Consider the following 144,179-nt stretch of genomic DNA (forward strand, 5'->3'; position numbering starts at 1 on the left):
AAAAATTTGCAAAAATTCTAGCCAGTTATATAAATGCAGTTAAGCTAAGGACAATTTGAAGAGTTATTCACGCGCTCACAATTTGACAAAGTGGTATCAGGAAATGCAAAGCCTTTTTCCCAGCGCTGAGACACAAAATATAGGAGACTGGCCATCTATGTAGTGTGCAAATCTAGGCACACTGCAGAGAGTCCAGGCAACAACATGTTGGTTTACAGAGGTAAAAACTAAACCACCACTTAATGCTCTAATTTTTATGGTAGGTTGGTCGAGCAGTTAGACTAGTCTTGGAGAGGTACAAAGCATTTGTTGTACTCACAGAATCAATAAATGAGACCCCACACTCAAAAGAATAACTTTAGACCAAATTACAAGAATACCTCAGATTTTTATAAAATGTGTAAGCCCAAGATAATCAAAATCGGGTAAGTACTTTTTAAGTAATCAATTTTTAAAGTTTGGAAAATGTCTCAGTTTTGTGCGTAATAACACACCATAGGAATTAATGGAAATAATTTAAAATAATTAAAAAATGCATATAAAATCAGGGAATGTGTTTACCAATGTCTCCTTTTGCAGATAGGTCGAGGTCATTGGTGGGCCCTGTGGACCAGCTGGAGAAGTTTGAGCGGCTCACGGTTTCGGAGGGAGCAGCTGCAGAAAGTCATTGGAGCTGGTGCAAGGCCACAACGAGGAACCACTTGGAAAAGCACTGCACAGGTGGATTTCGAGGTCAGTCCGGTGCATCCCCCTGGAGTGTCGAGGTTGCAAGGGTTGGGGGACTCAGGCTCTTCAGTGCACTGCACAGGACGGGGCGCAGAGCAAATAGGTGAGCTAGGCACAGTGTGCCAAGGTGCCCTTGGAAACAGGAGGTAGGTCGCTTTGAGGGTCATGCACAGGTCAGCAGGGGCACTCTGGTGGGAGGTCCTGGTGTTTTCTGAAGTCCCTCAACTGGGGCTTCCTCCTGGTCCTTTTTCAGTCCGGAGTGAACTGTCCTTATGGATGTCTGACATAGAGAGTCATCTGCACCTGGGGCTATTGCACGGTTCGGCCACTGGAGGTCGCAGTGCCACCAAACTTGGCACACTGGTAGGTTTTGTCCCCGCAGTCAGTCGGTGAAATTTGGTCTGGCTGCGGTGTCAAGTTCCTGGGTCAGCAGCCAGTCAGTGAACTGGACTGCACTGTTCATTTGGTCTTTGTCGCAGGAGAGTGATGCCTTCACTCTGGAGGGAGATCCTCAGCAATTTTCAGAAGTGTGAAGTTCCTCTGAGGGTTTTTAGAGTCCGTCTGATGTCCAATCAACCCCCTCATTGGCAATTTTCCAGTCCTGGGTGCAGCAGGCAGGGTTGGACGCTTTTTTTCTGGTTCAGCAGGACTAGTTCTTGAGCCTTGGGTCTTATTTGTTGCTGGTCTTCTTTTGTCCTTGTAATTTGAATCTCTGGTCTAGAGGTGCCCACTAAATACTGTATTTAGTGAGCGTTTAGGGGAGTGCATAGTAGTGACCAATGGGTCATCTATCTTAGGGTAGCTACACCCACTAACTGACCAGTTTCTGTTGGCAGAGGTTACTTCCCTACACCCGATTGGCTATTTTCCTTCCATGCAAGATGGAGGAAAAAGAAATGGGGGGGTCACCTCGCATGCAACACCTTACAGCCCTAAGGCAGATTGCACTATACTATATGTGTGGGCAGAGCTGCATGAGCAACATGCCCCTATTGCCTCCTTGTTAAACCTAGGACATAGTAAGTGACCAGAGCAGCCAGTTTAAATGCATGTGCTGGACACTGGTCAGTACGAGTTTCACAGCTACATGATGGCCACTCTCAACCCTGGGTTGTTTGGTATCAAACAACTCAGAATGATAAATCCAAACCGGTAGCAGTATTGGATTTATTGCAAAATGTACAAATTGGCCACCTTACCGGCGACCCCTGCAAAGCTAACACTGGCATGGTTGCTGGCTGGATACAACCAGCCTGCCACCACAAGACAAGATTCTGAATCCTGGGGTGAGAGCTCCTGCTCTCTGGGTCCCAGAACAAGCTCTTCCTGGGTAAAGGTGTCACACCTCCCTCCTCAGGAATGGGCACTGGCCTTCTAGTGTGCTTTAAAGGGCCTACCGCCTTTGAAACTCGACCCCAAGCCTGCTGCTAGCAGCAGATGGCCACCCCTGCTGCAAACCCCCACTTTCGGCAGGAGCAACAGCAGGAAAACACAAAGGAATACAGTATGTGTACTTATGGGGAAACACAAGTATAAAACCCAAGCTGAGTGATGGTTGGTGTGGAATGGTGCTGTTGTCAGCCTTTGTGCATGCCCTGGTGAAATACAGTAATTAACAACAAACCTTGGGGCACTTGATGAATGTGTCTCCTAAAATGGGATATCCATGTTGGGTGAGATGTCAAGAGTTAACAATCTTGATGTGTGCTTTTGCCTGTAACAATACTTTAAGTGTGGCTTCAGACTGATGGCCGGCTTGTAAAATTGTCTTGCGGTGAAGCTACGTCTCCCAGCATCCATCATAGCCGCGCCCAGGTGAGGCAATGCGCATGGTGATAGTATCGAGGAATTGCAAGCGATCGAAGTAGTTGCATTGCGGTGAAACTGCACCTCCCAGCATTCTTTGTAGTTGCGCCTAGATGAGGGAATACGCTGGGCTTTGGTATTGAGGACTTGTAACAGGTTGAAGTAGTCGCATGTGTATTTAAGCCCGCCTTGCGAGCGGCGTCAATATTGTTCGGCAAGGACGGGGAATAGGCAGGTTTCCGGTTCAATGCGCCTTTTGGAGTTGTGAGTAAAATGAGGCCCCGGATGGCGCAAAATGTGTCTGTAAGCACAACAAACAGGGGGCTGATACAGAGGTCACAGAACGTATCGGGCCTTTGGGCGTTGGACACAGTTTTATTGTAAATGCCCGGGGATGGGACGAGATCTGGCCTCGATTATCACTTTTCGAAGGATCGAATTCCCTGGGGGGTGATATCGGGCACCTCGCAGTTAGAGTTGCATCATTCAGGGGGTGTCACTAGTAGTGGGTTGATTGACATGAATATGTAAGGGACATTGCATACTTAAGGCAGCTGGGGGAAAAATGCCGGTGAGACAGCCATAGAAGTGTTGATGATGGAATGTGAATTGAAGCAGCATTTGGGCAAAATTGTTTAACCATACACAATGGAGGCGCATAAAGGCAATTTTCTATGGTAAAAATACGCTCAAGTAAGAAAAGATATGTTAAGTATGCAAAACCTGGGTTGACATTCCACTATATTATGTTTTGTGTTCGGTATGTCTTTTTGTTTTGTTTTGTCTCATGCCTTTTATGTGCAGTGTGTGACTATAAAGGCCATCGACCCTCTCCTTGACCAGGAAGCTGACAGACCCCGAAATTAGGGTAAGGGTGACTGTCATGTACAACCTTAGAATAAGTAAAGTAACGATTTTTAAGTTTCCTTTGACTAAAAAGGCATTACTGTTATTCCGACCAAAATGAAGTACTAATAGGTAGTATAATAATAAGCATGTTAAGGGGTTAGTCGGCATGTGGTAGTTCGGATGTCACAAGTGTTTGCAGTGATATATGTAGTGTCACGTTTATGCACAGAGCAGTGACTTAAGTGAGCGAGGATTATCAAAAAAATCTGTGTTGATTTTTTTATCTAATGTCTTTTAGGTGGCTCTAGTTTTCCATCCTTTAACCAGGTAGGATACACTTGGATGCATTGGGTTTTCCTTGCGCAATCCTAAAATTTAGGGTCAAATAGCCAGCAAGGTTGGGTAGGGCTTGAAATGTGGGCAGAAACAGGCTGGCCTTAGAGTAGGTGGCTCGAGTCATAATTCTTGAACAGCCATCCTTGCCCTGTTTTTAATTGTACCTGTGGTGCCCAATAATAAAGTTGAAATGCCCGTGGTACTGCAAGGTATTTTTAAAGTAGTTCATCTGGATCCCAGTTTTATCCAGTAGGTGTTTTATCTGAGAATTCCCTCTTGCTCTTAATCGACTTGGTTTGGGAAGAGCAATCCAATGATGAAGTATGACTCTAATAGATTTGTGAGGGTTCCTCTTTCATAATGGAATGACTTCTCAGAAAAGAGAGAAGTAACCCCTGGTAATTCACTGTGGTGGAGGTAATCCCTGTATACAGATAAAAAGGAGGCTCAGAGAAACCTCTCTCTAACTTTTACAGTCACACCTGGTTGTGTTTTTAATTTACAACCACTGATAGTGGTCTCACAGGGACTTGAAATATAACACCATAGGAAATTATGTCAAATTAAATTATTTAAAATAGCTAAAAATATAAAATATATAATTTATTGTTGTAAAATGTTCAAAATAAAATATATTATTAACTTATACAATATTTTAATCTTTTACCAATTTATAAATTAATGTAACGTTAATTTTATTTAAATATAATTAAATTACCTGTAATTAATTCTAGATATCCGTTTTATTATTAATAAATAATGCATTTTTTCAATTTAGGTAGGATGTATTTTTTATTTAAACTTCAGAAACGTTATATTTATTTTAAATTTTCATTTAAAGATTTAATTCAAAATTATGTCAATGACCCTTTAATATTTAATTTTGTTGTACATTGAAAATAAATATATGAAATTAACTTACATTAATAGTTAAAACTTACTCTACACCACACTTACTACATTAATATTTAGGATCTACTCCAGTATCCTTCTTTAATAGGATGGATGTTGTCTGATTGAGTCTCTGAATTCGTTGTCTGTACTTTGGCGTGAAAAAAAGTTTATACCTCATCAGTGTCTCAAAATTAGTAGCTATTGTCCATTACACGAGGGTCAGTACACATACGTGTTTACTGTTAAATAAAAAACATGTTTGTCCGGTTATGAGCCCTATTTGTTGAGTTGGCTTGCACTTCGATATGGTTTCGTACCAGAACATAATCGGACATAAATATTGTGCCCTCTCTTTTGGAATTATTAATATAAAGTCTACATCCAAAGGCCCAATACTTTTGTAAACAATGTTTAGGTCACAATGTTTATTTCATACATCATCTCTGTTAATTATATTCCGATGTACAATCCTTAAACGTTATGGCACCTAGTTTTTGATTAGATATTACGGAAGCATACAGAATAACAATAGTTTTTTGGGAATCATTTATTCTGTACTATTTAAACTAATCTCAGGAGAACTTAATGTTCTGACAGAATCAATCACAATAACTCACAGTCAAACATATGAGCTTTCATCAAAATGCTCATAATAACTGATCAGTGATCATGTGAGCTGCTTCAAAAAGAAAGTAAATCAACACAGTGCACATGAGTTGTGACCAAGTAAAAAAAACATACAACAATTCTTGTTAGAAAAATATCCGGCTGCAATAAGCAGAATGTTTCAGGACACAGATATTGATAAGTCAAATTGGTCTTGTTGATGCATGCCTTCAATACAAGATGTTCAAACGTGTTATTGATGTTTCAATCCCCAAAGTTTATTTAAAGCTGTGTCTTCATCAGGGCTTAATTAGATGGACTCTCCGTCCCAGAGGAGTATATGCCATTAATACAGAGGAATCTTGGAAGGAACAAAACTTCCTTAGTCATGTAACAGAAAGTGCAGTTAGTAGATCCACAAATGGCTTCTGCGCTCGTCAGCAGTCAATGTTGATTGAGCCAGGTCTAACTGTGAGTGGGCTGAGAAGGACATACTGAGGAGTTCTCTCTTTAAGCCTTTTGACACATTAGCCATTTTCAGGCAAGCAGAGACTTAAATCAGTGTTAGTGAAAACATTGCACATGGTGCAGATGCGACACAGCTAAGCTACCATCTTCATTACCTGCAAATTGTAGACTGCCGTGCATTGATGGGGATGTGGTTTTGATTTGTGTTCTAGCTTTGTAACTATGTATAGTTCGATTGTGTTTTTACTTTCTGTGTAAGCTTTGTTCAAAATAAAGTACCGTATGACTCATGTTACTTTGTGATAGTTTTTTGTAATTGTTTTCTTATTGACTTGTGGATGTTTGTTTTTTTGATGTGAGGATCTGTAAAATGTGTTTTTTGTGCATTTTATATTTTTGGTTGTCCTTGCCTATGCAAGATAATGTGAGTACGGTGTTAGTGTATTTTTGGGCAGTAATCTGATTTCTTTGTTAAAACATACTTTATTGAGCCTTAACAATTATGTGAAAGGCACATTGGGAGCTCCAGTTGTGGCATATTATTTCTTTCTACAGGGATATGTGTCTCAGCAACTGCAGTATCTCACGTCTATAATACAGGGCTGCTCTTAATATAATAATTGAGACATGTCATCAAATGTATTTCATGCCTGCATAATTACAGTGACAATATTCCCCCATCTCTTCATGCCACACCATAGCATAGGTGCTCCCAGTCAGAATGCTTACCCTTAACCCTTCCTACCCCCTTGCGCATCACGCCATCTCTGTCTGCTAATATGTAACTCTTGTCTATCGCTGCGTCAGGTGTCTCCAGGTGAGTCATGTCCTCTCTCCTCTGATTCCCCTCCCGACGTGTGGGTGTTAGATGATGGGTAAGAAGAGTGTCCTGTCAGGTACATAATAAGCTAGTCATCCCCTGGGCTTCATGGGGATGATGCACCGTCTAGAAGTGTTTTGCCCAAGTTCTGCAGGTCGCGCAACAGGGTGCTCCAGTCCTGGGCCTTCTCAGTGAACCCCTGTCCATGCCTGGCTTCCCAGTATCTCACCATCTCCTATGCCTTCGCCCACCTCAGCACCTCCCGCCTCTAGGCTGGGCTCCGGGGACCTCTTACTGCTTTCAAAATCCTTGTTATCGCTCTCTTAGCCAGAAAAAGTGCTGAGTCCTGGAACTGATTGGACACTTTGGTGGTCATTTTGACCTCGGCGGTCTTTTACCAAGACCGCCGAGGGACCGCCGTGCGGAAGACCACCAGTGTTGGAGGTTTGCCGCTCGGCCAATTATGACCGTTGGCAGCTCTCCGTCCTTTTACGGACGGAGAGCCGCCAACAGCCATACTGGCGGGCGGCAGGGAAGTGGAGGTTGCTCCACCTCCACCACCACGCCAACAGAACCCCGCCCAGCGAATCACATCCTGTGATTCGGCGTGGCGGTGTTCTGTTGGCGGTGTGGTGTCGGCGGAGCAGCTCCCATGGCTCCCGTCCCCTCCCGGAGGATCGTCGGACCAGGTAAGTCGATCGTCCGTGAGGGGAAGGGGGTGGGAGGGTGTTGTGTGTTGTGTGCGTGCGTGGGGGTGTGCGTGTGTGTATGTAGAGGGGGTGTGTGAGTGCGTGTATGCTTGCGGGGGTGTTTTGTGTATGGGAATGAGTGCGTGTATGTCTGTAGTTATGTCTGTATGGATGTGTGCGTGCATGTTTGAATGTGGATGTGCGTGTCTGACTGTGTGTGTGGCTGTTTGCATGTATGTCGGTGTGTGTGCGTGTATGTGTGTTGGTGGTGCCTGCGTGCGTGTCGTGTGTGTATGAGTGTTGTTATGTTGGGGGTCGGGGTGGGGAGGGGGGTCCTGCCGCCTTTGGGGGGTGGCAGGTGTGGTGGGGGGGTAGGGGAGGGATTCAGGGTGGGGGTGGGGGAGACCCCTATCAGTGCCAGGGAAGGAATTCCCTGGCACGGATAGTGCTTACCCCCATGGATTTCATGGCGATTTCAAACCGCATGAAATCCATGGAGGTGAGCCGGGTCAAAATACCGGCAGCGGTATAGTGACGGCTGCCAGGCTGGAGACCCTGGTCTCCAGCCCGGCGGTCGTCTCCGCCCTGACGGGCGGAACGGAGTACTGGCGGATGACCATGGCGGTAACCGCCATGGTCATAATACAAAAAAAAAGACCGCCAGCCTGTTGGCTTCTCCGCCTTCCGTCAGGGTCATAATGACCCCCATTGTGCCGAGCTGTATGGGAATAACCACTGAGCAAGCAATGTCTGGGATCATAGGGAACTTCACGGTCTGTAACCTCTGTTAGCTTGTTGACAACGAATTCCCAGAATTCCCTCACAGCTGGACAAACCCAGAACATGATAAAGAATTCTGCTGTTTCTTCACCATACCGTGGGCATCTGGCTTCCATCATACCAAAATGCCTCCGAAGCCTGCCCAGCGTAAAGTGTGCCCTAAGTGAGATGTACCCGTTTATCATCTTAAACCTTGAATTTTTTAGACACTTTAGGTACCCAGGACAGTATGTCACCCCAATTATCATCCATAACTAATGTACCCAAGTTCTCGTCCCATTTCCATTTAAGGGCTGTAAGGAGTTGACAAAGGTCTGCTCGTATCCTCCTATAAAGGCTTGTCACCGCTTTGTATGTGCCAGTAGCACTTGTCAGATATTGTCAGACACCAGATTGGGGAGTCTCCACACCCCCTTTCCACCTCAGTGACCGCTCTATGAAGGAGAAAGTGCCCTTGGGGTAAGTCATAACTAGCTTTAAATTCCTCATATGGTAGGAGGGTGTCAGCTTCGAACAAGGTTCCCATGGAGGTCACCTCTGCCTCATCCCAGCTAGAGAGCTCCCTCCGCTCGCCCCATGAAATAATACTGATAAGAAATGCAATGGGATCTCAGGGGCATAAGTTGTAGAACAACCAATCTGTGGAGATAATACAACCAATAGCTGCGCCGCCCCTTAAACTCAGTGGGGCTGGATGCAGCGGGAGGGCAGATGCAAAATATTATTCTGGCTAAAATCTGTAGGGCCGGAATAAAGGGTGCAACCTCTCTGTCCGGCATTGTGCGGTTAGCTATCCACTGAGCCAGGCACTGCAACTGCCCTGCCAAATAATAGGCCTTGAAGCCAGGGACGGCCATGCCCCTGTCTGCTGCAGACCTCTGAAGCACCGCTAGTGTCAGCCTTCGTCCGCCGGACCCCTATAGGAAGCCAACAATCAATGAGTTTAACTCTTTGGACAAATGCACCCGGGATCCATAGCGGGACAGTAACAAAGAAATAAAGTAGTCAAGGTAGAGCAATAATTTCTAGAAGGGCAGTGCCCGCCCTCCATTTCCTACCATAAGGTCCACTTGATTATGAAAAATGTGCACTCCTAGGTAAGGCAGGCAGCGTGGCTTCCACTGTAGATCACCAAGGTCCGAGGGGGGACGCTCAGTCAGCTGTCATAGTGAAGAGACTTAACTTTCGCCAGTTGACTTAGAGCCCTGATAGTGAGCCAAAATGATCCAAAAGGCATTGCGCTCCCTGGAGGACACCCACTGCGTCCCCCAAGAATAGCGTACAATACAATGTGATGATCACACCCTGCTGCCCGCAGGCCTCAGTAGGCATTTCCCACTCGAGCCATACATGTGAGCAGTTCGATAGCAAGGCCAAAAAGAAGAGGGGATCATGGGCAGCTCTATCTGGTTCCTCTCTCTACCCGATAACTTTCAGAGACGGATTTACCTGTGCAGACCCTCGCTCGCAGCATGGTATAGAGCAATTGGGTCCAGGCTATGAAGGGCTTTCCAAGTCCAAACTTACGTAGCACTTCATATAGGAACAACCATTCTAAGCTATCAATAACTTTCTTGAAGTCTACAGCCAAAATCACTGTGCTATTTTTATCATAAGTGTCATCATCAAGTAGTGAGTATAGCGGACATATGTTAGGGTCATATGCCCTCCTGAGATGAGTCCTGCCTGATCTCGAGGGATCAGGTGTGGCATGTGACGTAGTAGGTGCGTGGCCAGGATTTTGCTAACTATCTTGTAACCTACTGACAGCATCGACACAGGTCAGTAAGCTGTTATGTCAGTGGCCGGTTTTCCTAGTTTTAGGAGAGGAACAATAAGGGCCTCCTGAGCCAACAGGAGAAGGGTCCCATTCTTCTTAGCCTCCTCGTGCATGCTGACCAGCCTCAGACCTAATGTTGTTATATATGTTTATTTTTAAATCTGTTTATTCAACTTAATTCAAAACAAGGTACAAAAGTAGCAGTACATAACATATGACTTAGTGAGAGAATACCCAGCTTCCCTCCGTGCGTTTTTCTTAATGTATGTACATTACACTGTACATCACAGCTGTATTTTAGTGTACTGACATTCAATAAACTTTATATAACTATTAACACTTGACATGATGGTTATTATTTTTAACTATATATGTTGGCTTCAGATATAATAGTAGAAGCATTCGTCTATACAGGCACTAAGGTCTTCGTATCTATGTGTGCGTTTTGGTGTGGAGAAATAACAATATCAGGGAGAGGCTGGTGGTTGGATAACTTATGGACTTGGCATGGCATTGCAGTTGAGTGAATCTGCTTTTAACTAACTCTGCTGCTTTGGGTAACTTTAATAACAGCATGACCCGAGAATGTTAAAGGGCTATCTCATGGTGGATACTTGTCGTCTCTGGATTCAATTCTAACTACGAAAAGGTCCCAACTTTCAGTCCCACCTTTGATCTGACCTTTATGTTGTAATTGTCTTAATGTCTGAGACTCCGCCATTGCGTAATCGTGTAGGTCTCGCAACCAGAGGTAGTGGGGAGGGGCGTTTGGGGCCTTCCAGTGTGTAGCTATCAGGCGTTTGTATGACACGAAAGCCAAATCCACAAACTTGTGAGTGTGTTTGTCACCTTTTGTGCGGTGGCGTATATTAAGCAAGCAGGATTCTGGAGTAGGGGTCAGCAATTGGTCTATAACTTCTGCAGTTGTGTCAACGATGTGGATCCAGCCAGTGTTGATCGCGTGGCATTCCCAGACCATATGGTAGAAAGTTGCTGCTGGGGTAGCGCATCTTGGGCATATTGGGTTAGCGCCTGGGTATATTTTATGAATACGAGCAGGGGAGAGATATGCTTGATGCACGTAATTAAATTGCGTGTACCTTAGTCTGGAGTTGCGAGACACGGTCTTGACCGAATTAAGGGCTGTTTCCCAGGATTTTTGTGTCGTTGGTGTGGGAAGGACAGTATCCCAGCTGAGTTTGACCTGGGTTAGGGACTTGCAGCTACTTGCTAAAAGTATTTTGTATAGTTTGGCAACCACGCCTTTTGTGTCGCCCATAGAGAGTATTGCAGTGAGTAGAAGGGATTCATTCGGTTCGTTGTGTCCACAGCCCCATAACTTGCATAGAAGATTAGTAATGGCGTTGAATGTCAGAAAGGCTCCCGGACGCATTACCTCTGCAGACACCAGATCTACGAACTTGATTGCACTAGAGCCAGAGTAGAAGTCTCCGATGTTCAGGGTGTTAACCGCCCGTACATCATGATGGGAGGATAGAGCCTATATGCCCGGTAACTGTGGCACTGGGAGTAGGGGGGAGTAGGGGAGGGACTGCAATTTACCCTGCACGTATCTCTTCCAGCAGTGTCTAGCCGAATCCAGTAAGGGTGAATTGTTTGGTGGATAAGGGGGACCCGTTAGTAACCATGTCAATATCGTTGTTGGGGTTGTGTAAGCCGTTATTGCTTTAGACTCTGCATTGGACGGCTCATTGAGCCGTTTAGTAACCCATTGAAGTTGGGCTGCTGCTTAGTATAGCTCGAGATTCGGCATGCCCAGGCCTCCTTCTACTTGTGGATATTGTGTAGTAGTTAGAGCTACTCTGCGTCTGTCTCTGCCCCAGAGCAAGTCAGTCAGTAGGGAATGCACTTTGTGGAAGAACGAGCGCAGCAGAATAACCGGGAGTGCGGTAAAATAGTATAGGAATCTTGGTAATATTAGCATCTTGACTATGGCTGTCCGGCCCATTGGTGATAAAGGCAAGGAACTCCAAAATGCCAAGGAGCCACAGGTGGACCGGAGCAGTCTGTCTAAGTTACCTTCCCTTAAGTCTGACATAGAGTGATACACTTGAACGCCCAAATATTTGAAGGTCTGGTGTGTCCATGGTAGTTGATGCATGGGGAGAGACGCTCTCTGTTCAGTGGACAGACAGGTAAGAGGGAAGATACAAGACTTAGACCAATTCACATGTAAGCCGGAGACAAGAGCAAACATGTTCAGTATACGCATTACCTCGGTTAGGGAGGTAGAGTGGTTGTGCAGATATATCAGGGCATCATCTGCGTATAGGGATATTATGTGATATTTGTCGAATTCTCGTATGCCCCATCTATGTGCGCAATCCCGAAGCTTAACTGCGAGTGGCTCCATAGCGATTGCAAACAATAATGGAGAGAGCGGGCAGCCTTGCCTGGTACCTCTGCCTATAGGAAAGGCCTCTGACATTACCTGACCGGTCTTAACGCAGGCTGTTGGTTTGGAGTATAGCGTAGCAATCCAGTTGATGAAGCCATTCTGGAAGCCAAAAGCCTTGAGGGTGCGGAATAAATATTCCCAACCAAGCGTATCGAACGCCTTCTCTATATCTAGTGACACGGTCACACTACCTGAGTCTGTGGTATGATGCATGATGCGGATTAGGCGCCTTATGTTTAAGAAGGTGTTTCTACCTGGAACAAATCCCGACTGGTCAGGGTGTGTTAAGTGCGGCATATTAGGGAGCAATCTATTTGCTAGGATTTTTCCTATGAGTTTGCAATCGGTGTTCAAGAGAGAGAGTGGTCTGTATGACTTGACATCCAGTGGATCACGACCTGGTTTTGGCAGGACCACTATTAATGCTTACCTCATAGAGTCTGGTAACTGTTTCCTATTACACGCTACATTAAACACCTCTTGTAGAGGTTGCAGGAGGTGAATGCTTTGTGAGTTGTAGTATATTGCTGGCAGACCATCTGTACCAGGGGTCTTGCCACGTGCCATCTGTGAAAGGGCCAATCGGAGCTCCTCAATAGTAATGGGGCCGTCTAGGATGTCAGCGTTGTTGATGATATTGGAGTTTTGGGGAATCTGGGCCAGAAATGCAGCCAGTTGTTGTTCTGCAGGGGGGGTAGTGGATTGGTATAATGAGTGATAGTACATGGAGAAGGCCTTGTTTATGACGACTTGAGTGTTAACCACTACTCCTGTTGTAATTTGATAGCCCCTATCAGCGATGATTGCGGTGATTGCCGGACCAGCCACGCCAGCAATTTGCCCGATCTGTCTCCCTCGGCATGTTGTCTCATTTTATAGTGTCTGTAGTCGTGCCTACTAAGACTGTCATCCGCTTCTCTGTATTTTGCTTTTAGTGAAGTTAGTGTTTCTGGTGGGGCATTATTTGTTGTGACCTCAATCTCCGCCTTATGTATGTTAGTTTCTAATTTTAATAACTCTGAGGAAAGCATTTTCTTGATGCCCACAGATGCAGCCAGGCAGTGTCCTCTAATTACGACTTTATGGGCATTTATGGGGTTGATGTTGTGTTTTTATTGAGGGAGAAATAATTCGACAGGCATGTGGCCAACTCAGTATTAAAAGGGGGGTCGGACAGGGCGACTGGTTGCAGGCGCCATGTTGGGATACGAGCATGTATATAGCCCCAGAGCAATGTAACATAGTGTGGGTTGTGGTCTGATATGGTACGGGCTAGGTAGCCAGATGTGGCTACCTTTGGGATTATGTTAGGTGTAGGGAAGAACATATCTAGCCTGGTGTGGAGTTTATGTACTGGTGAATAAAAAGAATATTCACGTAGTGTAGGATGGGAGGTTCTCCAAATTTAGTTTAGCCCATTATTAGATGCCCAGTCTGCCAAATCGAGCGATGCTCGTTTAGCTGGGGCATGGGTTAATGGAGGGGCAGAACGGTCTTTCAAAATATCTAGAACACAGTTAAAATCGCCTCCCCAAATGGCATCTATTGCGGGCTCACTGAGCATGCTGCTGGTTAGTGTCCTGAGGCAGTCACGTTGTTTTATATTAGGAGTATATAATGTTATCAGGGTTAAGGGACCACCATCTAGAGTACCCTCCAGTAACACGTACCGTCCGTTTGGATCACTTTGTGTGCGGGACATAGTATATGGAACCCCGGGGGCTATCCAGATTATCGTACCTCTGGCATATGTTGAGGAGGTGGTCCCGTATAGTTGGCCCTTCCATTTTTTTTGGTGTATGTCAACGAGGACTCGTCTAAGTGTGTTTCTTGCAGCATGGCTATGTGTATCTGGTGTCTCCTGAGGTATGTGTAAATCCGTTGCCTTTTACTTACGGATGCCATGCCCTTTACGTTCCATGTGAGAATTTTATAATGTGTGGTATGATGCTGATTTTGAGAAGCCATAGAGTTTAAGTAGGTCAGTGTGGGGGGGTACTGCCTGTGGTTGCACGAGCCCGATTTTATTTGCGGTTTGGTATATATTCATATCACCTAGCCTGTTAGCTACTGGATTGTGTATCCTACCTTTTAAGTTTACATTGTGGTATGGCGCTCTACCAATAATGCATGTCAATACATATAACAAGAAAACGTCCCATTCAACTATAACTATAACATCCGCTATACTCAGCAGCAGTCGCAGCTGTGGCAGGAACAGGGTGGTACCAGGACTTGTCATCCTGGAAGAAAGGTCCATATGGAGCGGGTGGTGATCCAAGACCGCAGGTGTTTGAATGTCTTGTTCCTGGCCCCTTCTGTGTATTTTGGTGTCCTTGCCGGGCGGGAGTGGCAGCTAGCCGAGCAGACCAGTTAGGAAAAATAATTATGTGGCGTCAAACCGCAAAAATATCCAGTTAGGGGTAGCGGGTGGATCACCCTCCTTTTTTCAGGGGACGAAGAATTAGCAAATGTCGTCTGCTGATCGTGGAGTTAGGTTGGGGCCGCAGGTAGATTCTGCCGAATCTGAGTTTATCTCTGGGTCAGGATCTGCTTCTGATTGCCCAGACAGGGATGTCGGTGATGCGTCGGCGAAACGCGTTGTAGACTGTAGCAGCAGCGATCGTTCAACGTGTGATTGTTCAGGGGTAGGTTTGCTTTCTTGTTTTCTACGGGGTCTGCGTTTTTCCCTCAGAGGTAGGCTGTTATCTATAGAGGATGACGGATCGGCTAGGCCTTTTGCATGGAGCCATGTCCATGTGTCTTCAGGAGTAGAGAAGAAGAGAGTGCAGGTATTATCTTGTATACGAAGCTTAGCGGGGAACAACAAAGAGTATTTGATATTGTGTTCTCTTAGACGCTCCCTGACCCGGTAGAATAATTTTTTTTTTTTTTGTACCTCTACTGTGAAATCCGGGTAGGCTGTTATTTGTGTGTTCTCAAAGTTCATTGGGCCTGCCTTTCGGAATAGTTGCAGAATAAGGTCTCTATCACGGTAGTTCAGTAATTTTGCTATTAGGGGGCGAGGATAAGCGCCTGGTGGCGTGGGTCGGCCCGGGACCCTGTGGGCACGTTCTATGGAAAAAAACTTTGGAACATTATTTTTCAAAACCGATTCAGTCAGCTATTGTTCGATGAAGAGTTCTGCGGTGGGGCCCTCGCCGCGTTCCGGAAAACCCACAAACCGGATGTTGTTTCGGCGTGATCTGCCTTCGGCTTATTCGGCTCTGCGTTTAAGTGTCTCCACCTCTGCTGTTACTGCTCCCAGTTGTGATTTAACCTCGAGCATAGATGTTCCGATGTGCGACGTGTCTTTTTCCAATCCAGCGACCTTTTCTGTTAGCGCCTGTTGGTCCGTGCGGAGCAAGTTAACATCCTCTATAACTGAGCCAATCTTCGCCTCCAAAGTTGTTTTAGTGTCAAGTATGGCTTGTAGCACCTTTTCAAATTGTGTTGAATGCGTTTGCAATGTCGCTTCCATTTTCTGAAGGGCTTGATATGTATCTGAGGCCCCATTTGGGGGAGGTGGTGTAGCGGGGTCCATGGTTCCTACGGGCGCCCGTGAGGTCTTTGGTTTTCCCATTAGGTGGTTTTCGTGCAGTGTTGTTGTTGGTCGTTGGGGTTCACGTCGCGTTGTTTAATTATATCGCACTGGCTAGGCGCTTTGGCGTGTTTGAAATGGTGCAGAGAGGTTGTGCCACGTTACAGTACCTGAGGATGTCAGGCAGCCGGTGTTTTATCCCCCCCCCTTTCTTTTTTGTCCCCTACTGGCAAACACCACTTGGGTCAGCTGTTTCTGCAATCTGCTACTTGCTACTTTTCTGTTATCTTCTTGCGCTGATTTGGTATTTTTCCCCAGCCCCACCAGCTTAGTTTTGCATTTCTTTGTCCGTGGCGTGGTGGGTTGGTATGTGTCTTGTGCACGTTTGTCTTCTCGTTGCTATTATTCTAGGTGGCTGCAGCGTTGTGTGCTAGACTTCCGAGTGTCTCTGGTACCCGGGGCCTGGGGGCATACCCGGCTCCTCCTGGTTGTTGCCCCAAATGTTTAAGGGGCCTTCTTGCCTTCCGGAGGGGCGCAGGAGGCCCACAGAGCATGTGTGCGCTTCCCCAGCGCGGTTGAAACAGCGTCTATCGGACGCGGGTTAAACAGGGCGGGGCCCCCGAGACGAAGCAGCCGCGCGGACAGGCCGCTTCTGGGGGACCCCGGCTCTTCACTTGGTCGCGGTCCAGGTTGCTCCGTTTCTTTGGCGCGGGCAGCGCCCGGTCGTCTCCGAGCACGGTCGCGCGGCGAGGAAGGCCGCCTCCGCCTCCCCGCAGCCCGGCCGTACGCCGATCACTTTAAGCAGCTCCTCCGCTGCTCTGCCCGTCACCACACCCGCCTTGATGACTCCGCTGCTGGGGGAGATGTTCTTCGACCCCGCGGCGGGTCTGGGCGTCTTCGTTCAGGATTTTTATTTTAGGCCGGGGACGGAGCTGCAAACTATGCGTCCGACCCGGTCGCCATCTTGGACACGCCCCTCATGTTGTTATATATGTTGAGTAAAATTCGACTGGAAGACCATCCAGTCCTGGGGTCTTATTCCGCGCCATGTTTGTGATGACCTCTCTCACCTTAGGGAGCGTGATTGCCTATCCCAATGTCTCCCACTCTTGACTTGGTAATATTGGGAGAATGATATGTGACAAGAACCCTTGGATTTCTGCCATGGATGGCTGGACTTTGCTTGTATATAGTTCTGTATAGTAGCTGCAAAATTCTTGATGCATTTTAGCATGGTGATACACTGCGTGGCCCGAGGGTTTGCACAGCTCGACTATGACCGACCCTTTTTTTGCTGGGTTCGCCAACCACGCCATATGTATGTGCTACATAAGTCTTGTGGTTGTAGCAGTGCAGTCATCCAACTTCTACTGCCACTTTCTCTTTGGCCTCGAAGATCAATGTCTAAAGGTCTGGGTCATGTGAGCACCTCTGCTCTAGTGTTCGTAGCTCTTGTTCTACTTTCTCTATATCATGTACTGGTGTGTGTTGGACTCCCTTGGCAGCTGAGGTGCATTGCAATCTAATCACTGCCTTATATGCGTCCCACTCTGAGAGTCGCAAGCTCATGGATCCCTCATTTACCTCAAAGTAAGCTGTTATGTCGGGCCAATTGTGTCCTGGTCTTCCAATAGGCCTAACCTGAGTCGCCATGTGAGTGCCGTGGGTCGGGAGTCCAACCATCTAATTCTTAACAGTAAGGGATTAAGGTCGGAGATTGTTTTGGTCAGGTATTCAATCAGGCGTGCCAGCTCATGAATGTCTGGTGAGCACAAGAAGGTGTTCAATTCAACGTGTAAGGCATGTAATGGAGAGAAACAGGAGTAATCTCTTCTATGGTGTGCTTTCCAAGAATCGATTAGTCCCCATTCCTGCTGCTGGGCAAGAAATGCCCCAGCGGTTTGGGAAGTTGGCAAGTCCTGCACTGGGGGGGGGTGATCTAAGTCTCCGCCCAGCAGGAGAGATCCAGTGAGGCATGGGGCTAGGTGCTCGGAAAGATTTGTCAGGAACCCTGATTGGTCAGTGTTGGGGCCATAGACACTCCCTATCACTATCTTCCACCTTCTACCCTCCCTATGATTGTGACGTAGTGCCCTAGGGGATTTATGATGGATGCGGTATTCTGAAAAGGCACCCTGGGTTTGATCCATATAAGGGCCCCCAGCACGTATGCTGAGTAAGTAGTGTATTAGACCTGACCTCTCCATCTGCCTTGTAGGGTGTGCTCCTCCTTGGCATCCAGGTGGTTCTCCTGGAGAAGAGCTATATGCATCCCTCTTCTAATGAGATGCAAGAATACCTTGTGACGCCTGGTCATTGAGTGCATCCCTCTATTGTTCCATGTTAGAACCTTAAAATCTAGCATTCTAGCCATTGGGAGTGTAGTGTGTGGTGTATGGATAGTTGCAGGGACTCTGGGACCATTGCTAGGGACACCCCATCACAGCAAATCCAATGTGCATCAGGCAGATACAGCATAAAACAATCCCATTTTTAACTAAAATAAACACTTCCCACATCCCAGTCCCCAGGACAAATGGTGTAACTCATTTACCCAAACTTTCAAACAACCAACAATCAAACATGTTCATGCCTTATAACGCTCAGGCCAATGTTTGCGGGGTTGCGATAGTCCAGGCAGTCTGTGGCGCTCGGCTTCGGGTGTCTCAGGCACCCACCTAACCCACAGTGGTACATATTATAAGAAAAGCATTAGTAATATATCCTCAAGGAATATCTACTGCATTAGCAACAATGGGCGCTGTGAAAACAGAGTTCTCTTTCAGCCCCAGCCTCTCAGATCAATTGTTAGTTGTGGCGCTTGGCTAGTTGGTTAGATGAGCTCATCAGAAGTTCTGACCACTGATAGGATAACATTGGAAAGTGTTGAGAAAAGGGACTCGCTGTCAGAATCAGATCCCTCCTCGCTCACTCCCTGGGATGGGAACACAGGACCAGGCACCAACTCGCCCAGGGAGGCAACTGCATCAACCATTCTCTGACGCTCTTACTGCACTTCCTCCTCGGTGGGAGGTCCAGTCAGTGCAGATGGTCTCCTTCGTCAAGAGCGGGGTTGGCACTTTCTCTTTTGTGTTCGGGGTAGCTCGCTTGGGGGAGGTTGCTGCTCCGTCCTGGAGCATGCATCCTGGGTGGTAGAAAAAAACTGTTCTCCATTGGTGTCACTGCTCAGAGTTGTGCAGGGAACTGCAATACACTATCCCAAGTTCCCGGAGTCTTATCTTCACTTTGGTAAATGTAGCTCTTTGGCGCTGCACTTCTCTAGAGAAGTCTGGGAATATTGACATCTTATTATTCACCACCACAAGAGTTCCTTGCAGACAAACCTGCTGTAAAATGTAGTCTTGATCTTTGAAGTGGAGCAACTGTGCCACCACTGTCCTTGGGAGAGTGCCTAGGGGGAATGGCCGAGCCGGGACCCTGTGTGCACATTTTAAGGCAGAGAAGTGGGATAGGCCCTCCGGGGCCACTTTGCGCCTGAGCCAGTCTTCCAAGTAGCGCACCATGTCCGAGCCTTTAATTTTTTCCGGTAGCCCCACTACTCTAATATTATTGTGGCATGCCCTGTTCTCAGCGTCCTCTGCTCGCTATTGCTTTTAGGCGAGATTCGACCAAGTCCATGCGACCAACCGCCATCACTACAGGGGTCGTCGCGGAGAGCTCTTTATCAGGCGCAGTGACCCTCCCACTGAGCGCCGGGGTTCATCGCACAAGAGACCCAAATCATTGCTTAGCTCTTGACTTCGAGGGCCTCTCTGGACACCGCTATGGCCTGTAGCACATCCTAGAGTGCGGGGGTGGGAGGAACAGTTGCCACTGTCGTTGGCTGCGCTTGCTCCGGGCAACCATAGGTGGTACCTAGGCGCTGGGATCCCCCAAGGTCCCCGTCCCTTCCTTTTTTGTATATTAGCCCATGGCGTGCCCAAGTTGATCTCAACCAAGTCCCGGCTGCCGTAGTCCTTCTGGTTTGAGGTAAGTCGAGCAGGTAGCCCTAAGATTCAGGTTGAGCAGTGGGCTTCACAGTGTTGGTTTGTCCCCGCAATAAGAGAAGGTGAGCCAGATCTCCTAATAATTGGCGCCCGTGGGGAATGACTTTTAGGGTTGCGTGTCTAGGACCATCCGGCATAGTCCTGTGGCATGGTCCGCCATGAGTCCGGTTCACCTTCTCATGTGATCATAAAGAATAGGAGCAAACTGTGGGCCAAGGTTCCTGAGCCACTTGGATTGGGCCCCCTGGACCATCCCACTTCTACTCTCTGCCACCTCTATTCCATCTATTTCCTTGAGGTTCCCGGGGTGTGGTCACCATTCACTCCTCACAGGGCCACTTCCACTCAGCTGCGCGCCCTCCGGCGGCAAGCCCAGCACCTCCTCTCCACCCCACCTCGGGTCAACGGTTCCTGCTATAAAGCAAAGCGGGGCAGGGCAGCAGAGCGACTTTCTATGTTTTTTTAACGTAAAGTAATTTTAATTACTATACGTTAATCCAACCACCTCCGGCCATGCGCAGCAGAGGTTGACTGCAGAGCCAAGCCCCTATAACCACCCAACCTTGCGCTGTGCATGGCCAAGCCCTGCAGCCAACCCTTATAACCACCAAACCCCACACCAAGCACGGCCTTCAGCCGTGTGCCATGGGAGTTGGCCGCAAGGCCTGGCCTGCGGCCAACCCCTATAACCACCCAAACTTCATCTTCATCTTACTGAGTGACAGTCCAATAGCTTTACCAGTAGGCCAGAAGGGACTTTTTTTTAACGTAACTGTAATGTATGAACCAAACATCTTGCTAGCGTGACACTTCGAATTTATTGTATGGAGAAACCATTACATTATCAATCTTTCACTCTCTCCCTTCCATCCCATCATGGGATGGAAGAGAGAGATGGGACCGCGATGGAGCAGCCGGGAACGGGCATTGCTCCGGCAAGCAGGGAGCTGCTTAACATAGCAGTTCCCTGCTTGTGGGAGCTATGTTTTAATCTGCTTCACTGCCTGTATATTTGCATGCAGGGAGACAGATGGAAACTCCACTGTCTGCAAGCACAGCTGTTTGACAGCTCCTACTTGCAGAAAGCGGAGTTTGTTTGCTTTTTCTTGGTGGGAACTGTCAGCTCCCACCAACCAAAAGCAGACAGCTATGTTCTGGGGTGGGCACCCCGAGACACAGCAGGAGCCGGCCCTGGGGTGTGGTGGTCCCAGGGCCATCTTTGGCTTTGCGAGGGGGGCCGCATAGTCCTACTTCAATGTTGTTTTTGCCCCAGGGAGGTGCTAGTCCCCAGGGCTAGAGGTCCACTATGGGCCCCCTTCATTCTTTTAATTCAGCTCTGGGGAGGTGGCGGTCCCTGTGGCTGCGGGAGGACCCAGTGGCCTGCCCGCACACTTAATTTGTTTAGCCCTGGGGAAGTGGCAGTCTCCGGGGCACGGGTGGGCCTAGAATACCCACCCGTATACAATTATTAAGCTCCAGGGAGTTGGCAGTCCCCAGGGCACAAAAAAAAAACATGGGGGAGCCAAGTGCCAAGATGGTTGCCAACACTTCATGATTGAAGTGTTGGCTGCCAATCAGAGATCTGCAGATCTCTGCACAAGCTTGTTATTTTTGCAAATCCTTCGCTCCTCTAGTTATCTATATTTCTTTTCTTTTTATTATCTCAAAACCTGCTGAATGGATTTACATCAAGTAAAAAAAAACCACTCTTTCTGGACCAAGAGCTACCTTTCTGACAAATTTGGTGTAATTCCCTCCAGCAGTTCGGGCTGTAGTCGTGTCTAAAATCTTTATGGGAATTATAATGAGAAACTAACTTTTTTTTTTACCCCCCTCTTTCTTGGTCCCCGCTTGACGGATCACCCTGAAACTTCCCATTTACAACAAGATTCACTGAAACACTTTTTGGGGAAAATGTCGAGAAGATTTGTCAAATGGCCCGGAAAATATAGGCAAGTGAAAAAATGCTTTTTCAATGGAAACATGCTCCTAACTATAACTACCTACTGGTGACCGCCAGTAGGTTTTATATATATATATATATATATATATATATATATATATATATATATATATATATATATATATATATATATATATATATATATCACTGAAAAAACAAGAGTTAAAGGGAGTTTCTAGTGAAGTTGATGTTTAACCCATATAAATCCATAGAAATTCAGCGGTTTTAGTTATACTCATAGTTATACTTATGTTAGGGAACTATCTTTTGTTGCCTAAAGTTACTTTCAGGCGCGAGTTATAGTTTTTTCAGATGGGCATAACTATAACTGCTGAATTTCTATGGTTTTGTTTGGGTGAAACATCAACTTAAATATAACGTCCTTGTAACCTATGTTTTTTTCTGTGAATTTCTATGTTTTTTTAACACACATTAATATAACCAGCGCTGCGCACGGCCTACAGCCAGGCCCTCCGGCCAACCCTCATGCATGCACCCAAACTCCAGCTGCATGGGGTTGGATGCAGTGGATTTTTTTCCAGTTTAACTCTGGATCAGCGAATGCACCACAGATTTACATGGGGGCACGCTGACTGTCATGGAGGATCCTCAGATGTACGGATTGGATGAAAAAAAGGGCAATTATTTGTCTATGAATGGTCCCTAAGGGACCCCTCTATGTGTCCTAAGGCATCAGGATATGTGTATCTTGACACCTTACGTATTTTTACACAGTCCCCCCACCCCGCCCCCAGCTGATGTGACAAACAAAGTGGCAGCCGCAACTTTTCTGTCAGATTGCGGCCACCCAATCAAGGCCTTGCTTTTCCCCTGGATTTGCAGATTCACAGCGGGTGGATCTCCATCCCTATATATTTATATTTTTCAACCTTAAATAACTCAGAAACTACTGAACGAATTCAGACTAATTTATAAAAAGCATGCTTTCTGGACCAAGATGTAGCTTTCTGCCAAATTTGGTGTAATTCCTTTCAGCGGTTCAGGGTGTAGTCATGTTCAAAATTTGAAAAATTCCATAGACATAGAATGGGGGGAAAGTGTTTTGGGCTTATAGAATGGGGGGGAAAGTGTTTTGGGCCCACCGCCCATCCACCCTCTTTTTCTCTGCCCCCGCTCAATGGATCACCCGGAAACTTTCAAAACACCAGCTAAAGTGCGTGTCATAATAATTTTGAAAATTTCGTTAAGATTCGTCAACCGGCAGCAAAGTTATTGGCAAAACAAAAGAACGTTCCATCTAAGGAAAAAAGTGGTCTTAACTAAAATTACCCACTGGCTATCGCCAGTAGGTGGAGGGAGGGAGGGAAGGAGGCAGACGGAGAGAGAGCGAGAGAGAGAGAAAGAGAAAGAGAGAGATAGTGTGTGTGTAAAAATATAACTGTTGTGCAGCAGTTATTGCTTTGACAACACAGACTGCTGTTCATGTTGTTACAGTGTTGGTATATGAGGGGTTTACAGACCTAAGAAGGCCCTATTTTGGGCCATTTTTTCATTCAAATATTAGCGTGAAAATAACTGCTCGTTCATGGAGCATGACATTTGGATTACTGCAAGAGTACTGGTAGATGGGAGCTTCGATTATATGGCTCCATGATCATGGAGGTAGACGTTAGATTTCAGGCAACTAACTCCCTGCATATTACTAGATACTCTGAGACTCTATTTTTTTCCATTTAGTTTTCAATTGGTTAATTATTTTATTTATTTACAAGCTTTTATTCTTTGATGATTCAGGACCCAAGCATTGTGTGGAAAGACTTTCTTTTGAATACTTTGTGAGTATATTTTTATCCACGTTTTGGCTTTTTGTACCAAGCCTTCTCATTGAGCAAAGAAGGAATCACAAAAGCCATGCCTCAGCTATCCAACAAGCTATTTTCCCTCATATGAAACTGTAGCTACTTCCACACTCCCATTACATTTGTCTTCAGTAAATCTCATATGTATTCCGGTAAATATACACCGTTACTCCTACATCGATGTTTTACATGTGTGAGCATTTTAGTGCTGCCTGGTGGTATAATAGACAGAGCTATACAAAGCCTTACTGTCCTTAGAAAAGATCTAATTGTTCTTGAGGATGTCTCGAGTTGAAAGAATGAAATATTTCTCGGACTGATCACATTGTTGCTTTGTAAAAGATCCGATATTTATTGTATTCTGTTGGCATAACCACAAACTATCCTGAAGAGAAAGGATTTTAGACTTAGCTAGTTGGGGCATAAAAGTAGTTGCCCTTGGAACTCCAAGTGTGAAGGCAAACATTTGTCCAGCAAACGTATTTGCGTGCAGGGTCTAAAATGTGTACGATACTCAGACGTAAGGACCACTCTGAGATCTTTTTAAGCAAAAGACCAAATGCCACTTTCAGGCTTAATACCTGGGACAGTAGAGTACAATAGAAAGTGATCTAGGGCTTTGGTCAAAATGAAGGATGTGTGTTTCAAAATAATAAAGAGGCTAGAGCGCACTCTGTAGAAGCATGACGAGCAACGAACGAGTGAAAGAGATAGAACTTGGAGAAGAGCCTGTGCTTAAAAGAGAGGTAGAAAATGTGAGCTGGAGAGAAAAGGTAAAAGAACGACCTAAGAAGACATAAGAGAAAAGGTTAGTATTAGAAAGCAAGAGAGAATCATAGAGTTAATCATGTCTAATTCCGTGTACCCAATAGATATTACCATTACATACTGGTCACTTAACATGTGAAACAAAACAAAGATGTTACAGACTACACTGGTGTTACAGACTCATCCTTAGTCGATGAAAGGTAATTACATTGTCCTGCGCGTGACAGTGCTGGACAGCACACACATTCCTCGTTCACTGCATTTCTCGCTGCGTGAAAAGGGGGAAACAATGAAATAATTTTGATGCAGAGCATTACTTTGTGTCCTGCTGACTGAAGCACTTTACTATTCTGTAAAGCTATGTAGATGGACTGTGGTAAAAAGCTCTTTCGATAAACTATAGTACAAATAAATTAGATGCCTTAAAAAAAGCACCCTAGATTCCCTGCTTCATATAAAACATTTCAAATGAGAAGCATTTGAGATGGCCGGCTTTAAAGTATTTTGGGTGTCCTGCTGTATGAAACATTTGAAAATTCCTGCTGTATAAAGTACTTTGGATACATGACCTTGTAAAGCACCTCAGATTGCTTTTTTGTTTACCAAGTGCTTATTTATTTATCTTGTGTAAGGCAATGTAGATGCTCTGCTGCATGAAAATGTTACATTCTCTCTTGCGAGAAGAACTGAGTAGGTACAGAGCCCTTAAAATGCCCTGCTACATGAAGCTCTTTAAATGCACTGATATATGGATCACGCTGGATTCCTCATTGTGTAAAGCACTTAATATGCCCCAGTTAGAAAGAATGACTTGAAAAAAAGAGTGCTTTTTTGATGAACAGATGTTTTGTAACGATCTGTCTTTTCTATGAATCTGCATTGCACATCTTTCTGTTTTATCTAACTTGAGTTCCGCGACCTCTTTTTTATTTTCCTTCATTTTACCTTGAAAAGGCACATCCGTCCTTTAACCCGTTCTTTTTCAAAATTACTGCAGTTGTTCTGGCAATTTCATCTTTATTTAAGAACCAAAATCACTTACAGAGATCCTCTCCAATCGCCCCCCTCCCCAAAAAAATATTTTGTACACTTGTCGGCGAATTTTTGTTTTAAAGTGCTGTTTACATTGATCTCTTAGAAAGGATGGTGAACACAAAGAAATATACCAAATAAATCAGAATGCAACCAATACCGATTCAGGAAAAACACAGTACATTTATATCCATTGCACATAGCCACTTGTTTCCATTTATGAATACTTTGTTTTGAGAAATTGAGACATACAGTGTGAATTAGACTCCAGTCTAACGATGAACACAAACATCTTTTCAAGAGTCATTGATATATATATATATACTGTATATATATATTTATATATGTATATTCTATTCACAATCATTGTTTATATCTACAGTGGACCTTCGGTTTTGATTCATTTTGGTCCAGTAACATCTTCCGGGCGACGTCCTGAATTTAATGTACATTATTTACAGGTGTAAGAAATGTCCTGTCCTGTCTTTATCAACCAGGCAGACAGTGGTCCGAAGTATATACATGGTGCTTTCTTGCAAAAAATGGCTTGGATTCTGTTTGCTTTCTTGAGGTGATGATGGCTTGGGTTGATATCTCCAATCCTTACAAAGTGGTGTGGAACATGGCCTTCCGGGGTATCCAGATGTGGCTCACTGGGGCAAGTGAGGAGGCCTGAAGGAGCAGTTCCCGGTGCAGTGTCTTGGTGTCAGCATCTTACAAGAGAAATGATGGAGAGCATCATGGGCCTCTGAAGAAGAACAGACACCACCAATACATTACTTTTCCCCCTGGAAACACCTTCTACACTCCTCTAGTCATTTTGGGCATGTACCCTGTGATCAAGAGCAGAGTACATAATTCCTGCCTTTACTGTTCTTCATCATACCAAAGTGAAAAATACTTACCTATTTATTATACTTTCCCTGCATGGATAACTTCCAGTATGCCTATAAAAATATCTTCTCAGCCATCAGGTAGAGTATGAATTAAATGGAAAGAAGTGTGATCGAACATAAAGGTAGCCTGCCCTGGGTCTATGAAAAACGAAGCCTACCCAACTTCTGTGCGAAGTCCACAGGACAACGATTTTATGTTTCTGTCCTGACATACGCAAAATAAGTAATTTACTCCAGTTTTGGAAGTTACATAGATTCACATGCTTGAATCATTCCCTGTCGTTGAGATGAGAGTCCCCAGTACCTTAAAAAAGCAGTACAATAATAGGTACAGACTTGTAAGGCCCAGGCCTTTAAATTTAGTAACATATCCGAGTCATTACTTAAAAAGGACCAAACCTAAGGCTTAACCAATAAGATTGCAGCAACCTGTATAACACTCCTATGAGAAGCTCCAGTCTCTCAGATTTACTACTGTACTTCTGCAAGGGAATCTCCACTGAGCTCTGCTCAGCCTTACCACGCCTTTTCTTCAGAGAAACTGGAAGATATGTTTCTACAAATTTAGACAGAGGTATTCTTTTCCTGTATTTTGGTGTTTCTCCTCCTTTAAAATCCGACTCCCTCATGTCAGACAAAGCAAAAAATCATCTATTCAGAGACTGTGCTACCTGTGGAAAGAAGAGGCTTTTCTCTGATGACCCTCCTCAGGAATGTATTTCCTGCCTCCATCCTTCACATTAAGTTAAGGATTGTAAGATTTGTAGGACCTTTTCTACTAAGACTTTAAAGGACCATGATGGAAGACTTCTGTTATGGCTCCAAAAGCACAAGACCAGGAAAGAGCCAATATTGGACAGCGACAGTGAGGATGCCCCATCCTCCTCTAGAAGATCTCACAAGAAGGAAAGGGTCTCGGCCCAGTCAAAATCATCTCTGGAGCCACCTCAAAAGTCTTCCTGGAAGTTCTCTAAAGATTCTCACAGAGGACGTAGCCCTTCGAGGTCACCACACAAAGGGGAGCCTTCTTCTCGGATAGGGGAGAAAAAAAAAACACTTACTCCTCAAAACAGCCTTGAAAGTCAGTATCGGAACCCCCTACTCCTCCACCATAGGTCAGACATTCTTTTAAGAAACCTGCATCCGTACTGTCGATGAGCGGATCACCATCCACTAGAAAATCACAATTTCCACCATGAACGAGAATATCGTTGATGAGTCAACCTTCTAGACATTCAACCCTAAAAATGCCATCAATCTTGTTGAACACATTTGTGACGATGCTTCCGTCAACGGAGACACTCCCATCGATTAAAAGAACTTCACTTCTGTTGACGGCAAAACCTTCAGCAGCGTCGACAAGCAAGCCCCCACCTATGGCACCCTCATCAACGGCAGGGTAAATTTCTGAAAAACTGAGACAAGAAAAATCCAAGCATCTAACATCGGCTCAAACTTCTCCAAGGAAGGTGTTGCCAGTACTCCCTACACATGTCTTGGAAGAAGAGAACTCTGATAATGGTATTCCCTTCGGAGTGGCTCACAGCGCATCAGAGTTACATGTCAAGTGTCAGGAAGAAGACTATGATGAGGAAGAATATTATGGACAGGACTATTACGCCCCTCAGGAGCAATTTCCTCAACAATACCAAGAGGATGTTGTATGCCTTCCCTCTTCTTTGATGTCAGATCTCCAATTTATGCTGTCTGACTACAAAACGCTCTTTCCAACAATATTGCCTTCCACTGCTCACACCTCACTGCTGTCAGAAACTTCCACCAGTGCAACACTTATCTTGACAGGCTTTTGATACAGCTCCTGATATCTCCGTCACCAAGACAGTCCCCACAGACAGCTCTTCTCCAAGATCCCACATCTTCTGATGATGACAAGGAGGAAGATGAACTTCTGGAGGTTCTCTCTGAATGGGTTGATTATATATTGCCAACACCATCATCTCCATCACCTACCCCTGTGGATTCTCCTCCGGAAGACATCGGGGATTCCACAATTTGCTGGAGAGAGCAGCAAGGCATTTTGAACTGCCTATGCCAACTAAACAAATGGACTGCTTCATAGACGACTTCAGGGCTATGTCCATTATTGATTATAAATGGGATGAGGGCATCAGAGTAATGAAGAATCCTGTTACTGTTGCCTGGTACTGCCACAACTCAATAAAAAAAATACAGATACAGAAATGCTCCTGTGTGCCTCAGTGGGCATCCCAAACCTGATTCCGTGATCACTCAGGCAGCGCAGATCCAGAAACCCATCAGCACCAATCTCAGCACCACCGGACAAGAAAGGTAGGAGGCTTGACACCAGAGGCAAAAGGTTTACATCAGTGTCAGCACTTACCATAAGAGCAGCAAACTCTTTGGCTGTCATCTGGCGATATGACCTTCAAATGTGGTCTGATATTGCGCCATTTCTAGACAAGGTTCCTGAAAATGCTAAGGCTGAAACTAGAAAGATCCTGCAAGAGGGTGAAGGTGCATCGGCGGAAGTTATTGATTGTGCCATCGCTACGATTGCTTTTCGACAACTTCCAGGGGCAGCGGTATTAAGGAGACACGGCTGCCTTAAAGTGACCACTTTTAGACCGGAGGTCCAGAATAAAATCCTAGACATGCCTTCTGATGGGGAAGCCGTCTTTGGCAAACATATTGATGATCCCCTTCTAGCCATAAGAACAGACACGGCAAAGTCATTGGGGACTCTTCAATACAGAAAAGTGCCTTTTGGAGGTGCTGAAGGAAGAGGCCTTCCATCATACTGAGATGCCTATCAGCAGTACCGTTACCTCTCTTACACCTCCATCTCACACCAGTTTCGTCTCCATTATAAGCAGACACAACCACCACAAGCTGCATATAATAGACCCCAGCCAAGAGGAAAATCTGCGCACCAGGGTAAGGACAAAAGTCATCGTCGATGACCAGTTACAGGCTCCGGCTACTCCCCCTCTTTCACCACTAGGCCTAGGCATAAAGATATCCAATCACTTTCAGCGTTTACCAAAAATTACAACAGATATATTAGTTTTGGACCTGATTCAATGTGGTCATTTGTTAGAGTTTATGCAACCACCACCTCAAACTCCGCATCAGCCATCAATCCCAAAACGGATGCAACTTCTCAAGTTGGACGTCAAAATCATGCTCAGAAAAGGAGCTATAGAGAGAGTCCCTGCAGTACACAAATGAAAAGGTTTCTATTCCTGTTTCTTCTAAGTCTGCAAAAAGTTAAGGGAATGGCAACCAATTCTGGATCTGAGAAACCTCAGCACCTATCTCAGAAAACAATCTTTGCGCATGGTAACGCGCAGGACATATTTCACTTTCTTAATCAAGGGGACTATATCACAACCCTCAACCTCCAAGATGAATATTTCCATGTTCCAATTCACCCAAAACACAGGAAATATTTGTGACTTGTAGTTGCCAGCAGCCATAACCATTTCAAGTTACTTCCCTTTGGCTGACATCCGCCCCTTGCATCTTCACAGAACACTTGCCACCAGTGGCAGCTTTCCTGGGAAAACATGGACATCAGTTGTTTCCTTATTGCGACGACTGGTTAGTCAAGTCATCTTCCAAACAGTCAGCTCAGGACTCAAAAACAGCCTGCTTATGCCTATTCACTGAGCTGGGTCTGACTCTCAACCCAAACAAGTCAATTCTATGTCTATCACAAAAAGTGACATTCTTAGGTGCCAGGATCGACACCACACTCAGCAAACCTTACCCCGCACCAGAGAGGCAGTTGAAGTTAATCACTCTAGCAAAGTCTATGAAAAGAAAAAAGTCACTTTCAGTTTGCCTCTACATATCCGTTCTAGGGATGTCATCCTGCATTCGGCTAGTTCCATTCTGCTGCTTGTGGATGCAAGAGGAGTTGAGCAGCCGATGGATCCAAGTCACAGGATCTTTTGACGACCTCATCAAGGTCGCACTGGGCATCATCAGCGCCCTATCCTGGTAGACACGAACACCTATCAATCGGCCTGTCTTTCCTGCCTCAGCCTTCTTCTTTAGTCATCTCAACCTACGCTTCCCTAGAAGCATGGGGAGTCTACTTACAAGACCTTCAAGTCAGCGCAAGATGGCAGTCCTCTCATCTTCACTTGCACATCAATGTACTAGAACGCAAAACTGTGCATCTTGCTTTACAGGCATTCCTACCCAGAATCCGGAATTCGTCAGTGCTCATCTGCACTGACAATAGAACTATGATGCACTACATCAACAAACAAAGGGGTACAATGCCTCATCTATTATCCCAGGAAGCACAACAGATCGGGGAATATGCCATCCGCTACAAAGAGCTTCTAAGACCAGAACATGTTCCCAAAAAACAGAATGCTATAGCGGACACACTCAGCAGACTGAAGACATCTTGTCACAAGTGGGAGCTCAACCAGGGGATTCTAGACAACATTTTTCTCTAGTGGCGCAAACCAAACTTGGATCTCTTTGTAACCCCCAACGAAAAGCCAGTTCTTCACAAGCTGGCACCCCCATTGAGGGTCATGGGGGAATGTATTTTCAATCGCATGGTCTGGAATATTTGCCTGTGTCCTTCCCCCATTTTTTCTCTTCCCGAAGGTCACCAGAAAGATCAAGAACGAGCTATGCAAGATGATTCTCATAGCTTCAAAGTGGCCACGCCAACATTGTTTCACAGAGTTACTTCCCCTCTCACAGGAGCATCACAATCATGTTCAGCTAACTCTGATCCCATCTCTGCTGACAATGAGCCAGGGACGAACTCTGCATCCCACTCCCAAGTCTCTTTGGTTCTCAGCCTGGCTCCTGAGTTCCATGAATTTTGGCATTGCAACTTTTCAACAGACTGCAGAGACACTCTAGGTAGCAGGGACTCCCATCTTGAGGACAGGGAATGATACATCTGTGGAAGATTCAATTACTGGAGAGGTACAATTACAGGTAAGTAACTTATTTTCTTTCTTTTTGTGAAATGGAATTGTTGATTGTTCTTTGCTGCCAATATTTCAGTATCAGGACCTATGTTCACCTCTCCCATGCTCACCAGGCATGTAAAGGTCTGGGCACAAGATAAAAGGAATATGAAAAGCCACAGCTATTTAAGGTAGACACTGCGATAAATAAAGAAGACACTAGAAACTTTGAAAGGTAGTTATTATGCCATTTGCGCATTGCAAACGGAACACATTGTTCTTATAGATTGCATGGAGATTGCTAAGGAATGGTGAACAGGAAATGACCACAGCACTCAACAGGTGTACAAAAAAAAGGAAAGAAGTATGAGAATAAGCTTATATTTAGCTATTTGGTGACAGAATCAGTCAGTCTTCAACTCGGTGTTCCAGTAGGTCTTTTATTAGGAATTTTGTTCATAGATCCCACAGTATAATGTAACATGTACAGCCAACACGTGTTTCGTCACGACAGTGACGTCATCAAGGCTAATTTGACAGTATGAGGTAGGAGTACCTTGAGCGTTGCAAGTAAAAGAGGCACCTGTATTAAAAGAAATAGTGGTGGGAATCTGATTCCGTATGTCGATGAAAGCCATTGGCAGTGGACTAGGGGGTTTACTGGTGCTCAGTTGGGGCCTGGAGTGGCGGCAGCTGGTACATCGCTTGATGATCCTCGAAGTAGGCACTGGGGAGTACTGGAGCACTGGAGTACTGGTGTGGAGCATAGCCCTTTAACCTATTGGCACCTGAACACTGTATTGTATTGTATTGGGGATTGAATCCAGGTGCCCATGCGTCCATGCATCCATACACCACGTATTGTTCCTCTGTTCTAAAGTCCTCCTAATCCTCACAAACTGACTTATAGTGAATAACTTCGACCGGCAGAAGAGCCATGTTATATGATACAGAAACTGAGGACCCTTTAAGTGTGCTTGTGCCCCCCGGCCCGCGGTGATAGAAACTCGGATTTAGTGGTGCAAGGGCGCAGGGGCAGGAGTGAGGCGGCGCTCAATATTGTGTTGAAGGTTAGTGGTGCCTGTATGCCGGCCAGTCAGTTATACTCTCTATTGACCTTCTACCTCTAGACCAAGTGGATTTGATTACAAGGGATTTTGATTACATATTACATATTACTATCATTTCAGGAACCTACGAAAGGAAGTGATTATGACCTTAAAGAAACTCTGCTCTGGTCGTCTGCTGCCTGGAAGGCCTTGCGTAAAAACTAGATCTAACCCTCTCCGAAATAAGGGCATTTTGGCTTTTCAGCTGAAATGTCAGAGCCAGTTACTTTCTTTCTGGGAGAAAGGTAAATCTTCCCAGAGTGAGTTAAAGCGTGACTCTTCCATGGGCCTGTCAGAGTGTATGGAGTCAAGTGATCCTTTTTCCAAAATAGCCCTAAAAGACGGTGGCCCGGTGAAGAAAAGTTTAGGGAGGAACATAGAGGAGCCAGTCATTTTGTTATCTCCAACAGCAATTACAGAGCATAGTCAGAGCTCCCAGACTTCCCAAAATGTGCGTGAAACTCATCCTCCTCTTTCCTCCCGCTCTCTCCATCTGTCGCTTGATAACTCACACTCACTGGTCCAGCTTATGGCAGCCCCTCAAGACCCTAGTCCTCAGATAAAGGTGGGGGATTCGTCGATTACTGGTGTGCAAAACTTTACTTTGCCCGATCTGGACATAAATGTTTGCAGTAGTCACATGCGACCAGTAAAGGGTCACTCTTCGCCCCTTGGGGGGCCTTTGCCGGCGCATCCTTCTACAGGACTCCATTTGTTTAATGGTTCTACCTCCTTACAAGACTTGGTATACTCTAACTTGTCCATGAGCTCAGTCCAAGATTCAAGCGATGTTTTGCCTAGTCAACCTCCAGACCAGGAGCTTAGGTTTTCCGCCTCCTTGAATAGTCTGGAGAATCTACTCTCTTCAAATCTAAAACTCTTGGATAAATTTGTAGGTGTGTCAGATTTTATTCTTGAATCTGTGACGGATATCCTGAAGGAGCTGACTAAAACCAATAAAAACTGGTGCTTACCCCTAATTTCTTTAGAGGCACGGTCAGCGTCAGTGTGGAAAATACAGGATCAGTCGCTCCCTTAGTGAGGGCCTCAGAATAGAGGCACGTACACAAACTTCTAAACCTCATAGTAATAAGCAACGCAAGAAAAGGTCCTTGCAGGAGAGTCTGGTGGACTTTATCAGATTTATTTTTGATTCACCCCAAATAAAGAAGAGGAACCTGATAATCAGCCTTCTCAGGATATATTTCCAATCTTTAAAATGCCATCTAATCCTAAGAAGGGCTCTTCGGACCCACAACCTCTTTTGCAAGAAGAGGATGGAAAACATGAGAAAAATAAGAAAAGTAAGAAGAAGAACTTAAAAAAGGAGATAAATCGGATAAATCGGAAAAAGCCGCCTTGAAGGTTAATGAAAAAAAAGGCAAAAGAAAAGTACAATTTCCAGAGATAATTGCCTCTACTCAAGTTCGAGCAGAGTCTGTAAATGTGGTTACTCAACCTACCCTGGAGCCTCATTCTATATTAGCACTTACTCTTTCATCTTTGCCATCTCCTGGGAGGGAACCTTCACCTACCTCCCTTCTCAGGTGGTCTCCTGCTCTGAATCCAACAGCTCCAGCATTTTTGCCTCCAAGGTTTATGACAGTCTATAAGGATTCTCCGCCATCGGAGGGCCCCGCTGTGGTGGGACACTACTGGGCTTGCCTTACCCTAGACTTTTTACCACTCTTTGATGATGACTTAATTTTGAACAGATCTACCGTATTAAATTGTTTTGCAGATTCTAGCGTATTGAAGTCAATCCAAAGTGAAGATATCGCTTTGGTTTCATTACTGGACTCTGTTGTGGGTTGTAAATCAAGGATTACGTTTCATAGTAAGCTGGTAATGAACTTGATTTTGTAAAATGCTGACTTCCTGCAATGTCAGGGTATTGATGTGGTTCCTACTTTAGGTTCCAGTTAAAATGAGATGGGTGTTAGGAGGAGCGAGGAAATGCCCTGAGTTAGGCTTACTGATGGTTATCTAGAACCTGAGGCTTTTAATCAGTTGAGCCATTATGAGCCCAGGATAAGGTTAGATACAAAGGCCCTTAAAATCTCATTAGTGGGGAATGATAGGAGGGTGTCTCTACGAGAGATACGGGCGGGCCCTGATCAAAGTGCATTTGATCTGGATGGGTGGAGCTGGCTCCCGAGCCTCTTGAGTCAGGCGCGGGGGTCCAGACTCCCATCCAGCCATTCTAACTAGTGCAGGCCTAAACATTATCCTTTGAAACACAGCAGGGGTAAAATTTGCGAAGGAAAAATTATTGGCCCTTAAAGCTTTAAAGCCTGATTTGATCTGTCTACAGAAAACATGGCATGATGAAGATTTAATATGGGATGACTATTATGTTATTGTTTGTAAGGCTACCCCTTTGAGGAGGGGGCATGCCAAGGGAGGTGTCGCCTACTTGATATCAACCAGACTTAAGTGGAATTTTTAATGTTTTAAAAATCCCAGTAACCTTTTTATGGCCTTGTCTATAAAATAATTCCTCTCTGCTATTGGTAAGCGCTTATATTCCGCCTGACACGGTCTATGATGCCCTGTTACAAAAGGTCTTTTCATACATAAAAAATGCCTCTGTGAGTGAGTTGCCCTCTTCTATAGTTCTAGTAGATGACCTAAATTGCAAGATATCTAATCACACCATATCGCAGGTTCGCAAGGTTGAGCGAAAGACAGCCTTGCGAATCCCTGCCTGTTTCCTCCCTTCAATGATTAGAACAAACAAAACAGGAAAACTTTTGCTTAAGCTCCTTACAGAAAGCGACTGTATCATCGCAAATGGTCATTCTCCATCTGATTCCCCTGCTTCTTTTACACATGTGGCTCCAGGGGGAATGGCAATTTTAGACTATGTGATATTGGGCTATTGAGATTACTGCTTGCTAGTTGATCTAAAGGTTATAAACACATCACTTAAGGATCATAACCCTATCCTCTTTACTTTAGAATTGAATTTGTTAACGGGGGCCCGGGAGTTAGATGGGGCAATTCCTATCTTCAATTAAAAGATAGGAAGGGCCCAGTGAGGCCCCAGAAGGATGGTAGGTGTGAGGGAGTCACTGGAAGCGGCGATTGTAACCTTGGATACTTGGGAGGGGAAATGAAGTGCAAAATGTTACAAAATGTATGAATGAGTTACGTGCTAATTCCCCCCCGAAAATCCCTAAAAGTACCCAGCGGAATATCCCACATCCCCTACTCACCTTAAATAGAGAAATAAATTGGTTGGTTCTGGCTCAGTATTTAGATTACGCTACTATATGAAATGTCAGGGTGGCTCTATTAAAAAGGAGAAGGAAGCGTATGAAGTTATGTATGGCGAGAAATGCCTGCAATAAGTTTTGGATCCATCTTAGAGAAGTGGCAGTAAAGGGACAAACCACATGTTTTTGGGGCCCTGGTCGGGGAAGGGTGTGGAGCTAGATTTCGGTCTTCCCCTGTGGCTATATCTTCTTCCTGGTGGACTGAATTTATTGCCTCCCTGTATGCCCCAAATGGGGTAGCACCTTTCTGCCCCCTTAGGAGTAAGGAGTCGTATTCTATCTCCTTTCCATCCGTGAAAGAGATAGAGCAAGCTATTGGCTCTATCCGCTATTCAGCTGCATTGAGCCCTAATAATGTGCCCATTTACGTAATAAAACAAGATAGTGTCCTTTGGAGTAAAATCCTTCTAGTGGTTTTTCGAAGATGCTTCCTCTCACCAAGCGTTTCTCCTTCATGGATTGGTAGCATCAGTATACCACTATTTAAGAAGGGTGATCGCAACTCTCCGGCTGACTATCGGCTGATCACCCTCCTAGATGCAGGAGGAAAAATCTTTGCTAAATGTTTTCTCTCTAGGCTTACTGAGTGGGCATAGGAGAATAATAATATCCCCCGGGAGCAATCAGGGTTTAGGCGTGATCATGGTAGAAATGATAATATTGCAATGTTACAATGTTACAACTCATCACAGAAAAATATGTGAGATCAAGAGGAGGAGCGGTGTATGCCGCTTTCATTGATTTTTCTACGGCGTTCGATAAGGTAGATAGCACTTTATTATGGAGAAAACCGGCTACTCTGGGTATCCCTTCCACCCTTCTTGAGTTATTGATTGCTCTTCATTCTTCTACCTGGTGTAGATTTTTGTTAGGGGGGAGATAGAGACCTTTCGTCTGAGATGCTTACTGTGAATGGTCTAAAGCAGGGTTGCCTTCTGGCTCCCATGCTTATCTCATTATACATCTCGGATCTGCCCTCTGCCCTATCCCAGAGCCAAGGTTTTCCCCCACAAATAGGCGGATGTTCGAATTGCTGTTTACTCTATGCCGATGATATCATCATCTTTGACCTAATGCCTAAAGGCTTACAGAACCGCCTTCAAGCATTGCTACAGTTTTTGGAGTCCAACTTTTTAAAAAGTTATGTTTCGAAGAGTAAGATTCTATGCTTCCATGGTAAGCGGAAAGTGACATTTTCGAATTTTCACTGTGCATTAGGCAATCAAGAATTGGAAATTGTGAACTCATACTCCTTTTTAGGGGAAATTGTATGCAGGAATCTTAGTGACATAGCTCATATCACTTCCAATAAATCTAAAGCTGAGAGCCAAGCAAGAGGCTTGTGTGCATTGTACATGGCTACAGGGAAAATACATTTTGCCCACCTTTTAGAGGTCTGTTGAGCTAAGATTCCCGCTTCTGTCTTGTATGGTTTGGAATTTATAGATTGTGGCAAATGTGGGGGGGGGGCGTTTAAACCTTTTGGAAGAGAAGATTCTCAGAAAGCTTCTGTCTGTAAAAACAGCTGTTTCGGTGGTGGCCCTATGCCTGGAACTGGGCCTAAGAAGTGTGTCTGTCCAGGGTCTAGCCGGGGTTTTACGTTGGGCTGTTTCCCTCTATAAAGCTGAAGATAACACTTTGAGGGCCTTATTGCAGAAAGAGCTTTTTGGGCAAAACAATGCTTCTAGGTATACCTTTTGTAAAAATCTTACGTACGCCCTAGAGATGCTTGAAGTAGAGTTCAATCAGTTTTTGGGTATGCCTTCTGCACAAATGGAAAGTGGTTTATAACAGGAAACATGGTCCTTGAGCCATCGATTGGATTTAGAGAGCTGTGCAAAAAGAAGTTCTATTTCCTTCGTAGCAAAATCTTCACTAGTGAAAAAAAGCACAACCATATGTAACATGGAATCTGCTGCATGGGGTGAGGCGCTTTTGGCTGCTACTGCATTTGAGATTGCTACCTTTGAATGTGCTGTTGGCAAAATGGTATGGTTCCGCTAAAGAATGTAATTTTTGCTCTGCTAACACCCAAGATTTAAATCATGTTTTATTTGTTTGCCCTTCCCTCGCTCCTTATCGTCGCAAATGGTTAAGACCTATTTGTCTCAAATTTTCTCTGAGGACGGTATCGGAGCTTCTTTACTTCTTGACTGTCCCACCAAATGAATTGTTTTGTCATAGAGTTTTTAACTTTTTAAAATGTTTTTCACATTTATTTTAAGGATGCGCATAATGGCACCTTATGAGGGGTTGGGGATGAGGGAGCTCTGTTGGAACTGAACTGTGATTAATTTGCTTCTCTTATTCTTTTTTTTGTATATGTCAGGGATTTAGTTAATGTTATTGTTGCTTTTAGAGATTTTTTGGACAGTCACATATTAGGGGTCAGTATATGCCTTATCTTGTTTGTCCCTTGTGGGTGGTTTCTGCCCAATTGGTCTGTAGTATATATCGCACTGGCGTGCACTTGAAGGTATAGGCAGGTTGTTGGGGGAGCTTTTTTGGGTCATTGACTCTTATAAGCTTGTTTTTAATTATTGAATTGCATATTTACTTTTGTTTTATTATGTGGACCTCGTTTAAGAGTTCCTAAGCACAAATAAAACTGAAATTGGAATTGATTAGAAGAACTCCTGTAAAATTCAATGACTAAATTAGATATGAATTTCATTGTGTTGTTTTTAAGGGGGAGATGGTGGAATGCGGGTCCTAATGTCTAGTTGTGGAATTGTGTAGATGTCATATGTTTTCATTTTGTGTGGGTTCTAGAATTTTGGAATGTGACTTTGTTAGTTTGGATCTTGCTTTCCTGGCTGCAAGTCGTGGGTCCTATATTGAAATAAACTTTTTTCTGGAAAGTAACCCAGCTCTCTGTTCCTGTTATTTCCGGACCTTATAACATGCAGTGATGGTGATGTCCATGGTTAAGGTGTGTCCTGCAACAAAGACTTCTAGAATGGCTTCTAGATGTTTGTAATCTGCCTCTTGAAGATAGTGGACTTTTAACAGGTGTCAAGGGAACATAAATAGGCAGCTGAGGTACAGCAGACAAAACCAGCATAGGTCTAGGGACCTTAGGTGGTACCGGCATGATAGACAGAGGTACTACCAGAGGTGCAGGAGGCACAGGAGATGACAGACGTAGATTTGAAGCTTCATATTCAGGTGACTGAGCCGAAGTTGAGGTTGAGAGTCACAGCTGAAGATATTTCTCTGAAAGGAGGGTATGTGCTGGAATATTCATAGTCAGGCATAAATGGAACCCTCCTCTTTTCCAGTCTGTGGACCCATTCTGCAGATAAATGGTATGATCTGCTAGGAAAGGAATCCCTTGACATTGAGTGCCTCCTCAATGTCGATGCAGTCTTCCACATCTACTTCATTGTTCTCGACATCAATACACCCCTTTTCGACATCAAGCCAACTCTTAATGCTGAACAGGCAATCACAGACCCTAACTTTGATTGCATATTCCTTGACTGGGTGTGTCTTCTTTTCTACCTCTGCGAGCTTTCCAAGGATTTTCCCAGTGGGATGACCTTGGAAATTACTGAAGGAGTCGAGGTAGACGGGGCACCCTCTCCATGTCTCTCTGGTCTTCCATGCGCCCCTTCCTGTGAGTCCTCTTGAAGGCCATGCAGCCTAATCTTCTCACTGCCCTTTAAAGTTCTTCTAGACATGTTCTTACAAAATGTGCAGCAGTCAGGAGCGATGTGATTCAGGAAGACACACAATACAGGCTGTTTGAGGGTCTTTTCAGCATTTTTTCCACAGATGAGACACTTCACAGAAACGGATGGCATTATGTAAAGGAAAACATATTTTTTATAAGAAAATAGAAAAATGTTTCTTTAAATATGTCGAGCAAAGGTGATTTTCAAAGATTTCCAAAGGAAAAAGGCTACACCTACTGCTCAGAAGCAGAAAAAAATAAGTGGCTCAACTGGAATAGAGCAGTTTTCCGGCCATTTGGGCTTGAGTCGATCAGGCTACATTGCCACCCTAATTGTTCTCACCCTTTCTTTAAAAAAGGCATGTGAAAGAGTTTTCTAGTCTCTAAGTTATTCTAGTGAGCTTTTTTTAATTTAAAATCACTTTCTTTTTTAAACCGTAGCCGAAAATTGAGCATTATCCTTAATGCAATCTTCATTAGCATTAAAAGCACTGAAGTTGTGTGAAAAATCCTAGTTCGATTTTAGTTCAAAGATTAAAAACCCTTGGCAAAAGTACTGCGAATACAGTCTTTTCAAAACATTATTTTTTTTAACCTTTTTTAAACTCCAAATAAATGTAAATATGACTAGAAAATGAAATGTATTGAAAAAATCATTTTATTTCTCTCTAAAAAAAGGCAGTAAAACAGCCACCTCCTGAGGAAATTCAACACTGACGCTTAAGCAGCAGGTTGTGCTGGATACCCACAATCAGTGCAATCTGAAATGTTGAATATTGTTTCAGCTGTGTAACCCGCGGACCCCTTAAAATTGGGCTTTACACTTATTTTTTTAAAAATATTTTAGCTTTTAAGAAAATAGATTTCAAGGAGGTGTATTCTTTCATCAGTGTCTTTAGGCATCTGGCAGTGTTTAAAGTCATTTTTGTGTAGGGTAGAGTGCGTTCCTTTGTATTGGTGTTCTTCAGCAAAATACGTCACCTTCTGACTGTCAATAATAAATGTTCTTTTATAGAATGATGAACTTGTTTTAGGTATTTTGTCTTTCTGAAAGTCACTGGGGACTATTGTTTGTCTGGAAGACCGAAAGATAGAAGAATCTATCCTGCTGACTGAGCTAGGTCTGGTTAGAAAACATCAAGGTGTCCCTCAAAAAAGCACTCTGCCCTCGGATTTCAAAGCCCTAATTTAGAAAGATGACCAGTGAGATCTTGCCCATCTCAGACCTCTTCAAGACTCAATTTGATACCTCCATGAAGAGGCCTCTCGGAGTTGACGCCCCATCACTACTGCCACCATTCCCATTGGACATTGAGAGCTTTGCTGACAGTTTGCTCAACTAGACATTTGCTCACCAAGCTGTCACTTAGCATTGCATGTCGATGCTACTCTCTACATTGAACACAACAAACTTTACATTGAAGACATCTTCCCTTCTGTCAAGAGCCAATGCTTATGATCTAAATAGCCCTAAAGCATTCGCCTCAAGGCAATGAGCCAGCCCTTACTAAGGGTGAAAGGCATCCACCCAGAGGAGGGTCTTACTCCTAAAATAGAAACAGTGTATTTGAGCACCTCCATCTTGGAGGAGGTATCCCTCCAGAAAACAAATCCCTAGGAGGAGTCACTCATCAGACAGCCAGTTTGTGTCAGAAGCACTTTACATCCTTTGAAATAGAACTCCATCCAGAAAGAACCCCAGTTCCAGTCCAGATTCAAGACTGGGAAAGCATAGTCCAAAATCTTAACATTCTATTATCCTAAGAATATGGCTAATAAATGGCATAACAGTGTTCAGTGAGATTTCAGTCAGAACTACTGGAAACCTCAACATCACTGCTTTGGTGTCACAGGTTTTGACATCCATCTTTTTATAATCTTAACTGTCTGGTGCGGTAAGGCCTCTCTTTTGTCCCTGTAGTGCCTTGGCTTACAAATGATCATACTTGTAACACTTGTTTCTGCAAAATTCCACAACCCTTGGTAGAGGAGTAGTGCAGGCCTCCAGGTAAGTACTTTTAATACATACGAAGTTATCCAGAATCAATAATTATTTTGGCAGTGGGTTATCGACCTCTCCTGCATCACCGGATAAAGACAGTGACTAGGTGGACACGGTACTGAAGATAGTTCCTGGGGCCTTTGCTGGCAGATTAAGGGTAGTGAGTTCAACATTCCTACATCATAGTTAGTGTGTTCTTTAAAACAGTTTAGAGTTTCTGCCTGGAAAATGAGATGTCATGAGTGACATGTTAAACGTCGCATGGTTGTCGCAGGACAAGTAACTGGTACAGCTCTAACTGATTGTTCTACTCATGGTAATGGCCGTGGAATCTCCATGATGCTTTTTATGGCTCCACTTAACAGGTGAAAGCAAGCTCAGTAAAAGATGCTGCATCTTCTATGTTTAGGTTCTCCCCTTACAGGCTGATGATCAAATCTACAAAGTGATGACAGAAGTGGCTATTCTAAAAACTAGGACTGGTGAAAAACATTCTACAAGCCTCTGTATGAGACTTTAGGGAGAAGTATTAGTAAGTAAAATGTCATATAGTGCGATGGCCGAGGCGTCATGGCACTAACGTTCCTGAAACAAGACATAATAGTAATTTATATCATTAGTGGCAGGCCGTGCATGTCTTTAGAAGCTTTTTAAAAGAAGAATAGTTTGATTGGGCTCTCAATGCCAAAGGCATACAGTTCCAAAGTTTACAGGCTAGGAAGGAGAAACGTCTCCCTCCCCATATTGCCTTTTTTTCGGACTGAGACAAGTCTTGCAGAGCCAGATCTAAGAGTTCGGGTAGGTGTGTGCCTGGCGAAAATCACTTGAAAATGTGCAGGACCACGCTATGCACGGTTTTGTGGGCTGTACAAAGAGCCTTGAATTTAATTATTGTACAGGCAGACAGGCATCCAGTGAAGATTCAGAATACTCTTGGAAACTGAAGCAAATTTTGATATTTCCAAGAGCAAGCGCAGTGACATTTTGAAGGGATTGGGGCTTCAGTAGCAAGCGTTTCTGGGTACAGAGGTGTAACGCATTGCAATAATCTAATTTAGATAGTACCACGGCCACCGCCGCCATCCTTAGCATTTCTGCTGAAATGAATGGAAGTGTTTTCCTCACAAATCTAAGGAGATGGAAACAGGCGGAGGTGACCTGGTTGATTTGCGCTGAAACAGTCAACTGATTGTCGAATAGGACTCCTAAGTTGTTTGCTTTCTGGCCACGGTAAGGAAGCTGTCTAAGATTTGCTGGCCAGCTTTGCATATTCCAAAACGAGGTGTCTGTACCGAAAATAACTATTTCTCTATTTTCTGAATTCAACTTTAGGCAGTTTTCCTGCATACAGATGACTATTACCTAGACAGTTTTGAAAGTTGCTGGAAACCTCATCCACATCAGATAATATAGATGCCACCATTTGTGTGTCATCTGCATACGATACTGCCACAAACTCATATGAGCGAATAAGTTTCGTCAGAGGGGTAATATAGATGTTGAAAAGTGTGGGTGAAGAAGGCAATTCTTGAGGTTCCCCACAGGGTAAAGAGAAAGGGTCTGATGTAAAATCTCCAAGGGACACCATTTGTTAGCATGTGATATGAATGGTCATAGGAAGCACTGCACTTCTAATTCCGACACTCTCTAGCCGTCTGACAATCATAGAATGGTTTAATGTGTCACATGCTGCTGAGAGATCAAGAGGTAACAGTGCAGCCCTCGCTCCTTGGGCCACCTGTTTCCGTATCTCCTCTGTTGCAATCACTAGAGCTGACTCCGTACAGTGTTGAGGTGTAAAACCATGTTGGAAAGAAACCAAAACATAGTATGCATCTAGGAAGCACGTAAGGTCTTCATTAATTACCTTTTGCAATATGTTTGCTGGGAGAGGAAGCCTGGAAATGGGGCAACAATGTTTAGTAGTGCACTAATCCAGGGAGACCTTTTTTGGTAAAGGGCACACCAATGCGTATTTCCAATTCACGCATAGTGACCTGAAGTTAGCACCTTATTGCGAAAGGGAGTCAGGTGCCCGGAAATCATATTTGAAATTATATGTAATACATATGGAGGACAAGGTTCCAGAGGGTACCCAGATTTGGTAGCTTCTAATAGCCTGCTGAATCTATATTCAGTTAAGGGGGTAAAGTTATCTAGAATATTCATGTCGGATTCCACCTTGTTTTGCCCATTCCTGGATATCAAAGGGAAACAGGCTGAAGTGTCTAAATGGTCAGTCTTTTGAGAATTCTTTATAGACATCAGTGACTTTGGCCTGAAAAACTCGGTCAGTTCAGTACAGAATTGTTGTGCAGCAGCTTTAAAATCCTTGCCTGCCCGTGGTGGCATTTGGTGAAGCTTCTGGAAAGAGCAGGCAACTACTCGTTCTACCCCGTTATGAAGCACCCAAATGGAAGGCAACTTTACACACCATCTGGTAGAATCTCAACGCATAACAGGCCAAATGAGTATTCAACGCATTATCGAACTGATATACACTAGGCTTCAAAAAAATTAAACAAAAGACTACTCCTAACAGAATGTTCAGGCCTTTAAACCTGAACCAGTTAGTTCAAAACATCCACATTAATGTAAGCCACCAAGCCATGGAATTTAATCTGACTAGTAACAAGTGAATGTCCTGAAAGAGACGTTCAGACTCATTTTCCACCTCAGGAGTGTAAACATTTGAATGAATAAGGGGTCAGACATTGCACCAAACCAGATCTGTTCACAATTGCAACATGGGCGACAACAGAGCCGGTGATAACTTTAAGGTGATACTAAGCAACTGACTTCCAGCACCACAACAAGGAACCTCAAGATTTCTGCGCAAAACTTCAGATATTACTCTTTTTACTGTTGATAGGTGGCAGCAATATCATTTTGAGCAGAGTTCCAAAACTCTTTACACTGGAGCCAAATGTTATCTGGTTGCATAATGGTGATTTGTCTTCCCACATAAAGAGCTTGGTATTCTCTTCCTTGATTGAACTAGAAGTGGAAATAGTTCCTATATCTTGTAATAAATAGATTCTCCCTCTGGTGTATAGATAAGTAAATTGCTAAATTATAAAATAAGTGATGGATGGAATGCTTCAATTAATCTCAGCTACTCTGCCGCATTCCAGTTCATTGTTACTGTGCGCACCATGATAACCTCAGTTTGGATGCAGCTGTATGCAAATCAGTATTGACCGTGCTCTAATGGGAACAGTCTAGTCCGAACTGCCATACCAGGTCCTCCCTCAATTGGAACACAACCGACTCAGGACCACTTCTTCTCTTGATATGGGCTCATCATCCAGGTATAGCTTGGTTCCAGTGACGCAGTCCGCTTAGGACGACATACTAAAATATACAATGCTTTAAACAATCTCAGCCACTGGTAATTACTTTAGGCTGCATCCCACTTCACGGTTATTTTGCGCACCATACCACCTCAGTTTGGGCCCTGCTCCATTGACAACAGTCCATCCTGAACTGCCAAATCAGGTCCTTTCTGGACCTGACCACAAGCAACCCAGGACCAGTTTTGCCCTTGTTATAGGCTCATTAGTTGCGTATAGCTTGTTCCAGTGACGGTATGCATGGGATCCACACCTGGGCATACCCCTCCCACTTAGGGCAACATACTAATGTATTCAAAAAATGATGAATGGAATGCTTGAATTAATTTCAGTCACTGGTAATAACTTGCGTTGCATCCCAGTGCATCATTATTTTGCACACCATGCCACCTCCGTTTGGACCTAGCTATATGCAAATCAGTCTTAACCCTGCTCCTTGTTATGGGTAAAACCGGTCCTGGGTTGCTTGTTTTCTGGCTCAGGGAGGACCTGGCCTGGTAGTGTGGGCTGAACTGATACCACTGGAGCAGGGTCAATGCTGATTTGCCTATGGCTGGATCCAAACTGAGATGGCATGGACAAGACTGAGTAGATTTGAACAATAAAGCAACCTGTTTTAGTTATACCTCTTGTTCTAAAGGTTAGCAGCATCTAAACTGTCCACAGCAATGGGTGTGGGGGTGGGGTGCTGTGCATTATGACAAGATACCAATAGACTCTTTCTGGATAGTACTAGTGCTCATTCAGATAGAGGTAAAATAGAAACATCCCCAATTTGCAAATGCAGCACAGAAATCAGGCCATGATTTACGAGATGTTATTTACTGGATTGTGACTCCAGAATAATTGGAGCAGCCTCTTTGTGGAACTGATTTAACTGACAGCTTTGCATCTTGTTTGCTATCTTCTCATGTTGTTTCTATTTATCTTGGCTTCCTGCACCTTCTTGTGTATGAGTTGAGCTTGCTGTTCTATTCAATATTCATAAATGTTAACAAAGATACTATGATAAAAAGAAGTTACTTGTAATGGTGGTTTTCTATTATATTGTTCCTCATTAAATGTATAAACAAACCACACTCCTCCCTGGTGAAGCCTGGACTGGGTAACAAAGTCCTTAGTTTAACAGAGCTGTTAAAATGATTAGATACTGCTTATAGTGACCGTCATACTTTACCTATAGCGAGTCTTCTACTCCATGATTGAACAAGCAGTAGAAAAGTCAATAATTCTTGACTATTCATGATCCATTGGCTATGGCAATGTTTTTAGGCATGCTGCACAGCAGCGCAGCTTAATGTAAAACAAAAAGTGTTATGACACAGCCAGCATTGGCTGCATCATATTGCTTTTATTAAGCCATGCTGCACAGCAGTTCATGCTTCGTGTAATAGGTTTAAAAATAAAAAGAGATATTATCATAAGCCACACGAGGGAGGTGCGATGGAGGAGGGTATGAGCATCAACAGTGGGAGGGGGGAAGCAAGGCGAGGGAGGTACAGGGAGGAAGATGGGTGCAGCGACAACAGGAGGGGGGAAAAGAAACACAGAGGAGGTGCTGGGGGGAGGAAGGGAGCACCAGACCGGAGCAGCAACACAGAGAAGGGGTGTGTTGGAGGTGAAAGAAGCACCACATACAAGAGGGGACGAAAGGGGTGTGGAATGCTACCTCAATCACAGCATGAGCAGCAGACAGGCACTTATTAAGTTGAATCGATCCGTGCTTGGTCCATGATCCACAGAAAGGAAAGGAGTTGGCGATTTCCATGGGATGACCAATTAGGATTCAGCAAAGAAGAGTGACAACAAAGCCAATGAATGAATGGTAAGCAGTGGCAAGGATCTAAGCCCTTTATTTTAAGTATGTCTTGCAAGCGAGAGCACATGCGCTGTCAGTGGCTTGACCTAAAAATTAATTCTCAACAATTGGCAGTGCTAGCATGGTTGCTTCAAGAGTCATAAATAGCTAGAGGGGCTTGGATGTGTTGCCCATGACTATCCAGCTGGCACAAAGACCAGTTAGATTTTGGATTCTTCAAGCAGAACAGAAAATGTTGGGCTGATCATAAAAAATCAACACAAGAGCTCTTACATAACCACAAATCATGACTGTTAAAAGCTGAGGTAGGGCCAGGGGCGACTGGTGTTAATGGGTGAAAGGGGCGTTGTCTTGCCAACCTTTGGGGAGAGGCAAGAACATGGAAATAAACACAAAGCAGTTGAAAAGAAATTACTGCTCCAAGACAGTTCTGAATCTCCAGGGCGAACTCTAGTGAACTTTACAGATGCCCTACTGTGCAAGTGCCAGCTGGGAGAGGTCTTCTTCGACCTGCAGACTCAAGCTACAGCAGTGACATCATCAGAGAGGGAGTGCTGAATTAGAAAGCCAGGAATCCAGTTGCTTTTGGGGCACATGAACAGTGGCCCTGGGAGGAGTTACAAAACTCCATCCACTTTAGTGGCTGGGGCAGGCCAGAGGGACGAGGAGGGAGTGAGTGGCAACCATTTGTTGGTCATCACAGTGGGGCAGGTTGTAGGTGGGGTCTGTTGTCCTGGCAATAACACATGTTTAGTACTGCATTTGGTTTCACTTTGAAAAGAATGTTATGGAGCTGAGCAGAACAGAGTTCTCCTAGTCTTGAACATAGACGTCCAAGGGAGGGAAGTAACCAGCTGCGAACAACAGCTGCACTAGTGGACTAAGAGGTAAGTGTGCAGATAAGCTTCTGCCTGCATCAGGGGCATAGTCAAATCCCAACCTCCCTCCCCTCCCAATATACCACCACCATTTTAGCAGCTAGATGAGTGAAAGGGAGGATGGATGTGGGTAGTGAAAGTATGGGTTGATGGATGATAAGTGGATGGATGGATGGTAGAATGAGTGAAAGAATGGATGGATGAGTGGAAGGTTAAATTATGTTTGAGTGGATGGATACAGTGAAAGTATGGCTGAATGAGGGAAAATATGGGTGAGTGAAAGGATATATGTAAAGATGGATGAGTAAAACAATGGATGGATGAGTGAAAGGCAGGGTAGATGGATGTCTTCATGGATGGATGGGTGAGTGAAAGGGTGAATTGATCAATGGAAGGATAAATGGATAGATGGATGAGTGACTGAAAGGATGGATGGCTGAGTGAAAGGGTAAATGGAGAGATCTATGAATGGTTAGATGGGATGAAGGGTAGATGGATAGGTGAAAGGATGTATGGCTGAGCGAAAGGGTGGATAGATGGATGAGCCAATGGGAGGGTGATGGACAGATGGAGTGAAAAGATGAATAGATGGAGCAAAAGGGTGGATGGATGAGTGAAAGATTGTATGGATGATTGAAAGGATGGATGAATAAAAGGGAGATATTTAAGTGAAAGGCTGGATGATTTAGTGGATAGATAGATGTCCCTGGACAAGTGGCAGCTCTCCTTGATGGGCTCCACAGCTACACTACACCCACCTTGTTTTGTGGTCCGTTTTTATTGTATCAAGAGTGAATAGTTATTCACTCTTGGTATAATAAAGATAAAATGCAGACTCACTTTAGGTCAGGCAAAAAATTAAGGCAGCTAGTGACATTGTCTGATTGCTGACACAGGTGCATGAAGGTCCCTATGCCAGCCTTCAGAGATACTGTTCAGAACTGGTGACATCCTAGCACTGTGAGCATGTCTGTGTGACTATGTGTGTGAGTTAAAGTGAGAGAGAGTCTGTGAAGAAGTGAGTGAGATTGAGTGAGAAAGAGTGACAGCAAGGATGAGTATGTATGAGAATGAATGTGAGTGAGTGAAGGAGAATGAGTAACTGTAACTGAGTGCTACTGTGTGTGAGACTGAGTCACAGTAAGACTGAGTAAATCAGAATGAGTGGGTCAGAGTGGAATGAGTAAGACTGTGTGAATAAGTGAGACTGAGTTAGAGTGAGAGAGCAAACTTATTGCAAAAAAGTGTCACTTCAAGAAAAAGTTCTTTGGAATTCGAGCCAAGTATTACGCTCCACCATTTTTAAAGGTCACCAGTCGCCACTGGGTAGGACCACAGTCTGGCAGCTAATACCCGTCTTGTTCCATTTATCCACACCTAAGCTAAACATGTACATCTCAGCTGGTGTCTCGTTTTAAACCAGTTTCACACTTCAAAGTGAAATTGATTATTCTATGTACAAGGAGACTTCCCTAACAAAGCACGTCTGGACAATTTTAAAGACGTCTAAGTCTTATGGTATAAATTGGGCCAGGTGAAAACTTAGGAAGCAGGATAGGACCAGAGTTGATATGCTGCGTTTCCCATTTCACCTCAGTTGTGCGATTCTAGACAGAGCGCTTTATTTCCTTATCGCTCGGTTTTCTCATCTTCCACACGGCCACCAAATCTGGTAGAAACAAACTAACCTTATTATGTATGAAACTGACAAGTGGTTTGGTGCCACGTGCCTGGTGTCAATGGGTTTGGGGTAGCTATCATGAATACTAGCTGGCTGAAATCTATAGGTATGCAGTTCATATGGAGAAGTTACATGCAGTCAGAGTAGCTGACAAACTTCTCCTATAAATGCAAAAACAACAGAAGATGGACGGAATGCAGAACAAATCAAACATTCACCCCCAGTCATAGATCTGTGTTTAATCCATCAGTTTTTTTGCTTGCCATGACATTCCATTTGAGACCCAGCCATATGCAAATCAGTCTTGACCATGTTCCCCATGGGAACAGTCCAGCCAGAACTGCCAGTCGGGGTCCTCCCTGGACCAGAAACAAGCTTCCTGGGACCGGTTTCAGGGTATCACCCTACATCAGCCAGGCTAGCTTGAATCTGGTGGCATAGCAAGCACAGGACCCAAATCTGGGCATACCCTTCCCACTTGGGGCGACAAATACAAAAACAACAGAAGATGGACAGAATGCAGAACAAATCAAATATTCACCCCCCAGTCACAGATCTGGGTTTAATCCATCAGTTTTTTTGCTTGCCATGCCATTCCAGCTCAGACCCAGCCATATGAAACCCAGAAACCGGTCCCAGGATGCTTGTTTCTGGTCCAGGGAGGACCTGGTCTGGCAGTTCGGGCTGGACTGTTCCCATGAGGAACAGGGTCAAGACTGATTTGCATATGGCTGGGTCTAAACTGGGGTGGCATGGTGAGCAATAGAACGATGGATTAAACCCAGATCTGTGTCTGGGGGTGAATGTTTGATTGGTTCCGCATTCCGTCCATCATTTGTGTTTTGCTCAGCTTCTGTTATAAAGCATACAATAGTTGATCATGCTGCTTAGGATCGCCAGTAAGAAGTAGGAGACAACCATTCTCATGATTCGTGCAACATCACTACATTCAAATATCCCTCGCATGCGAATCTACTGGGTTCATACACTTGTGATGCCACTGTTCGAAGAGCTTTCCAAACAAGATAAGAAAAGGGGCGTTTGAGAATGACTGTTTTATCCCTTCGGAGTCACATTGAATAGTTACTTAGAAACAAAAGTATTGGTTTCCGCCCTAAACATCACTTATTCTTCACTGCTGTGCGACGAGTGAGTGGACAGTGGCTTAATGTGTGCGTTGCAGATAAGTATAACATGCTCGTCATGTTCGAATACTGAAGGGGCGATTCGGCGTTACAGCCTTCTAATGTCGAAAAGATCAGTAGCATTTGGTGTGTTCCCGGGAATGATCGTTACTTAGAGTACTTTGAAACCTCAAGATGACACAAAAGCGCTATATAAAAATAACGTTATGATTAAACAGTGTCTTCCAAGAAGTCGTTTTAACACTTCATGTTCCCTCAGTCTAAAATCCAGACATGTCCCCCACCCATTGACGTTAGTGTAACTTTCCAAATGCAAACAGCAACAATCTATGCTTCAAATACCTTTCAGTTTCTGCTGGATGGCATAGCGAGCTTTCCTCTCCTGATCCAGTTCATTGCAGAGTGTGTCTGAGTGGGAAGAAAGAAAGAAAGGCAAACCCAGATACGGTCTACTTTAATTCAGATTCAAGGACACATCCTCTTTTAATCAGAAGCATTTAAGCAAAAAAAAGCGAAATAAGTAAAAAGAAAAGAGCGCAATTTGTTATGATTGAATTACAGTGAGAGTGAAATGCTGAGAATTTGTGCTTTAAGGCAGATGGGTGCAGCCAAAATTAAAGCAAACTTAGGCATTACCACTCAGGTAATTTTACGCCTCGGTTTTTAATTTAGAAACCCATGGAAACGACTGCGTGAGGGAGTATAATCACTCCTTGGTAATGATGCCTCCCAGCCGTTTGTTGGGTTTACTTGCCATTCTGAGGCTAATCGGAGTGTATACAAAGGATATTAAATAAAAAAAATAATTGTTAAATTACCTTCTATTTAAACGTAAATGACTCAGTTCTGTAGGCAAAGGCGGAGAGTGGGTCGCCCCCGCCCCTTTGCCCCCTCTCCCAACCTGGCTGGGTTCACTTACCTCTTACTATCTGCAGCTGTTGGACCATCTCTTCCCTGTAAGCAAGCTCTCTTTTCATCTGGTCCTGGAAGTTATCTGTGGGAATTGATGGCAGTGGTGAACATACATCCAGGCACGCTGCATTCGCAGCCTCCACCCTCACTTTCAGTGCAGGGTGCGTTTCCGCCACCATTAGAACAGCAGCAGCAATTTTTTAAAAACGAAAAATATCAATATTGACATTTTTTCTTTGATTGATTAAAATCTGCCAATTTTATTTTTTATATTTATACCTCGTTAAGGAATACATGGGCGCACCATTTAATCTGTATACTCACTTTAAAGTTGGCATGATTTTTTATGGATCTTACTCTCCCCTTAATTTCTATTTCTGTTCCTAGATCTACGCGTAACTTTGGGCTGAAGCCATTCGTCTGCAATGGCATGCTGGCTCCATTAAAGCCCTTTACTGGAAGGTGAGCTGTGTTTGGCCGTGGCATTACTGGCGCCCTCGGCGCACGCGCCCACATATTTAACCGCGCGCCCGGGAACCATCTGGCTGCGTCCAAGTCTTTCAATCAGGGCAGCAAAAATGGGCTTTCTCCCTTACAGAAAGGCGTGCAGCTGGGCTCAGGGGGCTAGCATTTCGTAAAGTGGTTGAGGTGAAAGCGGTACTCGCATGGCATTCTCCCAAGACACGAGAATAACCCCCGTTTGCTCACTTTGTTGAGACTTCCTGTACACAAACCACTAACTGCGCCTGAATATCAAAGGAGACAACGGGTCTGCCCCCGAATGTTATTGTGCATTTAACTCGCTGGGTGCCCCAACGGTTTCATAGATGCAGGCGCGTTTACGCACGGAAGACGAGCAGTACCTTTCAGGCTCTGAAATTCTCTTTCCAGTTTTTTTCGGAGGTCCATTTGTTCCACCAGCAGTTTTTGTAATTCGTCTGTTTGAAAAGGGAGCAAAGGAGCAACGTAAAACTTAAAATAACACCAGACGCAAATTTAGATGATCAGAAGGGTCAGTCACAGTTGCCGGTAGCGACAACGTGTAAATTAACATTATTCTTCGTATCATATGGCTTACAGTCCCTTAAAACAACATGCTACATTAATAGGTATAAATTGAGGTTTGTGGCAAAATATGCACATGGGAGATTATTTAGGTATCGGGACATCGAGTAATATCGGGTAATATTTTCATCTGCCTTCAGTAATGTCGCATCTGCAATAAAAAGTGCAGTCCACTGAAAGAAAGAGGACAGTTTCAAAGCTATCACCAACATCCCACGAAATCACGCGTTGTCTCCACCAGAATACACGCAAAATATGCTCCACTTGCAAACAGAGCCCACGGGCATTACCCACCCCAGACTTGTTTGCGCAAACTCTATCCATCTCTCCCCTTTTCCTCTCTCTCTCTCCCTCGTGTGTGTGTGTGTGTACATGAACACACACAAACACAGATGCGCAGTGTAACATGTAATCTGTGAGGCGGTAAAAAGTGTTTTTGTGACGTACCGGGGTAATAAGCCCGAATATGACATGGGAATATATGTTTATTAGTACAGTTGCTTATTTAATTTCACTGTCGTATGTGTCTATACTGCGCAAAGTGCCCACAGCTTTCAATACATCTGAAGCCAAGTGTGCGCGGAAAGTACAAAACAATCTGCGATTGATTTCTGCTTAACCTAGTGACAGTATTGCACTTTTATATTCGTATGCAAAAGGGGCAATATTCGCGAGGTATTGGTCTCACTACGTTGCAGTGATTCCACGGTGAGTCTACAGTGACCTTACATTTTTAGCAAAATGTCCAGGAATGATTTGCACGTCCGACAGGGGGAAAAAAGCGTCCAGTGCGCGCCACAGGTTTTAGAATCCGTGATGGGATTCTGCATTTCTGAGTATGTTGCCCATTCTGCTGAGACGGGCCCGTCTATGCAGGCTCTCCGAGGGAAGGTGCACCGCGCTTGCCTGTGCCCTTCCACTACGGCTCACAGCGCAGCGCCAGCAGAGAGAAAACCGGAAAGGCGCAGACACAAAGTGGAGCAGAGGGTGCTGGCAGGCTGCGCACACAAGCCGCCATCCACGCGGCGCGCGCCTCCCGCTTGAGGCTGCAGCCCGGGCCCAGAGCGCGACAAAGATTAATTATCCCCTCTGCCCGGAGGCACTTCTTCGCTTGCATTAAAAATAAAACACAACGCCAACCAGCAGGCCCGCACCGGACGATTTCGGGCAGAATCGAGCTTCTCCTCAAATAGGAAAAGTGTTCGGATAAATTGCAAATGCTCAGCACTTTCTTTTACCGGGCACAGTGATTTTTAAATGTCAATTAAATAGGGTAGGTTGTTTTTTATCAGAGCTCACTAGCTGAGACAGATGTATTAATGGATTCGTTTAGTCCGTTTTATTATCCATAACAAATCCATCAATGTAGACAGCTGACGGTATCTGCAAAGAGGCAGCCATATGGGACCAAGCCCTTTAAACTGCCGGGGAGGTGTTCACTAACAAATTACAATCCAGGTTCAGCACAGGGCAGCAAACGAGGCCTCTGAAAGCGTCCCGGGGCTGCCCTTCGCAGGCCCCGAGGGATGCCTGCAAAACTACATACTCGCCGACGTAGACACGCGAAGTCTTTGCGTAACCAGATCGCACTAGCGTAGATGTGCACACGCGGATGTGTGGAGCATACATACCGGGCTGCCATTCATTGTGGTCATAAAATTACTCCGGGAGCTGCCAGTGGCGACCGAATGTGTTGTAAACGCCTCTAGTTCCATGAGATGTGTTTAATGGATGACAATAATACTTATGTATTTAATCCGTAACGTATACCAACCAGATTATTTATATAGTTTATGCCTACTGACTTTTTATCGCTCGAAATATCATTACTGACGTTTATGGGCTTTCGGGTAACTTGTACTTCTACAGTTACTGTGGTAAAACATAAAATGAGCGTGTGCGGGCTTCAGAAACACAAGTAACCACGTATTTGTGTGTGTCCGCAATTTGCGTGTCCGCCCACGCGCCGACTATGGCATTCATGGGTGATATATGAAAAAAAATGGAATATATATATATATATATATATATATACATATATTTATTTATTTAATTTTTTAGATTCTGTAACTCTCACAGATCCTCAATCCACCCTGAGTGTGAAATCACCCACAAAATGCATACTTCCTTTAGAAAACGTGTGTAATTTACCGCATAGATGCCTACAGTCAGTCAGTTTGATGTTACGCAAGCATTTTTTTTTTCACGTGTGGGATTATTAGGGCTTCTCGGAATTATTATTATTTTTATTTTTTTTGATGATTCAGATATTTGAAAATTGTGTGAACATGCGATCACAGCTCAGGGGGTTGCGAAGAAGGTAAGTAAATGTGCATTCAAAGAAAACAGAGGCGGGAGCCGTATGTGTCTGATCTCCACATTGTACCGAATGCTCACCCTTTGCCATGTTTTCGATGTCCCGCTCGACCAAGTGCGCCCCGGTAACTTCCAGCCTGATCCCTTCCTCACCTGTGGAGAAGAAACAGGCAGAGTGAACTGTGACGGGACCTCCAGACAAACACGGGGCTGCTTTTCTTAAGCATAGATTGGTGTATTCATCTCTGACTGCGCGTCTATTAGATGTCAACACACGGGTCCAAAACAGAGTAATCTCCAGGCAAGAATTATTACTCTCATCATAACTGCCATGCGGTTTAGGGCTGAATAAATCCAGTGGATCTCCAGTGGGCAACATTTCTTTCTGTCCAGCTGTGTTCAGCCAGCGTTTTCCTATCGCCAGAGTATGCCGCCTGTGATGCCCTACCCTGCTGGGTATTACGTTCGTAAACACAAGTGTAGGAAGTCTGCCTGCATCAGAGAGTTAAAAGCTAAGCAGAGAAAAACAACCTAAACGGAACAGCGGGTTAAACAATGTTCTTTCCTATGTGGATACGTGTTGTCAAACATGCGTTAATAATTCGCCAGTTTAAAAGAATCACAATCACCCTTTCAATATATGTATTTGTCAAGGAATCAAACAAATGATGAAAAATGAGACAGAATGTGGTTTCATTGTTTTTCGGGAACTCGTGGTTATTGGTAGGCTTATTTTCGTACCCATTTGCATACATAGGCGTCTTTATATTGCAACTGTAAAGTGGCATGGGATGATTACCTCTGTCTGAAGCGTGGGGACTTGTCTGAGGAATGGGGTTCCGCTGCTCCTGGAACGACTTTCGGGTCTCCGAATCCTCTCCCGCCGAGTGACTGTCCTCTGCGTCCGGCTCTAGCAGAAAATACGTCGATTTGTAACTTCATACAAGGCAAGTTAAGCACAGGTTACATTACACCTACGGGCTATTAGTAGCGCTCACTCCCAATAGCGGGGCAGGGGCTTTCCCGTCCCCTGCGATTGGAAGTGTGTCACACTCTTCTTTTCCGTACCCCCTCACTCCTAAATGCGGGACGGGGAATTTACAGTCCCGTGTGAGATGTATTACACCCATGCTTTTCCGTACTACTCCCTCCCAAATGCAGGGCACGGGATGTACTGTCACAGTCTCCTGTGCGGTGCATTACATCCAGCTTTTCCGTACCATTCACTCCAAACGCGGGACAGGGGAGTTTTACAGTCGGGGGTGTACATCCATGCTTTTCAGTACCACTCACCCCCAAATGCGGGACATGAGATTTGCTGTCACATGCGAGGTGGATTGCACCCATAATTTCAGTACCATTTACTCCCAAGCGGGGGGCGGGAGACTTCCAATCACATGCGAGGTATATTATTCACGTTTGCCCGTCCCACTCACGCCCAAAACATAAACAGGGCATATAAAACCACATGCGAGGTGTGTTACACCAATATTTGTGCGTGCCACTCCTTGCCAAACGTGGTGCAGGCGGTTTACAATCAATCACATGCGAGGTGTATGCTAGCCTCCGAGCTGCCCTGCACTCCCAGATGGTGCAAGGCCATGTCCGTATCATGCAGGCGTGTATCCAGTTCAGTGTGCTTCAAGCCACGCGGACACGTCTTCGTGTACCCTAGCCGCCTGCCCCGTGTCTACAGGTGTATTCTTCAGTTTAAAGCGCGCTCAGTTCCGCCAGTGTGTACAAGAAGGGTCCGGGGCCCGAGGGCGCTGGTACTTACCCGGGGCCTCCGAGCTGCAGAGGTACGTGGCTGCGGGGGCGCCCCCCGAGCGTGGGCTGCTGTGGCCGGGCGCAGGGTCTCGGTCCTGGGGGTACACCTGTGACGGGAAGACACAAGGAGACACGGTGAGCAGGGCGGAGGAGAGGGGCCCGTAGCGCACACAGCCCTCGGACCTCTCGCCTACTTCCCTCAGAAAAGTGGGGAGGGGAGACTTAGCAAAATGGTTACTGGCCGTCTTCTGTCATCTCACAAAATACACACGCAGCTTGAACACAACCGTTTTATTACACTAATTGTCGGTTCTTCAGACAAAATTACCCGAATTAAAATCCAGGCGCACGAGAACGAGAGGCTTTGAAAGACAGTGGCCCCCATAAAGGCCTAATTTGGGGTAATTTTCAGACCCACAAAGTGCGCTCTAATCAGGGTAATTATCCCTCGTTGTCCTGTCTGGAGCTGTTCATTTACAGGAGTTCACAATATTTACTCGGAGACCTTTATAATGTAAACGCTGTACCTTCAGCTTCTATTTGTCTCATCGCCGGGGCCCTCGTGCCTTTGATGTTAAAATTGCTTTATCTTTGTATGCAATATTAACCACCTTTTCATCATCTTTCCATTAAACCGCCGCGGCGCGCATGCATGCATACAGATCGGACAAAGGATTAAACATATCATTTAGTGTTAAAAAGCCCGTTTGGGAGGCTGGGGAGGGGCGGCAGGCAACAGACTGGAGTTTCCAAAGAAAGCACAAGGACAAAGATTAAAGGCAGTATTAATATCGGGCCCCAGTCGTTTAAATAGGACAGCATGACAAATGGTTTTTTAGAATTACGTTTTTTCGAGCCATCAGCCCTGTATTTAAATTGATTTTAGTGGTAATTATATATATGTATATATATATATGTATATATATATATATATATATATAATAAATATATATAGTTATGTGGCAACCTTACCTAACATTTTACAGCAACTCAAACCTTTGAAATCACAGCTGACGTGGAATGCGACTGCACTTGCTGTTAATCTCTTCATGTGGTCAAGTTGACCATAAATTCCAAATGGCCTACTCTTCAATCCAGAAAAAGGAAAATATGCAATTGAGGAGTCCCACCAAGGAGTTTCTATTTTTTTAATATACGTCGGGACAGGCACACTTGCTTAATGCAAACACCTACATCGTTTTATGGGCCTGCACTCGTTCACAGAATGGAACTGCTGCACGTCTCTTTTTAGCACCCGGATCACCACAGAGAGAGCTCTGCCCAAAAGGACGCAAAAGGCCCCTGCGATATCCATAAGTAAGCAGTGACTGCACATTACTACAACTAAGCAGAAATGGAAATGGAATATGTTTAAATGGCACACACAGGCAAACGCGAAACTGGGTGCCCACTGAACAAAACGGTGGCGTAACCATACCTAAAGCAAGGAGGGAGGACGCCGCTCAGTTTGCTTAAGTAATTGAAATACTGTACATGAAAAAAAACGTGCACCCTTATTTACAAGTTTCATCCTTTATTGCACCAGGGTGTTTACGTATGATAGTGGGCTGAGGGACGCCAGTCCCGAAATGCCGAGGTGAAGTGTTTTGCCAGTTTTGGTTAAGTGCAGTGCTTGAAATGGAAACATAGAAGTGCAGGCACTCTGTACATGAGTACCTGGTTGTTTCTGAGAAGTGCCCGTACGTACTCTCTCCTTCTCAAAATAAAAAAGTGCCGGTACTCACTAGCGGACAGTACCGGCCCATTTAAAGCACTCGTGAAGTGGCTCATCTTGCCTGCTGCTACCCATCCATACAGACCCCGACACCGCCCGCGGGCTCTGCCCCGACCATCAGTTTTGGAAAGAATGTCATTTAAATACAAAAATCCAGATGACCCATGCGATTGTTCGCTACGAGAACTTTCCCCCCTTGTCTTAATTAGTCCTGCGCTCGGCGTCATCCCCGAACGCAGTGTTGTTTCTACACAGAAGCCATGGCAGCATGGGCGCCCGCCTTCACTTTTTTTTTTGCAGTTTATATATGGTGCTGTCTCGACCCGAAGGTTTCGGAGCGCTTCACAGCAGCAGCAGTTACATTAGGAAGTCACTGTTTTTTTAACCATGTAGGGAGACGAAGTGATTTTTCGAGAATCACAGGGTATTGAGCAGCCCGCCCCCTAAGAGTGTTTTTGGATATTCGGACGGTCACTGTGTACCCATCCCGTCTCATATAATGTTGCACGTATGGCTTCTCTCAGCGCTGTCAAAACACTGTAGTGTTTGCGGGTTGGAACAGATAGGTCCTAAGTTGCCCTGGCAATTTTAAGTTTGCGGTAGGGAGCACAGCATGTCTGGATTTAAACGCCAGCACAGCCTGCGAGCATCATAGCGCTGTACACGGCCAGGCTAGTGACACACCAAGAGCACGTGGACAGCGGATCGGGTGAGCGCCCCTGTGTGTCCTGCTCGCGCTGCGAGCCTGGGCGCAGGGAGCCCGAAACTGCGCTGTTGTTCTGTTGAGGTTTGGAGGAAAGTAGCATCGGTTTAGGGGTATGGTGACATAAGAACCAAAGCGTGGCTTATAGGAAAGCCTGGGGCGTGTATTGCGACCCGTACATTTCTGGGCTGCCGCGGCAACTCTGGTCTCGTCAGCCGCAGAACGAGGGCACAAGGAGCCGTTGACGGATGCCACTTTGTAAGTCATCGCAAACCCCGGTTTTGCCATTGCATTTGCCCCCTTCTGATTGCATCGCATCCGGGTAACGGCGCTGTGTAATTTGGATTGTGTCGCCGCCTGCTGTTCGAACAGCCAAACGGCATTGTTCATGTCCTTGCGATGATATTTCTTGTAAAGTAAGAAAGAACCAGGGGCACGTGGAAACTAGAAGGGCCATTTCATTTTTATATGCTTTAGCCGGTAGTCGTCGGGCTGAAACATGGCTAGAAAGCAGAGCGCATTACCACCTCGGGGGCAGGCATCCTGTCCCTGAAAGCTGCCAGGCTTGGATCCCGGAGAGGCAGTGGGGTTGGGGAAAAGTCAGCTACATTAACTAGCCTGATGCCAGTATGGACAAACTCAGCCTCGAATCTGTGCCGGAAAATACTCAAAAAGTTGTAGGAATACAGAAAATAACCATGAAATATTGTGTCTGAGACACATCATAGAGTCAAGTATAGAGCTGGCCCAGCCACAACTTTACTAGTTCCCAGATAACCGTTGGCTAGTTAAAACGGCCAGAGATGGATAATAACGTGTTAGCAATTCTAGCCCACTAACAAAGATGTAAATGCGAACCTAGTCTTTGCTCAAAATGTTGTTGGACTAGAGGTGTTCCTGTGCAGGGTTGTGAATCCTTGCTGGCCCGGTTTAGATTAGGCATTATAGAGCCGAGCGTTTACTCTCTTTCCCAAGAGATTCCACAGATGATGCACTTTGTGTTTTTGTCCGTTTTTTTCGGCTATTCCTCATAGGCCCGTTGTCCGCTGTTAAAGTCTGTCCATTTTAGGAGCAGTAGACCACATTTTTACAAATCCACTATTACCTACACGCTTGTCATGTTTTGATGCAAACGGTTTAGAGGCCCTTATAAACAGAGTGGATGTTTGGCAGAAAAACTTCAGTTTTTGTTGTAGAATGTTTTACGCCGCATTAATAAAGCAGGCAGCAATAATGACCCGCGTATTTGTGAAACTGTTGATGTTAATTACAGTGTTTTTATGTTTTTCGAGACCATAGCCAGCACACACTAAGAATTCGTGTAATTGTATTTGATTTTAAACTAGGCAATCAATATCTTTATTTGATATTGCTGGAACGATTACAGGATTTTGCAGATTGGTTGCTCCCGTTCCGCAGGTGGCTTTCCATTTACGTTTCCTTAACTTATGTTTCTTATATCTACAGCACCATAAAAGTGGTTAGGTACCACTTTGATCCACTAGAGCTCCAGTATAGGAAAATGACTCTCATTATCCTGCCCTCACGGCTAAAACTGCCCACCCGGAGGCATAAACACTGCAGATTACACACACAGATGCCCCTCGGTTGAGTACAACACTAGAAAACAAGTGGAAACCATACATCGTGGTCTGTTGGTGCATTGGACCACTTAAGGGGCAGGAAAGAGTCCCACGAATGCCAAAACAATACTATGTGATATAATAAAAATGCATCCAACCAGTTACATAATATAACCGCAAAGGGTATGCTGCGTGTAGGTTGAATGTCATAAATATTTTATTATTCCACCATCATACACTGGTGCAACATTTTGTCATCAACAGTACTTCTTAGGAGGGACACAGCAATGCCCCAGAACACTGCAGAGGGATTCAAAAAATGAAAAAGCACTCCCCGATAATCTGCTAAAGCTTTTAATTTTTTGGGGAAGAGAATAAAGACATTTTATCCCCAGGTGGTCCGGGGTTTTAATTGGAAGAACTCGACGTTTTTTTCACAAGGATGGTGGCGTTTGCCACTAACTCTTTGGTGGATAACATGTCAGGTGAAACAGACTTCCACTCAGTCTTTGTCTAGTTCTTCCTTTTTTTGAAATAGCACAAAGCCATTTACACGTGCCTTTTCTCACACTCACACAGTAAAGTATATTTGTGGCTTAGGTCCACCCCTCTCTGCCAAAGACCCGCTACTGTGCTCAAGCCCTCCTTAAAAAGTTTGTAACAGAACATTGGCCTTAGCGAGAAGTTCTGTGATGTACGTCATATACGGCAATTTTCTTGACCATCGTGAAGAGGCGCCTGAGCACACTTTTAGGTACAGAGCACAAAAAACACCCTACAGCGATTTTTGGCAAATATCTAGTTCGATGGTAATGTTAAAGGCAACGCTGTTTGTTCGGTCCTGTGCTTATTATGTACTGTGCTGCGTCGAGCAAGCACTGCACCACGGCCAGAAATTAGACAAACTTAAGCGGCTACTCAGGGTAACCTATTCGAGAGCGTTCAACGGAGACGATTAACACAATCTGATTGACAGCAGCGTGCAAGGTGCACTCACTCCTACAGAGCATTCACTCCTACAGAGCTACCGACTGCCCGTTTTCAGGGACCACCTCCGATCCAGCGACCCCTCTTCGAACAACGTTTTAGAGTACCAGTGTTGATCTACAGAGCATACCCACTGAGTGTTTAAATGATCCCTATTTCAATTACAATTCACTGATATGTAGATCACTGACTGAGTATATGATCCCTGTTTCAATTCGTTGCTTAAATGGCCCTCACGTTGATATCCTAGTAATAATGCATACTTTCAGGCCTCCTGGATCTACCTCCAACCAGTGTCCATGAGATATGCTCCTGCCATCACTTGAGATAATAAGAATATTATTTACACTGCTGATCTCATATCATGTTTTTTCATGAGGTCCCTAGGATTGCATTAACATTTTCTTTTGACCTGGTTTTTCAGCATACACTGATACAGGAATTTCGCCTATCTCACTAAAAAAATAACTAGGACTGGAGAGAAAGGGCAACAATATGATATATCATTCAGATCAATTTCAAAAACTAGTGTCACTGACCAGCTGTATACCAAAAATACTACAATATCGTGTAACCAGACACTCCGTTGTTTGAAGAAAAACAAGCGTTGGTAGTCCTATTAACTACCGGGATCCGGGATCCTTTTAATTGGCAAAAATGAAGTAAATGAATGCAGCCTTCACATTGCAATAGGCACATCTCATTTCTGAGTATTTTTATGAATACTCTTTTGAGAGGCAGTGCTGTTTTCATTTCAGCATTAGCACCTTAAACACTTTTTAGTCTCTTTACATGGCTCTTGGGGATTGAGTCAGAACGGTGAGTAACAACCCCTCTAAGTAAACAACAGGGTTTGCATAACATTATGTTCTGTGACTCGTTAGTCTTGAAAGAATAGCTTGAGGGGAAACATAAGTGGAACTGAGCTTTAGAAAATGTGGGTATCATAACATTTAAGACAGCAGCCTCACAACCTTTGTGCAGTGCCCGTGGTTGTGTGAGACCAACCAACGAGAAATCTCGAGCACAGTAGTAACATTACTTTGCTTTCTGCAGCTGATGGAGGGGTCAAGGCTGTAAGGGCACTAAATGAGAGGACAGATACATGGAATTGGGGCACCTGTGGCGAGCTTCACATGGTTATGCACTGCTGGGACAATGTGATGCATGTGCTGTTTTAATTTACAACATGGAACACTGGTTTGCTGCAGAAACATTGGTTCAGTAGTTATTATTTACTTTCTTAACTTCTTAGGAGTGTGGCCACAGTAATCCAACGACTAGCACTGACTCACAGTTCCCGTGCCAAGGTGTTCCAATCTTGTTTTAGCTTGGAAGCTACGAACGGAGGGTGGTAACACTGGAGGCAGCTGCGGCCTGTAATGGTTCAGCAAATGCCTGCTCAGTTTTCCCTCGAAGTGTTTGTTCCCGGTCTGCTCTTTTTAAAATATATTTAGGTGATGCGATGTCGGTATTTTGCGAGCTGTTCTACATTGGTAGATGTTTTGTTGTTTTAAAGCACAGTGAATACGACGGGGGAGTTTTAAGTCCTGTATTCAATCCTATATGTTCTAGCTGTGAGTTACCTCTGTTATGCTGTATTAACGATAGTTCTTTTAATGTATAGATATTTTACGACAATGTATATGCATACACCTTTTTAGGCATGGGATTATAATAGGCCACGTTGAAATAGATCAGTGTCTTAAACATTTAGTTATGTTAGATGATGCATGCCAAGCTGTTAAAGTTCACACTTCTCTTTGCCACCATTTACCTTTGTTCTGACCGTGTTCAGTACCTTTTCGATGTGACCATAGCCCCTCACTGTCCCATCTCTGTAATCTCACCTGGTATCCTGGGCTGCCCCTGGCCGGGCTTTGCACAGCTTCTTCGAGGAGTGGGGCCTCCTCATCCTCCTCGTTAGTTGGCTGAGGCTCCCTGCGTCCTACTTTGTCTTCCTCTTCAGGCTCTTCCTCGTCCTCGTCATCAGGGAAGCGGTTGGATTCCACATCGACGTCGGTGCCAGGGGAGGCAGAGCGCAGGTCGGTGCTTGGGGAGGCAGAGCGCAGGTCGGGGGAGGCCGAACGAAGGCTCTCGCCCTCACTCAGGAGAGGGTCAGGGGATAAATATCCACCACGAGTCCCGTACAGGGCCGGCAAGTCCCGGCTTCCGTACAGTTTGGCAATACTTTCTGCGTCCTTCACCACGGGCCGGAAGGCGGAGATGTAGCTGAGTCGGCTGCGTGGAGTTAGAGGGGGGGGTGGTGGTGGCCCCGTGCCGCCCTCTTCATCTCCAGATCGTTGCGGTTCCTCCTCGGGCCGGGAATCTCCTTCACCAGCTTCCTTGGGGGTGTTGCGATCATTGGTCTCATCTCCTCCTGCTGGTGGTACTACGTCTGGGACTCGCCCTACTGAGCTTTTCATTGGATAAGGGAGCGCCCCAGCGGCAGCTGGCCAGAACATGGGGAAGGGCGGATATAATGCATCTTTGGTAGCGGCTGTTGGCCAGAACATGCCAGGTAACCCTGCCCCACCACTGCCGCCCCCGCTTGCTTTGCCTGGGTCACCTAGTCCATTCCCTTCATCCTTTTTAGTGCAGAGACTAAAGGCAGGGAAGCCATAGGGGTGTGGGAATAACGGTGGAGGAATCTTCTGCAGCACACCGAAGCCACCTTTGCTGGGTACTGGGATGACAGGGTAAGGCCGGAGACCCGCAGACGAAGACGGTGCCGGAGCCGAGCCTGGGGAAGGCCTCTCATCTTCTGTGGACGAGCAGCGCAGGGCCTTGGGAGGGGGGAGGTCTCCTGAGCTCGGTGGTGGATGGAGACCATGTGTTGTGTGGTGTGGCTGTGGAGGCACATGGTGTGGGTGGTGTGTATGGTGGTGGTGCGTGTGCCCCGCTCCTTTAGAGCTACTTCCACCACTGCCGCTGTGGAGGGAGAAGGTGCGCTTGCGCGTGCCTCCATTGAACATAGCTTTGACATCTTCCCACGAGTGACTGAGCTCCTCGGTGGCCGTGCGCTCACTCAGCCGCAGGTGCCGCCGCCAGCTGTTGAAGTTGGCAGCGTCCGGTTGGGTGTACTTGGCCTCGGGTGTACGGTGCGAATGGAAGATGAACTTGTTGGGCGAGAAATAGAGGCTACAGTAGGCGCATTTGATGCACTTGGCCCGGGAGCTGTTGTACCGTGCTGGGATGAAGCTGCCACGTGAGCCCCAGGCACACTCATGCACAACATCGAAGGCAAAGTTCTCAGGCAGCTTTGGCGGACGATGCTCCCCCAGGAAAGACTTACAGAGGCGCTCGGCCTCCCGCTTTGTGATCATGCCACAGCGACGTGAAGAAATGGGCATGGCCCCTGCGCGTCGTAGAATCTCCAGTTGCACTGGTGTGCACTGCACACAAGTGATGCCTAGTGCCACTCGCCGGTTGTGGATCTCATTGTAGCTGTAGTTCTTTAGTAGAGTGTTGGAGATCTGGGCCAGGCACAACCTCTCTTGCCCATCGATGACAAGAGAGACAATGGGAACCCCGTACAAAGAGGTCTCGCCCACCTGGTTGGGCTTCAGGTTGTTGGAGTATGGATGCAGCTCCTGCTTGGAGGCAGGGGACGACGGGCCTCCTCCTGCTGCCACCTCCCTGCCAGCACCCAGCTGAGGGGTGATGGCCTCCATGCCAGCAAGCCCTGAGAAAAGAAACAGACAAAGTACAGAAGTAAGCCCGAGCAGCATATGATGCATCTCAAGTCGTTTCAGTTATTAAGCCATGCATCACAAAGCAGCTCCACAACAGCTTCTTTTCATATAGATCCCCAAGCAGTTTGTTTTTTGATCTGCTCAGTACCTAGTGCTGCTGCTGCCTAACTACCTTCTGCTAATTTCCTCTACTTCGAAAATATTACGAAAATGAAGGGAAAATAATTAGGCATTGCTTTACTTATATTTAGCTCACGGTGGTGTATTGTGATACCGAAAACATACAAGTTAGAGGAGTTGACTTTTCAAATAGGTAGCAACAAGGAAACACTGATTTGTACATAGAAAGCTCAGAAATGGAAGTATGGTGTCCCGTCGAGGTGGAGCGACCAGGCAGTGCAGAATGACCCAGATCTGCACCAGAGTAATCTATAAAAAAAAGTGCAGTGGCTCAAAGGAGTGAGAACTGTTCTGTTTTTATCAGTCAAAATAATTGGTTGACAGTATTGTTTTTACTGTGGTTACCAGAGCGAACAATTCCTGGCCCTAGATGTTTAACCCCGTGTTACATACAATCAAGACTGTTGACATAGCATCAATATACATTATGATTTGGGGAAGCAGCAAGTGAAAAAATGCATTGGCGATGTCATACTCAAAGGAAGGTAACACTGTTCCCTTAGTCAATTATCATATCAGCTAAAAGACAGTAAATGGGACACCACCCATGTACCTATTATTGAGCTTGAGTCTGAGACATTCCAGATCTTAGTTGATGTCCACGTGAAAGTGCAACCTTGGTAGGGAGTGGGTGCTGTCATACTTCAGATCCTGGTGGCAACACTCAAGTACTATCTTTTCCTTTCATGTATAAGTATGCGAGCCACATTTTCAGATTCTAGATGTTGAACTAGAAATTACACATCCCTCACAGTGGGCCCAATTGAGGCCTTGTATCCATCGTTGGGCATGAGATGTTCAGTTCCACATTCTCTGCACCATACTTCAGAAAATGCAGCCCCATGGTTGAGTGTGTAACATTCCTAATTTTAGATCCCATGTGTTCCATATATGATGTGGATTCCCACAACAGGATTGAGATCACTTCACCAGTGTTGGCTGGAATATTCCTTTACTGAATTTAGATGCAGAATCTGAGAAAGCATCCATGAATGTGAGGTGTGGGTCCCCCATTCCAATATTAAATTGCCTCACTTAAGATGATGCATCCTCTCCTGATAAGACACCAAAGCTGTATATTTTGGTTGCCTCTTCTGACATGTTATCTCCCAATACTATTATCTGACCTCTCTCCCACACCAAAAATGCCTCAGTTAAGATTATACACCATCCATAGTTTCTGGGGGTCTCATTTCAAAAGGACACCAACAATGTGGGATGTATGAACCCAGCTTCAAATTCTCTGTGATATATTTCAAATGGCACGAACTCAATGTTGGTTATGCGACCCTGGAGTTAGTTTCTGGGTGTCTCAGCTGATGTGATAAAACCTCGATTTTGATTGTGTGAACATGGCTTCTTATTCTTGGTGCTGCACTTTGAGTAGTACACCATCAGTGTTTGGCGAGTGACCCTCATGTTAGAATGGCTCCCTCCACTAATATAGTGAACCCTCAATGTTCCGTATGCTATCCCAGATTCGGATTCTTGGTTTAACGCTGCACTTTGAATGGTGTACATTAAGTGTTGGGTGTGTGACCTTACTGATAGATTCTGTGTCCCCCGGTGTCACAGTGAACCTTCAATGTTGGGTGTGTGAATCGAGCTTGAGATTTGTGGCACAACACTTTGTAGGACGCCACTTCAGTGTGAGGTGTGTGAGTCTAGTTTTAGATTCAGGGTACCTTGACTGAAATGGTGCACCCTGAAGGTGGGCGCATGTGTCCCTATTGCTTGGATATCAAAAGAGACAGGTCAGAAGTGTTTGGGCAGTAGCTGCTAACTGAGCATCTGTATAGGCATTTAATGTTAAGATATCTGCGAAAGTTTTACATAAAAAGATTTCGCCTCAAAGTGGTTAGACTTTTAGTCTAAAGCTTGGTGTGATTAGTGAACACAAATGGCTGGCTACGAGGACCCTCAAAAGTACACGTCTGTAGGAGCAGGTATCGTCCATATACCCGCCTGAGGACAAAAGATACAATGCGGCACGCGCTAGAATATTTACCGCCCACTGCCATATGCATCCTCAGTCGGTGCCTCAGGTTCAAGCATACTGATCCGAGCGCAAAAGTGAAGGGACGTGCAAGAAATGGGCACGAATGTGCCATGTGTTTGGGTGGCACACTTGGGATGTTGCGACATCGGTGGAGGGTGTGCAACTCTAGTTTAGAGTCTGTGTGTCCGAATTTAGCAACCAGACTACACAGATCCCAGCACTGCTACCCAGGTCCGCAGCAGCCTCAAAAGCTGTAGCGATGGGGTTCGTGGGAGATGGGCGACATGTGCAGTTCCCCAAAACCCCAAATCATAAAGGTTGTGGCTGAACCATTATGTGGGCAGGGGGACCCAGAGCTACGGATGATATTATTAGGACGAGGCTTGCCAAGTGCGTACACTCCATATTTGTTCTGCAGTTCTTCGTTAGCCCATAAATGTATCAGCCTGTAAATAATCCAACGTGAAATGTTAATGGTTTGATATAGTACACTCCGAACATAACTTACCATGGTGCTTAACTTAAGGGGTACGTGATGTCCACGCCTGATACCACCAGTTTAGAGTAATTTCACCACATCAAAGGCCACTTTACTTACGTGATAAGTATTCTTTTTACATATTGCGAAACGCATAGTGCTAGTAATCAAACGCCTACAAGTAGTTTATCTACAAATCTACCTTCATTGCAAAAATCCTGTCTTGGGAAATAGCCTTCTTAGTACCTCTAAGGATCTATTGTGAAACCCATAGTACACCGAATCATTTCGATTCTCTCTCCCTGAGGAGTAAAATGTTACAATATGTAATAGTTTAGATATTGCTTGTAAAATGCGAGGGCTGCGCGCATTTTTTTCATTACCACTGTGCATCCTTTATTGGAAATTGATGTATTGGGATCGTTTTCACAGAAACCCGGGTTTAATTCACTCTCATTGGGCAGAACCACTTTTTCTTGCAAGAACTAATTCTAGTTTTAAAACAAATCTTGCAGAACAGCCCAGGTGAAATATTTAGCTCGTAAGAGAGACAAGAAAATATTTTTTACACTTCCCCAAAATTTACATTTTTAATTTTTGTTTTCTATTGTTCGCCGTGTTTTAATGCATCTGCGTTCGCTACCCTTTGATATGTAACGTCAAGAGAAACACTGCACATCAAGCAACAACGAATTGAAATAATAAAAGCGTGGCCGTGTTTGTTCTCTATCAGTCTTCACGCCCTGACCCTTTCTTCTCCGTGGTATAGCTCTTAGAGAGCGGCATCTCCGTGGAACTTAAAAACCATTATTTTCCTTAAATGTTCATCCTGTCAGTATCCTCTTTTGTTGTTAACCTTCCAGTACCCAGCTCTGTTGCTCCCAAAGTGCCAACATTTCTTCTCTAGTATTTAAAGCCAAGGGGTTCTAAAACCCAGGTTTTTAAGAGAAGGGAAGCCGGCAACACTTTAGCCCCGGAGAGTCCCGTGGGAACCCGGTAAATAAACACCTTGGCAGGTTGACTGCTCCACTTTAGAAACCCGTAAGAGGCTAACAAGAAGTACTCTTTTAAACCCACTGTCCTTTAGCCTTAATCTGCCTCAGACTAGCTGCCAGAACCTCTTAACCCCGCAGAGACGAAGATGTCCGGGTTAAGCAGGGCAAATTGTGCTCAAAACACTCCCCGCCCCTCAATTCAGTAGTTAAAACATACACTTTAAATTGAAAAGGGAAGCAATTTAAGCATCTCCGAGTTCATCCTTGTTAATGTCCTTAACGCAGATTAGTAGCCGGGAAGATAAGACTCTGACACGCAGAGCACAGAGCGGACCTTCCGCCGAAGAAATGAGCTTATCGTAAAGGGATGAGGGTATTAAGTAGCTTTCATTGTAATTATACAGAATGGGAGCCGCCTCCCCGCGTGTAACAGTCAGAAGCCCAGTACTTCAGTGTGTGCGGAGCTTTTAACCTCGTGCCAATATGGGTTTTCCGTCTACAGTGACCAAAGTGAAGTGGAAGGTAACGTGAGGAGTTGAGGGCTCCCCGTAGGCTACTTACAAATCTACTGAAGGGTGGTAGCTTGGGACCCTCGCGGCAGTGCACGCTGTCCTGCACAGGTCTAGGTACCGTCCCCCCGAGGCTGCAGAGAGCCGTGCGAGCCACAGCCCTCTGCTCAGGTGCTCCGGCGCTCCCAGGACGAGTTCTTACCTTGGTGGTGGTGCCCGTGATCGAAGGCGCAGCCCCCTCAAGTCGCCCTTCCGGGGTGGTCACCTGGCTAGAATGCGCTACGGTCCACGGTTGATGCCGAAGAACGCTCAGTGCTGGGTGGCGGAGTGCCAGTGCCCCCCGGGGAGGCAGCGGGGTGCCAGGGAAGTCCTCTCTTCCAGTCTTCGGTGCATGGGAGCCCCCAGAGCCCCTGTCCTCTAGCAGCGGGCCGTGCTGTCTTGGCACGAGCTTAAGAGTAGCCACATGGCAGCTCCTAGGGATGATGCTGCTCTCAGCCTGAGCATGGGACGGTCTGCACTGATCCAGTGACGGGGAGGATAGCGAAGGCACACCCACTTAGCACCGCCATATGCACATTAACTCTTTGCCGCCGGGACTTTCTGACATGTCAGTCATCGAGGCAGGCTATTCAGGCACGCGACTGGGTGCTAGCTTTAAGAAGTGGGAGGAGTCACTATCCAACAGGACGAGCGGTGAGGGGAGGGAGGGGAACATATACAGAGCAAGATATGTGTGAGGAAGGCAAAGTATTTTATTCCGGCTGTGAACCTAGGCACTGTCCACTCCCTCCACCCTGGCAGTTCTCATCAGCCTTCGCCGATGGGGAAATAGTGCCATAGACGACGATAGGGAATGGGAATGGGCACTGTTACTAACTGAGATAGAACTGCCTGGGTCAAGATGGCATTACCTGTGTAGCTGGGGCGCTAACAGTGTCCTCTGACCCTGGAGGTCTCTGGCAGGGTGAGAGGGGGCTGCCATTGCCTGTAATAAGAATGACTGGGGGCACACAGGCACCGATCTACCTCGGACACTGTGGGTCTGGAGTGGTGAGAGGGAATTGCATTAACCGTGATGGGGTGCGTAGGGCACTGGAGAGGGCTTCTGTCACTGGGGCCTCTGTCATGGTGACAACATGGCACCGGTGACAGGCGCTGGTAGAGCGCAGGCAGATGGCCCCCGATACTTGGGGTCTCTGACGGGAAGAGAGGGGATGGCATTAACTGGGACAGGAATGGGTGGAGCACAGACCGATGGTTCCTGACACTGGGGGGCTCTGGTAGGATGAAGGGGGTGGCATTAGGTGTGAGAGGAATGCGTAGAGCATAGGCAGATGACCGTGACAGGGGTCTTCTGCAGGAGAGAGGGTAGGCATTAGCTGTAAGAGGAATGGGTAGAGCACAGGCAGAGGGCTGGGACACAGGGAGACTGCCAGGGAGAGAGGAGAAGGTGTTTTTGGGTGGGGGTGGGAATACAGGCTCTAAGAGAACGCCTGGTAGATGAGGGGCCGTACCTTATACAGCGCTACCGATGTTTACGCCGTTTTATGATATAAATATGGTGCATTGAATAGCACGCTGACAAACTCTTGCCGACTTCCTCAAGCCTCAGTCTACGATTTTCGGCCGTTTGCTCTGTGCAGTGCAGGTTTTCTCCACAGGAGAGATTGGCAATGCTGAGTTATTGTCCTATTGCCTTGCTATTTATATCTTTCTGGTGTGTCACTTAGTGCATTCTCTGATCACAACAACATCTTTAATCAACGCGGAGCTCGATTGGGTTTTCAGTCCTGTTCCGAATCTGGCAATCCAACTAAGAACTGCAGTAAATGTTTATTGGCCGTAGATAAAACTCGAGCAGCGTGAGTATTGCTTTTGTCACGCGCCTTAATCACACTTGTCTTTCTCTGTCTTGAAACACTCATATCAAGCCAGTGTTCCCACCTGCACCCCACCCCGACTAAGAATCCCCCCAGTCCTGGAGGGGCCCTGGGAGTCCACCCTGTGGTTCATGCTTCCAGGCTCCCTGCTACACATGGCCCGTGCTCTGTGGGTGTGTCTGAGGGCGCCCCGTCAGAGCCCTTCCAAGTCCCAAACATCGAGGCAATCGATGGTGAGAACAATCCGGACTTTACTATTTATCAGTGAGTGGGGGCGGCGGGCGCCGAGAGAGGTTCTAATCAATTCTTGTTTTAAAGTAAAGACGCCGTGAAATCTCGACAGCAGAGCCATCCCGGGTCTCGCTAATGATCTTTTGGGCTGCATAATTAGAAGTAGCTGTAAAAAAGAGGAGGCGGCTGATTGTTTTTTAAACTTCGCATTCAAAGGGGGCCGGAGGGCTTCTTCGCACGCTGCGGATTCGCCCTCCTCAGGCGCTGCTCATTTCCCCGTCTTTCCCCCCATCCAGAGAGGGGGAGGAGGGCGGGAGTGGAGGGCATGCTGTGTTGGCCCCATATGTCCCCGGCCCGTGTCTGTGTGCAAACACTCTGATCTATGTGTGCAATCCTCCCCGGGAAGCGGTGGAACACGAGCCGCTCTGGATTAACTATTCATGCGCCGATCAATACCCCGCGTCCAGCTCTGCGGGGAGCTATCAATGGCCCGGGCCCGATCCTGCCCCGGACTTCGTGGCTTAAACTGTATTCACGTGCAGAATAAAAGGCGGATGAATATTTCAGTGGCAGCTATAAAGCGCCCAGTAAACGTGGCTGTTTACCGAGGCCCCTGGGTCAGGGGCAGGGCAGGTAGAGGGTGGATTACACATGGGCCCCGAGCTGCAAGCATGCGGAGAGATGTGGTAGCACTGCGAGGCCGCAAGTGACCGCTAACACAAATCTGCTCAATTATTCAAGCGCCGCGTTTGGCATTTTCCTGGTCAGAGTCCAGAGATTGGAACATTGTACTATTTACCTCCCCTAGACGTTGGAAACCGATGACCAGGCCCACATATTTGTTGGTATATGTATTTGTAAAGGGTATCCTGGCTGGGAGGGGGCGGTGCAGCATATATGAAGCCTGAGAGGGTCCTAATGCGATCAAGGTAACTGCCCACCCACACAGTTAAATGGTGAAATGCCACATACGCCATCATTGGAGTACAGAGGGCCTTGCTGCACTAGTGACCGCTAGCTCCTGTCAGCACAGGGAGATGGTCGGTTGCGATACTTCTGCTGCGAGCTGGGAAGAGAGGTACAAACTTACGGGTGAGGCTTGGATTCACCTCCAAAGCACAACCTCGATTTGAAATGAAGTTGCCCTTAAAGCGCTTTTCCGAGGAGCTTGGGCCGCCGAGAAAGGTTTTTCCCTGGCCGCGTGCGCAGTGTGGTCTTGTGGGGGCTTTGATGGATCGTGAGCGCATCTGAGCAGGCAACCTTTCCCTTTCAGACAGCCTAGCTCCTGAGGCTCTTTCATAGAAAGGCCGTATGGCTTCAAATGCTCTGTATGGACACGTTAATTAAACTGTAATTAATCATACTGTCCGGGCCAAACTTGAACAATTACCCTAATCAAACAGAAGTTAATAACGGCCCGCGATAGCCTCGGGCTATCACTTTTGTTAAGCAGGCTCCCGTTCAACCAGAACAGCTTTTGCCACGGCCCAACATATGTGTTACATATAAAACAAGTATTGTTATTAAAATGATACTGCCCTCTGGGACATAATGTATCATTAAGTGTATTTGTCCTTGAAAGCAAATTTACCTCCATAAATCTTTTTTTTTTAATCTTTTCCGGAATATGCAAACGTTTTCCTTCTCAAACGGAGGGGCTGGAAGCGGTTCCCATCAATTCGAATTTCTGAGGCTATTCAGCTTTCCGGGGCAGCGACTTCGGAAGAACAATGTCATTCTAGATATTTTCATAAACATTTCCGTGGTCGTCGGCACCCAGAACATCCACTTACACTAAAAATCGCACCTTAGAACTACATTTATAGAAATATTTAACGTTTGTATGTGCGCTCTAACAGCTAAAAACATATCGGCCTTCTAGTATACTATACCATAATTATGTACCTAAAAAATATAATAGCACTTTTGGTGTCTGAGTTATCTAAGAACGTGTAAAGAAAGCGTATCCGCGAAGTTTCAGAAAAATGGCAGATTTTCTCTTCTTTCACAATTATTATACAATCTTTAGGTTCCATGCTTAGTATTGCATGTTTGTACTTTTAGAATGTATATGACGGCTGCGTGTGTCTGTAATTTTTCTACCTCTTTTTCTCTAATTATTTCGTCACTCGCCACATCATTGCGGTGTACACAAGACGGCTGCCCTTCACGCACCTGATTGTGCGATGCGTCTGTCACCACACAATTGATCTGTTCTTATACTGACACCAATTGCATTGTTATTACCAATAGTGTCTGGTTGTGAAAAGTAACCAGTTATCTAGGTAAAACTGTGTTAGTACCAGACGCTGGGCAGTCGAGGCTCCTCATCCCCGGTGCGTGTCCATCACAGTGCACAGAGACGGGGTCCCCCGGGGCTGCACCACGGGCCCGGCCAATACTGTTACAGCACATGTCCCCAGGACCCGGCCGATGAAACGTTTATATAGAATAGAGGCGAACCCGATCCAGCAGCTAGTCAGGCGACGCCTGTCCGCTCACAATAATTACTAGCTTATTCTGTAATTATTTCTCACTTTTTAATTATTCAAGGCCAGGGCTGGACTCATTGTGACCGACTCTTGCAGGGGCGGCCTGGTCATAAGAGCCCGCAGACCGGCGGAGGAGCCTTTGTGGACAATAGAAGACCTCGGACCAACCCCGAAGCAGGGCAGTGACAGGACGTGTGGCTTTAATTAGAGTTTTCACTTGTAATTTTAGCAGCAGTCCCTGTGCTTACTGCCAGGACCCATTGTGCCGGCTGCAGCCTGCCGCCGCCCGGACTCTAAACAAATGCGTACTTAAATATTTATCACCCGTGCTCGGTATATAAACACTCCGACCTCGTGGAAAGTAAAACGAGCATGGCTTTACAGTCGAATTCTTTTACAGCACTTGGAAGTAAAGATAGTCTAAGTCTGCAAAAATGTACAATGTGTATATACGCGTGGCAGGTGTGTGTGTCTGTACGAAATGTTATGGTTCGTTTATAACGATGAATGTCTAAATGCACGAATCCATGTCCATAATATATTAAGCAAGCTCGTTTTCAACAAAGCTGTACATATGGTTAAGAGTCATTTGGGAACAGTCAACTCACTATTCGCATGTCACGTTTGTCACATTTGCTGTAATATGTGAGGCACATCACTGAACAGTGAACTATGCACGTGTTACCGTCGCCTATAGCACACGGAAGAAATAGAGGGGATGTTTGATAATTTGCTTGGCCGGTGGGGATGCTCCGTCTTGGTGCTCTGAACTACCAGAAGCTCAATGTAGCTTTAACATTCAGGCCTGGACTCTTCACATAAATAAGAAGACTAAGCTCGGAGCCGCCCTTGTGCGGGGCGCCTCGCTCTACAGCCCTCACTCACACTTAGTGAGAAAACTGTTCGGAAACGGCTGGAAAAGGCGACTGCGCCCCCAGAGCGCCGTGAAGGCGCCCCTCACCGCAGGGGGCGGCTCCTGGGTTCACTTTCGCCACTACACTCACTCTCACATCATCTCAGACGCCTATTGAACCTACTCCTGTAGCTCGCTCCGCTCTGCAAAGACGAGCTACTCCAGCGCCGAGCAGAGAGCCGGAGAGCCGGCGCTGGCAAATACTCGTATTTACGGATATGAGTTTGAAGAGACCTGTACCACAGGGCACTCTGTCAAGTACACACCACGGCTCACCCGTAAGCATAAATCCCTGAGATACCGAGACAGTGACAATCTTTCTGGCAAAGGATCCCGGACAAAGGGAAAGCGCAGGGACACCCCAGCGCAGACACAAGACACGCACAGCTTCCTCCCGTGCACTTTCACAACCCCTCCACCAGACACAGGCATTTGGCGGTGTTAAATAATACAGGGGTCAGATAAGACCCGGACATGAATTATGTACAGTCCGCCCGGCTGTAGTGTATTGGAGGCAGTAAATCTTGCATGTTCTGCTCCAGTGTGACCGAAGCAGCCGCCGAAGATGCGCCGACGCTGTGTATTGCCACAGATGGGGGCAGCAGCCCAGTGACCTTCCCCGCTTTAATAATTTAGTACCTTGTCTTGGACAGAAACCGATCCTGAATTATAACCCTTGGGGGGCAAGCCCTGCTGGTCACTGCAGAGGACCTCCCTATTCCGCTGGGATGAACAACGCACTGTATCAGTGAATCCCTGCCCACACACCCCAGGACACTGACCATACAGGGGTACCACTTTTAGTACGATTATTTTCAGTCTGCTCCATACCTGCTTTACAGGCACATTATGACAAACACTGAGACCACTAGTTAGAGCACATATCTTACTTTTTATAAATACACAGGAGACCGTGTCCTTTGATTTTTATCGCATGTTCTGCAGTTACATGTTAAGCTGCACAGTTTAGTGGCACAGACGTGTACGCCAAGTATACACAAATGATACATATACAGTAATCAGATTTATTGAAAAAAAAGATGTCACCGTGAGCATGATTTGGTGCAAACATTTTATTACAGTAGCAAACATCATTGTGCATTTTCACATATACGCACAGTACAACATATTTAAGTAGTTATTCCCATAGAAATTGTTACTCAAATGAATTTGGAACAAGCATTGGCAAAGCCAATAGGCCTCTCCTATACAAGAGCTGTTGACTTTTGCAGAGTGTTTTTGATATGTTGTACATGAGTGTGGCTTCTGTTCAGCATGGCTAAACGTTAGTGGCATGGAGTGTTGTATTTTTTTTTTTAATAATAATTTTCCCCTCAACTGGAGAAGGGAGTGAAACAAGTCTATATACGGGGCCGGATCATCCCTCAGAGGAGCATAAAAGCTAACAAAAATGAATCTCTCCATTGCAATAGTACACTGAACCCAGCACCAACGCCCTTCAGGGTCGGAGAGAAAATCCAGCGGTTGTGCATTCAGGGTTTTGGCTAGAAAAACTGCCACCCCTCTATGAGCCGCTGAGGCTGCCGCAAGAACTTTAAAATCGGCCATTCTTTTAAACATTTGAAAACCTGAAACTTTATGAAATGGAATATGGGTTTCTTGAAGAAATATAACTGAGGGATTAATATCAATTACCCTTTTTTCGATAGCAGACTTCTTCCTATGATTGTTTAATCCATTAATATTCCAGGATATGAGTCTCAATGGCAAAAACGATTGTGTCATTTAATTAAATTTTGGGCTAGTGTACCTGTAGCCTCACTAAATCTGGGGACAAAACTCCTAATCAATCGTGACAATCCTTTACATTGACTAAAACAAATCTTAATATCCATACCCCCCTTCCCCCCTCCTTTTAGTGGCCCACAATAGATCCTTATAGTCTATCTTGCGTTCTTCCCCCGCCCCCCCTTTCTTGTGCCGACTGTTCGGAGTTTTGAATTGCATGCAACAAGGATTTAGCAGCATCCACTGTATGAATAAAGTTTGAATGGCCCTTAAAAAACACTTTAAGTTTTGATTGTTGCACGAGGCCTGCCTGCGCCCCTGCTTTTTGGAAAGCTGGAATCATATATTTTAGCTCTCTCCTTCGATGCGCTGCCGCCACTGAAATATCCGAGAAAATCTTGAATGAATAGTCCCCGGGAATCTGAAAAGTTTTAGTTCTAATTGCTTTCTGGAAAATCTGTTTCTTAATATGAAAGTCCCCAAAGTTCACCAATATAGTTCGAGGATACTTAGAGTTGGATGATTGAACCGCAGGGACCCGATGGGCTCTCATGATTGTTAGGTCCGGATACTTATCCTCTGACCCCGCTAAAACATGACTTTTTATAAGATCTTTCACCAACTCCATGACCGTCTGACCGTTTTCGCGCCCTTCAGGGACTCCCGTAAAACGCAAATTGGATCTACGTGATCGATTCTCAGCATCGTCCAGACAAATTTGTAAATCTAGCAGGTCAGCTTGGCATTTTGCCAGAGAGGGTTCTACCGTCAGCCGAGTATCCTCCAGAGCAGAGACTCGTTCAATACCTGAAACTCGCGAGTTAAGTTGCTGGATGTTACTGCAGATCAGGTTCAGTTGAGATTCTGTTCTCTGATTCGCATCGTCCTGGGAGATTTTTAATGCTTTCAATTCACTTAGAATCTGCAGAAGTAAGTTGTCAGCAGGAGCACCGGTGTCTGACATAACTATCATTCCTTGTGCAGAGGCTTCCCTTAACACCTTAGGCCTGGCCGAATCAATGGAAGAAGCAATAGAGGAGGAAGTGTGGGTAGAAGCTTCAGTTACTGCGTTTGGCCCTGCTTTGTTGATCAATTCTTGTGCTGATAGTGAAGCAGAGTCAACCGGCTGCCCAGAGGAAGTGTGGGTAATACTGAATAGCAGATGATCTTCCTTACGATTCCTTCCACTTTCAAACAAAGGAAAAAGGGGTCTAGAAGCAGATCCAGTGTTCACTGTTGGATCAGCAGCTATCTCAGAGCCGGCTGAGTCAGAAATGACGAGCCCTTGTTTAACTCTGAACTAGAATCCAGATCCGATGGGGGGGCCCTTGAGTCATCAGACGGACAATCCAGACTAAGGGGGGTGCTGGATAAATTGGTTTCTAAGGGTAGAGGGCTATTAGGGAGAGGTGCATGCAGACTAGAGACTGAGTCCATAGCTGAAATTGAAGGAGGGGGGCAGAGACCAGAGCCTTGTGCAGGTGGTTATCCGAAGGGGCTGGTCGCTTCTGTTTGGTTATGCGGGTCGTCCTAGGAACTCTGGCAGCGGAGCGACCTGCAAAATGTGGAGACCGCCGCATTTCTCCCTCTCTCCCCGGCAAAAAAAAAACAAAAAAAGAAAGAAAGGGGGGCGAGGTAAGACCTCTATCCCAAAAAAAAAAAAAGGGAGCAGGGGATTTTTTCCCCCCTCCCCTTTCCTCCCCCCCATTCTATCCCCTACTTATCCCCTTATGCCCCCCCCCCACGGAATGTATCAATGAAATAAGCCTTAAGCCTTAAGTACTAGGCGATTCCTGGGGGGTTCGGAAAGCAGACTCACCAAAAAAAAAAAAAAAAAAAGGGGAGTGGGGAGAGAGAAGAGAGAAAAAAAAAAAAAAGGGGGAAAAGAAGGAAAGGAATCTTGAGTTGGGGATACACGAATATGCGGGAATATAACTCCCTGCTTCTCTCTGCCTTAGACAGTCTATTCGAGCCGCAACCTCTCCCAAAAAAGAAAAAAGCCCTGAGAACGTCACCTCTTCTCCGTGTCTTCAATGAAAATTTCTTGCTGTTTCTCCTCTTCTCCTCATGGACTGGACAGGGTCCTCTGACAGAGAACCAGAGATATGCGCCTCCAGCAGGCCGTAAAAGCGGCAGAAAGGTCTTTGGGGCCCCCCCCGCGCTGACACAGCTAGAGAACGCCTGTCTCGGCGTCCCTAGCAACCTTGTCGTCCGACCGGCTTCCCGCTCCAAGGCTTCCGTGACCTGACTACAATTAGCGTTCCAGGGCGGCTTTCGGATTTCGAGCCGGCGTCCCTAGCAACGGCTCTGAACTGGCTTCCGCGTTCCTCCGACAGCCTGACTTCAGCCCGGCTTCAATCATTATCCTGGGGCAGCTTCCGCATTCCTCATTGCTTCGAATGCGGCGCGTCTAGTCTCAGCGCGCTCTCCCTCGTACTGCCTCCTGCCTCCAGCCGCGGAGCATGACGGGAGCTCTCGCAGCTCGGCATGGAGTGTTGTAGAGTGGAGTGGGAGAGTGAAGTGTTGTAGGAGGGAGTAGAGTCGTAGAGTTGAGAGGAGAGCAATAGACTTCAGAGGTTCAGTGGCAGAGATTGTCGTGTGGTGGATTGGAGTAAATTTGAGTGGATTGGAGTAGAAGTGAGTGGATTGGAGTGGGGTGATTAGACTAGATTAGGGTGGGTGGACTGAAATTAAGTGATAGGACTAGGATGGGGTGGAATGGATTGGGATGTTTTTAAGTGGGTTGAATTGGAGTGGGTTAGATTAGGCTGGAGTGGGGTGGATTGGAGTGGATGTATCGGAGTGGGGAGGAGTGGAGCAGGGTGGGCTGGATGGGTAGATTGGAGTGGATTGAACTGGGGTTGGGTGGATTGGATTGGGTTAGAGTGGGGCGAATTGGAGTAGCTTGGAGTAGGTGGACTGGAGTGGGGTAGATTGGAGGGGTGGATTGGATTGCACTGGGGTGGGGTGGGTTCGATTGGGGCGGTTTGGATTGAATGGAGTGGGTGGATTGGATTGAGGCAGATTTGATTGGTGTGGGTGTTTTGGATTTGTGGGGGTGGATTAGTTTGGTGTGGGTTGGGGTGGGTTGGATTAATGTGGCTTGGAGTGGATTGGATTGGAAAGGAGTAGGGTGGATTACGGTGGGATGTACTGGAGTGAGATGGGGTAAGGTGAATTGCATTGGAGCGGGATGGATTGGAGTGGGGCGGACTGAACTGGGGTGGTGCGGATTGGATTAGGGTAGAGTAGGGTGGATTGGAGTAGAGTGATGAAGTGGATTGGATTTGAATGGGGTGGGGTGAACTGGATGGGGTGGATTGGGGTGGGTTGGATTGAATTGGGGCGTGGTAGGGTGGATTGGAGAGGGATAGGGTGGAATACAAAGTGTGGATTGGATTGGAGTCAGGTGAGCTGGATTGAGTAAAGTGGATCTGAGTGGGGTGGATTGGAGTGGGGTGGATTGGACTGGAGTGGGATGAATTGAAGTGGAGTGTGCTGGATTAAATTGGTGTGGAGTGCAGTGGATTAGATTGGTGTGGGATGTGTTGGTTTGGAGTGGGGTGGATTAAGGTGAGCTGGAGTGGACTGTGGAGGATTAAGGTGGATTGGAGTGGGATGGACTAGAGTGAGGGAGGTGGATTGGGCTAGATCGGATTGGGGTGGGTTGGGTTGGAGTGAGGTGGTTGGATTGGAATGGGTTGGATTGTAGTGGGGTGGGTTGTACTGGAATAGGGTGGATTGGAGTGAAGTGAGTTGTATTGGAATGTGGTGTATTGGAGTAGGATGGGTTGGACTGTAGTGGGGTGGGTTCAAATGTGGTGAATTGGAGTGGGGTAGGTTGGATTACAGTGGGGTGGATTGGATTGGGGTGGGTTAGTGTGGGAAAAATTGGGATGAGTAGTTTGAATTGGGATGGAGTGTGGTCAATTGGATTGGAGTGAGGTGGACTGGATTGGAGTGGGGCGGTCTAGAGTGGGGCAGACTGGAGTGAGGCAGATTGTTTTGAACTGGAGCGATGCAGATTGGAGTGGGGCAAATTGTTTTCAATTGGATTGCGTAAGAGTGTTTTGGATTGGGTTGTGGCAGATTGCTTTGGATTGGAGAGAGGCCGATTTCAACAGGGCAGATTGTTTTGTATTGAGTGGGGCAGAATGTTTAGGATTGGAGTGTGGCAGATTGTTTTGGGTTGGAGTGGGGCAGATTGGAGTGTGACAGATTGTTTTGGATTGGAGTGGGCAGATTTGAGTGAGGCAGATTGTTGTGGTTTGCAGTGAGGCAGATTAGAGTGGGCAGATTGTTTTGGATTGGAGTGCGGCAGATTGTTTTGGATTGGAGTGGGACATATTGTTTTGGATTGGAGAAGGTCAGATTGGAGTGGGCCTGATTAGAGTGGGGTAGGGTGGAGTGGAGTGGACTTGGGTGAGTTGCACTAGATTGGAGTGGGGGGGATTGAATTAAAGTGGGGCGATGGTCATGGGGCGGATTGTTTTGGATTGGAGAGGTGCAGATTGTTTTGGATTGGAGTGGGGCAGATTGGAACAGGACAGATTATTCTTTGATTGGAGTGAGGGAGATTGTTTGGATTGGAGTGCAGAAGATTGTTTTTTATTGGTGTGGGGCTGATTGTTTTGGATTGATGTGGGGCAGATTAGAGTGGGGCAGGTTGTTTTGGATTGGAGGGGGGCAGATGTTTTTGGATTGGAGTGGGGAGGATTGTTTTTGATTGGAGTGGGGCAGATTGTTTATGATTGGAGTGGGGCAGATTGTTTTTGATTGAAGTGGGGCAGATTGGTTAGGGGTAGAGGGGGTCATTCCGACCCCGGCGGTCAAGGACCGCCGGGGCCGGGGTTGGCGGGAGCACCGCCAACAGGCTGGCGGTGCCCCGCAGGGCATTCTGACCGCGGCGGTTTGGCCGCGGTCAGAACAGGAAAACCGGCGGTGTCCCGCCGGTTTTCCGATGCCCTGCTGCGCCGCCATGGGGGATTCCGACCCCCTCACCGCCATCCTGTTCCTGGCGGTTCCGACCGCCAGGAACAGGATGGCGGTGAGGGGTGTCGTGGGGCCCCTGGCATGGGCACTGCAGGGGCCCCCGTAAGTGGGCCCCACATAGAATTTCAGTGTCTGCATTGCAGACACTGAAATTCACGACGGGTGCAACTGCACCCGTCGCACCCTTCCCACTACGCCGGCTCCATTCGGAGCCGGCGTCCTCGTGGGAAGGGGTTTCCCGCTGGGCTGGCGGGCGGCCTTCTGGCGGTCGCCCGCCAGCCCAGCGGGAAACACAGAATAGCCGCCGCGGTCTTTTGACCGCGGTGCGGTCATTCGGCGGTTCCCGCCAGGCGGGCGGCTCCCGCCGCCCGCCGGGGTCTGAATGACCCCCAGATTGTATTGGATTGGAGCAGGGCAGACTGGAGTTGGGTAAATTATCATGGGTTGAAGAGGGGTAGATTATTTTGGATTAGAATGGGGCACAATGTTTTGAATTATAGTGGGGCAGATTGTTTCAGATTGTAGTGTGGCAGAATATTTTGGATTGGAGAGGGCACACTTTTCTGGATTTTTCTGGATTGAAGTGGGGCAGATTGGAGTGGGGCAGATTGTTCTGTACTAGAGTGGTTTAGATTGGAGTGTGGCAGATTTCATTGAGACAGGCTGGGGTGGGGTGGACTAGATTGGAGTGGTATGGGGTGGATTGGCCTGGAGTGGGGCAGATTGTTTTGGATTGATGTGGGGAAGATTGGAGTGGGGCAGGTTGGAGTGTGGTGAACTGGAGTGTATTAGGGTCAGTGTATTGGATGGAAGTGGGGCCGATTGGTTTGGAGTGGGGTGGACTGGGGTGTACTGCATGATTATGCGTTAAAGCATACTTTAGAAAATTATACATGAGAAAATGACAGAATACAAAAACAATGCTGCTTTGCAATATTTAGAACAAGATAATAGTCATTGTTTAAGAACAGCGCCCACTAGCAAAAACAAAAAAAAACATGAGTGCAAAGTGAGAAAAGAAGGCTTGGAAAAGAAAACAAAAAGTTAACTGTAGAAAATAAAACTTTGAAGTTTTGTTTGTCCTGATGAGCACATTTTTGCCAGTCATGTGCCAGTCATGTGCCTTCTGTTTGCAGGGCACGAGAAATTAAAAAGAATAAAATAGTACCTCATTCAAGTCGGGAGCAGCGGATAGGCACTGATTAGGTTGCATCACTTGTTACTTGGTCCCTGTGCCACGGACATAAACAGAAATTAAGAAAATGCCCACCATCACTAATTACGAGGCTGTAAAGAAGATTGCCAAGCAATGCAGCAAATTATAAGTAACAAACGGGCTTGAAGCCCTTTTCTAACTACAACAGCGTCTCACAAGCGATACACATGCACCAGTACTCGACCCTAAAAAGCAGTCTTCGACAACTTATTGTTTCAATACGCTCTGAAGAAGCTGCACCAAACATTACAAAAATATTCAAATGGTTGTTCATTTTTATGCCATGTTTTGTGAATACTGACCAAGGTGGTTTCCAAGTTTTTGGGTCGTTTCCAAAGTATTCTCTTTCAGACTCCAGAAGGGAAGTTTGATGTAGGTAGAGCATATGCTATTGAAATACAGTTAACAAACTGCAAAGCAGAATGGGCTGGTTTGCCTCACTGCTTTTGTGTTTCTTGGAAAAAAATGCATGTTGTGTCAACTGTGAATCTTTTGCACAATGATGCCTGCTAGCCCACTTCAACACGTCTTGTATTAAGAGCACAGGTTAACTGTCCTTTTGTCATGAAAGGATGATCCCTAGGATCAGGTGGCCAATTATTCCCAGCACTCTGATCGCAGTCACCTAGAGCACAAGGCTGATCTGGGTAGTGGATTCAAATAGTTCTTGGCATATCACCTGGCCATGGATTTCTTTTTGGATACATTAAATTCCACGTTAAAAACTAATGATGCTTTTCTGCCTACCCTGGAATTTAGGCGCTCGGCCCAGCACTCTTGACAGTCATTTGGATGCTTTGGATCACCAATGTCGCCTGTACTAGGTCCTCCAGTGCTGACTCTCATATCAGTCCTGCTACAGTCTCTTATGCAGACCACTCACATCCTGATGATGCTATGGCAAACCTCCACTTTAAAAGAAGTTAGGTTAGTCCTGTCTGACTCAGATGCTTACAGTGACCCTGATGCCAGTGAGCCTGAGGAAATGCTGTCCATTAAGACGTTTTGTTGTTTTAGGTCAGTATTTCAGGCTGTCCTTTAGGATGGTGGCTTTACATACAACGAATGAGAGACTGTGCACTGGTAGTAGTTTCAGTCTCCACTAAAGACCTTATTTCACATGGATGGCGCAATTCTGAGGCACATGCAGGGGACTTGGAAAAAGCCAACATTTGAACTGACCATGTCAAAGTCACCTTACAGTATGTGCATGAATCCAAAAAAGGCTGATGACTTTGTGATAGGACAGCATATGTGCTGGTGATGGCACCAAGCCTAAAGGAAAAGTTTCACCCTCCCCCATAGATGAGGAGGCAAAATGTCTATAGAACTATGCAGACATTTAGCAATATGGCCTAGCATCGCTGAGGCCTTCCCCACTGTCAACAGACCATCCCCCCATCAACCCATCCAACCATGCCCCACCCGATTAGACAAAAACTTCACACAGCTCTTGGGTTAGGGCTTGTGAACTTCCGGTCATATTTAGTAAAACAACAAAAAACACACAACACTCCAATGTTTATACGGAGTAACCCTTCATATTTACAGCTTTATTAGCATATGTCAATGACTAGCCTTAACAGAGATGCTATACATCAGATATCCTAGCATAGCAAAAATTATTCCTGCGTATCACAATTTAGGTCCTCGAGTGAGATCATGACTGGGCCCAGTGGTCTCTTTTGCTCCCAGCTATTGAATCTGTGATGGTTCCCACCTTAGGGGAGGACCCCACCCACCCACATCTCCTCCTGGAGTATGCCTGTGCAGGGTGCCCGTTTGCCTGCCAGGATACCTACCTATCTCAGGCACCACCTATGTCCCCTATTACCCCCCAAAGGGCCAGTGCTAGCTTTGCACCAATTGCACATGGGCAGGTGGTTGGCCAGAAGACCAGATGTCAGCATTTCCTCACAACCCCTGTGCCCCTGAATCCTCCATTCAAGTCATTGCCAGCACCCCTTGGAGGGCCCCGTGACATGCTGTCATGCTTATTTAAGGAAAAGATATGCCTTCTATGGACCCAAATTGTCCCACCAATTGTGACCTCACCCGCCACAGGCCAGCATAGTTCTCCTACTATCTGACTTACCCCCAATTAACCATACTACAGAGGCCGATGGATTAACTATGCCAGCAGGTTCTCAAGGAACATCTCATTACCAATATTTGACAGGTGTACCCCGTCCTGTAGGAAAAAACGTTCACCTTTTATGTAACCATTGCGTATAGACGACAGCCTAGCCCATGTGAACAACTTACCAATTTTGTTATTTATTTAATTCACTGAATCATTTAGGGCCCTGACCGAATTATCATTCCTCCACTGTAACCTTGGGATGATGTTGGACCATGACATTACGGCCTGAGGAAGCTGCCTTGTCAGCCAACCAATCTCAGAGATCAACAGTTCAAACAGATGCTTCCTGTCATTGTGTACCAAATCGTTTCCACCAAGATGTACTATGATGATCCTGGGGGTGTATACCCTGTGGCTAACAGCATTTTTAGGGAAGTCTTCAAGTGATCAACCACAGCACTCCTTGACTGCAAAAGGACAGGCGGTAACCTGCCCGCTGCGCTCTGGCAATGAAACCTCCTGCAAAATAAACCTCGTTTGCACGCCGCACATAAGAATGTCCCAGGACCATCACGTCTGTAATTTCTGTCGCCACCACATTGACAGGGGCCACCAAGAAATCCAACCACTTACTCGGCTAGCTGAGCCTACCACCAGCATTCACATGAGAGAAAAAAGGAATGGTGAGCAGACCGGGATCAGGTGTAATCCTACATGTGCAATTTAACGTAGCGCTTGTAGCAGTTTGAAGACCGCCAGCCACTGTTTTGCACAGTCAAGTCCAAGAGCCCCATTGCTGTTGCCGCAGTGGCCCCACCTATTCTAAAAAAGTGAGACCAAGCTCTGCAGGATCATACCCCGCCGCCTGCAGGGCCCTGTTAAGAATTCCACAAAACTGGTATTTGGTCAAAGAGGTTCCATTAGCATGGACCGGGGGAGGGGTGGAGCATACCGTGGGCCTGGTGAGCTAGGAATGACTCCAGGTTACCTACGGGGCAACACATACTACCCAGAGCTCTATGCAATATTATTTGGTCACTTCTGCTGACTTGGTCCATCTTGGAGCGAGTGATATTAATCACCAGGACCCTTTCCCCCCACTGATCATCTACCAGGTGCAACCCCCCCAAAAATCCCTCTTAGTTTGGGCCATCAACTCGCTCACTCTGAGAGCCCCATAGAAGACAAGGGTAAATGCCACCCTAAAGAGGTGGACTTCAGCCAGTGACCTGCAGATGCCCCCCAGGGATCCCATAATTGCAGCTAGTTTGCGTGTGGTAATGGGGAGCCTATTGACAGTCCTGGCTCCCTCTAAGTGTTGCCAACCCATCAAGACCCTTTGCACCGAAAGACGTGGTCCCATAAGCGCCCCCCAGCATTTGAGCAAAAAAGAATATTGCAGCAATGTGGCGCCTGGCTCATGCCACCAACCGTCCCTCAAGGACCCCAAGAATGCCATGACTGAAGTGGAAGCAAACCAATCCGCTGCTCCTGCGTGCCCCAAAAACCTGCAGTGTGTTAAATACCCCTTCGTAAGAACACCTGGTCCTCGGCTGGTTGCCACGAAGTTTCCTGCATCACCTGAATTGCTCGTTCAAGGGAAGCATACCCCACCAAGCATAATACACCATCAGTGGCCATCAATGACCTCCTTTACTGACTGACCACTGGGAGCCAATACCTTCAGTATCAATCTAAACTCCTTCGGTTCTTTTTTAGGGACCACCCCCAAGGGAGACAAAATCATCAAGAGGGTCGCTTGAATGGGCGTGCCACCCTACCAAGAGTCAACTCTTTTAGGATCTTTGCCTTAGCCACCTTAGGATTGGGCCTGCGTGACTGCTGGTTCCTACAATAAGAGGAGCCCACATAACCCTCTGCCGGGATCTTGAAACCTTCCTTAAAATCTTAATACAATGTCTGAGCAGCCAAATGATTACTGTACACATTAAGCCATGAGACCGTTGCCATCAAACTAACCGATGAAGGAGCTTTGTCAAAACTGAGGTGATCGTTCATTTTTTAATGGTACCAATCTCCTTGGACTTTCTAGAGCATTTGGACTCTGGATGGGATGCCAAGTCACAGAATGAGCAACAATGCTTGAACCTGCAGGTCCTGGCAGGCAGGGTATATGCTTGCCTGTTGAAATCACAAAAGGCACTTGGCTGGCAGTGGAACCTGGCTGGCAGTGGAACCAGACCCTGCACGAAAGGGCTGACTAGCTGTAGCATCAACATGTTGAGGTTTCATTTAGCGGAGCCAAGTGATGACATCTATCTAATCCCATTCTAGTGTGGGCCTGGTGGCCTTAATCCTCCTGAACTCCTTATTGTATTCCTTCCAGGCTGATTCACCATACTCATCATGAGGGCACACAATCCTATTTTGATAGCAGGCGAGTTTGGAGCCCAAATCATTAAAACGCTCAGCCAGAATAGCTTGATAAGCTGAGAAGGCCAATACAAGGTTTCCTCCACCTTTATGTATGGTCAATGGCCACAGTCCCTAGAGGGAGAACACTCCCTTTAACACTTGGCTTCCTCTCTTTTGGGCTTATCCACCAGTGACTCAAAAATATCCACATATGCCTACTTCCAGATTTTTTCCTTCACCTCCATTGATACATGCCTGCTCAGCTGTTCATGCTCAGACTGCACATCACCCAAACCAATGACCGGCAAAGGAGCTACTGTACCTGAGTCCACAAATTCCTGAGCATGGGGAGCCATCACTGTCACTGCAAAGCCCTCGGGTGTACTGCCCCCCAATGTGGTGCCTGGCACTACAAGTATGTGGACTGCTGGCTGAGAGGAGGCTCCACCAACCACCGCCACAGGGGCAAACCCCACCGATCTCACTTGACCACCTGAAGGGACTGCCAAATTAACTAGATGCAACCCACTGGCCCCCACAGCGACCCCCACTGAAGCCACACACCCCTGGAATCCCTGACCATCAACCAAACCATCTAGGTGTGCTACCAAGCTCCCGGCCTTTTCCAAATCATCACCATCACTAGTACCACCAAGTGCCCTGCGCCCCCTCCACTCCCTTTCCCATCGGGGTGGGTGGACAACAGCGCCACTTTTGAGAGCCAAGGCAACGCACCTGCTAAATTAACCACCAGGACTGGCTGGGACAATCCCACCGCCAGCTCAACCCCAATAGCCACACATCTGTTGCCATTTTGTGCAATACTACTGCCAGCCGCAGGTCCCATGATTACCTTGACATCCCCTTGAGCCGGTACCTGTCCTGCGTCACCTGCCACCGGGGTGTGACCCACTGATGCAGCCTCCACTGGGGTAAAGCCCTGAATCCCCAACATACCAAAGTTAGCTGCTGCTTGTACCTGCAAATCTCCTTTGCTCGTACCCCACGAACAGCCTATCTTTTGAGCTGGGGAGAATGCCTCCCTTGGTGCCACTTCTGACCTCCTAGGTCTCTCTCCCGCTTCTGCAGACACACCTGAAGGCTGTGATTCATTGAGGACAACGCCTCGTCCATAGCATGCATTCTGTGCATCAATGCCTTTAACAGCACCCCAGTCCAGGAGCTCTTTGTGCCCTTTATACGCACCACCAGATATTACTACGTCACAAGACTGGCAACAACCAGATAGCGTGCAAGTAATCTGGCCATATACTAAAACCCAACCCCGCCCAACACCACCACTACTCCAGGCAGCCTGCCCCCTTCAATAAAAAGCAGGCACCAATACAGATTAAGATGACCTTCCAACACTCAGAAAGGATTTGCCCTTTGTATCAGGACCTTGCCCAGCACTACGGGCACCAGCTGCCTCCCAAAAAAATGTTCAAAAATAAAACAACCTGTAACAGTCAACAAGGCAAAAAATTGCAGCAATATTGCAACACAAAATGTCTAATAATTGGCAGCAAATGCCCCTTTTGCCCAAACAAAAACAAGTAACTCTCAAATGAAGCTTCTACCTGCAAAATGCTAAAACAAAATGCCCCAGCACACTCCCAAACATAATACAAATGCCAAAACCAGCCTCCTCCAATTCCTCCTTCACCTGCAGCCACAGCAGCCCCCAGCCACCAAATACACAAGTACCCAGGTCAGGTGAGCAAAGCTCCAACCCCTGCGTACCCCAGGCAGGAGACAGCTGTGCTGCTAATGATCCACTGCACAATGCAGAGCCTGCAGACTAAAATAGAAACACGAGACAAGGGAAAAGTCCCCTGTGGAATCCTCGGGAGAGTGGGCAGTGTCCTTGCGAGGCTGGAGCAGGAGAGAAAGACCTCCTTGCAGCCCCTTTTATGGGCCAGGCTACCACGCACGCGGAGGGCACTCGACAAAGCTGTCTCCAATCGCCGCCTGCGACACTAGCTGCGGCCCAGCGAGGTCCGCCATTTGTGCAGCTCCCCTGATTTGGGGGAGCCTTCACTATTTCTCCCTCAGAAATCTAGTGGGTTTATAGTCCACATCTGTCATATAAATTTGGCTGCTAGACCTTTTTGCTGCCACAACCACCCAAAGAAGAATATATAATTGAGCTGAGCCTTTGCAAAGAAGCAGGTAAAAGGAAATCATCAATGTTGTGAGGCCACATTGTCATTGTCAGGCCTGCATGGCGCATGCATACCTATGTATCAATGATGCTACAGGCTTGTCTCCAGCCTTTGGATTTGAAGCGTGATGCTCAGTACAAAAACACCGGCTTAAAGTTTGGTGCCACTGGAACCAAAATGTATCTACTAAGGAGCCCCAACTAGGGCAAAACCAGCTTTACATTGGTTGTTTTCTGGTTCAGAGAGGACCTGGTTTGGCAGCTTGGGCTGGACTATTCCTGATTTTCATATGGCAGAATTTAATCTGAGGTGGTGCGGTGGCCATAAAACGATGGCCTGAGTAATTACCAATGGCTGTGATTAATTCAGCCATTTCACCCATCACTTTATTGTTTACTTGAGAAGTAGCAAATTACATTCTGTCCACTGTTGCATCTGAATAGAAGATTTACCAGAGGCAGATGGGTTTTAGTTAGGTTTTGTGTCCATGGAACAGAAAGAATTGCATCTAGTCTTCACACTCATCACATAGTGAGTCATACTCCTCCATACGGCTTCTAATTGGTCACCATTTCTGCTTCGGGATTTTGATTTGAAAATAAAAAAAATAAAAGTTTACTCTACAGCTCCCTCATGTTAACAGAGCTGTTTGTCAAACTTACAATGCATTAGTGGGAACCTGAGTGATGGCGGTTCCTTCAAATGCAAGAGATGTCCATTTGGCTGGCAGATATCTTTAAATTTGGCAGGCAGGAACTTCATTAGGGTGACAGAGTACTTTAGTCCATCATCCTTATGAAGTAAATCCTGTCTGCCAAAGTCAAAACAGGCCCAATGTCACCTGGCTCAGCTGCCCAAGGTTCATGCGCAAAGTGCCCTCAGATTTTTATCTGAACAAGCCTGCCGTTGTTTGTTCTTTCTTTTCAAGCCCAACTACTTAAGCAGGAAGAGATTTGCACTTGATGGATTTACGCAGATGCATGAACTTATACTAGGAAAGAGCAAAGGACTTCTGAACCTCCGACTGTCTATTCTTCTCTTTTGTTCTTTTAGGCAGTGATAGTCCTGTGTTTAAACAAGGCATTAGCCTCTGGCTATCAGCCTTCATCACTTTTTTTCATAACAAAGCTAAGCACTTGCTTCAGGGCAAAATAAGGGTGCATTCCAAAAGAAGTATGTCAATGATAGCCTCACTCTATATAGGTGTACTGCTCCACAATATCTGCCATACATCAACATGGAAAAGCAGGTACATGTTCTCTAAGCACTACTGCCTCTATATGAAAGCAGTTGCTGACGAGTGGGACTTGGCAGCTCCTGCAAAACCTGTTCCATTAAAGGTGAGCTTGATACCTGGTTATTTAAAATATATTGTAATGCTTGCTATTCTGATTCAAGCATGAAAATGTATGAAAGATCCAATGCAGGAGAAGAAATTAGTTATTTACCTCTTAACTCCAGTTCCTCAGCATTGGTATATTTCATAGATTCACAGTGAACCTTCGTCCTCCCCCATCAAAGACTTGTTGAAAACTTACTATCCTTCACACTTATTCTATGTAATATGAGTTATAGTAGCCTCTAGAGGGTGTAGAGAGTTCTGCACTACCACATCATTGGCTGAAGGTCCGGTTGTTAAATATGGTGTGCTACTAAAAAAATACTGCTGTTGGGCTTAGGCTATTATAACACTGTTTATGGCTATTTTAAAAGTATCAGCGATTTCCATCCTGACAACGGGGAATGATTCAAGCCTGTGAATCTGTGGTGATGCCAATGCTGTAGAAGTCAAGTTAAAGGTGAAGAAAGATGTCAAACGGGAGTTGTTGTTGCATGCTTGAAAGACCTTTTATCGAGTGAAGGACATGATGGTCTTTTCATGAGCCTAAAGGCCATGATCTTGAAGATAATGTATTCCGTCTTGAAAGCCACCTTGCCAGCCAACAAAGTGAGGCAATGCTAGAGAACATACTGACACTTGGATGAAAACGCCTGAGTCATAAGAAAACTTCCAGCCGGGATTCGGAGTTGCCTATAGCACAAAAGTCAAAGGAAAGCCGCCAATCTAACCAGAGGCCAGAAAACAACCCAGGGGGTAGAGACAGGAAGGTTAATGCAGCCACCCAGAAGGAAAGCAAGTAGCAGCTACTGGAACAAAAATAATTCTTCCAAGAAGCTAAGCAAAAACCAGTAAGAATTTCCCAGAAGCGTTGCGACACAACCATCATTCTAGCTAGAGTTAAATATCTAACAAACAGGAAATAACTCCTTCATAATCTGGAACGAGAAACACAGCAAATTGGCTTGAGCATTATACCCCCCAAGTCCTAGCTCACTACAAAGCCACCCAATTTCCCAGAATTCAGACCATGGAAAAGAAACACTCCATTGCTGCCTCCCCCACCATTTCCGTTCTAGGAAAGGGGAATCTCCCCAGTATCAGGTCCACAAATGAAGCCAAGCCATGCTGCATTGGAGTCAGGATTCCTGTGAAGACTGCAAGTGTGACCCTTGTGACCAGCCACACGTGAGTGACTGACAGCGTGTCCCATTCCTCACAGGCCCTACATCGCTGAACCCCCCCACCTTAGTTTCTCCTAAAAATCATTCCAAGGAAGAAGCGGGCATGGTCAGCCTTAAGTTTCCATCTATTCCACAATGATTGCCTTCCCACTGTTTGTTGTCTGAAGTCCCCAAAACGAGATGGGGTTGATCTTTTTGCTGTGATACTCTGTGATCATTTATGAGGCTTGATGCGGAGAACTTACATATGTACACTAAATGTTGGGTGGAACTGTGGCTACAGGGAGTAGTCACCTTTTTCTGGGGCAATCCAGAAGGAAACTTTGGATACCTTCACAGCCAGTTATGGCATTTCTTCATATGTATTTGTTTTTTAAAGTAAGTATGGAGGCAAAAATCAGGATTCAAGGGGTTACATTTGTGAAGAAAGGTAAAATTACTTTGAAAAGTCTTAGCATACTTTTTGGGGAATTTTGTAAAGTCAGGTTGTGGGGAAATAAATAGTAGTTTGTTACTGCACTCGATTGTGTAAAGAATACAGAACTTTACATTTGTACTTTTGCATAAATGTATGAATGTGCAATTATTATTATTACAGTTGCTGCTCAAAATTGTAACTAGATCAACTTATAAAGAAGTAATTCACTGCGACTTGGGGACTTCTTCTCTTATATTTCACAAGAATAAATGAACTGAGTGTTTAGAAAGGCAATTAGTCAAAGCTCTCCAAAGCATAACCATCTTACTGTGAGCATCAAGAAATGTTACGTTAGCTCTATTGAGTTTGGAATTGTAATATGTATCACTCCCCTGTGCCCAATTAGATATATTCTCTGAATCTTTTACATTTGTGACTATTTGTTCAATATAGAACGTTAACAGCAAAACAGTACGCTTACTTTCATTGGTATGAAAGATCATAACCATGTCAAAATGACCCAAAGCAATATTGTTTAATCCAATGGATGATTGCTAACCAAAATGTCATTAGTTTTTCCCTAGCTACCTTAATTCATCTAAAGCATGACCATATTCTATTCTACGTTTGTACATACCATGACCTGTTCAAAGTTTGCACCCAAGATAATGTAGCACAAGTTCAATTCAATTCATAAAGCTTTATTCGGCACATATAAATGACCATAAAAGCATAAACAAAGAAGAGAAGAAAAGAAAAAAAAAGACAACAATACATATTTAAAAAGACATTGCAATTAAAACTTACAGTTATTAATTATAGTTGATGGCTCATTGGGTAATACATATGGTCATTCATAAATATATAGAATGAATAATAAAATACATTAAAAACTCATACTTTTCCTGGAATTGATGCACTGATTTAAAAAGGTGGCGGTATAAAAACAAATATCTGCCGATTGCAGATTAAAAACTAAAGCCATGGCATGTTTAACTGTACGTGTTCCGTATTTAACAAACAGAGGTTTCAAAAGTACTATACGAAAACATGTATACAGTTTACAGAACAGCAGAAAGTGCACAGTGCTCTGTGTAGATACATTATCGCACCTACATGGCCCAATCGGGTGTTTCTTAATGTTTGGATGGGCTACTAAACAATGTGCCATCCCAAATCTTAGTCTAGTTAGCACAAATTTATGTGAATTCCTAGTCACCATAGTTAGGTAAAACGGAAAACCCTCCATTAGGTTGTATCTATTATAAAAAATTACGGAGGACAATGATCCGGCTATAATTGCTCGTTTCCTTTCTGCATAAGTTAGAAATATACTTTTCATTTCTGATTTGGAGATCGTGGTTGCTGCACTAGGATTATTTAAAATATTTAAATTAAAAATGTCTGAAAAACAGACAACAACATATTTAACCCAGGGAATATCTCGATATTTATCCAAACGTAGGCAATCCTCAACAATAGTTCTGTTAAATAGCTTCTCATCGCCAAGCCAAAAAGACCGCCAAATCATCAATGGTTTAAGTGATATCAAATCAGTTAAATAATTAATGGCTAATTCGCGATGGCTTAATTCAGTTGAGGCAGAGATGGGCAAAAACAGAAGCTTTTTAAAAAAAATATTTTCCTCCAACTGCAAGTTGTAGGTACAGCTATATCCCCATACTCCTGCCCCATACAGAGCAATAGTCACACACCTAGCTTGGTAAATCTTGAGCATATCCCTGGTTCGACGATCCCCAACTTTTGCAGCAAATCTATAAATACCATAAGCATTTTTTGCCATTTTATTCCGGATGTTATTAAATTCATTGTTCCATTTCCTGTCGTTAGAGAAAGTAATACCTAGGTAACAAAATTTATCCACCTGTTGCACCTTTTCGCCGTCTATAAAAAAGGCGTTTAACGTTTTGGCTTTAGCTCCGCAGGTCATGGTATACGTTTTTCCCTTATTAATTACTAGTTTTCTATCTTTAATAAAAGAGGAAAAACTATCCATTAGTCGTTGTAATCCGACAGGTGTTCGAGAAAGTAAAACAGCATCGTCGGCATATAATAACACCGGCACCGGAACACCATTGATCTGAGGAGCATCAGCATTAACCTTTTTTAAAATATCATCAATTCCATTAATAAATAAAATAAATAAAAGAGGTGCCAAAACACAACCCTGTCTAATTCCACGTGTAACACAGATTTTTGGAGTACATTCTCCTCTGGTTCCAAAACATACGTTGGTTTTCAATTTCTCGTATAACCTAGCGAGGAAAAAGATTATGCCTTCTGGGGCTCCCAAATTTAACAAAGTTGGCCATAAAATGGAATGATCTACCATATCGAATGCGCTGCTCAGGTCAGCAAAACAAAGATACAGGGAACCGGGTTTTGCTTCAGTATACTTCCCGATCAGTAGATCAAGATTGATGCACTGGTCGAGCGTACCTCGTCCCTTCCTAAAACCATACTGGCTGTCAGCCAGTATGCTATCCTGCTCAGCCCATTCCTCTAATCTTACTAACATCACTCTACTCATAACCTTGACTGAAGAGTCAAGGAGAGAGATCGGGCGGTAATTCTTAGCATCAGATCTACTTCCCTTTTTATGAATTGGCACAATGATTGATTCACCCCAAGTTACAGGGGCCTCGGCACACACGGCAACGTTAAAAACAGTGGTTAAAAGGGGGCCCCAGACATCTGGCGCAGCTTTATAAACGTCTATAGGTACCCCGTCCGGGCCCTGAGCTTTCCCTCCTTTGCTAGCCCATATACCATATTTGACCTCACTAACGGATATATCCAAAGGCAGAGTAGGCCACTTATTGGGAATAGGATCATTGTCTTTATCAGAATCAAAAATGCTGGAGAAATGTGCAATCCACCCCTCACTAGAAACATTAGAAGTCAACTGTGGTATTTTTTCATCCCTTAAAAAAGGCGAGTTGACCGTGGCCCAAAATAATGTACAATTTGATATTTCAGCAGCTTGGTTGAGGGAATCCCAAGCCTGTTGCTGCAGTTCGCCCTTCCTTTGTTTGAGCGCACATTTATATTCCATTCTTAATTTATTTACCAGTTTTTTGTCCCTGGGCCTCGCTGCTAAAGCCTGCTTGAGGCCAGTTAGTGCGGAGGTGCAAAGGTGATTAAACCATCTTGGTCCGTTCCTACTTTGCCTACTATTGCGACTAATAAACTTGGCATCAATAGCTTTATTAATTTGATTAAAACAATATAAAACCCTCTCAGAGTCAGAACTATTTTCTAAAATAGAAGCAATGTCCAGCAGGCTCTCATTAATTATGGAGCTAGATAAATCATCGGCTCTTTCACCAATCCATCTTAACCTTACACCGTTAGTCCTATGTGGTTCTATATTAGAAATAATAATTCCCACATCCACCGAACTACCGGCCCAAAGGGTAGTGTCCAAAATAATACAGTTATGGTCACTTAGGGTAGTTACTTCAATTCTTGGTGGATCACAGTAAGAACTAATATTAGAAGATGTGATCACATGGTCAATAACCGAACTGGTGTGCCAATTTTTAAAAGTGGGAATGGGTAAACCTTTAACATCTTTACAGCACTCCACTATTTCCAGGTCATAACAGCCCATGAACTTATGCAGTGCTTCCCCATAACTATTATGTCCAAAATGCGGAACATCCCAGCCGGCACTGTTAGTAACCCCACAAACCCTTTGTGTAGACAAATCGCACAAAGTAGTATTGAAGTCCCCTACCCAGATGAAGTCAAATACAACATACTATTCCTGACATAGATTTTCAACAGCGCCGGCTAAGTCTGTTACTACTTTGACCCGGGTAGCATCAAAAATGTTATTATAATAGTTAATCAATAAAACATTATGGTCTTTGTCATCCGCAAGCCAGAGGATCTGCACAAGGTCCCCTACAGGTATATACTTTTTAACCACAATGGGACGACGGATCGTTACAAGTATAAGGAGACCGCCTTTCGCTCTACCTATACCACCTCCCAACGCCGGTAAATTGTAAGAAACGAATCCCTCATAGTTAACATCATCTTTACACCATGTTTCTTGAAGACATAAAATATCGTGGGCATTAACAAACGTTAACCATCCTGGATCCCTCTCCTTCGATTTCAGCCCTGCCACATTCCAACAAACAATAGTAATAGTATCCTTACCCCTAACACAATTACTATCAGGCACCATACCATTGTTTCGTCCCCAATTCGCAGTCTGGTTTAAATTGCTTATGTCCCCACAATCGGGCGGTGCCCTTATATCCACCGCCAATTCAATTGCTATGTTGTTGGGCATCTCTTGGGCCATGGTATTGTCTATACCAATATCCACACAGGGCATAATAATCACCTGGGGTAAGAACTGCCCTCCCTCATTAAGTCAATCATTTGCATCCAGAGATCTTAGGGGTTGAAACCGGTTTTGCATTGAGATATCAGGGTATAGCATGTGTGTAGCAGGGCGTAATCTACTTCCTCTACTCCCATAAGGGGCATTATTATGATGGCTGTAAAAGAAAGCAAGCGAGCGGGCACACACATTATTATCAGTAAATGGTAATGAGGCAGCTCTTAATAATACAGTGGCAGCATGTTGAGGGTGTTTAAAATTTATAATGACACAGTCACCACTAAAACTTTTCTTAGAGCTCCCTATCCAATTTACCCTTCTGGTAGTCAAAACTTGATCTGAGAATTCAGTTGGAAATCCACAATGCCTGTGCATCCAGGAAACGGTTTTATTTTTTAAAGACTCGTGAGTTTCCTGATGATTCCCCTTTGCAACAGGGGGAACATTAGCTAAAACTACCACATATGGTGCGCAGTCAGGAGGGAGATTAATGGCGCGCCTTTGCCTTACCTCAGTCCAATCCTCTTTTCTATCAGGTATTAAAACAACCTGGCTATCATTACAGGCTAAGGACTGTGCTGTCGGGTAGTTCTGTACAACACTCCTACTAATATCTAAAGCTGTAACATCACCGGGAGGAGCAGCCTTAGTATCATGATTACTTATTGTTATTGGGACTGACACACTATCTGCTTCCACCAGTGTTTTTTTGAGGAGATCGCCTAATCTATTAACCTCCGCGGTTAGCTGATCAATTTTTACCATAAGAGGTTTGACAATACCCTTAATCTTTAAGTCAATAATGCTTACTAGATTTTTTATTTTTTCTGCATCTAGTTTAACGTCGTCGATATTTGCCGTATTATCCTCATCCTTATCTGGATTCTTGAGGGGGCTAACTAATCTTTTTTTTGCGGGCCGAGCAGCCCCACGCTTAGTCTGGATCTTTCTACATGCTCTAACCACTCTAGGTAGTGGGGTAGGTGGATGTTGCACTATGGGATCAGTAGAAACCTCTGGATCAACTAAGGTAGAGGTATTCTGCATAATCATTTCCCTATCAGGAACACCAGAATTAGCGCAGACACTGCTACTGTCATCCAGAGCCAATGGAACAGGTGAAAGTTGCACACTGGATAATGGGGGGGGGGGCTGCTAAGCCCTAGGGATTGTCTCCTCTCGCAATTAATTTTACTAACAATCTTCACTAAATAATTATCCAATGTCTGGGGTATAGAGGGGACTTTTTGCTTTGACATGCTTAACAGTCACAAGTTGAGTCACCGTGGAGACGGCAGCACTGCCGCCCTTCCCGGGGGACAGAGCAGCTGAGAGGGAAACGTGGCTCAGCTCCCGCGCATGCGCCGTCTAATCAAATACATATATGTATGTATAGTTTGGCCCAACCACTTTTCGTGAGCAGGCAAGCACAGGGCGGGAAATGAAAGGAAAGTTCCAACCCCTGTGCCACGTACCACCTACCAAAAGGTCGAATTTTCGTTTGGAAAATATATGGGGATTAGTGGGAGATTCAAGTAGGAACACAACGGGGCGAGCAAAGGCGGATTTGTATAGGTAGTTGACCACTAACTAGGTAGAGGCCTAGAGCTTTGGGGGAAAGCTACCCCAACACAGTGTAGATAGGCTTGAGTTTGTCCTTCGGGCAGTCAAATGCAGAGTGATTATCTGGGACCACAGTTTAAAATAAGTGTCAGAGGGGTGGCCCTGCCCTGCCTCTTCCTGCAAGGACGGGCAAGGACGGGCCCGCCCTTGGCCCGGGCTTTGCCCGCGCGCCGCCCGCGCGCGTCCCGCGGAGCGGGAGCACACACGCAGTTTTAAAGGGCTCCTGCCCTGATCAAAAGGCAGCTCACAGCTGCTGCCCGTCACCTCCTCCGGCTCCTGCAAGTTTCGGCGTTTCCCGCGGAGCGGGAGCGCACACGCAGTTTTAAAGGGCTCCTGCCCTGATCAAAAGGCAGCTCACAGCTGCTGCCCGTCACCTCCTCCGGCTCCTGCAAGTTTCGGCGTTTCCCGCGGAGCGGGAGCGCACACGCAGTTTTAAAGGGCTCCTGCCCTGATCAAAAGGCAGCTCACAGCTGCTGCCCGTCACCTCCTCCGGCTCCTGCAAGTTTCGGCGTTTCCCGCGGAGCGGGAGCGCACACGCAGTTTTAAAGGGCTCCTGCCCTGATCAAAAGGCAGCTCACAGCTGCTGCCCGTCACCTCCTCCGGCTCCGGCAAGTTTCGGCGTTTCCCGCGGAGCGGGAGCGCACACGCAGTTTTAAAGGGCTCCTGCCCTGATCAAAAGGCAGCTCACAGCTGCTGCCCTCACCTCCTCCGGCTCCTGCAAGTTTCGGCGTTTGCGGAGCGGGAGCGCACACGCAGTTTTAAAGGGCTCCTGCCCTGATCAAAAGGCAGCTCACAGCTGCTGCCCGTCACCTCCTCCGGCTCCGGCAAGTTTTCGGCGTTTCCACAAGTTATATTTCTTATCTTTTCACCATAGCTCAAAATATAGTAAGTTCTGAAAGTTTTAGCTAGTAATGAAGTAACACAAAATTACAGTTATCAATGTGATGAGTACTATCAAAAGAATGCAATGGATTGTGAATACCCTCTCTCAGTTTTAAGTATTTAATTTATAAAGTGATAGCAAGACAATACCATTCTTGTAAATGCTCAAAAGACAGTGAAGTGTTACTTTTCAGTAATAAAATGAACCCAAAATACAATTAAGTCTTCATTTGGTCCAACATACATTACAATTTATAATCCAAATACTACCATTGTACCAAATACAAGTTTACATATATGTTCCCATTGTTCACTAAGTTTGTCAGTAAGACATATTTTTAAATATGGTATTAGCAGGAAAGTATTTTTAATAAATAGAAATTTCTTAAATGATAAAGGGAATGCAAGGCTTTTTCTATGGTAGCTATACGAGGTTTCTGATGTCATCACCTTCAAATTGTCGGTACCAAGATTCTATAAGGCGAAAAGAAGAAAGAAAAAAAATCACATCAGGAACATTACCTCCTCCATTTCATTCACAATTTTTGAGAATTCGCGCCCTAGTTTTATTCAAACTATATTCTGAAGAAGGCCTCTCATAAGTTCTTTGAGAGGTTAGTAGCTAACATAAGCAGAAGAGAAATAATACAGTATGTCAGGGGACGATTCATATCTAGCCCTTCTGAGAAGGTGGCGAAAAAAAGGAAGCTTGTATAGCTTCTTTAGTTGGAATTCCTTAATAATGTACCTGCTCTAGCCTATTCTACAGTGGCAGTCTAATGAAAAGGTGTTGAAAAAAGCCTTAGAAGCTCCTGCACACAAAAAGATGCCAGCAACTGGCTCTTTGGAAGTCCTGTCAACTTTCCTGCCAAAACCTTAACCTGCAGAAAACCTCCCATCATCAATGGATTTACTGTTGATCTCTGCTTTGACCTCACCGCTGATGACCACCAGTGATTCCTGATGGTGACCGCTATCCAGCAAGAACAACCCCTCAAGAGTGTCATCCCCTCGACGTCTACATAGACACCCAACTAGCACTACTTCTGTTGATGATCGTGTTGATAAATGCTGAATTCATATTTTCCCTGGATTTAAAGATACCCATCTTATTTTCACTTCTGACTCCCTCTCAGACACTCTCTTCATATGAACTGTTATGCATGCAGTGTAGTTTCAAGCCTATCCTCCTTGCTGCAAGTCCAGGATATTCCGGCTATTGTACCAATGTTTCATCCTCTATCCTAGATTTCGGTGAGAAGGGCTTCATGGCCTTGTGCATCCTGCTTCCAACACATGTACGTTGGCATGTGGGAGCTCTGTAGTGAGATCTGTAGTTTCAGTGGGAGCAGCATCAGGGGAATCTCTCCAACGTGATCCAGATCTCAGAAGGAACTGCAAAATACCTGCAGTGGTGGCTAAGGAATTGTGGTTGGGTCAGTGATAGACCCCTCTCTCTTCCCCAACTAGAGTTGACTGAAGTGACGGATGCATCTCTTGGGAGAGGTGGAGATCCGAGGACTTTGGTCTCCGGCGGAATCAGGGTTCTACATCAATCTGTTGGATCTTAGGGCAATCCGGTTGGTATTGAAACTTTTTCTTCTTCCAATCAACTGAAGGCTGGTACAGGTGTTCACGGAGAGCACCACCGACATGTGGTATTGCTACAAACTGGGTGGGATGTGGTTGTAGATCCTTTGTCAAGAGGATTTGCGCCTCCATACTTGGCTGGAACACCAGGGCATATCCCTGGTGGTTCAACCCCGGGCAGGCTCTCTGAAAGCCAGAGCCGACAAACTCAGTCATCAATGCCTAGAGGATCATGAATGGCATTTGCACCCGGAGGTGTTGCAAGGTCTCTTTCAACAATGAGAAGAATCTTAGTTAGATCTGCTCACCTCCACCAGAACATGCAATGTCAGCAGTATTGTTTGCTGGAGTTTCAAAGGCAGCTCTTGTCCAAAGATGCTTTATGTTGTGAGTGGAGCTCTGGCATCCTGGTTGCCTTTCTGCCAGTGCAACTGCTGCCCAGAGTTCTCAGGAAGATCAGGAACAACAGGGCCCAAATCATTCTTGTGGCTCTGGATTGGGTACCATGGGGCTGGTACGCAGAGCTGTTGGGTATGAGTATTGGTCCTCCAATCAGGCTGCCTGTTCGCGAGGATCTTCTATCACAGCAGCAGGGCAGGATTCTACATACAAACCTGAAAATACTTTGCCTTCATGCATGGAGATTGAGTGGCAACTTCTGACAGTTTTCGGCCTTTCACCCGAAGTCTGCAGTGTCATCTTGACAGCAACATATCCCTTCACCAAGACGGTATATGCTTGATGTTGGAAGAACCTTGTGGCATGGTTTACATATAAACTTGTTGACCCTCTGTCTGCACCCCCTTCCCAGGTTCTTCTATCATCCTTTCCTTGGCTGAGCAGGGCTCTTCATTGGGCATAGTGAAAGGTTATCTTTCTGCCATTTTGACATTTCCGTAGTTGGCAGATCAGCCATCCCTTTTCAAAATTTCTATTGTACATACGTTCCTGAAAGGTCCCCTGCATGTGTGCCCACTAGTGCCTTTTTTATGCCCCAATGGAACCTCAACCTTGACGTACATTTCTGATGTGTGCTCCCTTTGAGCAGCTCCACAACTGCCCACTCAGACTTCTAACCATCAAAACAGCTTCTTAGTGACAATAACATCTTCCCAGATGGTCAGTGAGTTACAGGCACAGTATGCACATCCTCCATTGTGGTTTTACCTTGATCGTACTTTTGAGTTCTGAGGCACGATCAATTCTTCACAGGGTATGTTGGATCTGCTTCAGTTGGCCAAAAAGCATCCCCTGAGGGTTTGAACACTCAATCTACGAGAGCCAAAGCTGTGACCACTGTGCTGGCCCATTGAGTTCCTGTCCTGGATATCTGTCAGGCAGCAATGTGGGATTTCTTTCCACACGTTTACAAAGCACTGCTGCCTGGACAGTTAGATCCGGCGTGACGGTAATTTTGCCTGTTTGGTTTTACAGGACTTTTTAGTGTAATCTGTATTGCAGCCCTACCTCTGGGAGGTATTGCTTGGGTATCTGTGTTAAGGTGAGGAATCTGCAGCTATAAAGCTCTATCATGGTAACACCTTACGTAGTAGAAACTCCATATAGCTGCATATTCCTTATCTATCCTGCTCGCTGTGCAAACAGATTATAGTGGAAGGGATTACTCTTATAAGGGCCCTAGCTTCGCACACTAGTGGTCATTGTTCCTCTCGGCTCCTCACTTCTGGTGTGGAAAGTCACAAAAAGAAACTTATGTAGATGTGCTGGGATTGCGCCTATGTAGGCACTGCACACATCACTTCTGCTGCAGCTAAGCATCGCTACCGACCAGTGCGCTGGGGTACTGCTCACCAAAAGTTTCCAGAACCTGTCTGACGCCTGGGGAATATTCTAAGGTAAGGAATCTGTGGCTAGGTACAGTCTCTACCCGATAAGGCATTACTGGTAACCTGTTCATCAGTGCAATCAAGGAATGGATCAAAACATTTGGCTAAGGGACACTACAGTCCACCACCAAAGTGGGTGATCTCTGTTCTATCATCGGAATGCTCTGTACATGTGTAAGGAGATTCTTCAAATATAGGTCCTGAGTTGGTGTCATGCTCTAGTTACTGGGCATCCTGTACATAGGAAGATGAAAGATTTGGTAATTCAATATTTTTGGTCGCCAGAGTTTTCTCAATCTATAAAAAGCTTTACTTCTCTGTGCATCATCTATGATCAGGCTAAGAACAATCATACCAATCTAGTAGGATTATGAGAAATCTTTTCTAATACAGCCTTCGGCCATGATTTCCTTGGATTTCAATGTTTCTTTTTGTTTTTTTATTTGTTTTTTTAATTTGGGACATGTGCATGGATGTGGGGGTGGTAACTGCCAGTGAGGGGTGTGTAGTGATGGGCGTGCTGGTGATGGAAGTAGTGGATGAGGATGTAGTGCATGCAGGTGTGAGTCGAGACGCTACTGGGAGAGAAGTGGACGAGGAGGAGGAAGGGGACACAGTGGAGACAGGGGATGTGGGTGTGTCTGCATGGGGATGGTGCTTGTGTGAGTGCCTGTGAGATGAAGTGTGGTGCTTGTGTTTGCCTGAGCCACTTCTGTGTGTTGATTTGGGCGAATGCTGTTCTGAAGGTGTGCTTGGGATAGGCTGGGGTTGAGGGGATTGGGACTGTGTAGAGGACGTTGGAGGGGGGAGGGTGGATACAGGGACAATGGCTGCCATCAGTGCAGAAGCCAGAGCCTGAAATGCTCTCTGTTGGGCTGCCACGCCAGAGTGAATGCCCTCCAGGTATGCATTTTATTGTTGCAAATGCCTCTCAACACCCTGGATGGCATTCAGTATGGTTGACTGCCCAACAGTGAGGGATCTCAGGAGGTCAATAGCCTCCTCACTGAGGGCAGCAGGGCTGACTGGGGCAGGGCCTGAGGTGCATGGGGTGAAGGAGATGCCCACCCTCCTGGGTGAGCGGGCACAGGAAACATGCTGAGGGGCTGCTGGTAGGGCGGTGCTGGTAGGAGGGTGGCGGTTGTACCTGTTGTTGGGGTGGGCACAGAGGTGTCCGCTACCACCAAGTAGCTTCTATCGGAGTAGGAGTCGCTGTCTGTAGTGTCCCCTCCTGTCTCTGTTGTAGTGCTCCCCTTGCCCTCCGTCCCACTGGTGCCCTCACCCTCGGTGGATTCGGCCTCCAGGCCATGTGGGATGCAGCTCCCTCTATTGCCGGTGCCTCTGCTCCTCTGTCAGATTATGCTAATGCACACAAGGACAGGGTGACAAAACAAAAAGGGGGGGGAGGGACAGAGGATACACTTGGTCAATGTCAGCAACATCACTATCGTTGGCGTACACAAAACACAGGGAGCAGCCCCATGCACCAGGCCATGCACTACCAGTTAAAAAGATAGGCACTAGCCCATGGGGTACCTTGCATAACGCCATCAGCTGCACACCTGAAACAAACATGGCCCTGACCAGTAGGAGATGCCCACTAACACCATTGGGGCTGGAGTGCTTCAGAGCCTGCCCAAAAAGGTACCCACCCTGCCATGTTCACCCTGGCCTAGGGGCACCCAAAGTCCACATCCCCACCCAGGTAATACCTTAACACGTGCAAAGTAATGATTCTGAATTTGTACTCACCCCCTTGTGGCTGCTGTCATGCCCTTAAGCGCCCATCTAACTCCGGATAGGCCAACGCCAGGATGTGGAACATCAGGGGGATCAGGGTACGACGGGCACCCCTCCCTTGTTGGGAGGCCAGCCCCAGCTGGGCCTCTGCCGTCTTCCTTGCCCAGCGGCGCAGGTCCTCCCACTTTTTGCGGCACTGGGTGCTCCGCCTGTCAAAGACCCCAGGGTCCGCACCTCCTTGGCGATGGCACGCTAAATACCCTTTTTCTGATGGGCGCTGACCTGCAGGAAAAAGACAGCAGAAAAGGGATTAGCCATACTGTCCGGACTGTTGTACTCATGGCCCACGATGTCCCCCCATCCCCTTACGCACATACATTGACCACCATACATGAAGCACTCTGCCCAGGACACCTCAGTCCCCCCCACACATGTGGCTTACACACACAGCACTCCATACATTCATGGCCCACCCATCATGCTCACAGTGTTCTCACCTGTTTGTCTGGAGGACCATAGAGTAAAGTGTCCTGGGGTAGGACCCCATTCACCAGTCTCTTCAACTCCTCCGAAGTGAAGGCAGGGGCCCTTTCCCCAGACACATGAGCCATTGTCGCTTCCAGACAGGTCACAGCAGCACTTGCAGTGTAGGTCCTCTCCTGTTGAAGGTCAGGTAGCACGTGAGTGAACAGATAGAAAATGGCAGTCACGTCCGCGGCGGTGCGTACCGTCAACGCCGGCGTACATCGCCATTGGCTCCTGGAACCCATAGGGCCTAATGTTAACCAATGTGAAGTTGCGTGGCGGTCATCGACCGCCGACCGCAATGGCGCACAACACCAATGGAATTACCTCATTTTCTCATTGACCCATCACATATGGGATGCTGCTATACCTCAAGATAAAAGTGTCATGCACAGAGCCAGGATACTTGGCATTCACATGTGAGATGTACTGGTCCGCCAAACACACCATCTGAACATTCAGAGAGTGATAGCTTTTTCTATTCCTAAACACTTAATTATTTCTCCATGGGCGGGGGACAAATGCTACATGGGTACCATCACTGGCACCAATGATGTTGGGGATATGTCCCAGGGCATAAAAGTCAGCCTTCACTGTGGCCAAATCCTCCACCTGGGGGAATACGATGTAGCTGCACATGTGTTTCAGCAGGGCAGACAACACTCTGGTCAACACATTGGAGAACATTGGCCCGAAACATCCCTGATGCCAGGGCCACTGTTGTTTGGAAGGAACCACTTGCCAGGAAATGGAGCATTGAAAGAACTTGCACAAGAGGGGAGATCCTAGTAGGATGACGGATAGCTGAGATCAGGTCATTCTCCAACTGGGCACACAGCTCTGTGATTGTGGCCATGTCCAGTCTATAGGTGAGTATAATGTGCCTGTCCTCCAGTGTAGCTAAGTCCACCAGGGGTCTGTACACTGGGGTGGGTATGTCTCCATCTTCTGTTCTTCCGCAGCAGTAGCAATGTATGGGGCAAAAGAGTGAGGACGGGGCTACAACAGAACTTTGCATGCTGTAACCTTGTGATGGGTAAGTGTGATTTGTATAATATGTCCAAATTTCGTCACCAGTGACAAAGCAAATATCCAGGGCGAGCCTTTCCCCCCCCCCCCCAAAATGGCGTCGGCCTGTCTTGTGTGGAGGGACAGATAGAAGTGAGGTAATTCCGCTGACGTTGTGCGCCGTTGCAGTAGGCGGTCGTGAACCGCTGTGCAACTCCTCATTGGTTAACATTGGCCCATTGGTTTTCAGTGTCTTGATATTGTGGGCAGTACTTTGTCTCCCGTCTGGCTGTTGACAGCTACCGCAATGGTGACTGTTGTTTCCGCCCTGGCGGTTGGTGCGGTACATTGGCTTTCAGAGTTATCACTGCCTTGGTCATAATTTGGCGGTACTTACCACCAGCCTGTTGGTGGTATTACCACCACTTTATCACTCACGGACAGGGTCATAATGAGGGCCTATATCCTGTTAGACAGAGTATTAATCCCATTATTGACAACAGTTAAAGCCTTTTCCAAATTTTTCTTTTCTATCTGCCTTAAATGTGTACCTGCTTCCATTTGAGAAAGCTTCCAGATCTCATTGTATATGGCATAAATAAATCTTTTAGAGTGATGTTTTCTTGAACCTAACAAGAAGTGAAGAATGTCTATGGCCTTCATTATGACATTGGTGGTAAATCCCACTTACCGGCACGCTGACTGCCGCCAACTTACCGCAGCTGCGGCGGATATCCGTTCACCATATTGTGACACACACCAATCCGTCCCTATTCAGCCACATACACAATTCCGCAAGCCCAAAGGTCAGTGATAAACTGGTGGTATCCAAACCCACACCATTATGCCAACAGAACAACGCCCACCACATTATGACCCCCAAATCACCACAGCAGACATTCAATGGCGGTAAACCATTGGTGGTACAAACCACAGCGCTCAAAATACACACACACAAACAAAACAACACCACATTGGATAATTTAAACAATACACACCTGACACCCATACACACACCAGACCCACGCCACTATAAAACACACACCCACATTACCCACAACCCTGTACGGACACGAAAAAAAGCCAAGAGACAGACACCAAGACCACAGACAAAACCAGAGCAACACACCACTTACACCTATACACCACCCACGCACCCCACATCACACACCCCAACACATTACCCAACACACCCTCACCTACACACCTCACACAACAACCATCGCACCAAAAAGACACCCGCATTCACAGAGGAAGACCTAAGGGTCATGGGGGAGGAAATCATCAGGGCCGAGCCTCGACTATTTGGAGCACAGGTGCAGCACATATCGATAGCTAGAAATATGGAGCCATGGCAGAGAATTGTGGACAGGGTCAACACCGTGGGACAGCACCCCAGAACTAAGGATGACATCAGGAAGAGGTGGAAGACCTACGGGGGAAGGTACGCTCCACTGCAGCAAGACACCAACTCGCTGTACAGAGGACTGGCGGTGGACCAACATCTCCTCCCCCACAACTAACAACATGGGAGGAGCAAGTCTTGGCAATCACGCATCCTGAGGGCCTGGCCGGAGTAGGAGGAGGTCTGGACTCTGGTAAGTCAACTCTACTACTACTAGCCCCTACCTGCATGCCATCACATACCCTCACCCTCACTCCCATCACTCCACCACCTCCCATATACCCCACCATCACATCCCACTCATCCCAATGCCAAGCCCTGCATGCCATACCAGTGCATGGACACCACTCGCAGCCCTGCATGGACACCTATCACTAAAGCATGCACACTAGAGAGAATCAGCTATCCCACCATATACCAACTTATACAAGTGAAAGCTGCCAGGGCAAATACGAACAAAGAGGGCAAGCCACAGATGCACAATATGTCAGACACTGAAACAATAACACATCATTTACATCCCCACAGGTACCCCAGCCAATGTCACCAGAGAGGAGGTGCCAGCACTATCCAGTCCTCCAACAGAAGAGGCCCACAGTGATGACAGCAACTCTGGTCTTCTGGATCTGGATGACCAACCTGGCTCATCATGTAACTCTGGACAGCCGGTTACCCAGGCTCAGTCACACACTATCACAGAGCCTCCCCCATCAGGAAACAACACCACAGCAACCACCCAGTGTACCCACACCTCTGTCCCCAGGACACATCAATCAGCAGTGTGTCCACCTCTACAGGGACCTCAGGGAACACCTCATACCCAAGACAATCAGGAACCTGGGGTCAGTGGCAGTGGGCACACGGTTTAGGGGACAGAGGCACAGGCCACCAGGGAAACTAGGAGGACTGCTGTGCGACAGGGGGAGGACAGGCCCAGGGAATCGACTCTCCAGGAGGCACTTGCAGAGATCCTGGGAGCATATCAACATTCCCAGGACACTATTGGCCAGATCCTGGACTATGCGCAGGAGAACAGGCGGCTGCTGGAGGGACAGTACCAGGGGATCAGGGAGGACTTGCAGGCGATCAAAACCACCATGGTCTCCATAGCATGGGTGCTGGCAGACATGGCCAATATTATGAGGGAGGCAGTCACACAACAGCGGCCCCCTGCCACTAGCCAGACATCTGAACAGCCTTCCACCTCCGCTGCCACTAATGGACAGGAGAACCTGCCACAGGACCAACAACCCACTAGCACCCTTCCCCCTGCAAAATGTGAACCACCCCACATACGCTCCCTGCAAACCAGACAGAAGCCAGAGACACTTGCCAAGACCCCGCCAGGAAATGAGACTCTCCTGATTGTCACCCTTGTGTCCCACCCTGTCACCCTGTCCACCTTGAACTGCCATTGCCCCCTTCCTATGTCCCCTTGGACAATGCACCTGTGCTACATACAGACTGGAATAAAACCCTGTACTTTCCTCCATCATCACCCCAGCCCATTGCACTTGCCCCTCTATATTTTAGCACTTCAATAAACACCCTTGGGAAAAAAGAAGCATGGAGTATGTCATGTTTTTCAATTATTGATTCATTGAAACAGGTACAAACATTGCAATTCAACTGTTCAGAAAATGAGCATAGATTAATGACCTGTAGCTGGCTGCAGTGATCATACCAGGAGTGTATGTGAGGTCACCAACATCTGCAAAAAGATTTGCCAGAGGGAACAGTAAGTGGGCATAGAAGTGGGAAATATCAGCATGCCAGTGCCACAGAAATGCAAATAAATGTCATTGAAATGTGAAGTAACACTGTCCTACCTGTGTGTCATTGGAAGTATTGTCTGATGACTGATGTTCTGTTGTCCTCATACACATCCTCTGCCTCCTCATCCTCACTGTCCACAGGGTCCACTGCTGCCACACGGGCATCTCCAGCCTCCTCCTCCTGCAGAAAAGGCACATGGCGTCTCAGGGCAAGGTTGTGCAACATGCAGCATGTCACTACTATCTGGCAGATCTTCTTGGGTGAGTGGCACAGAGATCTATCTGTTAGATGGAGGCACCTGAACCTGGCCTTCAGGAGGCCAAGGATCCTTTCTATTATCCTTCTGATTCACCCATGTGCCCCCTTGTCCTGGCCTTCCTCACAGGGGTCAGCAGCCACGAGAGGTTGGGGTAACCAGAGTCCTCAGCAGTATTGAGTGACAACATTTAGCCACACACTATCCTATATGGCCCACACCGTACCCATACACCAACATATATTGGGTGGGGACCAAGGCTCATCTATTAGCCACACCCTGTGCCTCTGTAGGTGGCCCATCACATTTGGGATGCTGCTATTCCTCAGGACAAAAGTATCATGCTCCGACCCAGGATACTTCGCATTGACGTAGGAGATGTACTGGTCCACCAAGCACACCATCTGTACATTCATAGAGTGGAAACTCTTACAATTTCTGAACACCTGTTCATTTTGACAGGGGGGAACAAATACAATATGTGTTCCATCAATCGCCCCAATTATGTTGGGAATATGTCCCATTCCATAGAACTCAGCCTTCACTATGGCCAGATCTTCAACCTAGAGGAAAACAATGTAGCTGCACATGTGTTTAATCAGGGCAGACAACACTCTGGTCAGCACTATTGAGAACATTGGCTGTGACATCCCTGCTGCTAAGCCCACTGTCACTTGGAAAGAACCAGTTGCCAGGAAATGGAGAACTGATAGAACCTGCACAAGCGGGGGGGATCCCAGTGGGGTGAAGGATATCAGATATCAGGTCAGGCTCCAATTGTGCGCACAGCTCTGTGATTGTGGCCCTGTCAAGTCTATAGGTGAGGATGATGTGCCTGTCCTCCATTGTTGCCAAGTGCACCAGGGGTCTGTAAAAGGGGGTATGTCTCCATCTTCTATTCATCCGCAGCGGTAGCAATCTATTGGGCAAAAGAGTGAGGATGGGGCTACAACAGAACTTTGAATGCTGTAAACTTGTAATGGGTAAGTGTGATTTTTATAGTATGTCCAAATTTCATCACCAGTGATGCAGCAAATATCCAGGGACTGCACCCCCCCCAAAATGGCATCTGCCTGTCCTGTGTGGAGGGACAGGTGGAAGTGAGGTAATTTTGCTGACGTCGTGCGCTGTTGCGGTAGGCGGTCGTGAACCGCTGTGCAACTCCTCATTGGTTGACAGTGGCCCCTATGGGGTACAGTGGCCAATGGTAATCTATGCCGGCAGTGATGGTATGCACCGCCGCAGACGTGACTGCCATTTTCTATCATATTTCTCACTTGCTACCTGATCATCCACAGGAGAGGACCTATACTGCATGTCTGGAACCTGCCATGGCCCGTGTGACTGGGTAGAAGGCCCCTGCCTTCACTTCGGCAAAGTTGGAGAGACTGGTGGATGGGGTCCTACCCCAGTACGGACTGCTGTATGGGCCTCCAGACCAACAGGTGAGTACACTGTGGGCACAATGCATGTTGCATGAATGCATGGTATTGTGTGTGAAGGCCTCAGGTACGGGAGGTGGGTGGATGTCCTCTGGGCGGCGTATTGGTTGTGTGCTGGGCCATGTGTGTGTAAATGGTGATGTGAAGGGGTATGGTGGGCCATAAGTGTAACAGACAGGACTTTTTTACTAATACTATTTTCCTGTGTGTATTTCCTCTGCAGGTCAGCGTCCATCAAAAAAAGGGTATATGGCGTGCCATCGCCAAGGATGTGCGGACCCTGGGGGTCTATGGCAGGCGGAGCACCCACTGTCGGAAACGGTGGGAGGACCTGAGATGCTGGACACGAAAGTCAGCGGAGGCGCAGCTGGGGATGGCCTACCAACAAGGAAGGGGTGCCCGTCTGACCCCCTGATGGCCAACATACTGGCGTTGGCCTAGCCAGAGCTGGATGGGCGCTTGAGGGCATCACAGCAGCCACAAGGGGTGAGTACAGTGCCCATCATTACAACTTATGCATGGTAGGGAAGTAACTGGGTGGGGGATGTGTGTCAGTGGGTGCCCCTAGGCCAGGCCTGACATTGCAGCATAGGTCCCCTGGTGGCTAGGGTTCTGAGGGGATAATCCTGCTACCTAGCTTGTAAGCATCCACTACTGTTCAGGGCTGTGTGGGTTCCAGGTGTGCAGCATTTGGCGGTGTGTGCCCCTCCCCATGCTTTGGACGCTAACATTTTCTATGGTAGTGCTATGGCATATTGCGTAGGCCTATTCCCTGTGTGTGAGTGTGCTGTGTACGCCAACGGTGGTGTTGGTGAAGCCATTGACCAAATGTATCCTTTGTCTCTTCCCCCCATTATTGTTTTGTCATCCTGTCCTTATGTGCATTTGCATCATCTAGTGGAGGAGCAGAGGCACCAGCAACGGAGGGACCTGCATCCCACAGGACCTAGGAGGCAGAGTCCACTGATGCTGAGGGCACCAGTGGGACAGAGAGCGAGGGAAGCACCATGGCAGAGACTAGAGGGGACAGTTCAGACACAGATACCTCCTCCGATTGAGGCTCCCTGATGGTGGTGGACACCTCTGTTACCACCCCAGCTACAGGTACATCCGCCACCCCCGTACTAGCACTGCCCTCCCAGCAGCCCCTCATCGAGTTGCCCGTGCCCGCTGACCCAGGAGGGTGGGCATCTCCTTTGCCCCAGGCACCTCAGGCCCTGCCCCAGTGAGCCCTGCTGCCCTGAGTGAGGAGGCTATTTACCTCCTGAGATCCATCTCTGTAGGGCTGTCAACTATTGTGAATGTCATCCAGTGGCTGGCAGCCCAGATGCAACAGACTAATGCATTCCTGGAGGGCATTCACACTGGATTGGCCGAATAGAGATCGATTCAGGCTCTGGCCTCCTCTCTGATGGCAGTCATTGTCCCTGTTTCTAAACTCCCCCTCCAACTTCCACTTCCCGGTTCTATTCTCTTCAGCCCAAACCCATCCCAAGCACACAGGCAGATGAGCATGCACACAAGACAACACACAAGAGTGGTACAGGCAAACACAAGCACCACACTTCATCTCACAGGCACTCACACAAACACCATACAGATGCAGGCATACCAACATCCACTATTTCCGTTGTCTCACCCTCTTCCTCCTCCTCCACCTCCCTCCCAGTTCCATCCACACTCACACCTGCATGCACTACATCATCATCTACCACCAGCATCACCACCACACCAAGCAGAAAACACACCTTACTGGCAGACACCTCCACGACAGCCATGCACACGTTTCCTGTGTCCTCTCCCACTGTGTCTGTCCCCCCTCCTCAGGTACACAGATGCAAGCACTCAGACACCCAACAGCCATCCACCACACAACAGCATCCATACCATGCACCTGCACCCAAAATCAGCGGACACCTCCAACAACCACTCCGTCTTCCTCCACTCCCAAACCTTCTCCTTCTTCCCACCCCAGTGTCTCTAAAAAACTGTTCCTATCCACCATAGACCTCTTCCCTACACCTTCCCCCGTCCTGCTCATCTGGCCAGGGTGGGAAGAACCCAGCCAAGCACCTCAGCCTACCAGTCCACGGGCCCAGTCGTCACCACACCCACTCATGGTGGAAAAGGATCCAGCGCACATTTCCTGAGGGTGAAGGAGCCTGCACCGGGTAGCCTCAAGGGAAAGGAGCCTGTCCAAGCTGCTGCCCAGCAGGGAAAGGAGCCTGCCCAAGCTGCTGCCAAGAAGGGAAAGGAGCCTGCCCAAGCTGCTGCCGAGAAGGGAAAGGAGCCTGCCAAGCTGTTGCCAAGAAGGGAAAAGAGTCTGCCCAAGCTGCTGCCAAGAAGGGAAAGGAGCCTGCACCAGCAAGGGGCCTGGGGCAGGAACTGTGATGGAGACCCCACCACCAACCATGGTTGTGCAGCCATCTGAGGTTGCAGGGGATGGGCAGGAGCCTTCCCCCCAGCAGCAGCACCACCACCACCTCCAGTGAGCAGCCGTCAACGCCGGTGAACGGTATGTAATCCTGCCTCCATGGGCCCCAGGATCAAGAGCACAGGGCACGATGCCCCCTCCAGAACCAGTGGGTAAGACACCCATCTACCCCAGCCTCCCCAGGATCACTAGCACAGGGCATGATGCCCCCTCCAGAACCAGTGGGCAAGTCACCCACTCGAGAGACTGTGGCCTTGCACTCTCCAGGACCAAGCACAGGGCATGTTGCCCCCTCCAGAGCAAGTGGGCAAGTCACCCACTTGAGAGACTGTGGCCTTGCACTCCCCAGGACCAAGCACAGGGCATGTTGCCCCCTCCAGACAAGTGGGCAAGTCACCCACTTGAGAGACTGTAGCCTTGCACTCCCCAGAACCATGCACAGGGCATGGAGCCCCCTCCAGAACCAATGGTGTTGTTCCATCTCCAGGCTAAGGTGCCCCCCATGCCCGTCCCCCTCAGGTGCCTGCCTATTTACCAACTGATGCCCCTGCAGTATTCTCTCCATGTTGAGGCAGGTGCCATGTTTGGCCTTGGAACTTGGCCTGTGGCCATGTGGACTACGTACATTGTGGACTGGGCTGTGTCCCTTTTTGTGTACATATGTATATATCTCGTCTTGCCTCACTTATTTATCTTGATGTGTTTCTCTCATTATATTCATTATCTCAAATTTGTTTTGTCCTTGCAGTACTATAACACAAATGAGAGAGTGGGGGAGAATTTGGCTCAGAGGAAGAGCCAGTACCCCATACTGTCTCCCGGATGGGGCAAGGTGGTCATATGATGAAGCAAGACACTATAATGTGTGTGAGACCACTTAGTCTGCAAAAGAAACTTTCCTTTCACCTTCACAGTTACTCTTGACACACTTCCAAGTCTCAAAATCTGAGATTCTAGGACTAAAGGCAATTTCTTTGTCCTTGCATTATTCATCTGAGGTACAGGTACAAATGTTTTGGTAATGCAGCTGAATGTGTGTATGGTGTGGGTGTGTGTGTGTTACGGGTGTGTGTCACTCTCTTTTTTCTTCCCCTCTCCCTTGTGTGCCAGGCTTCTGTACTCACCGTCGTCGTCTCGCCGGCATTGCTGTTCGCGGTGGAGCAGCACATAGAAAATCATGGGGGAGACATGCAGCTCAGGCTCCATGGCGGCGTGGTTGTTCCCTGTGTCTCCAATGGTGAGTCCTTTCACTTCTGTGCAGTAGTTTCGCCAGGCTTTTGATGTCGTTGGTACCGCCCCGGAAAAGGTGGCTGAATTGTGTGTCTTAATATGGTGGGTGGAACATTGACTTCTGCCTGGCTGTAGGTGGCTCCCGCCGTTGTGGCGGTTGTTTCTGCCCTGGCGGTCGGTGTGGTATATTGCCTGTCTATCGGAGATAACACCGCCATGGACATAATTTGGCGGTAATTACTGCCGGCCTGTTGGCGGTATTACCGCCACTTTAACACCAACCGCCAGAGTTGTAATGAGGGCCTATGTCTTCAGATAGCATATTAAGATGTTCCTTAACTGCTGCTAAGGTGTAGGTCTATAACCATTGTTGGCACAGTTTACCCACACTGTATGTAGTAACTGTACCTGAGTGTTAACCCGAGACAAAGCGATGGTCCGGTCAGCTAATCTTGAAACTCCCTGAGGAATTAAGAAAACGCGCCTAACACCCATATGTGTCTATTGGCCACAATGACCACCCGCCAGGACTAGAAAGTGAAGAATTATAGGTACCAGACTGAACCTTTGCATTTAAATCTTCCTCAGTGATGTTCAGGAAGGACTGCCAATTTGTGAATTTTGCTGGTGTGGGATTACTGGATGCCTTCATCTCCTTCATTTTTCCTAACCCTAGACAAGATTTCTGTTGAGTTGTGTCAGTTAAAGAGATCATTGGGACAGGAAGAAGGCACGCTCTGAATAAAGCTTCCATACCCTGAATTTGCCAATCTTGTGTTTCCCATACACTCTTTACATCGATAGTGTTCTTCCAGTATTTCTATCCTTCAACTGCAAGTCGGGATACAAAGGAATCTGAATTAATCAATTTTGTGTTTGTTAGCAAAACTTTCCTAATTTTAGAAGGTGGTAACTTGAAATAGTATGATTCTGCATTCCTAATGTCATGCCCAGCAAAAGATACAAATTTATCTGAATAATTCTTTGGGCTCCCCACATGTGTTCCCACTGTGTGTAATTAAATAATACTCTGTGTCTAGTTGCTCAGTGCAGGTAATCATGTCCCCAATTATTATAACAGAACTTTTCCCCATAATTCTTTGTGTTAGTATACACATTATCACTTTCAAATAAAGTATAATCCTGCAATTCAACAAGCATGGAATCAACTGTTTGATCTTCCCAGTTGCCAGAAACAACACCAAGTGTGATGACATCAGTCATTGAAATTGAAAAAATAAATGGAATTTCAATGACCTCAGTAGGCCCATATATATCAAATGGAACTTTATCCCATACAGTCCCATCAGGAATTGGTACTGCTGTGATTTTCACAAGGGACACGTCTCTTCGGACCTTGTGTGAGGAAAGATATAGAGTTAGAACTTCATCTGCTGGCTCGACAGAAGAGTGTTCAGGAAGATAATGATTATTTAAAAGGAGAAAGAAAACAGTCACAAAACCAATCCATAATAAAAAGGCAAGCAATGTCAGAAATAGCCACAGATAATTCCATGGATAAATTAAATAGCTATGTTTTAGCCATATGTATAGCTTAAGCTTATTTGAAACAGTTTCACTTGCAGTTGCGGATGAAGTCGAAGAAAAGTCATCAAGGTCGATAAAATAACCAGAAGCAGTCTCTGCAAACACAGGAGCTGGTGCATTACTGGTGGATAGATCCACGTTGCGTAGAGGCTCACAGAAGACTATGGCCCTCATTCTGATTCTGGCGGGCGGCGGAGGCCGCCCTCCAGAATTCAGCCCTCCATAATACCGCTCCGCGGTCAAAAGACCGCGGAGGGTATTATGAGTTTTTCCCTGGGCTGGCGGGCGGTCTCCAAAAGACCGCCCGCCAGCCCAGGGAAAAACTCCCTTCCCACGAGGATGCCGGCTCGTAATCGAGCCGGCGGAGTGGGAAGGTGCGACGGGTGCTACTGCACCCGTCGCGTATTTCACTGTCTAAGCAGACAGTGAAATACTAGCGGGGCCCTGGGCACTGCAGGGGCCCCCAGGGGCCCCACGACAATCCTTACCGCCATCCTGTTCCTGGCGGGCGAGCCGCCAGGAACAGGATGGCGGTAAGGATTGTCAGAATCCCCTCGGCGGCGCAGCGAGCTGCGCCGCCTTGGAGGATTCTTAGGGGCAGTGGAAAACCGGCGGGAGACCGCCGGTTTTCCCTTTCTGACCGCGGCCAAAGCGCCGCGGTCAGAATGCCCAAGGGAGCACCGCCGGCCTGTCGGCGGTGCTCCCGCCCCCGTTGGCCCTGGCGGTTCTCTACCGCCAGGGTCATAATGAGGCCCTATGTCTGTTTGTGTGGAGTTGGTGTAAAAGACAGCCACATCTTGGACAGTTGTTGTCGGTAAAGTAGTAACAGGAATCAACAAAAGCTAATTTTCACCCTCCACATGCTCAAGAAGGCATTCATAGCATCGTTATACATTCTGTTTTAGTCAGAAGTATTGTTGTATCTTCTATGAAGAGGTCTGTCTTTTTGGGTAGTGAGAGGGGACCAGGAACTACCCAAGGGACCTCTGGGTCTACTGTGCAGGATCGGCCACATTGTGTAGTTTGATGTTGTCAATGGAGACAAATCTTTTTGCTTTGGACCTCAGCAGCAGTGGTAGGGTGACAGTTCCGGTACCTTGTATTCCCAGGATTTGGACCGGTGCTCTGTAGGATGGGCTGAATTCCTTCTTCACAGCAATATTCTCAAGAACCAGATCCCCATCTTTAGGAACCCAGCCTGTTGAAGTTGTTGGCAAATCCCTTATTCTTAAACTGACAGAACTGGCAGACAAATTATCATCACAAAATTGCTGAAGTTCCTAAAAGACAGTGGGACGTTCATTTATGTCAAAAGGGGTATCTGCTGCTACCAAACCAGGGCCATCTAGATCTGGGACATACATAGGTACTATCCCAAAAAGAACCTCATTAAGAGTGCGTCCTCCCAAGGACCGCGTTGGCAGAGTATTCAGTGCTCTCTGGACCCCATATAGGTAATGAAGCCAGCTGCGGCCAGAACCTAATATTCTCACTGTTAAGGACTGCTTTAGATTGTGATTCCTTCTATCCACAACCAAATTTCCCTTAGGATGGTATGGTGAGTGGTTATGGAGTTTAACACCCATCGTCCCCATGGTATCCCTGAATGCCTTAGAGGCAAAGGCAGGGCCTTGGTCTGAATGGAATGCTGCAACCACATATGTACAGATAAAGATCAGCAAGTCTTTTATAACAGTTTAAGTGTCAGCCAGCCATTGAGGCCATGCACACAGGAATCTAGAACAAGAATCTACAGTGACTAAGATGTATTTGTATGCACCATCGGGGTGAAGCGGACCTCAATGGTCCAGGTACACACATTGTGGTGGCCTATTGGACACTGAGAGGGACGTCTGCCGTGGGCGTTTGATGTTTGAGCCCTTTATCTGCTGGCAAATGTCACAGCAAAGAACATATTGCTTGGTCTGTTTTTATACACCCGGCCACCAGAAGTGTTTCTGTAAGAGTGTTATTGTGGCCGCAACACCAGCATGTGTAGAGGCTACACCCTCATGCGCTGCTTTAGTTAGATCTAATTTCTGTTCTTTGTTGGGAATCACTCGATCTCCAACCCTAGGATTGTTGCAAAGGCAACATTCTGTGCACTGATGTATGAATATTTTGTACGGTATGCTTTTGGGAGAGGCCTGCCTTCAGCCGAAGCTTTCATGGCAGCCAATATTTCATTATCTAATCTCATCTGGAAACGAGTCACTGTGGCAACAGAAACCGTAGGTACTGCAGATTTGGCTGCTTCTTCAGCCAAGTGTTGCCAATAATGTGTACGCCTACACTTTGGTGGACCAATGTATAGACTACATGAGCAGTAGGTAGCTTATCCTGAAGATCAGCTACACTCCCGACAGAGTTCTGTGTTTTATGATGTTCGCCTTTGAGTTGCTGAACTCGTTCAATGATTAAGATAATCATTGTAGGACTAGACACAGTAGTATGAATCACAGACAATCAATGTGAGTTGTTCTTCATCCGTATGTTCTAGTGCTAGGATAAGGGCTTTCAGTTCAGCCAGCTGAGCTGTGCCGTCCCCCAGGGTCTGTGTGTAGGTATTGTATGGGTAGAATATACCATCCTTCTTCACTATACTCACAGCTGCGCTAGCGGCTGAGTATTGATGTTTAGTACCTATGGCTGGTTGTGCTAAACCATAAATGTAAATGACAGTATAATATCTGTCAAGTGGCAAGATGTTTAGAGGTGCGGATACTCCTGTTTATATTGGAGAAATTCTTGTGTTTCAAGTTTTGTATCAAAGATTTAATCAACATCAGTGGCAGTCAGGGAGGTTGCACATTGAATCTAATGTGAATGTAATGCTTTTGCGTTAGGAACAAATGCTTTGGTGACGGCCTCTAAGGCGGGCACCACGTTAAAGACAATAATGCGTTTCCATTGGGGAGGTGGCCTCTCCTTAATGACAGCCATATGTACTGCAGTTAGATTTTTTCTGTGGGTGCAAAGCGTTGTTCTGCATTGAAATATAAATGTGATGTATAAGCTATGGGCACTATGTCGCCTTCATTAAAGGTGACATAAGTAAACCCAATGGCACCAGCAATTATTCTGATGATCAAATTTATTTTGTTATCACGGATGTGTAAGTGTTTTGCTTCTAGCATGTCCTGTTGCAATCCTGATGAATGTGTGTTCTACTGTCCAGTGTCTGCTAGAAACATCCGGATGTATTAATTCATAGAGTGGCTTTGTACATTGTGCATAGTCAGGAATGTAAGTTTTGCTAAATTTGAAGAAACCTAGTAAAGACTGTAGTTTCTTGATAGTATTTGGTGGCTGGAGTTGAGCAACTTCTCTAAAATGTGCGGGGCCAGGCTCTTGCCCTCGTTTGATTACGGATATCCCAGGAACCATACACTGGGAAAGGCTATTTTAGTTTTGCTAAAATTCAGTTTGTAACCAAGGGCTGTGAATCCCAGAACGATCCGATTGACCCTGGCAAGATGAATGTTGAGGTCGTCCTCTGTGAGATAGATGTCATCCACTTAAAACAACGCCTTGGGATCAATATCATGCAATATTGATGTTACATGGGCTGAGAACAGCCCTGGGCTGTTCTTGTAGCCTCGTGAAAAGCGGCACAAGCGTTTTTGTGAGCCGAATGTAAATTCACTCAGGTCTCGACTTTCGTGTGCTAAGTATTGGCAGAAAAAACATTGCAGATACCCAAGATTGTTTTGTATTTCTTATGCACTATGATGTTAATTAGTGCTGTCCTGCATGAATAATGTATTGCATATGTGTGTGTATAAATGTTAAAATTTCTGTAATCTAAGACTATTCTATATGAATGGTCGGTTTTGCAACAGGGAATGATGGGTTATTCATTGCAGAGACACAGGGCTCAATTGCGCCCTGGTACTCAAGCTGAGTGAGTGTCTCCCTCCATAGAGCTTTGGCTTCGTGTTTAACGGGATATTGGGGCTGAGGCTGGGATGTAGACCTAATCAGTATTACATGAAAAGGAGAATCCTGATCCCAACCTACATAGTTGCTGTATAACGCTAAAGCCCCGTTGACAGCGTAGGCTTGTTTTACCGCCTCTGGAACAAGATCAAAGACAGAAGGCAAAATGACATCTTCATATGTGGGAGCTTACGTACGTGTTCAGGAGGCCAGTCTCTTTCAGCCAATAGGATATCACAACTAAGTTCATCCCAGAATATTACATTAATGGTGCGCTGTATGTCTCCCTCAATTTGGATATTTAAATCATGAACCTTGTTGGGTGGGAGAACGTGCCCGTCCGCAGTCTCGACTGCAGTAAAGTCACTAGTTGCTGTCTCATCCTGATGATCTTTCAGACTCTGGTGACATATTGTGACTTCTTATGCGCTGTCCAGCAGTGTCACAGCCCATGTCTTGTTCTTCAGCAACGTTCTCAAGTTTACTGGCATTTTTAACTGAAAGTGTTGCCTCCTTTTTCTTTTTAAACTGTGGCTTTTTGTTGTGGGGACTTGTCTTCTTTTTTGTCTGAAGACCGTGGTGAGTCTTTCTTCTGTTTCACTTAGGAAGTTGCTCCTACCGGCCCACTCTCTCTCTACGTATACCTGGTGCATCCTGAAAGAAACGAGAGGGACATGAATCAGTATATCTGTCAGAAGCTTTTATATTTTCTCTATTTCTGAGGTTATGGGGGTCATTATGAACACGGCGGGGTTCATGCTGGCGGTCTAAACATAGACAGCCAGCCCCCTTGAGACTCCGCCGGCCGTATAAGCAACATTCCACCAAGCCGGTAGGCGGAAACAGTGTTTCCGCCAGCCGTCCCAGCGGAATGCTGGGCCAGGACATTGCCGACAGCTCCACATGGAGCCGTCGTCAATGCCACAGTTCGGCGGGTGCAGCAGTACCCGTCGTGCAGATCACTGCCCGTAAATCGGGCAGTGAGCTATGCGACCGGGCTGTGCACAGGGGCCCCTGCACTTCCCATGCCAAGTACATGGGCAGTGCAGTGGCCCCCACGGGGGCCCCGTAGCACTCCTTCCGCCAGCCTTTCCCTTGTTCCCACTGCTCTGTCGGATAGAGAAAGCCGTCATCGTCAAGTCTGGACCACTAAGGTTCATAATGACTCCCTATATCTCCTTTCGGAGTGGTCCGGGTGCGGAGAGTCTGCTCTCTGAGTTTGTCTGTCTTTAATTTGCTTTTGTTTATCCCAGCGCTTTTTAGAACCCTCCTGTTTCTTTTGGTACCTTCTTTAATGGTGGTACTCTGTATTTCATGCTTTTTTGGCTTGGCTCCCAAACTATCCCGCCCTATACTGGTATAGGTAATGGAAATTATTTTCGGTAGCTGTTTTCCCTGTTCCTAGTGTGGATCTGTAGGAAGTTGGCTCTGTATATACTATCTCAAAGTGAGAGATAGTGTGCACAGAGTCCAAGGGTTCCCCTTAGAAGTTGATAGTGGCAAAAGTAGGTAATACTAATGCTCTATTTTGTGGTAGTGTGGTCGAGCAGTAGGCTTGTCAGAGCGTAGTGTTAAGCATTTTTTGCACACACACAGGCAATAAATGAGAACACACACTCAAATACTTAACTCCAGGCCAATAGGTTTTTATATAGAAAAATATACTTTTCTTCATTTATTTTAGAACTGTAAGGTACTTCACTCAGGTAAGTATGAAACTTTGAATTAAAACAGTAAGATACACAGTTTAAGCAAAAATGCCAATAAGCTATTTTAAAAGTGTACACAGTATAAAAATCAACAGTTCCTTGGGGAGGTAAGTAATAGTTAGTTTCTCAGGTAAGTACAGCACTTACAAGTTCAGTCTCCTGAGCATAGGCATCCCACCGTTGGGGGTTCAAGTTAACCCCAAACATCCAGCACCAGCAACACAGGACTGTACAGGTGCAGCGGTCAAAGAGGGGACCAAATAACATAGGCGCCTATAGAGAACAGGGGTGCTCTGGTTCCAGTCTGCTAGCAAGTCAGTAGCTGTGTCTTTGGGGAGCAAACCAGGGGAGTTTTGTAGAGCACTGGCAGGGGTCTCAAACAGGCACACAAAACACACCCTCAGCAGCACAGGGGCGGCTGGGTGCAGTGTGTGAACAAGGCGTCGGGTTTTGTATTGAAATCAATGGAGGGACCTGGGGGTCACTCTGGCGATACAGGCAGGGCACAGAGGGCTTCTCGGGCTAGCCACTGACTGGGCTAGGATGAGGGCCTCCTGCTGGTCACTCATGCACCAGTGGTTGGTTCCGCTCGGTCCTGGGGGCTGCAGGTGCAGTGCTTTGTCCAGGTGTCAGGTTCCTTTGTTACCGGGCAGTCGCGGTCAGGGGGAGCCTCTGGATCCTCTCTGCAGGCATCGCTGTGGGGGTGCAGGGAGGTCGACTCATGGTGTCCACGTCGTTGGAGTTGCCTGGGGGTCCTCTCTGTGGTGTTGGTTTCCCTGGACTCGGGCCGGGGGCATCAGCTTGCAGAGTGTGACGACTCACGCTTCCGGAGTGAGACTGAAGTCTTCTTTAAAGATGGTTTCTTGGTTGGAGATTTAGTCAGAGCCGCTGTCCTCGGGAGCTATTTTGGTCCTTTAGGTGCAGGTCAGTCCTCTGAGTCATCAGAGGGTGCTTGTCCCACTGGATGCGTTGCTGTGCAGGTTCTTTGAGTCTGGAGACAGGCCGGTAGGGCTGGGCCCAAGTCAGTTGTTGTCTCTGTCGTCTGCGGAGCTTTCAGGTCAGCAGTCCTTCTTTCTTCAGGTTGCAGGAATCCTGGGTTCAGGGTCACCCCTAAATACTCGATTTAGGGGTGTGTTTAGGTCTCGGGGCAGTAGGCAATGGCTACTGTCCTGGAGGGTGGCTACATCCTTTTTGTGCCTTCTCCCTGAGGGGAGGGGAGCACATCCCTATTCCTATGGGGGAATCCTCCAAAACAATTATCTCCTCTGGACTCTGCCAAAAGTGAGGGCTGTGTCCGGAGGGGCAGGCATCTCCACTAGCTGCCTTTGAGGCTCACCGCCAGGTGTTACAGGTCCTGCAGGGAGAGGCGAGAAGCACCTCCACCCAGTGCAGGCTTTGTTCCTGGCCACAGCGTGACAAAGGCGCTCACCCCATGTGGCCAGAAACCCATCTGGATGTGGTAGGCTGGCAGGAACTGGTCAGCCTAACACCAGAAATTGGAGTTGTATACAGGTGGCTTTATTGTGGTGAGAAGTTTGAAACATCCCAGAATTCAATGTAGCCATTATGGAACTGTGGAGTTCATGTTTGACAAACTCCCAGACCATATACTCTTTATGGCTACCCTGCACTTACAATGTCTAAGATTTGGCTTAGACACTGTAGGCCCTCACCTGTGGTATAGTGTACCCTGCCTTAAGACTGTAAGGCCTGCTAAGGGGGTGACTTACCTATGCCACAGGCAGTGAGTTGTATGCATGGCACTCTGGGGTGAGTGCCATGTCGACTTAGTCATTTTCTCCCCACTAGCGCACGTAAGCTGTGAGGCAGTGTGCATGTGCTGAGTGAGGGGTCCCCAGGGTGGCATAATACATGCTGCAGCCCTTAGATACCTTCTCTGGTCACCGGGCCCTTAGTACCAAGGGTACCAGCTACAAGGGACTTATCTGTGTGCCCAGGCTGTGACCATTGTTGAAAAAAGGTACAGTTTAGGGAAATAACACTGGTGCTTTGGCCTGGTTAGCAGGGTCCCAGGACACTTTAAATCAAAACTAGCATCAACAAAAGGCAAAAAGTTAGGGGTAACCATGCCATGAGAGGCATTTTCCTACAGGATCTCTCTAAGCTGTTGGCGTATATAGCCAGCCCTACCGCCTCTCCTTTAATGTTACTAATCAATCAATCAAAACACTTTATTCAATATGAAGATAATCAACCATAAAAAAAAGAATAAATAAGCAATACAATACATAAGAACAACCAACAGTAAGCCAATATATGAATCCCATCATATCCTACTAAGACAAAAGTATGAACAAATAAAAAAGTATCAATCCAAAATTCATTAAAAAATGATACAGCAATCAATTTAAAAACTGTAAAAATTCTATGTTGTTTTTTAAAAAAGTGCTATAAATTTCTGCACCAGGTAATTGCTCCCTTCAAAAAAGACCCCAACCCCCGCCACACCAATGCATCAGAAGCCATACGCAGCCACAGAAAAGCTGGGTGATATTGCACAGAACCCTTAGTCCTCAACAAGGGAAGCAAGAAACGACGCCTAAAAGGCACATAAAAATCACAGAACAAAGTAAAGTGGGACAAAGTCTGCAAAGACACACTATCACAGGGGCAAGGTCTGATGGATTTTTCACCGAACTGACCTAGCGGAAAGCACAGACTGTATTGTATTGTATTGTAATAGTATTTATTTATCGCTTACTACCCTTGATGAGGCGTCGAAGCGCTTTTCGGTGAGTAGCATGCTACTCCGGAACCCAACAAGAATTAGTGATGGATTAGTATCAGGAAATATGAGTACAGTTTTGGTATTATTGCGAGTTAATTTGAGCCGCGGATATGAGAGTTTGTTAGTTAGATTGACTGGAGTAATGGAGGGGTGGAGGAGGGAAGAATCCAGAAGTGTTAATTGGGAGTATATGGTAATAGGATTTAGGCTTGGGATGAGTAAAGGAGGATGGAGGAGGGAAGAGTCTGTGGAAGGGGTTAGGGAGATCATAGTAGAAGGGTGAGCTAAATGAGGGTGAATTTAGTAGGGTTGTTTGGGAGGTCATGGTAGTAAAGCGATGTTTGGTGAGTTAGATGTGGAAGCGGAGGGAAGAGCTTAGGCAGAGTTCTTTAGGAGATTAAAGTAGTATAATGGATTTGGGATGCGTCAGAGTGGGAATGGAGGATAGATTGATAGAGACATGACATATGATGATGTGTAAATAAGTGTGATATAAGATGAGAGCAGGGATTCAGAGATATCTAGTATAACAACCCACCCAGGAGCAATGCAATGACCCACGAACATGCCAAGCACAGAACAACATACACACATACATACATATATATATATGTATATATATGTACACACACACACACATACATACACACATGAATACACACACACATATGCACACATATATGTACATACAATACATATTTAAAACCATGGTAAATATACTTAGTGACACAGGTCTAAAGAGTGTGTGTGTAGTTTATTGTTATGACATAGTAGAGATACATATTTTCTAAAGAACTATACATAACTAGAAATATACAGATAATCAGAAAAAATATTTATCAACATAGGCATATGCAGTCCATATTTGTTTGAATATGGTGGTTATGAAGGAAAGATCTAACTCTTGGGCAGTTTTCTGAAGACAAGAAAGTTATCTGTGGCTCTTATAGTTGGGCGTTATGAATTCCGTAGTTTGGCTGCTTGAACTGAGAAGGATGTACCACCTATAGTCTTTTTCTTGTATGGTGGTGTTCTAAGGCAGGGTGCCAATCTTGAGCGGAGGCTTCTTTGTTGGATATATTTGGTTATTTTGTTTCTGATAAAAAGCTGTCCTGTTCTATGTATAGCTTTGTGGGTGATACAAAGCAGCTTGAAAGTGCATCTTCTGGCAACTGGTAACCAGTGTAGTGCTCTCAAGGCAGGAGAGATGCGGGCTTGTGGCTTTACATGTAATAGCAGCCTGGCTGTGGAGTTCTAAATGCGTTGTAGTTTTTTCATAATGGATAGAGATGATCCATGGTGGAGGCCATTGGCATAATCCAGTTTGGATAGTACAAGCGAGATAGTAGCTTGCACCTTGTGTGTAAATCCAAGGTGGGGGAAGATGCGTCGTAGAGTCTTCAAGGTGATGAAGCTTGTTCGGGCTAATTTGTCCACTCATAGTTAACTTGGAGTCCATGGTGATTCCAAGGTTTTTAACTTCCTTGGATAATTGAGGAGGTGGTCCAAGATCGTTTGGCCAGACCGACAGTGGGTCATAACTTTTCCAGTCACCACATATGAGTATTTCTGTTTTGGAGGTATTTAGTTTGAGATGGCTACAGGTCATCCACTGATCAACGGCTGTGAGGCAAGACACATAGATTACTTCTAATAACTCCTAGGCAAAATTGCGTAATCAATAGGTTAGGGAGATCATGGTAGCAGGGTGAGATAAATGAGGGTGAAATTAGTAGGGTTGTTTGGGAGGTCATGATAGTAAAGTGAGGTTTGGTGAGTTAGATGTGGAAGCGGAGGGAAGAGCTTAGGCAGAGTTCTTCAGGAGATTAAAGTAGTATAATGGATTTGGGATGAGTCAGAGTGGGAATGGAGGATAGATCGATATAGACATGACATATGATGATGGGTAAATAAGTGTGATATAAGATGAGAGCAGGGATTCATAGATATCTAGTATAACAACCCACCCAGGAGCCATGCAATGACCCACGAACATGCTAAGCACAGTACAACATACACACATACATACATATATATATATATATATATATATATATATATATATATATATATATACACGCACACACACATACATACACACATGAATACACACACATATGCACACATATATGTACATACAATACATATTTAGAACCATGGGTAAATATACTTAGTGAAACAGGTCTAAAGAGTGTGTGTATAGTTTATTGTTATGACATAGTAGCGATACATATTTTCTAAAGAACTATACATAACTAGAAATATACAGATAATCAGAAAAAATATTTATCAACATAGGCATATGCAGTCCATATTTGTTTGAATATGGTGGTTATGAAGGAAAGGTCCAACTCTTGAGCAGTTTTCTGAAGACAAGAAAGTTATCTGTGGCTCTTATAGTTGGGGGTAATGAATTCCGTAGTTTGGCTGCTTGAACTGAGAAGGATGTACCACCTATAGTCTTTTTCTTGTATGGTGGTGTTCTAAGGCAGGGTGCCAATCGTGAGCGGAGGTTTCTTTGTTGAATATATTTGGTTATTTTGTTTCTGATAAAAAGCGGTCCTGTTCCATGTATAGCTTTGTGGGTGATACAAAGCAGCTTGAAAGTGCATCTTCTGGCAACGGGTAACCATTGTAGTGCTCTCAAGGCAGGAGAGATGTGGGCTTGTGGCTTTACATGTAATAATAGCCTGGCTGCGGAGTTCTGAATACGTTGTCGTTTTTTCATAATAGATAGAGATGACCCATGGTAGAGGCCATTGGCATAATCCAGTTTGGATAGTACATGCGAGATGGTAGCTTGCACCTTGTGTGGAAATCCGAGGTGGGGGAAGATGCGTCGAAGAGTCTTCAAGGTGATGAAGCTTGTTCGTGCTAATTTGTCCACTCATAGTTAACTTGGAGTCCATGGTGATTCCAAGGTTTTTAACTTCCTTGGATAATTGAGGAGGTGGTCCAAGATCATCTGGCTAGACCCACAGTGGGTCATAACTTTTCCAGTCACCACATATGAGTATTTCTGTTTTGGAGGCATTTAGTTTGAGATGGCTCTAGGTCATCCACTGATCAAAGGCTCTGAGGCCAGACACATAGATTACTTCTAATAACTCCTAGGCGAAATTGCGTAATCAGAGTCCTTTCTCTCAAATTTCTTATCTCTAAAAGATAGGGCTCCGGGCCCACCCCCATCTTTAGAATGATAAAGTCCCTTACAGATTTTTTCCTAAGCTCCTCCTCCTCTCTTTTAGCCTCCCGGATTTTCAGAAAATTTGCCTTAGCCCAATATTTATCACGACTGGTCAAACCCTCTGGTCAAACCCTCTGGAGCCTCAAACATATCCAGCTGCCCCAATTCATAGGCTACCCTTCTTATATACATCAGCCAGGGAATATCTTTCACATGATCACAGGCCAAGCAGTCCCGCAGGATCTCCTTGTTGAAAGAGGGACATTCAATAGTCCAGATCCAAAACAAGAAGGGAGCAAGCTGGATGGCATCTTGTACAAACTCAAGATCTAATTCCATGTGTAGGCAAAAACCAGAGGTGTTTTGGCTAACTCCTAATAACCTCCTGCAAAAACGATTTTCCTCTACTGCAGGGGCCCTGTTGTCCATATACCCCCAGAGTGCAGCTCCGTACAGCAAGACTGGGATACATTTAAGCCTATAAACTTCAAGCAGAGACTTGAGAGGTTTATTTCCCACCCTTGCCGCAAAGTCAAATGTAGCGCCAATCGTAGCATTAAAAAGCACCCCTCTTCTAGAACAACAGGGTTTCTAGGTGCCTTAATCATCAAAAATAACCCCTAAATAGGGGAGATCCTGAACCTTACTAATTGCTTACTCTTTAATCCTCAGCTCCCCTACCCTGCTAAGAGGCTTCCCAAGGACCATAAAATGAGATTTCTAAAGAACTATACATAACTAGGAGTCATAGGCTCTAACTGCTTCTAGAAGACCATTAATGGTGCGGGCCATAAGCACCGCATCATCCATATAGATCAATATGGGAACACTGGTACCATTAAATGAAGGGGCATCCCTACAGCATTCCACTAGGAAATCACACAATCCATTAGTATACAAACGCAAAAGGGTAGGAGCCAGAACACATCCCTGGCGCACACCCCTATTTAGCTCAAAAACATCCAAACAGTCCCTATTTGTCCCCACCCTTAGCATTAGTCCCTGAGTATAGATACCGAAGCAGCTCCACAATATGAGGGTCCATGCCTAACTGGTTTAGCTTCTCCCACAACTTTGCCCAATTTACCTTATCAAAGGCACAACTGAGATCCATAAAGGCAAGGTAAAGAGTGCCTTTCCTAGCTTGTGTATATTTCCCAATCACCATCAGCAGGTTAAGGCACTGCTCCCGGGTACCAAGCTCTTCCCTAAAGCTGTATTGTACACAGCTCAAAATTTCATTTTCAGCCATCTAAGCCTTGATGCGCCTTAAAATAATCCGGCCCAAGATTTTGGCTCAAGAATCAAGAAGGGAAATAGGGCGATAGGACTTAGGATCATTTCGGTCCCCCTTTTTAATCACAGGAACAATACAGACCGATCTCCAAGTGGCGGGAATTCCCACCCTCACTGCTGCATTAAGAACATTTAACAGAATAGGCGCCCATAACTGGGGACAGGATTTATAGCGATCCATGGGAATTGAATCCAGGCCTGGAGCTTTATTGCTAGCGCTACCACAGAGCGCCTCCCTGACCGCATGAAGTGTGAACCTCATAGCTAAATTGGGGCACTCATCAGACTTTCTATCCCAATTATTTCTTAGAGGGTTACCCTGAAAGATTCTGCAAAAGTTATTCACCCAGACCTCAGGGGCAATATTACAGCCCAAGCCCTCTGATGTTTCAGATTCAAAAGACCCTTATTTACAACCTTCCAAAACAGGCCAGGATTCTTGTGCTCTACTGCCCGTTCCAATTTTTCCCAGGCTAGTTCCTTAAGTTTTAGCTTTCTAGCCCTAAGAACACTTTTGTACTTAACCCTCGCATCTCTAACATGATCCAAATCTCTAGGGTGGTCTCTAAGGGCTGTTTTTAAGGTTTTCTTTGTATCATAGCAGGCCTTACTGAACCATCCACCCATATACTTGTAGGGGGGCTGAGCGGCTGAAAACAGACAATCTTTAAAGGCTTGATTCACTCTAAGCATGGCAGCCATTACTTCCTTTGGGCTAGAGGTCTATACCAGTAGTGTGCCCATGATCAAATTTAGGTTATCGCCCACCACCTGTGCTACTACTTGCTGGATATTTGCCTGTTTCCAACCAACTTTCCTTCCCTGATCTTTTATCCTCACTAGCGCAGGCCCTCCCCTCCCTAGTTTGTATACGGCCTCTGGAAAATTAAAGCATGCCGTGAGGGGGTTGTGATCACTAAGGTGCTTCTCTAGCACCTCTCCTCCTATCACCAGATCTTTTAAAGGTGGAGACAAAAAAATATAATCAATTGTTGAACCAGACCCTCTACCAACAAAGGTTGGGAGCTGATAAGTGTCCATCATTTCAGTATCACAAATATTCAGTAGGCCCATATTCCTTAATCCCTTAATCAAGACCCTGCCCCTGGAATCCTGTACACCCTCAGCTGAACGGTCCTCACAATCAATCTCAAAGGGGTTTACCACTGTGCTGTGTCATCCTATCTTAGCATTGAAATCTCCTGACACAATAGCATAGAATTCCATCTCCATTTTACACTTCAGTACCTGAAGAACTGAAAAGAGGACCCTGATTTGGCACCCCATGTCCCAGACAGCATTGTAGAAATTAACCAAAAGAACTTTATAATTGCTAGGAAAAATTACCCAATCAATATGCCCTGATAGTTACAATTAATTTGAAATGCTCTCACTATTTTAGAAAATCGGATTAGGATACCCAGACCACCTTTGGGGTGGCCTCCGTAAGACCGAAATACTGGGACTCCAAATCTATAATATCCGTCCTAGGCTGCCTGCCCATCCAATCAGGTTTCTTGAAGCATAATAAAATCATAATGAGCCAAACTCCTAACCCATACCTGATCAGATAACTTTGTATCATACCCTGTGACATGCCATGAGATAAGACAGCTCTGTGTGATCTCCCCACCCTGCACCACCCTAGACATAACAGCATTGGAGGGTACTACCAGACTTGCTGTATGATCTTTGCACAGCGTCAATCCACCCCCTCCAGATCAGGGGTTCTGATAATGTCAATTTTCCTACTAGTTGGCTGCAGAACACTCTGACCTTGATGGGAATTCCTACCAGTCCCTTGTAAAAACTTGAAACCCTGCCGCATATGATTATAAAAATACCCGAGAGGGACCATACAGATCTTTCTCTCTCTCGGGGAGACCATACTTTGTGTGGAGAGAAGCCGTTGGGCCAGGCTGGGATATCTACAATTTATAATAATGCAGTCCCCGTTTCCCTCTTTTTCTTGGGGCCAAACCCAATCAATTCTTCTAACAAACAAAATATCTCTAAGGTCTTTACAAGCAAAGTCACAGTTTTTCCTCAGCCAACGGCCAGTCTTATTTTTCATTTGGTCCGTAGACTCACTGGAACCTGGAACAAGAGCAGGGACATTTGTCAACAACACCACATAGGGGGCACAGACCGGAGGGAGCTCCAGGCAAACCAAATGGGAGCTTTTCTTAGGCAGATGCTGATTTTTGTTTCTGCTACTATATTGCGATTTCCTCCCATTCGCCACAACCCCATAGTCAAGTTGCCTGCCACCACTAAATCTAGATTCCTCCCTCACACCTGCTGATAGAACAATTGGTAGGGCCGGCACTGTCTTCTCACACGAGCCCTGTGCCCCTAGGTTTACATAATTAACTGGCTGTTGTGTTACTCTTTCCAGAACCCTAGAAGCATCCTCATGCAGAAACGCCCTATTGCTCGGTTGATTAAAAGAGCTAGGGTCCAAGGGACCGCATGTGGGTCGACTAAGCCTCTCCAGCTCACACAGCCGGGTGACTGCCTTTTCGATGGGCAGTAATTTAGCCAGAACTGGAGACAAACTGGCCTCAATCATCTCCTTAAATTTCGTCAAAATTCATTTACACCACCTGCCAGGGACAGGCAGGGGTCAATGTCATCTTTCAGGCCCATGGAACTTTCAAAAACGGACGGTTTCGTTTTGTTCCCAGCATTCTTCAATGTCCTTTTCTTTCTTGGGTGGGGGGCTGTAGCTATCCAGGGGGCAGGCCGGGGGTTGACCATCAAGAGCCTCTTACTCTTTCTCAGGGGCCCAGGCCCACCACAAGCCCCTATTTCTACAGGGGAAGGAGTTTCTGATACAATACATTGCTCCCTCCCAGAATGAGCCTATCGTCTTCCAAAACTCCTGAAGAATCATTTACTACAGTGGCTTGGTGCCAATCATCCATCTCCAGCGAAAGCCTCCTCTCCGCCAGATCAATCTCCTTGGTCACAACCCCAACAGCTCTGGCAAGAAATGAATCCAATGTAGTATTTGATGCCTTCCACTGCCACTTAAGGCTCCGATTGGTTGGCATTTCTTTCCTACCCATCCTTGCAAAGCACAAGAAATGCTGTTTAACTGGGCAGGTCAGCTGCAGTCACAAGTAAATATAGTTTGGAGTTTCAGGGAGGAGCCTAAAAACACTGGAAAATCTTTAACAAAAGCCAATGCAATGCGAATGTTCTTGCACTCTCCCTTAAATGCAGGAATTAAGGGGGGAGGCCCAGCCCGCCCTCTGTCGGTCAGTGACGGGCAAGGACGTGCCCGCCTTTGGCCCGGGCACGTCCCGCGCGTCGGTAAGATGACTCGCGCTATGAAGCGCTACTGGGGCTGGCTCCGCCCCCTGCCTCCTCTCCTTCACCTTACTCCTTCTGGGACACAGAGTCCCACGGTCCCTTCAACACCGCACACACCTCCCTCGCGGCGGTAAGATGACTCGTGCTATGAAGCGCTACTGGGGCTGGCTCCACCCCCTGCCTCCTCACCTTCGCCTTACTCCTTCTGGGACATGGAGTCCCACAGTCCCAGCAACACCACACGTGCGCCCCCAGCAACACCGCAAGTGCGCCCCCAGCAACACTGCACGCACATTACTAAGTATTATTGAGGAGACCGCGTCAAAGTTACGCATTAATTTCATCCCCAAATCTAGGGCTGGAGCAGCCTCCTGTTTGTTCTGAATTTGTTTCAATACTTCCAGTAAATTGGCAAGAGTCAGGGTACCATGTGTGGTAGTAGATATCGCAGCGAAGACTGTACCCTATATGGCCCAGTCATCCGCTGAGGGAACCATTCCGAAGGGCAAGCACATAGTGAGGATTCTGTGTTTTTCCCGTGGGCTCGTATGGGCGAAACAGAGCTTTCAGCTGATTAGTTTTCTGGGCTATCCAGAACGGGATTTTCTATTGTTCTGTTGGCACTTTGCTCATGATAGAATGTACTGTCTGTGGATTAATCCCAGTAGTAGCCAATTGATATCCAGCGGGTGCTGGTGGTGCTGGATGCGCTGGTGTTGTGTTCAGAGTTCGCATTATGAACTGGACAAGTCTTCTATATAGTGTTACTAGCTAATTGTAAAGATTGCCTGGGTCAGCTGCTTGCATGTTTTGTACAACAGGGTGTGGTGTATATGTGGCAAACATTGGCGACATTGGTCTGTCATTACCTGAGAGACCTAGGCCCTCATTTCAACCTCAGCGGTCTTTTCGTAAGACAGCCGAGGTTCCGCCGGGCCGAAGAACGCCAGTATTGGCGGTCTTCCGCCAACCATATTATGACTGCTGGCGACCCTCTGCTCTCTTTTGGACGGAGAGCTTCCAGCAGCCATACTGGCAGTCGGCAGTGTAGTGGAGGCTACTCCACCGTCACCACCACATCAACAGAACACCGCCCACTGAATTACGTCCCAGTATTCGGCGTGGCGGTGTTCTGGTGACAGGGTGCTGGCGGCAGAGCAGCCCCCTTGGATCCTGTTCCCTCACAGAGGACCACCGAAGCAGGTAAGGTTATCGTCCGACAGGGGAGGGGGGTGCGGGTGTTGTGTGGTGTGTGTGTGCATGGGGGTGTGAGTGTGAGTGTTTAGAGGGGGTGTGTGAGTGCGTGTATGTATGCGGGAGGTGTGATGTGTATAGGGGAAATGTTCTGTGCATGTATGTGTGCATGTATGTGCACATGTATGTGTGTGAGTGGTGTGAGCGTGCGTGAGGGGGTATATTTGGGGGGCCTGGGGTGGGGGTGGGGAGAGGGTCCTACCACCTTTGGGGGGTGTTACGGGGGTCGTGGGTGTTGGAGGTGGACTCAGAGAGGGGGTGGGGGGAGACCCCCAATCAGTGCAAGGGAACTAATTCCCTGACACTGATAGTGCCTACCGCCATGTATTTCGTGGCGGTTCAAAACTCCACGAAATCCATGGCGGTATGCGGGGTCATGATCCCACCGATCGGACTAATTACGGCAGCCGGGCTGGAGACCGTTACCTCCAGACTGGCGGTCGTTACTGCCGTGGCAGACGGTGTGGTACATTGGCAGTTTGGCATGTGCCAAACCGCCAATGTCATAATGGGGCGGTAATTACCGCCGGCCTGTTTGCGGTCCTACCGCCATCATTGCACCGTCCGCCAGGGTCGTAATGAGGGCCCTAGTCTCACAGGTTGTATTACGTGTGGTAGGGTGCTATTAAACCAGTTCTGATGTGCTTGATAAGTAATTGGTATTTCAAGTTACTGGTATGCTTGGTACTGCTGTGGTACGTTTGCAATTCTTTATGTGTGGAATGTGAATGTAGTGTTATCTTCCCCAGGAATAGAATGTTTCTGTTTTGTAAGCTTCATTAGCTTCTACAATGAATGTAATATCCCCGCACTCATCTGAAAAGCCATGCAATATTAGATGGAATGTTAATGCATGTCTGAAATTCTCAGGAATGTCTATGGCGTCAGGGCCTCAGGGCATCCGTAAATTAGTGCCGAAACACCATTGTTGGTGGCGCCATGTCGTAGTTGGACTCTTGCTCTAGGCAGGACTGCTGGTTTAGGGATGACAGCACTTTGGTTTGTAAGTGACAAGGCCAAACCTACAACAAGTCATAACTGTCGGCCCAACCTTTCTGGCTCACAAGCAGTACCTTACCAAAAACCCAAAGAGTAGAAGGTGATTTGTGGCAGCCTTTTACGCATTGACTCAAGAGTGCAACATCTCAGGAGAGTCATGGTTAAACGGAGATTACCTTTTTCTCACATGAGCAACATGTTTTAGTTACACACAGGCAATGAAGGAGGTGCAGTAAAGTTTCCAATAGGTTTTATTAACAAGAGTGCACCCTACTGTAAAATGCATGGGTTGCAATGATTAGGATATTGAACAATGCAAGAAACAGAATAGTAAAAACAAGAGTCATGGATACAAAGACCCCCACCATCTTGCAATAACATGAGATGTGGGATAGGCCCTAATACCCTAGTATGATGAACCTAATCTCTAACCTAAAGAGAGGTGGGTGTGATAACCCTAATCTGCCAGTACCATGTCCGAGAAGAGCTCCCCAACCCTTGTTACCTTGGAATTAGGTCTCTAATCAGACTCCATGGGGACACGAAGGCTGGGTCTGCATCAAGGCGATGTGTAGCATAGATAGCATTGATGGCATCTGGTAGGAATCCCTCTGATAATGTTGAGTGCGTTAGATGTATTTATACAGATCTTGTAGGACCCCTGACACAGGTATGTTCCCAAACAATAGATAAGAAGGCATTCTTGGGGCAGCAATTACATAAAGAATTCCCTCCAAAATTACATTGTGTTCCTGTCACACGTAAGTGGGAAAGAACATGATGTGAATTCCTATGTATATCAGTTGTCTTTGACGCTGATAGTGACGCCCTCACAGAGTGGCACTGATAATGTGAAATCTTAACATCTTCCTAACTATAAACATAGCAACCATCTTTGAAAAAAGAATGTAATAAATGCGCTAAAACAGAGCAGGCTAAGTAGGTTAAAAGTCACTTGGTGACGGGGGAACAGGCCTGCAAGCCAGAAGGCTAAGCTATCTCCTGATTCCCAATAAAACCAAATAGGATCCACCACAGGATGTCTGAGACCCTCTTGCAGGAGATCAAGGATAACAGCATAGTCTGCTTGGCAGACAATTGCTTATGTAACAAGTATTTATTATCAGGCCAGGATTTCAAAAACTGGAGCACAATGTCCACATCCCACACAGAAGAGTACCAAGCCTGGGGAGGTTTACAAAAACGGATGCCTCTCATCATTTTACACACTGCAGGGTCCTTACCAACAGGTTTACCGTTAACCAGGACATGACCTGCAGAAATGGTGGATCTGTAGTTGTTTACAGATCTGTAAGCCAATCCTGATTCCACCAAGAAGGGCAGAAAGTTGATTATTAGGCAGACATCCGACTGAGAGGGATCCAAACCCCTTTCGCTACACCAAGAGACCCATCATCACCAAGCAGAAGCATATCGTTTGTGGACGATATAGGCAGAAGCTTGTGGAGAAATGCCTGGCAATTTCCATCTTTTCCTGAAACCCTCCAAGCTACTAACCTCAATTGGTCCAACAAGATCAAGGGATGTGGAAGACTTGCTGGGTCAAGCAACAGAATCTGTTGCACAGAAGGGGAATGTCGCAAGACATCTCCAGAGCTATGGGGAGCCAAGGTTGTGCCCTCTAAAGCTTCATTACCAAGATAAGTTTGGCTTTCTGGCTACGCGCCTTAGTGAGCACTCGAGGATTCATGCTGCATGAGGGAAATGCGTACCCCAGACGGGGGGACCAGTCCTGCAAAAAGGTTTCCATCGCAAGGACCTCTAGGTCTGGATACCAACCGAAAAACAGTGGGGGATGACAAATGAGTCGAGAGGCAAAGAGGTCCACCGAGCAAGGACCCCATCTGTGATTGAGGTGGGAGAAAAACTTCGGATGCAACTTCCAATCGCTGAAGTCTCGTAGGTGACAAGAGTACCAATCTGCCACAGAATTCTTCTACCCAGGAAGGTACACTGCTATGATAGAAATCAGATGTTGAAGGCAAAATAACAGAAGTCCTTGGAAGTTTCTGCCAACATCCGAGACTTCGTACCCCCCAATCTGTTGACATATTGAATCACTGAGATGTTGTCCATCCTCAGCAAAATGCAGCAGTCCGTCGTGGACGGAGGTAAGTGGCAAAGGAACCAGCTCGAAGTTCCAGGCAATTGATGTGGAGCTGGAGTTCCTCCTGTAAAAAGGGACCCACATCTGGCACCTTAGCCACACGTGGTGGCGTCCGATTCCAGGATTATGTCAGAGGCACTGCCGAAGATTGACCGGCTATTCCAGGCATCCATGTGGGACAACCACCAATTAATCTCCAACCTGGAGAACCGAATCTGGTCCGAATACATCAACCCCTTCTGAAGGTATTGTATCTTGAGACGTTAAAGGGCACTGTAATGAAGGGGGCCCAGAAATATGGCCTGGATGGAAGAGGCCAGTAGGCCTACAATCTGAGCTACTGACCTCTACAATATTGTCTGGTCTCACAATGCAGACCTCAATTCCTTCTTTATAGTCTGGATCTTCTGAGGAGGAAGGATCAACTGGGATAACACTGAATCTATCTGGAATCCCAAAATTTCCATCCATTGGGAGTGGATCAGACACAACTTCGGTTGATTGATGATAAACCCTAGATCCTTCAGCAGTTCAATTGTCCAAGACATGTCTAGGGATACTGTCTGAGGATCCTGGGCCATGAGGCTGAAATTGTTGAGGTAAACAATCAATCTGATGCTTTAAGCGTGAAGAGCCACTACCACCAGCCTCATCAGCTGGTGAAACACCATGGAACTGAAGAAAGATCAAAGGTAAGGACCTTGTACTCGTAACATTGACCGAGCCAGAACAATAGAAGAAAGCGTCTGTGGGTTGCAAAGAGTGGAACTGAGAGGTACGCTTACTTTAGGTCCAGCTTACCATCCAGTCGCCTTCTTTGTACAGCTCTTGGGGCGGGGACATCTGCACCGGGGAGCTGTAGAACTCCAGCTTGTACCCTGTAACAGAATCAAGGACCCACGAGTCCTGGGTCGAATTGTGAACGAATAAACTAATCCTTCCCCCCAAAATCACCTCTGACAATGGTAGAATTCTCACCAGAATATCCTGGGAGCCCCTCTGTTGTCCCCTGCTGTAGTCTCTACGGCATGGGTACACGCAAAGATTTTCCCGGGGGCCAACATTTAGGTCTGTGATGTGACCGAGGGCCTCATTGAAGCAAGCAGGGCGGTAGTCGTGGTTGGGGGTGTGTTGGAAGTAAGGTGGGTTTATGGGAGGAAAGCATAAACATCTAGTGGCTGAAGTGCACAAAGTCAAACCAGAAAACCAGGCATTAATCTCGGCTTCCCCACTTTAGAAACTCTGTGATCCTATGCAATTTTTTATTCCACTTTCCCTCCATTCTCATATATAAAAGGACTAGAAACACAGGACTTCAGGATGAGTGGTGTATGAAACTTTCTTTTGTGTCTGATTTAATAAACAATATTGTTCATGTATAACACAAAACCAGGCCACTTAAAGGGCCACATAACCACTGACTTGCCTCTTAGTTCACTATTGGCATTGTTTCCAGGGTGGGGAAAGAATGAACGTTTCTAGATTCATGTTTTTAAAAAAATCACTTTTAAAAATAAAAAACTTCTAAATTTTCCATGTACTGATATAATCTGATTTACCAAGGTGAAACTGTTCTGCAGGTTAATAAAATACACTTTTTCAATTCTGAAGAGACTTATATTTTTACCCTTTTGCTGCAAGATGTCTATAAAAGATTAAAGTGTTCCTAAAGTTAAGGGGTACAGGACACCCTAGTTATATCCTTTTTTTACTGCAATTAACCTGTAAATAAACGGCTGTTTAGTTAAAAAAAATATTTAAGTTAGTGCTTAGTCTGATAAAAAGCAGGTCAGTGCTCCTTTTGACCAGGGGGCCGCATGCAAAGGCCTGGGGGCCGCATGCTGCCCCCGGGCCATACTTTGAGTACCACGGCTCTACGGAAACATTGGCGATCCCTGCAAGCTCAGGTGGGGTAGAAGGTCTGATCCACCGACTGGTCCTGCCAACCCCTGCTGGAACGATTGAAGCTGTCTCGCTGGTAGCCCTGGTGCGCATCTTGGCCTGAAAAACGGGCCCTATATCACCTGGCCCTTCCAAAAAGGTTGTTTCAAAAGACTTTCTTAAGTGAGAGATGTGCCTTATCTACGGTATTATCGGTCACAGTGAACTTGGCAAGATCTTTTACAAAGGGCCCTCCAAAGAGTAGACCCTGCTCCACTGTTCCTGCCTCTGAAGAAGCAAGGTCATTAAGCTTATGATATGCATCAAAATAGATGACTGTCTTTCAGCAGAAATTGGCACGTTGGCATTAGGCAGACAGCGCACTGTGCCAATCCAATCAATATATCTGGGTCTACCGCCATTCCGGATTCCTTGGATTGGAACCCCAGCTCCAGAATCTTTGTGATGGGGCTTGAAAGGTCTAGCAATTTGTCCTGACAGGACTGTCAGGCCCTGTCCAATCCTTTTTTGGGGTCCTTTTTGTCCCATTTTTTCACCATGGTGGGGTCCACCTCAGGTGTATCCGAGACCTTACCCTCCAGATCTGGTCTGGTGCACTCGGACCTGAGTCTCGCCCTGACTTCCTTATCAAAACCCTTTCTGAGGTGGGATTGGACATAACTAGCCACCTCAGGGATGGGCTCCAACTGGTGGACCGAGGATGTACAATTTCAGCTGGGTCGAATGTTAAGATGTTAAGTGGAGTCGGACTGGGGTTCGATCCGCATTCTAGATGCCATCTCTTACTGGGTCCAGGCACCTCTTCCTGGTCACTATCGAAGGAATCCTGAAAGGAATCAGAACCTGTAGGTTCGGAGTATCTGATTGAGTCATCTAAGGTGAATGCTTGAGAGTGGGGATTGCTGAACCCATGCTGCTCCAGTACTGCAGCTGATAACTGCTCAAATGCCTCAGAGTGGGCCCATTTCTTTGCCTTTGCTTTTCCCTTAGAAGGCTTCCGTGGTTGGTTCGTAGGCCCTGCAATGGGTTCGATAAGTGGGAGCCAGCCTTGCTGGCATGCAAAACCCTTGAGATGGGAAGTCAGGGGGCATAGGGCTTTGGCCAAAGCCTTATTAACGGAGAGTTGTACATTAGTATCTAACACCTCCACAAGATTCTCTTCAAAGGAGTGAGATAACTCCAGAAATTCGCCAGCATCCTCTTCATAGTGGTCATACTGAGCCATGGTAGTACAAAGAATTGCGGGCACACATGTAGGAAGCTGGCCTGGTGTTTGGTGGGTACCTGTGGTACTTACACCTTATACCAGGTCCATGGTTCCCCTACTAGTGAAGTGTAGGCAGTATCTAGAAGCCAGGCCCTCTAGAGGTAGCTGTGGATGAGCAGCCAAGGCTTATCTCGGAGACATGCAAATCCCATGCAATACCACTATAGTCACAGACCGATTAAACACATGAAAGAAAACACCCAGTGTTACGAAAATAAAGACTCTTTATTACATTAATACAGTACCAAAACACTAGATAGGCAATACTCCAATAGGAGGTAAGTTAACGCACCAAATGCTAAATGTGGGCGGGAGGTGTGGTCAAAGCAAAGCAACCAAATTTAAAGGGAGAGAGCACAGTCACTGGGGTCCTGGTTAGCAGGATCCCAGTGAACGCAGTCAGACACACTGACAACAGGCAAAAAGTAGGGGTAACCATGCCAGGAAGAGGGTACTTTCCTACAACACATTTAGAATTCTGAATAGCCAAGCAGCTGTAGTGAAGGAGGAGTGTGACCCCAGGAGGTGCAGAACAGTCTATTAGAAAGTAGAGGGAGGTGCCTGCAAAGCACTCTAGGCAGAGCCTATGCCAGTTTATCACAACCCTGGATACACTCTGATGCCTCAGGGCGTAGGGAGCAAAGTATAGCACACACAGGAGATGTGTTACATGCAAACTATGCCCATTAACAGTGGAGCACACTGCCAAACGGTCATAAAGTCTCTCATGCCGCTTTCAAACGAAGTGCAGTGATAGCGCACATGCGCATGTGTGCCCGGAGGATGAGAAAGCGGAGCGCGGCTGACCCAAGGTGGTGGCCGTTCCCCACTCCCACTCTCTCTCCACAACCGAAGAGACCCGTGACAGAGCTGTCACGGCCTTGGAGACAAAGCACTCCCCTGCAGAGAAAAACAGTTAAGAAACAACTGTTTACAATAGAACCAGGATAGACACCCTCAAGGGCGCGAGTGGTCCGATACCGACGGTAAACCTGTAGACTGCGCATGCATCTGGCACCCATATTCTGCATATAAGCACTCACTAGTACACCGTAATACCTTTGCAGCCCAAGCATCCAAGGTTTTTTCACAAGCGAAATAAAATGTGCACTTAACTGGATGCCGAGAAGCAAAGAAAGGGGAGGTCAAGATGGTGTTATTGGCTCCCAAGGGGCTTAGTTAATGGTGAGTGTAGCTATGTGACATGGGAACTTGGGTTCATGGGGGTTGTAGTTTTTTATGTTAATGTGATTGGCTGCTGTGAAATTTACAGTAACGGAAGAGAAGCATAATCAGTGCCTCCGTTCCTGACATAGAATATCTGTTGTACATCAACATGGAAATACAGACACATATTCTGTAAGCACTTTTGCCTCTATATGAATGATGTGGCTGAGTGGAGAGAGACAGGTAGTTCTGCAAAACCTGTTCCATTAAATGATTAAAGGTGAGCCTACTTCCTGATTATTTTAAATATGTTGTAATGCTTACCATTCTGACCCAAGCGCCATAGACGCTGATTCACCAAAATGCCAGGTGTAGCAAACATCAAAAGCCCTTTCAACCGCTGATGACATCACAGGAAGTGACGTCACAAGTCTCATTCCCTCCTGTTGTTACCACAGGAAATTATGTTACATGACCTTGCACTTGCGGACACTCAAGTGAAATAAATTACAAGTGCAAGATCAATAAAATCACTAGAATGTTCCGAAAACTCATAAGAGTGTATTTTAGTTTGCAACTACATATTAATGCAATGCTAGACACTGCCCCGAGTCAGCCATCATATACACAGTACAGCATGCCTATGTACAACTACATATAATCAGTTGTAGCCTGTAATGCCTGGATACAGTCATTATATATTCATACATTGGTTCAAATGTCCAAACATAGTTTCAAATGCCACGGCCTAGGCCTCCTTCAGCGTGTTCCAGCAAGAGAACAGAGCTATCACTTATGGTACTCAGATCTTGCAGACTTTGGATAGCAGATGCAGCCATAGAGTTAAGCAAAGTTTGGAGACTTCAAACTAATGAACTATTCCTAAGGTTAAACATGTGTTACAGGCTGAGGTTTGGACAACAGGCTTGGTCATCTGGGGCCAGATGTATCAAAGATCCGTTTTGCATTTCTTAAATAGCAAATTTTAATAAATCGCTATTTAAGAAATGCAAAATGGGATGTATAAAATTTGCGATTCAGTAATACCGATTTCTTAAAATTCGCAATCGCTATTACCGAATCGCAATTAGAGAATGGGACTCCATTCATCCATGTGGGCCTTTCGACCCATAGGTGCAAATGGTTTTGCATTTCCCAATTTGCAAATTCCAGTTAGGAATTTGCAAATTAGGTAATGCAAACCCCGGGTGCTGGGGGCCTAAGGCCCCCTCTGATGCACCCCAAAAAAAAAATTCTGGACATGTGAAGCACACACATGCCCTAGGGTTATGTGTGCTACATGTCATTTTTAAAAATGCATTTATAATGCATTTTTTAAAATTGCACATGCTTACCACCAAATTGGATTTGGTGGTAATAGCATTTCCTAAATGCCCAATTCACATTTAGGAAATGCTTGATACATGTGCTCTGGTAATCGCGCATAGGAATTCCCTATTTGCGATTTCCTATTTATAGAATCGCAATTTGAGATTCTCTAAATGGGGTTGCAATTTTAAGGAATCACTATTTTAGCGATTCCTTAAAATTGCACAGCGAATGCCTTTCATACATTTTAAAGAAATTTTTGCATTCGCAAACGGCCAGATTTTGCAATTCGCACCATTTCGAAATGTAAAATTGCTTGAAACATCTGGCCCTGAGTTACCAAAGTTTACGATGTCTGGAGTTAAGATAGTAGATATAACCCTAAGATGAAACAGATCTTAGGCGCTCAGATCTCGAAATGCAGAGGTTTCCATCAGATAAAACAGATTTAAATACTGCCAAAGGTAGGGAAGGTGGGACAACATCAGTTCCGCTTTCTCATTATTCAGCCTTTCTTAAGAAAAAGGTTATTAACTTGACTGAAGGGTAAAATATCTTCATAGTAAGAGAATGGAGTACATTAATGTTTGCGCATGTGCCTTGCATTTTTATCTTTAACCTTTAACATATTTGTGAAAAATTTGTGATTTCATCTAGGGTCACCTATATCTAATTAGTGTACAGAACTATAGGATTGTGCATGGTTTATTCAGTTTAGGAGTGGAGTAGTAATGTTTTTCTCCTTTTCAATAAATAGTGCTTATTAAGTACTATTTTAGTAAATAGTTAATTGTTATGCACAGTAGTAGCCAAGTATTTGCGATTCTGTCATTTTGAAAAAAATGATCAATTCTGAAATGAGACTGTGAGCTTGTTTTCATTATAAAATTAGCTCACATTTATCATGTGACTGTGGCCAGTAATAATTTCTGTTGGAAAATGGGTTATTGGTAAGGGCAGGTAAGTACCTACACTTAGCAATAGGCCACTAACCCCCACTTAGGTCCAGTTAGGTCTCAGTAAATTAAACGTAGCTCAACCCTTGGTAGCTTGGCAAAGAGCGACAAGGCTTAACTTAGGAGACAAAGCATAAAGCATTCAAATATCACAAAACAGTAATTAAATAAAACACAGGAAACAGTTTAAAAATCCAAAGTCAATCTATTACAATAGAAAATATATTTAGCTTTAAAATGACACCAAAACGAATAAAATCAGATAGGGGGAATCGGAGATATGAATTTTTAAAGAATTAATGCTTTTTAGCGCATGGAAACAAAAAGCACCAATCTGGTCATCTGGTTGCACCTCGACAGGGGCAAAGTCAAAGTTTAAGGCCGACTGCGATGGAGCATGGCTCGGCTACAGCCCGCAGAAGGCCTTGGTCAAAAGTTTACCTTAGGACTTAGCCGTTTTTCTGGAGATTTTCTTCAGCCGGACAAACCTGCCAGTCCACTCCGACCCCCTGGAACTCTTCCTCAGATACGCGTCGCGGGAGCCCTCAGTGGAGATTTTTACCTTTGGACTTAGTAATTTTTTTGAGGTGAAAATCCTTCGACCGGGGCAAACCTGAATCTTGATCCGACGCCTTTGGAGCCCTCTTCGGATACACTGCCTGGGAGGTCCCGGTCAACTTCCTACGTTCGGACGTAGTCACTTTTTTTTAGAGATTTTTTCCACAGGGACGAACCTGCAAGTCACGCCGGATCGCGGTTGAGGCAAGCCGGCTAGAGTTGCCGCGCCGGGTCGGTCCCTCTATGAAGCTTTTTTCCAAAAGTTCTCCAAAGTTCTCCAAGCTTCTGGATCTTCTTCCAGATGTTCTTTTAAAGTTCTTTTGAGATCCACAGTTCACCCCAAGGTTCCAGAAGCTCTGAGATGCTCCTTGAGGGTGTGGACTACAACTCCCAGAATGCACCTGACACAAACTCCTTTTTGGCCACTGGACAGTGGTCAGCTGGTTGGTTTCTTCAGGAGTTTGTGCAGGGGACTATGGTCAGCACGTTTTCACCTGTAGCAAACAGGGAGTCCCTACTTGAACCAGTTAAAGCCAGGAAAAGTCCTTCTTGTGATGAAGCCCAAGTGTGCAGCTGGTGCAGTGTCCAGATGCAGGCCAGGAGTCCAACAGGGCTGTCCTTCTTCTTCTGTAGTTCTTCCTTGTTGGAATCTGATAGTGATCTGGTAGCAAACTGAGGTGTGGGTGCAGGTCTGCCAGTTTTATCC

The 144,179-nt window shown here is 46.1% G+C and overlaps 1 protein-coding gene across 1 annotated transcript; it reads right to left on the minus strand.

The window, feature by feature from the left end:
* Positions 1–25,239: 25,239 nt before the first annotated feature.
* SKOR1 (SKI family transcriptional corepressor 1) lies at positions 25,240–69,569 on the minus strand. Its single transcript, XM_069222862.1, has 9 exons — positions 69,193–69,569; positions 62,985–64,819; positions 56,137–56,233; positions 55,159–55,269; positions 54,441–54,512; positions 51,842–51,916; positions 50,986–51,060; positions 50,409–50,474; positions 25,240–26,017 (listed from the first exon to the last, which is right to left on the minus strand). The coding sequence occupies exons 2-9, from the start codon at positions 64,806–64,808 to the stop codon at positions 25,908–25,910; spliced, it is 2,430 nt and encodes an 809-aa protein (XP_069078963.1). The 5' UTR covers positions 64,809–64,819; positions 69,193–69,569; the 3' UTR covers positions 25,240–25,907.
* Positions 69,570–144,179: the final 74,610 nt, after the last annotated feature.

The sequence above is a fragment of the Pleurodeles waltl genome, chromosome 3_1 (genome assembly GCF_031143425.1).
Source record: "Pleurodeles waltl isolate 20211129_DDA chromosome 3_1, aPleWal1.hap1.20221129, whole genome shotgun sequence".
In the NCBI taxonomy this organism is placed as follows: Eukaryota; Metazoa; Chordata; class Amphibia; order Caudata; family Salamandridae; genus Pleurodeles; species Pleurodeles waltl.

Coding starts and splice junctions, on each gene's coding strand:
- SKOR1 (XM_069222862.1), bottom strand. CDS start 64,808: ATGGAGGCCATCACCCCTCAGCTGGGTGCTGGCAGGGAGGTGGCAGCA. Junction 56,234..62,984: donor GGGGCAGCCCAGGATACCAG/GTGAGATTACAG, acceptor TTCCCGTCACAG/GTGTACCCCCAGGACCGAGA. Junction 55,270..56,136: donor CTGCAGCTCGGAGGCCCCGG/GTAAGTACCAGC, acceptor ATTTTCTGCTAG/AGCCGGACGCAGAGGACAGT.